The sequence below is a fragment of the Vigna unguiculata genome, chromosome 10, assembly GCF_004118075.2.
Source record: "Vigna unguiculata cultivar IT97K-499-35 chromosome 10, ASM411807v1, whole genome shotgun sequence".
NCBI lineage: Eukaryota > Viridiplantae > Streptophyta > Magnoliopsida > Fabales > Fabaceae > Vigna > Vigna unguiculata.
In genome coordinates, this window is record NC_040288.1 from 38190998 (window position 1) to 38314930 (window position 123933).

Genomic DNA, 123933 nt, shown 5'->3' on the forward strand with positions numbered 1-123933 from the left:
CTTCTTTTTTATTTTATTTTATTTAAGTTTGATCCTTTGATTTAGTTTCTTAATTATATCTTGCAGGGGAACTATCAAGTTGACAGTGAATTTTGTGGTAAGGATAGTGTACAGCTGAAAGGACCTGAGATTACTGCTGAACTTAAGTATCTCTTGAAGTTGTTGACCCTGTGCTGGCATTTTTCAAAGAAGCCCTTTCCCTTGTTTTTAGACGAGACTGGCTACACTGAAGAAAATGTTCTCCTTCGGGAAGCCAAAGCAGGAGTAAGTCTTGTTTGAATTTTCAGAAAACTTTATAGCAGTTCAGTATCTGTACCCTGTGTTGACTATGCTGTTGATAGTTATTTTATACATTTTCTTTTGAGAAAGGATGGCAGGCTGCATCAACAGAGGTTGTTGTTTTAGGCTAGTCAAATGTGGAATGGGATAAAAATTTGATAATAGATTTTTTTTTTTCTTTTTGTTTCATTTTGGAACATTTTTTGAATTTTTTTTTTTTTGATGGGGTGAGGGGCTTGGCACAATTGAATCTGATGAATAAGTAATACTTGCTACCATTTCAGTGATCTGTATTCATTTGGTAAAGACAACGTAAGTTTAAACCTGCTGTTCATTTGTCATGCAGATTTTAAAACCAGCTTTTACAATAATTGTTGATCATGACATGAGATGCCTTTTGCTGTTGATTCGTGGCACACATAGTATCAAAGATACTCTAACAGCTGTTACGGGTAGTGTGGTACCATTCCATCACACTGTAGTTCACCAGGGGGGCGTTAGAGATTTGGTTTTAGGTTATGCCCACTGTGGAATGGTTGCTGCTGCTCGATGGATTTCAAAGCTTGCAACTCCTTGTCTCCTTGAAGCACTTGGCCACTACCCTGATTATAAAGTCAAGGTAAAGATATTAATTTTTTTTTTTGTAACATTCCCTGCTATTTGACTAAATAATCCTTCTAACATGCTTCCCTATTAGACCATAATATCATTTAAATTTTCAATATATTATTTAGTTAGTAGTGTGATCAAACATGCATGGCTAGCAGATTGTACTCATCACATCATGGTTTTTCTTCCTTATCTTCACTAATCTTGAATTTACAACAAAAGTTTTGATTAGATCATGAAATCATTCAGGTAGCTTTAAATAGTTAGTAGATGTTTCTATTGTTTACTTTATAAGTTTTAAAATTCTTATTATGTAGATTGTTGGGCACTCTTTGGGTGGAGGTACTGCAGCAATTCTAACTTATGTGTTGAGGGAGATAAAGGAACTGTCTGTCGCTACATGTGTTACATTTGCTCCAGGTCAGTGTATCACGTTCTGTGTAAATATGATTCTTCAATTTATTTGCAAAGCGAAAGGGTAGTATCCTAGAGCACTTTGGAACTAATATTGGTTTACACAGCAAGTCTCTTGAACCTGACATCTTGTTACCCTTGCAGCTGCTTGTATGACATGGGAGTTGGCAGAGTCGGGTGATAGTTTTATCACTTCTATTATAAATGGAGCTGATTTGGTGCCTACATTCTCAGCTGCTTCTGTAGATGACTTGCGTTCTGAGGTTGTGATCATTAACAACTTGTGTTGGAAAATGTTGTTGTCCTGATTTATTGACCAATATTTGATCATATCTGTGGGTGATCATATAATTTAAGTAATTAGGACTTGTAGTTCAGGTGTTGATAAGACATGCATGGCCCTGGGAAAGTGTAGGACGTCATTTGGTGGGTTTAACTCTCATTATGGTTATGAACTATTTTATGTTCTCTCAAAACTGCGTATCAAAAAAATTGTGGGATATTATAGAAAGCAGTGTTATAAATATTCCCAGTCCCACAAGAAGTTATACAGATTCTAAAAGGTTTTGCATTGGCTGTCCTGTTACTCCGCATGAAATTTAATTCCTTCACTGAAATTGATAATCCTCCTGATTTGGTTTGGTTGCCTTAATGGAACTTCGATAATTCGATGGACTTGCTACAATATTGCATGATGAATGTTTGCAGTTCATAAATTTCATTTTTCCATTCTACATCATTTGGGTATTAAAATTAATTTTCCCATTTTCAGGTGACAGCATCAGCATGGATAAATGACTTGAGAAATCAAATTGAACAAACAAGAATACTAAGTACTGTCTATCGTTCTGCTTCAGCATTGGGTTCTCGCCTCCCATCGATTGCCACTGCTAGAGCAAAAGTTGCTGGGGCTGGAGCCATTTTGCAGCCAGTTTCTAATGGTACCCAGGTACTTTTACCTTCTGTTTTCAATTTTCGTTTATCATGCAACTATGTATTGTCTCTGAAAGCAGGGTGGGATAAACTATACATTGTTGGAAAATTAAAACGAAACGATCTTTTTATTTGGTTGTCTTTCTTGTGTTGAATAAGATTTATTGGTCTTGCAATCCTGTTGTCAAAAGAGTACACACAATTTTTATGCTTTGAATCGTAAGCCTAACCAGGACGAGTTTCTACTTGTTAGTTCTCTTCAATCTATGGTTGCGGGTTGACGTGTTCAATCTGATCATGCAAGAAGCGCTAGTGCTACTGCTTCTATTCCATTTCTAACATTTGAAAAACTACAGGTTGTGATGAAGAGAGCCAAGAGTATGGCAGCATGGGCACGTCCAAACCTTAGTTTGTCCTCTTGGTCATGCATGGGACCCCGTCGCAGAGCCTTGAGTGCTTATTCAAACTCTAGAGACGGAGAAAGTTCTCCTACATCTTCCTCTACCAACATTGACTGTTCCGAATCACTTCTTCGTTCTCCCAAGAAGGCGATTAATGCAAAGAACATGAACCTTCCTGTATCTTCATCTATAGAAGAGTGGTCTTCTGAGATAGAATGTGCCAATGAAAGTAGTTCTGATACTGATGTGGACGTTGATCATGGTGACCGTCAGAACCTGATGGACCATGACAGATATGATGATCAGATGAGTGAAGTGGAGTTGTGGCATCAACTGGAGAATGAGCTGTACGACGGTCCTGAAGTTGAGGAGACTGATGTTGTAAAAGAGATAAGGGAAGAGGAAGCAACCCACGAAGTAGAGGAAGCCCAGAGTTCAGTACCAGAAACGAAAGAAGTCTACAGATTTTTCCCTCCAGGAAAGATAATGCACATTGTTACACTCCATTCTGACTCGGATAATGAAAATGATGATAGCCCAACCTATGCAAGTTCAGACAGTAGCGAGCTAGATGAGACTAAGATTGGGATTTTTCTAACTTCCAGGTCTCTGTATAGTAAACTTAGACTCTCCCAGAGAATGATCAGTGATCACTTCATGCCAGTTTATAGAAGGCAGATTGAAAAACTAATAAAAGAACTTGAGCAGGAAGATACTGAGGGCCATGATACACAAGATGTGGTGTTATTATAGTTAAAGACAGTTACAGTCAGATTTATGTTTGTACCATATTGCGTGTCATTGGGTGTTTTTTGTCCCATTGATTTCGGAACGAGTCTCATAGGAGCTGCAGTTTTTGTGCTATGCTGCAATAAGGAACCCAAACGAAGGTGATTACAACAGCCTAATATACTGATTCTCACTCTGATGATCAACTGGAACCAACTCATCACTGGATACCTTAACTTTGATGCTGGCCGGGGAAAAATAATTGTAAATGCTTCCCCAGATCCAAGTTATATGTAAATATAATAACGTGGCACTGTCCAATGAAGGTTAAAATAATTCGTGGTAATTTGAATGAAGAAGTGTCTTTATGAATTGAATGTTTGGTGTACTCTGTATCATACATTCAATTATTTTGAATTGTTAAACATGCTGGTTTCCCCATAATCATTATCAGTTTGGTGGGAATGGTTGGAGTGAGTAACAAAAGTGGGAGTTGGACCAGGTGAGTGAACAAGTGCATGTCATTCAGTCTTGAAAGTTTATTTCCAACAAAGTGTCTTGAAAGATTTCGACATATTACTTGCCAAAGATTCTCAAAACCTGACCCCTAACAAAGCACATTCACTTTTGTACATTGAAACTGGAATGGGCGTTTAGGCAACCCAATTCATTGCTTGGTAAAACGACAAAATGATGCATGCAACTCAACAAAGTAATGCTATAATGAGCTTCGTAATGGCTGCAGATGCAGTTCACACTTTGCAATATTTGACCGAGTGGACCTCATAAATTAGTTGCAATTTCATGTCAGAAACTACGGAACTATTGATTTAGTTCTTCTGAAATTGCACCAGTCATTTATTTAAACAATAAATAAGGAAAATTGTACCAGTCATTTATTCAAAAACTGCAAATAAATATGTAGTTGTAGAAGCTTTTCCTTTGGAGAAAACTAAAAAAATGTCAAATCGTTAAATTTGACACAAATAGAAAATAAATAAAATTATATATATATATATATATATATATATATATATATATATATATATATATATATAATTGGAAATTTTGATTCAGTAACTATTTTTTATATTTTCTCAAGATTTTATACTTATCAAAATATATCTTTATTAAAAGAAATCATACCAAATTTAACATATCCTCAACATGATACTCATACTACTATCACATTTTCTCTATAACTGTTTGTAGTTTTTTAAGTCCTTTTAAGAAAAAAAAAATCCCTAGAAATACTAAATGTAAACTATACGGTTTTTTTATTTCCAAAAAGATATTTTTTATCATAGTACTTCTAATAATACCATCCATCAAAAAAGCATTCTTATGTGTTGAAACAAATACACTTTTACAGTATATAAGTAATAAACGTCAAATATTTACTAGATATTGATACACTTAATCAAAATCATAAATTTCTAAGTTTTGTTATATAATTGAACTTCAATTATTTTTTTCATTCCTGAAATAGAGATAAATCTATTTGTATTTTCTAAATTTGATAAAAATTGTTTTAAATTCTCAAATTGAAATACGGAAATTTGCAAAAAAGAAAATAAATTTAACAAACTATTTTAAAAAAAATCACTTTAACCTTTTAAATTAAATATTTAGAGAATAGTTTTTTTTTTCAAATTTAGAAAATCCAAATGATTTAATATCTAAATTTGAGTGATAGGAATCATATTCATCATAAATTTCAATAATTGAAACCAAATTAAATATAAAATAAATCCTGAATATTTGACATTTTTAACTATAATTTTGATATAAAGTATTCGTTTTCAAAAGTAATGAAATGACTAAAATCTTCAGAATATAAACAATCATTTTCCAATATAATTTATTTGAAGTCCAAATATCTAAAACCATTCATATCTGAATGAACCATGTTCATGCTTTCGAATGGCACAAATTAGAGCTACAAAGGTGTGGTTATCAAATCAAAGCAAAGTTTGTGGCATTAATTAAACGTGTCACGTTCGCACGTCAAAACTTTAAAGAATTTTCTAACTAAATTGAATTCGTTTGATTAAACACACTGAGAAAAGGTGCACTTTGAGCCAAATTGCGACAAAATTTTCTGTATCCAAGTTTTGACATGAAGATTAAGAAAGCATGATTAACTTTTAACAAGTAATTAATCATGATTGAGAGAGATCATAAAAAAGCATGCTGAAAAAAATTATAATCAATGATGAAAAAGTAAAAACGAAGTAGAAGTGCAATGGTGAAAATATTGATTTAGAGTTGTCATTAAAACCATGGAAAAAATTTTGTGGATATCAATTCCAAATTCTTCTCGAAATATATACTCATATAAAAAAAATCACTCCAATAATCCCATCCTTATTTTAATTATCAAATTATACCCCTTTATTGTTCATGAGATTTTTTATTTCGGGATAATCAAATTTTTAACGTTAATAAATAATACCACCACAATTTATTTTCCTCTTTTTTCTCCATTTAAAAAAAATTGAAAGAATTACGTCAAAATTTGGTTCTTCAAAAATTGAATTTTTAAGGATTCCACTCCCTAAAAATATAATTTTTTAACGTATTCACTCCAGTGTCAAATTCAGTTTTTGGTGAACTGAATTCTAAAACAAGTAGAAGTTGTCTCGTATTGAGAATTTAACCCCTCTAATTTTTAAATTAAATAATAAATAAGTTTAATTTGACACTTAGAATGAAAATGAGTTTATTTAAGTATTTTTTTTACATAGATTTGCAGAAATTCATAGGAAGTAGAACATGTTAACATCGGATTCTTAAACTGATTTTACATTTAGAAAACAATGTCTCAACTACGTAGTTTTTGGTGTGTACACATACTAAACTATTTCGTAATTAATGCGAAGTTATCATGTATTTAAAAGAAAAGAAAAATAAGTACGTACGATATATTAATATAGATGTAGAGCATTAAGTAATAATGGTACCGTCTATTTAATGCTTTCAAATTTTGGAAAGAGAAAATAAAAAAAAAAAAAACGAAATCAAGAAATTGTTCTTATATGGTTTCGTCCAATGGAGATTAGTTTGTGACAGACATGAAGAAAAGAGTAGCTTTCACTCGTACTGTCACAATTGTTAACATCTTGCATGTGATTCATTTCTTCTTCATCACAATCAATACAAAAATAATCCACTACATATGTCCCATTTAGCAATTATTAATTACATCAAATAATTTATATAGATATTATCATTAAAATAATTTTAGACTCCATTCTCTTTTCTTCTTATACTTCTCTCTTAAGCCAACAAATGTATACTACAAGGGATGGATTTTCACAAAATATCTTGAGATGTTAAAATAAGTTGTACATATTTTTTTAGTTCAGAGTCGATAAAGCTCCGTCATTATACTTTAATACAAAAATATTCTTTTACTTAACATGTTTTATACTAGATTAAGAAAAGATTCAGAAAAAAAAAAAATACATGACATTGTTGGAAGTCTCATGTCAACTAGAAATAAGATGATTTCATAATATATATATAAGGTATATAAGTAGGTGTAAATTTTATTTTACAAGTTGATTTTATGGGGGGTTGAATCATTGTTTAAGAAGTCTATCCTAGCAAAACTTTTGTTTCTTGAGCATATAGTTTCACCCGCTATCGGACCACCCATTAATGTTTAGTTTCACACATAAGATTTATAGATGTTTTGTCTAAATAAGTGATTATGGTGTTTTGTTGTGTAGATGGTTTTCTTTGATTGCATTGAAATTTTTATTGGTCCTGTGGCCCACAAAACAAATCGGGTCAGGATAGAAAACACAACTTGCTAACCTACACCAACATGATCTGTCAAATCCACCAACCCAACGAGTCGACCTACGGACCAAAATGGGTCAGCCCGTGACCCGCTTGCACTTAAAAAAATAAATATGAGTGAGCCACTCATTTCTCATTTCTTTTGTAGTTGATTTTTCTTTCACTCATCTTTCACTCTCTTCCGCTTTGTCTCTCACCCTCTCACACCAAACCGTCATGAACTTTATATAAAATATTTTATTAAAAGGTAAATAAAAATAATTGTTTTTTAGAAGAGTAAATATGAGTAGTTACAATTTTAAAAAGTATTTTATTTTTATTAATATATCTTCTTATATTTTCAAAGAAAGTTTATGCCCAAATTTATTTTAATGTTATTCCAATTAACTTGTTAAAATAAGTTATTTTCAACTTTTTTTTCTTCAAAATTTTAAGACAAAATAACATTAAAGTAATGTAATGAGTATATTTTTGTTGAAAGATGTATTTTTTTTATATAACAAATAAGATTTAAACATGTATACACTTATTTTCACTTTTAAATAAATATACAAATTCATCTACTCAAATCTATTCATATTTTTCTCAAATTCAATCATACACTCTCTTAAATCCATTTATTCAAAGAAACTCTACCTAAATAATAATAATTTAAGTATTTAGATAGCATATGTAAGATAATAATTTAAGTATTTAGATAATATAATAAGTTTTAATCTTATAAATTAAAATCTATCCACCGGAAGCTTTGGATATGACAATTATACAAACTCCCACAATTCTTATATTAAACAACTCAATTAACATAATTAAAACACAAGATACTAAAATGATGCCATTATGATACATGAAAGATAAAAGTACAATAATGTCTTAAAAATCCGTTAACTTTTAAGTGTACTTTTTCTTTCATGCAATTATATAGATGATTTTTTAGTTTATATATAAAATGAAATTGAACCGTTTTTTTTTTGTCTTTTGATGAATTATTTAATCAAACATAAACACAAATATTCGAATTTCATAAATTATTGTTGGATATGGTGATATTTTATATTTAGGGTTTAGGCTCTTTTTATTTTTAACTTTTTTGGCCACATAGGAAAAAAAAAAGGAACTCAAAAGTGGAAAGAAGAAAGAAAATAGAGTTGCATTGCTTAAAGAATGAGTTTGTCACTTTGTGTAACGCAACCCAAACATAGCTTCCACAACAAGCTTTCTGGACCATACCATCTTACTGTCTCATCAATCAATCACTAATATATATTTATATTTTCATGAAAATAAAAATTATATTTTTATACACTGTAAATGAATTATATATCACTTTAAATATGACTTTTAAAACAATTACTCAAACTTCAATAATCTAATATCATCATTTATTATTGGATGATAATATAAAAACATATATTATAAATACTCCGAAGTAATTAAATTAAGTTCTGTATAAAATAACTTAATTGTAATATGAAGATTATTTTACTTATTGACAATATGTAAAAGAAAAAAAAACATCATTTCTATAACAAATATTAATTTCATTTTTTAAATAAATTGAAAGTGATAGAAAATCAAATACAAAACGTGGTAATTTATTGAGTTATATATATATATATATATATATATATATATATATATATATATATATATATATATTTGTGATAATAGGGAATATACTTTCTAATGAGATTGACCAGAATAATGCAAAATTTAATAATTATTTTTTCTGTATTTTAATTTGTAATAGAATCAATAAATTATGTTATCCATTCAAACAAATTGAGTTACATGCTATATCAATTAGATAGCAAATATTTAATCATAATTTCGAACTCCTTATTTGTTTCATAAATTACTTTTAAAGTGGTTTCACTCAACTAATTAATATTATCACCTATATTTTAATTCCTAATGTATAATACACTAATATATAAAGGGGTTATTCTCATAAAAAGATAAAACATTATTTTTTCCGAGAAGAAAAATAGAAAAGTCTTCTCCAAATTTTAAAGGTTTCTTGTAATGTAGAGTAACATTAAAGACTAAAAAATGTTTGTGGTAGTAGAAGATTATCAAGCTCCAATTAGTAAGAAATTTAATAATAAAGAATATAAAAGAATTTAATAAATATTGAGTAACTATTCCATTTGATATTAACGTTAATTTATAAACTTTCTTAATAAGCTGTAGTAAATAAAAACATTTTATTATAAATAAGCACTTGATTATTAGCTTTCATTTTACAATACAATATATAATAGTTATATTCGATTTTGATATATACATTGTATATAAGAAAAGAGGGTAGATCTAAGTGTAAAGTAAGATTTGATACGAATTAAATTGATACCAATTATATATACGAGAAAATAATTAATATTATATTTTTGTCTGCCCTCATGTATTACTTTTCATTATTTTTACAATTTTAATAATTTGATAAAGAAAAAGACTATTTATATAGTTACGAGTTTGATAGCGAAAAGAACCGATTCTCTTTCATCTCTTATCTTCTGTGACGTAACACCATTGTTCCTTCCTATCACTTACACTACCTTTTCTTTTATTATTTATTATTATTACTATTATATCAACACATCATTATTATAAAAATGATTGACCAAAAACTTTTTTTACAATCTTCATAATATAGTGTTGTTGATAAATGGCAAAAGAATAAAATAATGGTTACTTTTGGTTTAATCACTTTCATTTTGATGCGATCAATCAACTAAGCATACTCGTGATAAGTGTGTAGCGTAAGGCATGATGTTACCAATATTAAATTAGTTCCCATTCGTTAATTTCACCATTAATTAACTGCATAATATATTTCTCTGTTCAAACCCAAAACCAAATTTGGTTTCGGTTGACCAAAACCAACCCTATATGCTTACACAAGTAACCCAATATATTCATATAAATAACCTACTTTGCTCATTCAGACACTCAACTCATATCTATAATTCTTAGCAAACGTAAATGTGTATGAATCTAAGATGTGTGAGCATTGAAAATGATGCAAAGAACAAGGACGAATGGGTTCACATGCCCTACAAGGGTATGAGATGAGATGTTGCCCTGAGCATGTGAAGTTGCGAACAATGTTAGAAGTTGGCACACCAAAAATTGAATGCAATTTTGAGGAGATTGGGAATTATATTTGGCGAAACACTGTAGTGAAAACGAGAGCTCCAGAATAGAAAGATGGGTTTGTCCCTAAATAGGAACATAGTGTGGGAGTAGGGGCAAATAGGGTGTCATAGTGTCCAAATGCAAGTCATTGTCATAAGAGGTGTGAGAGTGTAATACCATTTATATCTCACACAACACCACCTCTTCTTTTCATTACCATGCCACACTTTGGTCCACTCATTTATTGTTGTTTTCGGCATTGACATATAATACAACATTAATGAGATATGAGTCTAATTCATACATAAGGAGATTGACATTTTTGTAAGTCCCAGATAAGATAATTTCATAGTATATAAGTGGGTGCAAAACTCACCTTACAAGCTGGTTTTGTGAGGTTTAATTAGACTTAAAGTTCATTTTTTAACATGGTATCAGAGTCATTGTTTCAAGCCTATCATAACAAGATTTGTGTTTGTTGGACATATCATTCCATCTGTTATCGGGTCACTATCAGACCACTTATTAATGTCTAGTCCTACGCACGAGATGTATATATCTCGATGTGAGGAAGTGTGTTAAAAGTCTCACATCGACTAGAGATAAAAAAGATTCATAAATGGATGCAAATCTCACCTTACAAGCCAATTTGGTGGAGTTGAATTAGACTTAAAAATCATTTCTTATCAGACACTCCCTCTAATCCAAACCGTACACTCGGATTTCCATCATAACTTCATGTTCTTTATCTGATTTTGTTGTTTAATTTTCAAAAAGAATAATCTTTCTTGAATATCAATTTTGTATGAGAGGGAGAACATGCTACAATTTCACTTTGGTGTGACCTTCTTCGGGTCACCATTTTTTTTTCATAATTAATCACCAATAATATACATTTCTCCATTTCTTTCTCTCCGGTTTCTTCCTATTTTTTTTCTCATCACATACACATTTGCTTCAACATACACATTTTTTCACTCACACCACAAATGTTTTGTTTGTTTTTGTTAGGGTTGGATATCTTTAATAATGAGAAACGCAAGTGGGGTCGATGAAACAAGTGGTTGCGTAGGAGGCACTGCGTTTGCAAACAAACCCAACCCAACCAATTATTAAAGGCATCGAAATTTCACCTCTCCAATATTGACCCCACTTTCATACCCCGTTATTACCACAATCATCTAAAGAAAACAAACCAAACTCTTTTGGGATTACAAAAAGTGAACATTACTTAGGGTTTTGTTCCACATGAGTGTGCATGGATATGTTCTTGGACTTTATAGTTGTCACGCTTTGGAATCCGAATACCTCACTAGATACGCTATATATGGAGAACCTTGACATAATGAGCCACAAGAATAATTCCCCATCCCCTTCCCCTTTTTTGGTTCTCCTTTTTACTTCATCAAATTTAAATTCTTTTTCTCCTCTCCATAACATTATTGTACCTTGTATTTTGCTAAAGCAAAGTGAATTATAAGTTCCCTTATTCTCTCCTTTCACCATTTTCATTTCATTCAATCTTCTCCAACATTATCAAGACACGCCAACTCATTCCATCATTCAATTTTATCTCAAATTCTTCTCAAATAAATTTACAACATTATATGTTTTAATTATTGTGCAAATTGTAAACATGAGAAACATAAATTGATGCACTTACGAAGATGTGTTGGAAGTCCCACATTGACTAGAGATAAGACAATTTCATAATATATAAGTGAGGTGCAAACCTCACCTTACAAGCCAGTTTTGTGTAGGATTGAATTAGGTTTAAAACTTACTTTTAAAATGGTATCAAACCCAAGTTAAAACATATCCTAACGAACTTACCTCACCTAAAACCCACTTCTAACATAATGAGGAAGGTCGAGAAAAATACAAAAATGATGCACTTCATGGTTGTCTCTATTATTGAATTAAAAAATAGTTGCATCAATTGCTATTATTATCTCGTAAAAAGGTCATAAAATAACGAAAAAGAATTCATATTATTTCATCCAATGAGGATTTGTTTTGGTGATCTCCAAGGTATGCGCGCTCACATCTACCCACCAATGCAAAATTGACTTCACAAATAAAAAACATCAAAACACGACAATTAAACTATTTCTTTTCTTTTCCATGTGCCTTTATTTAATTGGACTAGAATATTTTACTCCCATTTCAATGTAGATTATTACCCATTTATTTTTATTCATAAATTAATACATATATATGGAATTTGTATATTTATATAATGAAATTGTTAATATTATAGATTTAATATATGGTGTGTTGACCTAATCAGTACGAGTCGGCAGGTAATGGTACATATAATACAAGCTGTAATTCAAATTAAGAAGCTACTTTATGTGGTAATCGTGCAAGCTGTACCTTCATAACATCATTTACATTTCACGTGTCACTTAGGTGTTGCTTCACAAATTAGGAAAAAATATTATGACGTACCAAAATTTTTTAATTTTATTATTTAATCCTTAAATAATTATAATCGATTCAATAATATTATGTAACTAAATTTATCTTTTATTTATTCATTATTTTTTACATGGATTCGTATTAAAATAGTTTCTTAAAGATAAATTATTAATATTCCTTGAATTGCCACGGAACCTTTTGAGTTTGTCCAAATATGATGAATTCACACCAAAGTCAGCAACGATTTGATTGAAGAACATTTCACCCATGAGAAAAACATGCCTTCGGGAAAAAAAAATCATTCTCTTTGGTTTTTTTTTCTCTTTTCTATTAATTTTTCTTCAAATTAAGATTGATATATTCTTTAAATATAAATCGTATAATTACTTTCATTTGGATTTGGCTTGAAGCTTTACCATTTTTTTTAATAATTTTTTAACTTGATTTTATTTCGTTTAATCTTTCATTTTAACCCATTTTGAAAACATTTTATAAATGTTTTAAACCAAATTGCCAATTAAACAAATATTACAACCATTCGTTTACCTTTAATCTCGGTTGCTTGTTTTAAAAATTTTCCTTTTCAGACTAAAACAAAACAATAGACAAACTTTTATTTAGTTCTTAACAAAGAAATTTGCTACATTTTTATATACATTTAAAAAATGAATTATAGGAAAATTATTGATTGATTGAGATTTATAATAAATAAGTAGTTAAGTTTTTTCCCAAATTAACGATCTAAACTCCTTTGATATATAATAAGTAAATATTTTTAAGGAGATTAATGAGTTGCATTCTGTCATGAAAATTGATTGTTTCCTTTAACAGGATATTATTTCAATTGTATTCATAAATTCCAAATATTATTACTGTAATATTTACATAAAATATCAATCGATGACCAATTTAAAGAAAATGAATGGATATGGAAAATATTTGTTTAATATTAATCACGCTTTGTGCGTGAATAATTTGGTTTTGTGAAAATAGAGAGTAACACAAATTGGGTAAGAAGCGAGTCAAGATATCATAATGCTTAGCTGGCAATCCAATCATCAATAGCCAAACATTCACACATTCTATAAAAAAATTGTCGACGTGGATTAAACCATAGTCCACAACGTTAAAGCCTCAATCATTGATGTTTTTTTCTCTCACCTCTTTTCTTTCTCTCTCTACAAAGTGCCTTTCTCTTTATCTCTCTCCCAACTTACCCACTATTCATATATAGTTTAGGAGTGCAGATCCCGTGGAGAAGCCAAATATAATCCCTTTGTTTCCTCACAAAAGATTTGGGTTTCTTCAAAGCTATCTTTTTTCTTTTGAAAAAAAAAAACTTTTCTTTAATTTCTTGAAGGAGGTAGAAGAAAGCAAAAGGGGTTTTAAGTTTTCTCTGAAATGGTTTTCATGTCTGAGTTATTGCTCCCTGAAGAAAAAATTGAGGAAGGTGAGTGGGAGAAAGAGAGATAAGAAGAGGAGGAGAAGAATACCTACCCAGCAAGCAGAACTACAGAAAAGATAAACAAACAATTGATTTCATTCATTTTGATCTGCTTCTGCTGGTAATAATCGTCGTCAAATTGTTTTTTCGATTTGTTTGCTTCTACAATTTCATCGCGTTTCTTCTGTTCAGTTTCACTTGTTTTGTTCTATAATTTTCCTTGATATTTTTACATTCAGCACAATAATAAACTCTGTCATAAGCTTAAAGGGGAAAAGAGTTTGGTTTGGTTGGATTTTTTTTTCTCTTCTCTTCTTGATTTCTTCATTTGGCTGAAAGCTCTTCGGTATTTGTTGAACAAAAAACCTAAGGTTTATTTATTGGTCTTGTGAAATGTGAAAACAGTTTGTATTGTATTTATGGCTCTTTGAAGAATATCTTTTATCATGTGTCAAATATTATCAAAATGATTTTATATTAACCTATTTGGTGTTGATTGTTTGTTGACAGGGTGGTTGGCAATGTCTGCACCGATGATCATTGACCCTGTGGTGATATCGGCACCAGAATCTCAATCAGCAGCTAGCATACTAGTTGCACAAAGTGAAGTTGAATTTGCTGTGTGTGACTGTTGTGGACTAACAGAAGAGTGCACCCCAGCCTATATAGAAAGAATCAGGGAGAGGTACCATGGAAAATGGGTTTGTGGATTGTGTGCTGAGGCTGTTAAGGATGAAATTGTAAGGTCTGAGAGGCTTGTTTGCACAGAAGAAGCAATGGCAAAGCACATGAACTTCTGCAAAAAGTTCAAGGCATCAGGGCCTCCTCCAAATCCAACAGTGCATTTGATATCTGCTATGAGACAAATTCTTAGGAGGAGTTTGGATTCTCCTAGAGTAAGGTCCACACCGAATAGTCCAACCAAGACTATCACAGAAATCCATGGTTCTGTGCTTGCAAGGTCTGAGAGCTGCTTCTCTACCCTCACTGAAGGATTGGGATGAAGAAAATGTTGTGTGTTTGGTTGGATGAGAATTGAAGGAGACATCAGAAATAAGGACAGAAAAATATAAGCTGAAAAAATTAGATGTTCAATTGTAGTTTTGTCCAGTACAGAACTTTCAATCTGTTTGTTAGAAATTTGAACATAATTTGGTCAAGAATTTTGCTTCACTAATACCAGTTACCTTGTTTTCTATTCCACTTGATTGTTTGAAATAGCAAAATTATGTTCATAACTGAAATCAAAATTTCACATTTCACAATTGGTGCAGCTGAAGAGAAAATAGGACAATGCTGTCTGTACTCAAATTGATGCTCTGCAAAATATCAAAATTTGATTCAGGTGTTCAACTAATCTTGTCTGTACTCAAATTGATTAAGCTAGGTTGAAACCAGTTGCGGTTATTTAAAGCGAAAACAAAAATAAGGACACCAATAATTGAGTTCTACTTCTCCAAACCAGCTTAAAAACTAATCATTGGTGAAATATAAAATATACCGGTCTACTTTTAGTGCTATGCACAAATGCAGCTTCTGACATTCATTATAATTTTAGGTCAATCACACAGGAAAAACCTTTGGTGGTTGGAAGTTGAAACAGTCATGAACATCTCTAGTGTTTATAAACCTGAAGCTTGTGCATAAAATAGTCACTCCTATGCATTCTTAAAATACAAGAGCAAATCACGGGTATAAAAATTACTAATATACTTTCATTTCATTGACCTAGTCTATGGTCCCTCCCTGCCTTATATGTCAAACTTAATCAAAACTTATTTTAGCCCTTTATTCCCTTTATGGCACATCAGCATTGAATATACCCATTCACTATAAAAAAGATGGTAACAAGCTGTAAGTAAATACATCCATGACACTAAAACAAAAATAGATGGGTGGATAGTATCGTATAAAGAGGGACCAAGAACCGTAGAATGATTATGATTATGCCTTAGGAATGCAAAGTGGTTGAATGGTCTCATCTATTTGTGATTTTCTTTTCTGTGAACCTTTAGATCTTTCTGGTAGCCACACATGACAACTAAGCTCTTGTTTCTTTTATATTTAAGTCAAATTCGTTTTGAATTAAAAAATATCAAACAAAGTTTCTAAGTAGATTCCATATTAAAATTACAGTACTACATGAAACTTTTTGAGCACTAGACAGAACATTGCTGTTCTGTGATTATCCTAGACAGAACATTCTTGAACACAAGACTGACGTGTCAGGTGGAACTTGGTCTGCTTTGTTTTCTATTATGATCTGCCACAGCCCCCACTTAGCTCCAAATGACTCAATTTTCAATGAACATATCATCATGTCAACAACGTTACTTCTGTGTCCTCTGCTAAACTTCATCATGCAAAGTAAATAGAAGCAGAAAGCAGTAATAATCTCTAGCTTTTTAACAGGTTTCTATGAATCATCAGATTAACCTGGCACCTTGTTTGGTTCTACAAAGAAAGAGTTTCTCTGTGGAAAGATATTTATACTGACCATGCAAACTGAACTCAATAAAAGTGTCTTCAGTTTTTCTTTCAAAAACCAAAGAATTAAACTTTTTCTAATTTGGAGAGAAAGTGAAGAAAAAATGGTTTGGCTTCCGGTTGCAAGTGCAACTTGATTGTCTTACGTAGTGATGAGAGGTTACTACCCAGTTGAGAAGTTGAGAAATGAGACCAATGGTTGTATAACTCATGTCAATGTTGGTGTACTTGAGGAAGATATGAGTTGAAGTTCCTGCCAGTTAGGATGATAGTTAATATAATATCAGAAAATTTGACTGTCTTATTCTTTGAAAAGGGTTGGTAGCTTCCTCCAACAAGCGTCCAAAATTTTCCATCAATTGTGTGTTTTTCCACCCTTTCCGGGAAAGTAGTTTATCTAATTATTGAATAAGTTAAAAGGGTTCTTCTTCACTTTGCTCTGATTAGCTCAACAGATTAATTTAATGGTCTGATTAACATTATAAAAATAGCCTCATGAACCATCCATCATTTGTTTGTCATATTGTCAGAATTGTTTATGTGCTGTTCAAAACCAATTGGGCAATTATTGGGTGGCAAAATTAGGTCATCATCATAATGGTTCCCGTGATTGTAGGTTGCCAACGAATCTGTTGTTTCCAGAATTGTGCCGTAGATTTTACTGGAACAGTTACCAGAAAGTACATATGAAGAACCAATTTTGACTCCGTCTACTGTGGGATTCTAGAGAGTTCTTTAGATGAACCCTAAAAACAAAGGCTCAGCACAGAAGGGCATGGAGAAACAAACAACCAAAACAATCTAATCTATTCTACTGTGTATTTGTTTTGACCTGTAATGTCACAATCTTACGTTAATTTCTTGTGTCTCATACTTACACCCATCAAATCTTCGGAAAATTATACAGCTAATAAAGCTACAAAATTTGTGTACTCTTATATGTGACGTGTCAACTTTATATATAAAGTATACTTGTAAAACAGCTTTTCTTATATATTTTGGCCTATTTTCACCAAAAATATCTCAAGGTACAATAATAATAAGATGAAAAATTATTATTTTGGTATTTTCATTGTCTTTTTCATACCTTATAATCAAGTTCCTTGTTTGACTTTTCTTTTTATGAAGTTTTTCTTTTTTTTAGTTTGTAGTTGTCTCTTAACATAGTCAGTCGTCAATAATATTTCAACCTTTGTACTATTAGTTGTAAAAGATCTCAATCCATATGTTAGTTTTTTTTACAATGATGGGCTGGACCTAAGGTTTAATTTAGGCTCTTGCTATTTACACTTTCTTTTATTCACAAAATACATTTATCTGTGAGAAATATTTCTTAACCACACTTTTTTTACATTATAAAACGTGCATTTTGAAATAAATTTTTGTTTTCTTAACATTTGTAAAAACACTTTTAGAGCATGAAAACCAACCATATTTGATAAAATAGTTTTTCCAAAAGTTAAATATTATTTTTTTTGTTGAAGAGGCATATCCTACCAAAATTTTATTATAATATTTGAAAATCAAAACTATTTTTAATTTAATTGGATACAAAAAAATTAGTATTTCTGGTATTAAAATCATTTTCACAAAAATTGAGGGAGTGAAAAGAACGTATAGTAAGGAAAAGAGCTGTGAGTGCAAAGGAAACAAGAGTTTTTCTTAAAAAAAAAAAAAAAACAAAGTAAAGGGGAGGAGAGTACAAATAACAGGAGCCCAATTTTAAGAATCTCTTTTTGGGTTTAGTAGCAGTTGACCCTTTACTCTAGTGGGTTTGAGAGAAATTTGAGTCACTCTTTTACGTTGAGTTGTGCTAGTTTGGATTAAAATAACTTTTTTTATTTAGTTAAAGTTATGATTTGGTAACTTTTTGTAAAATTCAACCCTTCTTCTGGTGAGGAGTTTCATTATATAGTATTCATCCCCGTATCTAAGGATAGATCATTTTTGTGAAAAATATGTTTTCATGTGTAACAATTATATGTAACTCCTGTGTTGAATAGAACAACATTTTCAAAATTTATGGCATTTTTTCATGAATGCTTGAGTCTTTTTCTTATCATATATCTTGTTCATCATGTCGAATTATATGTTGTTGATTGTTTATTTTAAACGATCTCAGACCAAATCATTTTGTATATTATTATCCGATAATATTTGATTTCTTGATTTTGAATGATTTTGGACTTGATATTTATAAAATAATTTTAAATTATTTTTAGATAAAATAACATATAAGACAATAAAGTGGCTAGTAATAATAAAACCATTATTTGAAAGAGAATATTTAATTTATAAAATGTTCATAAGTATAAGCTTGTTCGAAAAAACTAATTAAAAAAAAAACATTACATCATTGTTATCCATAATTCAAATGTAATACGGCATCCTAAGCCTTGTAATATACGAGTTATATTAATAATAAGTTATTATATAATAAAATATTATTTATAAGTATATTAAAAATGTTTTATAATATCATGACAGTACATCTAATTATATTATTCGAACAAACTAACAAACTCGATGGAAACATAGAAAGACAAAATGATGGGAATAGCTAATATCAATTTTGTTTTTCAACAATTGTTTTTTTATATCAAAGTTTAGGCATCATTACAATTCATAACTACTACTCTTTCAATGAGACAAATGTCACAGGACAAGTCTTAAAAAATTAGGTAAAAAGTTTTAAAACGTGTTGCTCACTTTATTCTTTTCTCACAAAGAAACTAATAAACTTTAATATAGTCCTTGGTCCTTAGTATGTCTCGTTTTAGGTACTTTTTTAAGATTAGGTAATGTGTTTTTTTAAGATTAGGTCAGATGATTTGAACCATTAACAATAAGGTGTTAAACCCTAATACACATCTTGAAAGAGTTTTAATAGGGAAAAGGGAAAATAGAACAAATAACATTTACAATATAACAATTAAATTAAATTAAACTAGATGTCTAAACAATTAAAATTTACAAAATTGTTAAGAATTAAAGAAAAACATAATTAGGACTGTAATCACAAGATAAAAATTTATGAAAATCATAAAATAAAAAAACATAGTATCTGTGTGGGTAGCTAACAAGGTTTTCCTTTGGTGGAAGGCGAAGGAACATCGAAAACCCCAAAGCAGTACCTTTTCTGAACCCTACTCTGCTTCTTCGATTCATCGGGTAAGCTTCATTATTCTTTAATTCTCACTTCACTTCTCTGTAATGCCATCTTTCCCCTCTCCGTTTTCCCCTCAGTTCTCTCTTTCGCGTGCCGTTCCTCCTTTTAGAGATCGAAACCCTAGACTATTTTTCGTCTCTGGGATTTCATAATTCGGACCCAAAACTCCTTCCTTGGATATCAATATTGGAAATGAAAGCGCCAAATACCTTTTTTGGTGCACAAAATAGAAGTTTTCGTGGGGTTTTCAACGTTTTGTGTGTTGGGGTTTTGTTTTTCTTCTTTTACAATCGCGACGACATCATTCGCAACCCGATTCTTAGGCAATCCTCCTATTTTGTTGGCCACAAGTTGCCTCAAAATGCGATTTTTAGAGATGGGTCTTCTGTGATTCACCGTCGAATGGTTGAAATCGGTGCCAATACTTCAAGTGTTGCCGGTGAGGATGATTTAGGTGCGAGTAATTCTGGATTCTGTTCTGGGTTTGTCCACCATGATGGTTATGCCAGTCCCTGTGAATTCTTAAAGGTGAATCCACAGTGCTCTTCTGATGGGTATCTTGATTACTTGAAATTTTTCTATTGTACATGTCAGGGTTTTAGAGTTTTTGGTTATCTAGGGTTGGTTGTATGGCTTGCTGCTTTGTTTTATCTCTTGGGGAACACTGCTGCAGACTACTTTTGCCCTTCACTTGAGAGTTTGTCAAGGCTCTTGAAATTGCCACCAACCGTAGCTGGGGTTGTGTTGCTTCCACTTGGGAATGGAGCACCTGATGTGTTTGCTAGTATAGCTTCTTTTGTGGGTGCTGAAAGTGGTGAGGTTGGTCTTAACAGTGTGTTGGGTGGTGCTCTTTTTGTTACCACTGTTGTTGTTGGAACTGTGTCGCTATGCGTTGCGGAGAAGGAGGTTGGAATTGATCGAAGATGCTTTATAAGGGATGTGAGTTTCTTTCTCCTGACTCTGTTTTCGCTGCTTTTGATTCTGGTTGCTGGTAAGGTGGGTGTTATGGCGGCCATTGCTTTTGTATCCATTTATTTTGTGTATGCGTTCATTGTTGCTGCGAATGAGATATTGAGGAAGCATGCACAGAGATTGAAATTAGATGTTGTGACACCATTGCTTCCTGTCCAGGGAAGTGTGTTCTCTCTGGGCGTGGAAGATGATATTCCGATGTATAGCTCTTTGCTTGAAGACACTGAAAGCGATCCTCCCCGCCTCCCTCCATCGTTGCCCCAGTGGATGTGGTCTTCAAATGTGGCAATATATTCAAATCAAAGCAGCAAAATCAACTTTTTGGATGATGAAAGGCCTCCCTGGGGATGGAGTGATGGGTCTGGGGAGAACACCAGAGCGTCCTTCTCAGTTTCAAAACTTTTTCTGCTGATGGAGATTCCACTTGCTATTCCCAGGCGATTCACAATTCCAATGGTCAATGAAGAAGTATGGTCAAAACCTTATGCTGTCATCAGTGCTTCATTGTCTCCCATTCTCCTTGGCCTTTTGTTTAACACCAGAGACAATGTGAGTAATCATGGTGTTATTCTTTCTTATTGTGTTGGTGTTGCTCTTGGATGCACATTTGGTGTTCTGGCCTATAAATACACAGTCTCTGATCATCCACCACGCCAGTTTTTGCTTGCTTGGGTACTTGGAGGATTCATCATGAGCATAGTGTGGTTCTACATAATAGCAAACGAGCTTGTGGCTCTATTGGTAGCATTTGGTGTAATTTTCGGAATTAACCCATCCATCTTGGGGTTAACTGTATTAGCATGGGGAAATTCAATGGGAGATTTGATGTCAAATATTGCATTGGCATTGGATGGAGAAGATGGAGTTCAGATTGCTTTATCTGGATGCTATGCAGGTCCTATGTTCAACACACTTATTGGTTTGGGAATCTCGCTGCTGCTTGGTGCCTGGTCTAAGAAACCCTCTTTGTACGTGCTTCCTGAAGATAGCAGCTTATTTTACACCATGGGATTTCTGATCGCAGGACTGCTATATGCACTTGTTTTGCTACCTACCAAGAACATGCATCCTAACAGAACGTTAGGAATGGGTCTCATCACCCTTTATGTGGTATTTCTTTCTTTCAGGATATGCACTGCAATGGGATTTATGACAGCTGCTGGTTTAAGTTGATTTTATCGCAATGGATCTAAATTAGCATGTTTTCTATATCTCTCTGGGCTGGTCCTGTGCTATGATTATGGTGACAGCTGATAAAAGAAATCAAAGAAAGAAAATATTGGTCTCTATATAGCAAGGATAAATCACTGCACCAGCTGAAAATGCCATTATTGTATATCCAAATTACACGTCGATGGAACTGACAATACTTTAAATTTGTTGGAAATTGAATACCTAGGCTGAGTGCAATTGAATGATGACCACTTTCCTTTTAGGGCACTTGGTATTTCAGTAGTCTAACACTGTTTGTGAATGAATTCATCTTTGTTTCTTGCATATATATATACATTTTATAGGTCCATATCTGCGAATGATATCAATATATCATAATTTCTACGATTTTGTTGTGTTATAAAATATAAATACTAAATAGGATATCTCTATTATATATACAATATATGCATAATCATTTAATTGGATGAAAATAAAATTATGTACAGAGTTTGGGTAAAGAATAATGCAATCTTTATGCTCTTGATTTTTTTATCAATTTGAGGATCAACTCCAATGTAATTATTACATCAACCTATGAACATCTTCTAGAGTTATTTTTTTCCTCCCAACATAGGTTTGCCTTAAATAAAGTGATTAATACGTAATTTAGAATTCTTCTTAGCTCTTACTCTTTTCACGGAATTTATTAACCCTTATATAATCCTTTATGTCATCATAAATAAATAAAATTTGTTATAAACTCGTTCACTTTTTCCTAGACTGTTCATTTATTTTTGTTTTATTCTTTTCTATTGTGTGCCTGATGCATCTGTTTAGTATCATGCAGTATATTTTAGTAAACTTGGCAACTACCATGGATGGCAAAAAAAATTCAGTGAATGACCCTTCCATAAAGAAATATTATTTGTGTTTTTTGTTGTTTTTTTGTTGTGTTACCTAGGTTTAGAACTTGATTACCTTTTACTCCATTTGTGGAAAGAAGCAAATTTTAAAAAGAAGAAAGAAATATAATAAAAAATAAAAAGTAAAATGTAGACCCTCAACATTGTTATGAGTTATTATGAGTGCAAACATGTGTTGGCCCTTCATAAGAAGGTGATGGTGCTTTCTGTACAGTCATCTTAAATACCCAAAAAAATATCTCAGAAGAGATTTAATGCAACCTTGGGTGGTTTTTATCTTTCTATCAGGTTAGCACATGCTTTAAATTTTTTTTTGAAAAATGATAACCCTAAATCTCCAAGCGGGGTATATTTATTCTGTATTTTTATTTGATATTAATTTATTTCTTAGACAATAACACTTTAGTTTAATTAGTGTAACGTTTTTTATTAAATTGGTATAATTGTTGATTAAATTTATGTCTAAGTAAATATATCAATTATAATACATTTAAATATTATATAATTATTGAAAGATCTTTTGAAATTCTCATACTCGTAATTAGTCTTGTGATAACATGAATAATCAATTATTAATATATTTATGATTATAGACTAAACTTGATTGGTTAAATAAGTTGAAATAATTTGTTAAATAATTTAAATTTTTCGTTAAAGTTCTCAACTGAGTCATTGTATTAATTGTATCACATGGATGCAGTGTGTGAAATTACTAAAGCGTGGTGTAACGTTGCATAAATATGATGGAGACAAATTTAAAATTCCAATATTCCAATTGTCGGGGAAAATTATATTTGAAATTTCAATTGTCAGCGAAAATTATGATATGTTCATCGTAACAATATTTTACATGAGATGTAATATCAAATAAAATAGTAACAAAAGAATATTTGAGCAGAAAAAAATTACAATTAGTAAAAATGTCATGTAATTTATGTGGGTTCACCAGGAAAATATAACCTATTTATTCTTAATATGTAAAACCGTAAACATGGTTTGAAACTTTTCTAATAAGTGAGTGGATATAAGTTCATTACAACATAATCAATTAAATATGCATTTCTAACAATTTTCTTTAATGACCTTAAATAATAAAGAAAATAAAATATGAAAGGACTTATAGATATCAATTATTTGGAATATTTGAAACCATGGGAATAAGATTGTGTTTAAACAAGGAAAAATGAATCTAGAAGAAATATTTACTTCGACACAATTAAATGTTTGGGCATGTATGAAATACAAAGTCTCACATGTCCATTTCTCTTATAATGACTGAAATTTATGTCCTACTGAGTGGATCAAATCAATAACGTAAAATCATCTAATCAAAATATGACGTTGAGAAAACATGTGTTATAACCCACTCAGACCGCTCAATCTAGAGGTCTCATTGGTTTTATGCAAAAAATTTCATAGGGGAAGTATTCAAAGGTGCAGTGATTTACTAGACACACAATACCTTGCTGTTTAATTTTGAGTAATAGGATCAGGGAACAAGATGTTACACACATGTTTATTTGCTGATAAGGAAGCTCTCAAATAGCTTATAAATAAATTTGAATCTAACATTAGACTAATAGGAATAAATTCAGTAATTGTCAATGGTTACCAACTTGAACAAACACTTATAAGTGAAAATTCTTAAGGTTGTAATTTTGAATATATAAAGATCTCTATTTGCTTTTAATCTTCTTACTATAAACATTTGTCAAGTTGTTTTAATTTATCGAAGAACTTCAATATAAAATTATGATATGTAAAAGGTTTGACACATCCCTAAAGTGTTTCTATATATATTTATATTATTTGCTGTTAAGAAAAAAAATGGAGACAAATGATAAAACTGGTATAATGTTTTGGTTAAATTCATACCATTGTTTTTGGTAAAGTTCATTGAATTATGTTGGTGTGTGCAACTCTTTTTAATACATGTCTATGCGCACTTAATTTTTTGTTCCAACTACTATAAATTAAATGTTCTAGTTCTTTTTTAATTATTTCTTTTGAAGGAACTTTTTTGGTCTACTTTAGTAACAAGTTCCATTAAGACTATTTTAATGATTCTTTTTTTAAATTAACTCAATCAACCATACATGTGGTTTTATAAAATTTTAAATATTAGCTCTTTTTTAATTTCCCTCTTTTCGAAGTTTGTGAAATTATTTGTGTTTTAATTTATTTGTCCACAGCAGTTGACTAATTTTTATTTTATTTGCATTTTCTTATTAATACTTTAGTTAAAATATTTGCACATGCATTGCTCGTGTCCTTCAACCGTGTATTATATTATAATCTTTCTTAATAATTACCAATCTTGATATTTTATTTTATTTCTTATAATAAGATCTTGATATTTTAAAAGACATGTAATAAAAATCTGCATGATCCTATATAACATCTTTTAATATCTTCAAAGAAAATTCATGGTGTTAAAAGAAGTGAATCAGACCAATTATAAAACGCCAAATGGTCCACTTGCAGATGACAGTGCATTATTACATTATAGTATAAAACTAATAAAAATAAAACCTAACAAAAAACTAATAAAAGAAATTAATAAATGTTGAAATTTCTAAACTAAGGTAAGACTTTGTAGTCTATTAAAATTTTAAGGGATTCCGAAAGTTACTTTTTATCAAACAGTACTATGATATTTGATCAACATTTAAATGATATAATTAAATTAATATTTCTTCTAAGAAGATTATGTCTTTAAAAGACCTGATTGACACTACAAGTTCATAACAACACCAGAAAAATTCAGTTTAAATAAACTGAATTCGATGTGTACCTTTTGTTTTTGCTTCTCAAAAATTTAATTTTAGCGATATGAATTTGAGATTGACAACGATTTTATTTTGTTATTTTGATGAAAGTATTACGAAGTTATTATTCTAATATTTAAGAAATAATTACTTTCAAATAAAATTATATTAAATATAAACTTTTACATTTTAACTGTACAAATATTCAAAATATATCGATGATTTGTTATTACATAAAAATTTATTAAAAAATAAATAAAAGAATACGAAAGAAATCACAACAAATTTATAATAAAATTTGATATCTTTCATAATTATTAGAATAAAAAGGAATAATTTTGAAAGTTATACCGACAAAATATTAAATTAGTTTTCAAAATTGTTCAAAATGTAATATTATTAGAATTTACTAATTAAATTTTAATTAAATTCGTGATATAAAATATTATATTTTTAAAGTTAATAAAAATAAAATAGTGATACCGTAATAATAACGTTGATTAATCAACTTTCTACTCACTTAACTTTAATAAATAATATACGTGATAATGTTAGATTAATATAAACTTAACTAACATTAATAAATTTAATTTATTATTAGTCATTAGTAGATTCATTTATTCTAATAATAATTTGTATCGATAGGTCAAGGATGATATACTTTGATCACAATGTCAACATTAGTCGACACATTATTTACATTGACAAAAGTCCTTATAAGTTATAATGTATTAGACAAAAAAAGAACAAGGATAATTAATTTGGTAATTAGTTTGGTAGAAAAACCCTTAAAAGAAAGTAAACTTACAAATTATAGGTCTATAAAGGTCAAAGTCCATATAGGTATCATAAATAGTATGGTTCATGAGGTAAGTTTATAAATTTATTTATTATTATATTTCTATATACAACATATTAGTAACTTGAGCACTAAGTTTATACATTCATTTATTACTATATTTTTATATGCAACATATTACTAACTTGAGCACCACAATATCTTTGTAGACTCTTTGGCCAAAAGATATTCACTGTCACATCGGAATAAGACATAACAACAATGAGACAGTAAGAACACATTAGCTCGAGGTATGAAGAAGTAAATGAACATATATAACTACAAGGACACATTGAGCCAGTAAGAACAACACTAATTTTAACTTTTTTTAATAAGTAAAAATGTTTATATTTGTTGTAGAATAGTGTCAACATTAACTAAAATAAATATGAAAAATTATTATTATTATTATTATTATTGACTTAAGTGACACAAATATTATATTTATATTTATTTAGTTAATGAGTGAACTCATAAATATTTTTTATTTTTTATTTATTTAAGATGGAGTTAATTAACTAATTTATATGTAATGTATATGTGTGTCTTTTGTAAGAACTATTTTTTTTTCTATAAATTTTTCTAAATCTCGTATCTTTTATCTACTTTTTTTATCAACATTTCTTCAGAAGTAACATAAGTGGTAATTTTTGTTATAAGGTTTATGCAGTCCAAATCAACGCACATGCTTGTTAGTCTTTAGAGTTAATCTTGAACACGTGAATTGACTTTAACATACTTTAAAGTGGTGAAAAGTTTTTGCTTTCAAAATACTAAAAATTAAAAGAGTGGAAAATTTTGGAATTAGATCTCCCCTAACAAGTGTTACGGAAGTTACATAATGTTTATAATAAGGTAACAAAATTTGTGGAGAATTTTCGCATTCATTTGCTTCCATCAATGAATTCTGTTGGGTTTCGTTTAAGAAAAGGCTAATAATATATATTTGATCTAAGTTTAAAATGACACTATGCAAAAAAGAAAAGTACATTGAGAGATTCTATTGCATTTTGGATTTTGTGGCAAAACTGCAGGAGTCAGGTGTATTTAAGGCTTTGAAAATGTAGAAAGAAAAATATCTTTCTGGCTAGTACTATACTAAAATTTTGTATTGTTTCTTCCATTTTGAGAAAATAATGTAGTGAAAAAAACCATATAGAATATACGTGGGAAAAAGAAAAAGAAAAACTAAAAAGGCCCTAAAATGTAATGTTATGAGACCGGTAATGTCCACGCAATGAATTGGCATCTACTTCCTTATTCCAAATCATATTTTTTTTATTATTTTTCATTATCTTTTATAATTTTAAATATATTCTAAAACCCATAAATCCTTTACAATGTTATAACTCTATAAACGTTTTCAAAATATTTTACATATTTACGACATAAATATATTAAAATTCAAAATACAAAACCTTAATTGTAAAAAATTAAAACTTCAAATTTCAGAACGAGTTTTACGTTAAAATATTATTGCAAAATCAAATCAATATGGTATCCATTAAATTTTTTGTAGCATATTAAACAAAATTTTATTTTATAAAATACAAAGAAATTAACAAAATATCATAATAAGGGACAACGTTCTTGTCAACTACTACCAAATTGCTACGCAAATCCAATCTCTAATATCTTTGTAATATCATATATATATATATATATATAGATGGAGATGGAGCCCTACCCATAATTTATGTGTGGAATCTTTTGGGGGTAAAAAACAAAAGAGCATTGTTTTACATGGACTATTACTAGCAAAAAATCTAAATGAACAAAGCTTGAAGGGCCATGCGTCCTTCAATTATTAGGTACCTTCTCGGGTGGGGTCCACTGTGACCCATACCCTTAATTTTCCAATTATTATTACTTCATGAACGACTCTTCACCTTCCCCTGTTTTTAGTTTAAATACGTACCGTAGTGATCTATCTTCATCAACGGAAACCCAACCAATAAAACCGAACCCATACCCATGAGACACCACAACCTTATTAAACAAACACTGCTCCAATTCTAAAGGAACACGACACACTCTCACTCCTCATGGCTTCTTCTCACACCTCTCCCCTCTCTCTTCTATCGTTCCTCTTTCTTATACTTCTGTCTGTTCTTGTTTCTGTCTCATCCTCATCGGACGCTCCACGAACCTACATAGTCCACGTGGCGCAATCGCAGAAGCCCACGCTTTTCTCCACACACCACCACTGGTACACTTCCATCCTCCGCTCCCTCCCTACCTCCCCCAACCAGCCACCCTCCTCTACACCTACTCCGCCGCTGCCGCCGGCTTCTCCGTCCGCCTCACGCCGTCGCAGCTCTCTCACCTCCGCAGCCACCCCGCCGTCCTCGCCGTCGAGCCCGACCAGGTCCGCCACCCCCACACCACCCACACCCCGCGGTTCCTCGGCCTCGCCGACTCCTTCGGCCTCTGGCCCAACTCCGACTACGCGGATGACGTCATCATCGGCATCCTCGACACCGGAATATGGCCGGAGTTGAAGAGCTTCAACGACGACAACCTCTCTCCTGTTCCCTCCACATGGAAAGGATCTTGCGAAGCCTCACGCGACTTCCCCGCTTCCTCCTGCAATAAAAAAATCATCGGCGCCAAAGCCTTCTACAAAGGCTACGAAGCCTACCTCGACGGACCAATCGATGAATCCGAGGAATCGAAGTCTCCGCGAGACACCGAAGGCCACGGCTCGCACACCTCTTCCACAGCCGCAGGCGCCGTCGTTTCCAACGCCAGTTTGTTTCATTACGCTCAAGGCGAAGCCAGAGGAATGGCCACAAAAGCGAGAGTCGCGGCTTACAAGATCTGCTGGCAATACGGTTGCTTTGATTCCGATATCCTTGCCGCCATGGACGAGGCTGTCGCCGACGGAGTTCACGTGATTTCGCTCTCCGTCGGTGCGTCGGGTTACTTGCCGCAGTATTTCCGTGATTCGATCGCTCTGGGAGCTTTCGGCGCTGCTCGTCACAATGTTCTGGTTTCGTGTTCCGCTGGGAACTCAGGGCCTGGTCCCTCCACTGCCGTGAACATCGCACCATGGATTTTAACCGTTGGAGCTTCCACAATCGATCGAGATTTTCCTGCTACTGTTGTTCTCGGAGATGGGAGGGTTTTCCGTGGGGTGTCTTTGTATTACGGTGAAAGTTTGCCTGATTTTAAGCTTCCATTAATATATGCTAGAGATGCTGGGAACAGGTACTGTTACATGGGGTCTCTGCAACCTTCTAAAGTTCAGGGGAAGATTGTTGTTTGCGACAGGGGTGGGAATGCTAGGGTTGAGAAGGGGAGTGCAGTGAAGCTTGCCGGTGGGTTGGGAATGATTTTGACAAACCCTCCCGAGAATGGTGAAGAGCTTCTCGCTGATGCACATCTTTTGGCAGCTACCATGGTGGGTCAAATTGCAGGGGATGCGATCAAGGAGTATATAAGGTCGAGTCAGTACCCAACTGCGACTATTGAGTTTAAAGGAACTGTAATTGGGGGTTCTCCTTCTGCTCCTCAAGTTGCTTCATTTTCTAGCCGTGGACCCAACCGTCTCACGCCGGAGATTCTCAAACCTGATGTCATTGCTCCCGGTGTTAACATTTTGGCAGGGTGGACTGGGAAAGTGGGGCCTACGGATCTGGACATTGATCCTAGGAGGGTCGAGTTTAACATTATTTCGGGGACTTCTATGTCGTGTCCTCATGTCAGTGGTATTGCTGCATTGCTTAGGAAAGCCTATCCTGAGTGGTCACCTGCGGCTGTTAAGTCTGCTTTGATCACAACTGCTTATACTGTGGATAATTCTGGAGAGAATATTAAGGATCTTGGAACTGGGAAGGACTCAAATCCGTTTGTCCATGGGGCTGGTCATGTTGATCCCAATAGGGCTCTTAACCCTGGGTTGGTTTATGATTCTGATATCGATGACTATTTGGCGTTTTTGTGCTCTATTGGGTATGATGCATATCAGATTGCGGTTTTCACTAGAGACCCTGCAGCAAACGTTTGTGAAGAGAAAGAGGGTAAGTTTGCTAGTCCCGGTGATTTGAATTACCCTTCTTTCGCTGTGCAGTTGGGTGAGGGAAACAATTTGGTCAAGTATAAAAGGGTTGTTACTAATGTGGGAAGTGTTGTTGATGCTGTCTACACTGTGAAAGTGAATGCTCCACCTGGTATTGCTGTTACAGTGTCCCCCACCACACTTGTGTTCAGTGCTGAAAACAAGACACAGGCTTTTGAGGTTGCTTTTAGTAGAATCACGTCCCAGGTTTCTGCCACTTTTGGGTCAATTGAATGGAGTGATGGAAGTCACGTTGTGAGGAGTCCAATTGCTGTTACATGGAGATTGAATGGTGATTCCTCATCATCCTTTTGAATGGCTATGGAGACACATCATTCCCACCCAGGTTAAGGATTTAGATTTAGTATCGTTCTATTTTTTTTTTCTCCTTTTTTAGTGTACAAGCTGCAAATAACAACTTTGAAGTGGTCGGTGAAGGGATTCCAATAATTTATGGTGATGAAGTAATAACTGGGAATGAGATGTGATTTGTAAGATGGTTGGTTCAGTTCAGAATGTTGCAAGTGCAGAAGGAGATATATATGGCAGCACTGCAACTCTGGCTTTGCTGAAAAACCTAGGACAACATTTGAATTTTTCGTGCCTTTTCTTAAGGAGTCATGGACTCTGATTATCATCCATTTCAATTGCTCTGTGGTGTTGCTGTGGAAACACATCATTCACAGGTTGTGGATTTATTAGAAGTCCCAGGTTATTGTAATTTTGTGTAAGCTTGTTGTAAAAACTACAAAACACTTTTAGAGTATGCTGTTTCATGCAAGTGTAGTGGGGACAACATTGAAGTAGATGATGAATGGCTTCGAATAAACCATGGGGCTAAATTATAATCTTTGTCAGGAATTGTGATTTGGATGATTGTTGTGCTTCTGCATATTTATCTGGTTACGTATCAGTATGTAATTAGTTATATGTATCATCCTTGAAAACTCAACATGCATGTTCTTAATGACGAGGAAAAAGTTTCTTTGTAACCATTTGAGTATCATTTGATAATTTTTATGAGTAAATTTGTCTTAACTTTGTATTTCTAACAAGAAGAATGAGAAAATGAAAAAAATAGAAATCAGAAAGATGTCAAATATTTATCTGTTACAAAGTTATTTTTCTTCTAACAAATAAGAGAGAATGAAAGATACTGTCAAAAGAGTTAAAAAGAAATTTTGTGGTGGATGCAGATTATATATGAATATGGTGTTGTGTGTTTTACAAATTGTTTAGTAATCAGTGATAAAAGGAGGGCCTGATAAGTTCACAAGTTATGCTAAAACTGGTGAAAGAGAGGATAAAAAGAATAGAGCGCAAATGTGGAGAAATCTTCTTAACATGAGAAGTAAAAATACATGGAAACAAAGCAGTCAATTTAGTTTCATTCAAATTAAATATGAATATAGTAGAGTTAAATTAAATGTAAAAGCAAACTTTTATAACCCGTCATAAAAACTTCAAATAGAGTGAAAGTGTAAAATTGATTCCTTCGACCATATGTTTATAATTTTAACTTTAACGATTCTAGCAATTAAAATGAAAAGTCATGTGTTACAAACTAGTCAAAATTTCGGTGAAAATCTTAATTTTACTAAAGTGACTTGGTGAATATAATTTTTATTGTTTATAAAAAAATCAACTTTTTCTTTTCTTTTTATCTTTTAGCCTGTGTTGGTATTTGAAGATAGTTTCGAGGGATTGAATTTGAGTGATTCCAAGAAAATTGAAGTGTAAATGAGATTGTTTAGATTAAGAAAAAAGTGAAGGGAAATGAAAAAAGTAAAGTTTACGAGAATAGATAGTGTTTTGATAGGGTTAATAAATTTAAAAAATATTAAATTGATAAAATTAAATGATTGATTATCATTTTATCAAGTAATTAGAATAAAATATAATAATCTATAACTATATATAAAGGGGATCTCCTCTTTTGTGTCCATATTTTATAATTCCAACTTTACCCTTTACAAATGTAATTATTTGTTTAATTTTTTAAAATTAATGGTTACTTTTACAAATTTTTATAAAACTATTTACTTATGTCCTTCTTCTTTTTTCCTATTCATCAACATTTCTCCATACATTTAACTTTATTTTTGATAAATATAATATTATTTTTTTTATTAACTTAATAACATTACAATACCATCAACTACTAATATAATATCATGCATATTAAAAAAAATGCGTATACACATGCGCTATCGCGCCTGTGTATACGCTAGTAATAATAATTATTATTATTATTATTATCATCGATAGGTGAAAGAAAACACATTCTCTAAACACATGTGTGTTTACTTTTTATGATAATAAAAAATAATAAAATTGTTATTATTATTATTAAACTTATAAAATTAAATATAAATATTTTTTATAATTTTATATATTGATGACTTAATATAATAAATTAATTATAACTCTTTTTTATATTATTAAAAATTCAAGTTCATCCAATCCATTATAAAAGACTTAAAATAAATCTTAAAAACTGAAAAAAAAAAATTCTCAACATGGAGGACTCATGTTTTTGGATGTGGTGGAGTTTGTGACTCATAATTTTGGTGATGTCGCATACAATCATGTTTATAAACATGCAGGGTTTGAGGAGGGATGCACTCGTTTATGTAACCAATGAATTATTTATAACTCTTTTTTGACACACGAACTACGTACATATGAAGTTTGAATCTGCTATATCAAAATAATGTTGTATTCGTGTTCGACACGTATCGAACATTGACACACATACATATTCGTATGATACATGTATATGTAAAGTTTCTAATTTTAAAGATATTTTTTTGTCTTTGATATAATTTTGACATGACTCCAACACAACATTAATGAAAAATGATTTTTTGATTACTAAATTTTGATAACTTTCTCTTTACATTTTCTAAGTGGTTTTCCATTTTTCTATTTTCTCATTCTAATATTTCAAAACACTTAGAAGAGGTCTTCTCATGTTGTAAGAGAAAGTTGTCAAAATTTAGTAGTCAAAAAATCATTATCCCAATGTTAATAACCTCAAATTCAATTATTTTCTAAATAATTCATAAATTTGTAAACTTATCACATAAGTTCTTATTATGATTATAAAAATAAGGAAAAAAATCTTATATGATCACTATTTATCACTTTTTTTAGATATTGGATGATAGTTTAATTCACTTTTGTATTAGTTGAAGATATATTAGTTAAAAATTTAAAAATTATATATATATATATATATATATATATAATTCCTTATTTTATTTGTTTTCAATTTAATCTCCGTGTCTCTATTTCTGTTAGTCATGAGCAATTTGTTTTTTCTCTTTTTGATTGAATATTATTTTAAGAAGTTTTTCTATCTATCCAAAGTGATTGTGCCCATAATAGTGAATGGCTCCACCAACCATGTCCCATAACCCCAACAGTTCTTGTGCACAAACTCACCCAAAATCTGTTTCCGACAAAAGGCAACATTATTATTATAATTAATCAAAAGGCAACATTATTGTATTAACATGTTTCAAAATTTTAAAAACATCATATGACCACATCTGGTAGGATAGATAAAATATTTTTTTAAACTATACTGGATTTCGTGATCGGATATACCAGTTGAAATAAGTTTTGTACAATTCCCTAAATATTGATATCGATCTTTTCTTTTCAAATTTTTATGGATTTTTTTTATAATTTTATTTTATTTTATGTTTGAATTTTTTATATTTATGTGTTTTTATTTAATTTCATAATTTTATATTTATTAAAAACAAATCAAAATTAATTTATAAAAATAAAACAAAATAACGTAATAGATAAAAATTTTATTATAAAATTAGTAAACAACATATTATTATAATTAATAATATCTATAACAAATTTAAAATATAAAAAATAACTATAAATTTAAAAACTAAAAAATTTAAACTAACATAAAAATGAAATTGATATTGAAATTCGTAATATGTCTAATGAAACGGATTGGAGGTGCAGGGAGAAACTCCCAAACTCTTGTGTTGAACATATTTTGTCTGATGTGGGCCTTGGATCCACAACCTCTGTGCATGATTTAATCATGAGGTACATTTGGCTAATCATTCTTTTACCTCGCTTTTAATTCAATAAAAAAATATAAAAAATTTAAAAAATTAGCGCTTTCTATTAACTGTGAACAATAATCACCTTCAAACTAATACGATATAAATGTATTGTTTACTAAATAGAATTTAATAAATATTATTTACTAAATTTATGGACAAAAACGTATTCATCGTAAATGTAATTCATTATTTATTTTTGTATTCACTATATTATTTTTAAACTACTTTATAGTTTTTTTTCAAATAATTATTCTAGATATATTATAAATAATATAGTTTATTTTGGGACATAGTAATTTTAGTTTTCCTTTTATATATTTATCTAAAAAATTTGTCTCTTTTTTTCTTACTCTATTTTCTATAACCTATTATTTTAGTCTAATTTTTATTTAATAGAATCTTACATCTAAAATATTCATTTAGAGTATAATGAAAAAAATAATGTAATTACTTAAAATGTAAACAAAACAATTACTTGATTTTGTTAAATAACACTTTATTTTGTGCAAACTTGTTCTTTTTAAAATAAGGATTTTTTTGATTGAATTATATGAGGATTAGATTTAATACGTGAGAAAGTAAAACAAAAATCTTGCTAACTTTTTTAATTTGACTAATTATATGTTTTCTATCTCTTTGGATATATTTTTAAACTTTATTTGATTATTTTATTTAAATGTATAACTTTCTTTGAAAAAAAAATGTAAAAGTCAATTTATTTAGGTTAAGAGAAATTATGTTAAAGCAAAAGTAAAGTCAATGTATTGGAAGCTTTTTATTAGTTCTTGTATATTTTCTTCAAAGTAATTATAATTTCAAACATCTTTTCTTTTTATTCAACTTCATACCTATCTCCTTTTCACAAAATATCATTTTTCATATATCTAAACAAAAATAATTATATATTTTTGTAACATATTTAATGAAAATTTATACCTCAAATATTTAAGAACACATTTTAACAAATAAAATTCGATTGATCAACATAATATTAATAAATAAAAAATAAGTTTAATCAGTTGATTATACTAAAAATTAATATATTTTAATTTTCAAGAGAAAACATGTAAGAATATTCTTTTGATATTGATATTAGTTAAAAACAGTTTTAGTTAAATTTTAAGTATCTTTAATTAAGTGTTTATTAGAAAATTTATTATGTTGAGCATTAAAAGAAAATTTATATTTTATATTTTATTTTATTCTTAGCACGTGATTGATACTCTTCTCTGAAAACAAGTTAACAAAAAAATTAAAACAAAATAAATAAATAAAGATAAAAAAATCGGTAAATTAGAGATAAAAAACATTGCATCATCTCATCAATAACAAAAATCAAATAAGAATAGACAGATAGAAATAAAACAAAACATCTTTTAGGGTGTGTTCCTTTGTGTAGATGGAGATGGGGGAGAGTGTGAAGATGGATTTGTATAGATTTAGGTGGATGAATATTTGTGTTTTTTTTAGTGGATTTAGAGGGTAAAGTGAGTGGATTTGGAGATAATTTTTATGAAAGTTAGTGAAAGATTTGATTGATGTGATAGATAAAATTATATGTTAAAATAGATATATTTATTAAGTTACCATAATACCCTTGTGTAAAAAAAAGAATGATTTTGTAATTTGATGTTATAAAAATAATTATCATTAATTAATACGAATTAAAAAAAATATTAAAATTATATAAAATTTTAAAATAAAAAAAATTAAATTTTTATGAATGTAAAAAAAAGTTAAAAAAATTAAAAAAAAAGTCAAAAGAAGTTAAGAAAAACGTAAAAAAAAAAAGAAAATCAACGACACCGGTGTCGTAACCGGTGTCGCCCCTTATTTTTAAAAACAAGACACCGATTACGTAACCGGTACCATGACTCCTCACTAACACAACACCGGTGTCACCGGTGCCAACCCCAACACCACAACACCTCACCACCACCGCGACAACCTCGCTCACCACCATCCACTCACCACCCCAACACTTGTTGCCCCTGCAACACTGACAACACCGGTACATTCACAAACTTCACGCAATAACGACAGAAAGGGCAAAATCGAGAATAAACGCTCCTTACTCTGTAACTGCTCATCAGATGGTGGATGAAAAAAATGATACATCTCTTAAATCCGCACTCGGTAATCAGTTCAAATTCATACAATGAAATACATTATTTTTATTATTTTTATGAATCGCACTCCCTAATTGATTTCAAGAGTACCATCTTTCCAAACGAACAGCTCTTACAAATTTAATAGAATAAATTTTCTTAACAACAGTTAAATAAAAAATACCAAAACTTCCAGAGTTACTACAAATTAATTAAGATGAACAAAAAAAAAATCTGCGTGGGAAGCCACGTCCATCCATGTGACAAGGCCATGCACGCCACCTGCTTGTGTTTATGCAAACTGTTACACGCAAGAAAAACCCAGTGGCCATGTGGACTGTACTCCAAATTCCAAACCCTAAACGCCAATTCCTTTCTCTGCTGCTGCCATGCCCACCCTCCAAAATCAGTAATGCTACCTTCACAAGCAAAGCCCTTTTAAGATCATCTTCCTTCAAATCATACTCAAACATCACAACCAATTGCTTAAACATGCACCACTTTCATTCATCATATAATCTCCTACCAACTTATCACTATTACATTTTTGGTTTTATGACTCAATTTGTTGATTAAATATGTTCTTTATCTTAAATTTTTATAAAATTTTAATATATTTTTATTCTCAAACTTTCAAAATAAATATATATAATATTTTAATTCAATTACATTCATTCTTTTGTGTTATAAAAATTAACATAATTAAACTAAAAAAGTTAATAAAAATAATTTCAATTGCACTCCAGAAAACTAAAGTCATATATATGATTAAAAAAATCAATCATGGGATCTTTGAAAATGACTTCTACTAGCCCATGCATCACTTACAAATATATTATTATAAATTATCATCAAAGTTTTTATGTTATAATCTTAAAATACTACAACGTAATTATTTTTTGTTGATATTTTTGTATATAGCAACATGGCAGTTCCTGCTGGCCATTATTATTCGCTGATGCCACACTTAATATTATAATTCCTCAAATTAAAGACTTGCATTAACCCTATTTCATTATTAAACTAACCATCAATCATCAAACCTCAATCTTCTCCCAAAGGTACATTAAGATAACTAACAAAAAATGTTACATCAGATAACTAAAAAAATGTTACAACAGCAAATTATATTCAAGACAAATGCTGTTTTGAAAGAAAAATATTTGAGTTTATAACCAAATGCATGCGAGCTGATAACAAAAAAATCAAATGCATGCGTTGATTTAAAATTTCGTGCATTTTTTTACTCAGATATTTTCATTTTTCACAGATTTGTCTGGTAGAGCAGAGAAGAAATAATAAAGAGAAGTGAAATAAAATACGTATTTTCATAATGTATGTAAGAAAAAAAAAAATCTGTAAAAGAGATATTTGTGTGATCCTCACGAAAAAATATTATATTTCAGCACAGAAACTTCCAATATGAAATTACAAAACTTTCTTCAGACATCACTTCAAATCAATATTGTTATTTCTAATCTTCTTCTTTTCTCAGTAGATGCTACACTATTTCCATGAAAGCAAATGAATCATAAAAAAATTAAATGAAAAGAATGTACTTTTTTTTTTCAAACAAACTATGTTGTTTTTATCTTTTTTATACTATTATTTTTTATTTTTAATTGTTTTCTTTATTTCACTCCAAAAACATAACCTATTATGAACTTACAAAAACAACAGTTTGATGTAAAAAAACTTGCGTTTCCCCAAAGATGCGTTGCTATTATTTTAAGTCAACCCTTGTGTCTATCAATGTCACTCACATCACAAATTTTATGCTTCCCATTCCTATTTATAAGCATCAAACAGACAACCTTAGTAAAAAAACTCTAACTTAACCCTTTTGCGTTTCTCTCGCTCTCTTCTCCATGCTCGCTCTTACCATTCCTATGGCCGTCGATCACCGACCGTCTCCGTCTTCGTTGCCGTGGCAGCCCCGCCGCAGGCTCTCCCTGCTCCGCCGGCGGAAGGTTCAGACAGTGCGGCTGGGCGCCAAGAAGCCACGCCGCCGAATTTTCGGGCTACTTAAGATGTTTCGAAAGATGCGTTTAAGGTGGCTGAAGTTGCAATACTTTCGCATGTTGAAGAGGCTGAAAGAACACTACCGAAACCTCGTTAAGGATCTTGTCGAAGCTGGGTCCACCATTGAAACCTTTCAGCAACGTCTTTTCATGGAAAGCACTTTTGCAATTCCCGTTGGGCTTAACTTGTCTACCTACCCTTCTCGTCTTGGATCAGATCGTTCACGAAGCATCTTCATGTAAAGTTCTTTCTTTTTTCTTTTTTCTTTTAAAACTTTCTCTCTAATTTCTTTTATCATATGTGTATTTATATTGGAAGATACAGTATAAGGAAATAAGTTCCTTGTATTTGTATCCTTCCATTTGTATTATTCTTGAAAAAAAAAATTCCTCTTTTTCTCTTCTTCTTTGGTTATTGATTTTACTTTTGACAAACTTGTGAAAAGAGGAGTTCGATTCCAATAAATTATGTTCGTAATTAATAATAATAAATGCATCTGTTTAATCTTATTTTCAGTTCTTTTTTAACTAAATAATTTGTCATCATGTAAAAGTTTTTCAGGGTTATTAATAACTCTTTAATTTATTACAATTATATATGAAAAATCCCTCACATATATAATGGGATTTTTAAGGTATTCTTATTTACTTGTATGAAATAAGAGAATATGTATGAAATGTTTAAATAAAAATGAAATGAAGAAACTGTTTTGTCTTTAAAACAAGGTATTCGTAAAACATTTTTTTAGCACCTTAATTAATTATAATTATCGCTTTAATTTGATGTGTATGAATATTGGCTCCAGCTCATGATTGCTGCAACAATCAATGTTTCAGAAGTGGTGTCGTTAAGGTATATATTATTCTCCAAAATATAAATGGTGGATTGTGATATGTGTTGTTCAACTTATTCTCTTTGACTATGGAAAATAACATATTGAGGAAGAAACATGGCTCTTAATTTTAAAATTGCAACAAAGCCGAATGATGTTTTCTTAGGCCCTGTTTGCCACATTGGATACGAAAGTAAAACAATAAACATATTGAGTATATTTTCATTAATATTTTTAATTAAAATCGACTTATCATTTTCATAACTACTATAGATACTAAAAACAAATGTGAACACTATGCTATAATAGACAAATAGTATAATGAACATCATGATATTTGGAAGACACAACACAAAAAACAATACAGAAAAATTAAGTAAAAAAATTAAATTCATATTTTTTCATGCTATATTTATAAAATACCATAGTTATTTTATAACCCCTATATCGGTGAGATGATTCAATTGAAAAATCAACATTCCATCAATTTTTTTTTTTCGAAAAATAGGAAATTTCAATATAGGAGAATTACATTAAATTCAATGAAATATTCCGTATATAGCTTCTAAGAAAATACGGTTTATATACATGTTTTGGAATTTAAGCTATGAAATTAAGTCAAATTGAACTAATGTTTTAAAACAATATTATAAATTTACATTAATTAATTAAAATGAATTTCACTAACTAAATATGAATAAAAAATCCGAAACGTATTAAGAGGTAGTGTTGAATACACACAAAAGATGAGTTTGTATGTTACAAACACACCCTACCTCCACAATTAGTTCTGAGACACGCTACCAAAAGAAAATTTATTAATTTTAGTAATACAATCCAATGATCTGAATATATTATTATTTATACAATACAGTACTACTATACTGTTAGCAGAGCTTAAAAAATAGGAAAAATAAAAAAATTATCGTCAGCACATGCGTCACTCCTCTATGACTATTTAACAGTGGACATAACAAAGGCAACAATGGATCAGAATAATCTTTTCTTTTCATCTCAAACAAATATTACTTCCCTTGTTCTTAAATATACGAGATTTTCTTAATTTTAATAAGGATACTATTAAATTTTTACATACACTTTACACTTATTATCTTACTTTATCTTGGTTCTTAGTGGATATTCATCAAACGAGTAATATAAAGAAAAGAGTAGTAAAAAAATATTATAAAAGTAAAGAGTTTGTTTTGAAGTTATCATCACAACTCAATAGGTCTCTTGGGTGTATAAAAGACTTGGATAGTTATGTGTCATTAGAAGGTTTGCAATTTTTGTTAGAAGAATTGCAAGATGAAGGGTTTGCAATTTTAATCCACAAAAAATTGCACTATGAAAAGTTTGTAATTTTGGTATACAAAAATTGTACTATGAAAGGTTCACAATTTTAGTCCACAAAAGATTGCTGAGTATTGTGCCTATGCTTGAAGAGATTATTTTTAGTAGGTGATTTTTCAACATTTTACAAATACAAAAGTTAATATTTTTAATGACCAAAATATTATTAAGCGAGTTGTAATGTGGTCTATGAAAATATTGTTGGAAAGAATGGAGTCTGAAAAAGCATTACAATGATACCTTATATTTAAAAGTTTGATGCCATTATTAGCATGTTTAGTTACGTGTTAAGAATTGTAGTTAACGTGTTTCTCTTTTACATTAGGATACAAAAAATCCACTGGTTTAATCATGCATTGATGATTTTCATTTGCATATATGTAATCAATGGTACTTTTTTACGATGGAATGATGCTATTTTTAAGATTCATACAAAAGTGTTATGATTAACTCCACAGTGTTTATCATTTGTCATGACCATCGCGAGTGCTTAGAGAAAAAGAAAAGTACCCACTAATGTCAACAAATTGCGTGTTAGAATTAGTTTAAATAAATAGTTTCTGTCCGATAATTTTGATAAAGAAGGACATGAGTGTTGAATTTTATGTCATTAACATTAATGTTCGGATAAAAAGTGTTTGAAGGTATTTTAGATTTTTCAACGGTAACTACATCCATATATTTTAGGGATGACTAATATAAAAATTGTTTATTAAATATGAGTCACTCGTTACAAAAAATCTCATTTAGAGACGTCGGTAATTACAAATTTATTTGTGGGAGCAAAAATAACCGATTAGTGTACACAATTATTAAAAATTATTGAGTGAGTTGCATATAAGTTATACCATATATTTAAAGATTATCTTTTAATAAAACACATACATTTAATCATATAATAGTTTTTAGTGGCTTAGGTCTAGTCATGATATAGACTCTCTTTTTTGAGGTAGGTATTATTTTGGGTGTAACAGAATTGAAATGTGGTTTTTGTTGTCCATATTCAGAAAATAAATTGAGATTTTCACACTTAAAATTGACCGATCCTTAAAATGAGAATAATTAGTATAATGTTCTTGCCAACACTTAAAGCATTTGATATGATTATTCACGAGTTTACTAGAATCTCTTAAAGAAGATTGGTTGGTTGAGATCTTTACTGGGGGCGATCATAAGATTTTCTCCCATGACGTCTATTTTTATTTATTTGGGGTCCAAAATATATCGTTTTGTTTGTTTTGTTTGTTTTCAAAATCTTCCAAATATCTCCATCTGTGAATAAGCGTAGGAAAACAACAAAATTCTAGTATTTCTACCATTTTTCTCAATTCAGGCCTAAGTCTATTTTCAAACTTTATATACTTTATCATCTCCTCCGGGTGAAAAAGAAAGCAGAGTATTTTCCTAATTCTTCAAACTTGGAAGCATATTCTCCTATTGTCATACTTCCTTGTTTCAACTTTACAAACTCTATTTATTTTGCTCTCCTCACATCATTAGGAAAATAAAAACTTTGTTCTAAATAATTCCTAAATAATAATTATTATCTTTTCTTCAAGTAATTTCTTGGTACTATCCCACCAATATTTAGCTTCTCCAATCAACATAAACACAATATAGTTCACCATTTGGTAATCAACACAGTTCATAACTTGAAATATTTTCTCCATTTTCTTACTCCACATTTCAATTTTTTCTAGGTCATATCCTCTAAAAATTTGTGGAGGTTTGTTTCTCCTAAATTCATCAAAACCTTGTCACTTGGGAGTTCCTCCAAGTCTTTGATTCCTTAATAGAGTAGTAGTCATGACTATGATAGCTTGCATTGTTTCAGTCAATTCATTGTTTTTCCTATTATTTGTCATCTGGATTCGTATGAGTTAGTACTTGGAAAAAAATTTATGATGAATGCATTCCGTAAGTTTCGCATGAAACGTTGCTCTGATACCATCTAATGTCATGTTATAGTTTTTTTTTTTTTTACATTACTAATGCAATTCTAAAACATTATATATTCTTTATAGAAAAATACAACACCTTAATTTTTCATTAACACATTTCACATTCATATTTATATTTATATTTTACATAATTTCAAACCATAATTATACATTGTTCACTTACATACATCCAATTATTCTTTTTCTAGTAATTTTACAATTTTATTCTTATCTTTCACAAAAGTAAACTACTCTATCAAGAATAGAGGTGACTGGAATGGATCCTGTCAAGGTTATGAGAAATGATTCATCAAGAAGGGACAAGAGTGTTGATCATTACTCCTTAAATGTCAAAGAACTGTTCTGCGCGTCTATAGTCCATTGCATCCCCGGGAAAGTTGCTTAGATCACAACATTAAATTGACCGATGTACGAGAAGGTCATTCATCCATGTGTGGTAATATATACATATTTATTTTCTTATATCCAAAGAGAAAAGAAACCAAAATATAGAAAAAATGAGAACAAATACCATAAAAATATATAAAATAAAACTTAATAATTATATACTTACATATAAACTTTTTCTTTTCTTTTATTCATATTTTTTAATAGAATAAATGTAAATTATCTTTGTAATAACTAAGGAAGATAAATGAGTTTTACCATAGTTAATAAATAAAAAAATCTAATCCTAAATAAAAAAAATTATTTAAATTCCCAAATCAGAATCTCCTCCAATTATAAATTAATTTAGACGTAACGGGATTTATTATTAACATAGTAAATAACTTTGAAAGAATAATACTAAGACTATATTATTAAACAAATAAATAAAATTGTTCTTTTATATTTATATATATATATATATATTATAATATTATAAATAATATAATATCATATATATATATATATATATATATATATATTAATAGTGTAATAATATATTTATCCCATATACATAATAATAATAATAATAATAATAATAATAATAATAATAATAATATATAAAATATTATAATAGTAGCATAATTATATTCATAATATATAAAAATTTAAAAATAAGAATATTTAGGGATAGTATATGATAAGTATATGATGATTTAAGAAGATGGAATTAGGAATATCTCACATAATAAAATAACATAAAATAAGTAAATAAGAAAATAAGAAAAAATAAGATGAAATTAGTGATATTTTATACTATAAAATAGTATAAAATAAGTAAATAATATATATATATATATAATATATATATATATATATATATATATATATATATATATATATATATATATATATATATATATATATATATATATATATACTGTATATCTATGTGGTTGTAGAAAATTATTCAATTTTTATCTTTCTTTCTCTGTCTCCGTCTCTACTTCGTTCTCTTGTTCTTTAATTTTCTCTCTTTCAATTTCTACTAACGCTCTAACATCTTTCATTGGTTTTTTTTTTTATCATTTCCTATGATCTTTCTTTTTTCTTTTTTTGTCTCTTCTTCTTTCTCTTGTTCCTTACTTTTTGCTCTCTTTCAATTTGTATCTTTCATTGCTTTAGTTTTTCATCATTTCTCATGATGCTTACCTTTTTATATTTATAGCAGAGCATATTTTACTTATTTATTATTATTATTATTTTTATTCTTTTTTACTGTAGCACTAATGACCAGTAAATTTTTTATGGCTTGAACTCTATTAACAAGTATGTCTATCAAGTGTCTAGGATTAATATTTCTAGAAGTTTGTTGCTTATTACATCAATGATCTTTTTGGTTCTTCATTCACTTTTTTTTTTGTTTACAATACTTTGAATTTGTAGATTAATTTTTTTTTACTATTGATGCTAAAGTAAATAAATATAAAACGTGAAAGATCATAATTGTATTATTATATAACATGTTTATATTATATTATCATTTTAATAGCTGTATTGGTAATTATTCTATTTATATTTTTTAACATTACTAATAGTAGTATCGTTATTATTATTTGTTAACATTTAATTGATTTTAGTTTATGAAGATATAAAATTTCTTCCCATACACACATATACATATAATGAAATAAATGATATAATATGCAACAAACTTATGTTTGTTTGTGTTGGAGTTGTCCAACACCCACCACCGTTGTTATGATTTGTCTGTTTGAAACGTGAAAAAGGTTGGTTCAACAATAATTGAAAGATACCTCTTCCCTCCGAGGGTTACCCATGTCTCAAAAGACGGTGTGGCCAATGACACATATATTGCGCATCACTTTTGAACAGTTTAAGATCACTCCATTTTATTCTAAATATTTTACTTACATGCCGTCTCTTTCTTATAAGTGACATCAATTGTTCTGTAACAGATATTAAGTAAACCGAGTTACAATCAAATATATCGTGACGTTTGAATTTGTGTTACACTCTTAAATAAAAAGAGTTGTGTTCTGACTGTTATAACTTTTGATTTAGTAGTAAACACTCGATCCTAACCATCTTTGTTAAACAAATATTGAATAAGAAAACATTTGAGAAAAAAAAATCAATAATACACGTAGATATCGCCATTTTTCAGCTGCATAAGTTTCATACATTAGAAGATAAAACTTTCAACATTTTTAAAGCATGAAAAATCTACTTGACATTTGACACTGCATTCACATTTTTAGGGCCGGAAATTGTTTTACATAGTTGAAAATTCACTTTCGATTAACAATTAAATTTGATAAACAATCATATCACTAACTATAGTGGGTAACTTAAGTATTAAATAATATGTAATTAGTGAAACAGCAACCATTGGATTTGATTTTTTTAAATGTACTATAACATACTTTATTTTATAGAATAACTTTTGTGGAGTCTGGGTCCAGCCCAAAGAAAATTAAAATCTGCAGCTATTAGGCCCACACAACTTCGGGGGTTTGAATTTTCAGTAATTTGGGACCTCATATATATAGGAATAGGATGGATTTATTAAATTAATACCGCTTATGTTCACTTATTTTCCATTAAAAAATATTTTAAAGTCATCTTTAAGAAAAAAAAAATCCAAAAAAGTAAAAGAGAAAAATGACACTAATAATATTGGAATGAAAGTATCTATTTTTTTTTGTGATTTTCTTTTGATATGAGTGAATAAGGAACCAAGATATAGAAAATGGTAGGGTAGGTTATTATAACCCTATAAAACCCACTAAAATTTGTTGAATATTTAGGAGCATTTTTCACATGTGAAACTCTTCTGGAATTTTCTGGTTATCGTTACCTCAAAGTGGCTTATAACTAAGCCACATACTTAATTGACAAAGGAAATATATCCTATATACTACAATATAATCTTTATATGTGATTTTATATTCACCTAACATTATTTATCTCTTTGACATAACATGTTATTTACAACTAAGAAAATTCTTAAATTTATTATATAAAGGACAAAATATTATTAGGTTAGTGTATTATTTTTTTTTCTATTACATTAATTTCATTAAATGCCATAACATTTAAATCGTTATAAAAAATGTAATTAGTAATATTATTTTAAGCCACTTTAATTTGTATGGTCTAAATATTTCTCTTCCTCTTCTTATAATACGCAAGTCCTAGATCTTGAAAGATGTCATCCACTATGATTGAGATGAAACGTAAGAAAGATTTAGGAGAGAAAAATAAAATTTATTAGAAAATTAAGAAATTTGTCCATGATTAAATTCCATGAAAGAGTAAGAAAACCGGAAAGAAAGAGATTATTAATTTTCTTTAACTATATTTCACCTTGAAACAATCTCAATCGAATGTGGAATTTTTTTTCTTCTAATTTTGTAAATGTAATATATAAATAAAATGATAATAGTCATCATTATAAATAAGTAAAATAAAATAAAATAATGTTATAATAGAAACATTCTTGTGGCCGGTGACTATAAAGTTGGTGGAGAGAACTCGACTTTTAGCTACTTTTTATTAAGATTAGTTTTTGCTTCTGACTTTTTATTAAGGGTTTTTCAATTTTATATTCATACATTAGACCGCGCTATATTATTAAATATATTGTGAATAAAAAAAGGTAACGAACTTATTCTATTAAATAGATTAAATTATTTAAAAATATACCACGCCCATATATTAAAGAGATTGCGTATATGAAGGGAAAACATTGTACATATTTGAATATTGTGGGGTAAAAGATCATAACCCTAAAATAATTTTTTGTCCATATTTTTTACTAAAACCTTCAAAATCATAGTACGAAAATCTTAAATGGAATGTGATTTCGAAATTATTGTTTGATTTATTAGTTTTAAGTGAAATCATTTATACCATAACGAAATAAGAATATTAAATATTTCACCAACTTATGTTTTACTAGTTTTTAATAGAGTTTTGAAGCCATATTTTATTGGGTTAAGTGGAATCTATACCTACCAAAAAGGGTTATTTATATCCCAACACTTGGTGTGAAACAAACTAACTTCCGTTTCTCACTTTACATAGACACAAAACTCTCTTACTTTGAAATTTCAAACCTAGTTATCTCAAAATCAGTATATAAACGAATATTCAATACTTTCGTATTTTGTTCGAATTCAAAAGTCATAAATAAACAAATGCAGCTTCTATGTTATAAATCTAATTCCTTCTTTTCTTGCCAAACACCAGAGTGCTAAGCATGCACTCTAATTCTATTAACTAATATAAATTCATTTTTTTAAGATTAATTATTCTTTTCCTAATAATATATAAACTTATATGCATTAACCAGCTTCAATCGACTAAAGCAATTGCCAAAAAACAGCACTTTATTTTCCAATGCACGTTATGTATAAAAAAGGAACACTAGGGTTTCTTTTTATTATCGTGTTCGTGTGCATTTCAAAGTGATTAACTAGTTGTGCCTCACTAATACCAAGAGAAATGTTCTCCATGAGAAAAGGATTGATATGTACGTGAAAGCTTTTTAAAACTATTTGAATGGAACCGATTCTAATCATTAACTTTACTCAACTGTAGTTGCGTACATCAAACTAACCCTAATTACTTTTTTCATGTTTTTTTAAAAAAATTGTTCCAATTCTGACACAAGTTTACCTGATAGCCATCGTTAGGAACGCGTTATTGAGGTATTGTCCGCTTCGGAGCCTTTTGAGCTCTGTCATGATTTTGTTCTTAGAAAACACCTCAGGGAGTAGAGGAAGATAGGAGTATTTAAACTTCGCTTGACCTCAATTTCTAAGCGATGTGAGACTTATTGGGTATAAAAAAAAGATATAGCTAAGTGATATGAAGTTATATTAAGGATGTATTATCATTAAGTGACTTAGGTAGGTGGGAAAGTAGAATTAATTATAATAGTAATATTTTGAAGAATCCGCATTAGAAGAAGGATTAATTCTTATATGGTGACCATATATATAATATTAGGACCATAGGATAGTTCCTTAAAAACTGGAATTTGGAAAATTTAATGTTTTTGATTGTTTTGGCTGCTGTTGACTGATGAAAGGAGATATGAGAAATGTTGTTGATCCTTATCCACGCAATTTCTTGTTCCATGAAGAGTATTAATTGTGAGATAAGAGTTAGGCGAAGAAGGACGCAAACACGAAAGTTCATATGGAGAAAAACCTTCTTTGGCTGCTCAAAAACAACACCAATATATATGAATGCAGTCAAATTAAATTACCTTTTCAAGTTGTAACTATTAATTATTTGGAAATTAGGAATTACTAAAGAAATTTCCAACTTTAATAATAATAATAATAATTATTATTACTATTATTACTATCACAAAATATTTTTTTTCATATATTTCATAATAATTTTAACAAAATCATGAGACACTTGTCCATGTTGGTTGATCTATGTGTAGGTTTATCAATAATAAAAAGTATATATTAAAAATTATATTTGTATAAATAAATCTTCTCTTACAAACTGATTATGTAAAATTTAATTAATCTTAAAATTCATTTTTCTAACATTAAATAAAATATAATAAAAAATGTATGTAATTTCATTTTATTTTATTAACAACGTAAATGTTGAAAGTTTTACCTTATAATATATAAATTAAATACAAATATTATCTTAAAAACCAATTTTATAAAATTAAATTAGACTTTAAACTCATTTATAAGATTATTTCAAAATCAAAAGAAGCTTATGATAATAAAAGAAACCAATCACTGCACATAAAATCTTTTCCTTTTTAATTTATTTGAAACTTTAGATACATGGTTGGATTCCGGTGTGCGGGACTCAAAATCATAGTGACACTACGTAAGTACAAGAAGCAGCTTTGTTTTTGCTTTAAATTCTCAACCTACGAAATTAATTTTAACACAATGAAACCAAACCAAACATGTCACACGTTTCATTCATAATAATTTTGCAATTTGGATTAGTGTTAAAAAGAATGTATTAAATAATGCACGAATAGAAGTTAGTGCGTAATCTTCCATATACCATTAATAAGTGCAGTAATAAGCACTATAAATAATTAATGTAATGTAGGAATAGAGGTTGTGTTGTGTCTGTGTGATGTGAGCGACCCTTTCAACTATATACTTATTATATACATATAGTATTTTAAAATAAAGAACTTTATTAAATAAAGATTTCATTATTATTACTTCTATTATTATAAATTGTAATTCGTATCATTAATTTTATAACTAACCACAAATCTTAGTAACCAACACTGTGACCACAGGCACGGTTATAAATTATACTTTTATTATTATTATCGTTATTATACACTACATTTAGCATATTCAGAAGATTTTTACTACATTTAAAAATACCAACATCAATATATTTTACACTTTCAATAGATAATAGTACCAAAAAGTTCAAATTAATCAAAATGATGTACTTAACATTTTGATCATTACCTAAATAAAATTTAAAACTAATTTAACCCAATACATAATTAAAGCAATTTATTTAAAAGCTATTTAAAAAAAATGTTTTAAGATTAAAATTGTTTAAATATTTAAGGAATGAACTTTTAGTAAAATAAAAAACAGTGTATGAATAGTATTTCTTACACGTTCATGATTTGATGGTTAAATAAAGAGGTGATACAGAAGAGACCCTCCACTCCCAGATGTTACAAATACGGAAACACCTCAATATGGTATGGTGCCATATTCAATTAACTAATTCATCATTTTATGTTGTGGGCAAATAAGTTATGAGAAGGGATTAAAATTCAATTAACTAATTAAAGTCAAAATAGATTAAAATTTAATAGTTAATTAAATAAAAAGACTTAATCAAGCAAGTCTTTGGAGTCGAGTTTCTATTATTATTTTTCATTTATTTAATATTTTTTAGTATTTTATCGCATTATTTTGCTTATTCATTATTTTTCACCACGTATTAAAAGATTTTAATGTAAAAAAAGTGATATAAAATAATATTGTAATTAATATATAGTTATTTGATAAGTATAGATGACAATATAAAAGTCATACTAGAGTAGTTATATTTTTATATTAATAACAAAAAAATCACATTTATTAATAGATAAAAGTAAATAAACAAGATAATAAAACAAATAAACACCCAATTTACTAAAATATAAAAGGTGTAACCAATGGATGATACCACTTTTCTTCGAACGTGTGTTAAAAAGGTATTAATTGAGTTCCAACTTTGAAAAAAATATTTCAATCAGATCCTTTTCAGAACAAAATTATTAATGTCATTAACAATATTGATATTTAAAAGGATTTACAAAATTAAATATTGATATTTATATTAAAATGTAGAGGTAAAATTCATGAATAAAGTTAATGACGTTGATAACTTTTGTCTGGAAGGAACCTAATTGAGACTCTCTTTTAAAAATTGGAACTCGATTGACAATTTTTTAAAAACAAGTACCAAACTAACACATTTAAACAAGAGTAGGTACTGTCCGACTAATTAAACTAATATATAATAATAAAAACAATAGAAATATTTTAAAAACTCAATATATAAAAAAATTAATAAACACTGTATTAACTTGAAATTTAATTAACTCAAATCAAAATTGGAATAGAAGTTAATCCTGGTCAACAAGTGGTATGGTGAATTCAAGATCCGAGTCAAGTGGATTGATCACTATTTTGACATTTTGCAGATATGACCCTGGAGAATGAAGCACGGTGGCAACGTGAAATAAAACATAAACCAGCTTTCCGTGTTGTTTCCATAGAAACGCGTTTTTTTACTTTGAAAAGAGAAAACCAATATTCCTCAGTTCTCAGTTTGACTCCTGCAAAACTCATTTATTTTTATTTGAACTGAAGAATAATAATCACAACCACAAAGTCCATACAGCATAAATATTTCTGGAGCCAGCAGCAAATAAAATAAATTAGGTTAGATGAAGTATTATGACTATTCACACTGTCAATTATCTTTCAATCATAACAGACATCCCATGTTTTATCAAACTCTGAAATTTTAAATCTCATTCGTCTAAGAATAAGAATAGTTTTGAAAATTTCACATCGATTCAAAATAAGATAATTCATAATATATAAATAAATATAATTCTTATCTTACATATTAAATTTAAAATTCACTTCAAATTATATCTTATTCTTTCAGATTATCATATATTTAGCCTTTTAGGTATTGCTAAATTTCTTGAAATATGAAATACTTATATTTGCTCTACTTTTTATTTGAACATGTGAAAAGTGGGTATCTTAAAAATGAATACTACGTTAGTAATAACTATTTATTTTCTCTAGATTTCTTAACAATGAAAAAGGCAGACAAATGTTTATGACAGTATTTGGGAGTGTGCTTCATAAAAGGATATAGTCTTTACACTTTAAAACAAATGCCCCCTAATAAACAAATAAATAAATTATACACTCTAGTAAAAAAATAAATATATTTAAATACAGTTTTGTTAAAAGTGGATATCATTTCTTCATTAAAAAAAAATAGATTGTACTTTTATTAAAAATTGATCTTATAATTTTTTAATACAAACATGTTACATTTATTTATTATTATTTTAAAATTAGCCCTTAATTATCAATTGTTGCACTGTACATTTAAATCGTCACCATTAAATATTGCAACATTTGTTTTTATAACTGATTTCTTTTTGTCACAGATTTTATTATCATTATTATTTAATAATTTTTTTCTCATAAAAATACTTGCGTCTTTGCCTTTTAAAACTTCTAACATACTGTGTGTTTATATGTAAAAATCTTATTAAAATTTTGTTTTACTTTTCAGTCTCGAAGTCTTATATTATTTCGTTTATTTTTCTTTTATTCGTATACTTTCATTTTATATTTTATATTATATTTATGATATGTTTTGAGTTTTTTAATTTTGATATAAAAAACTGAAATTTATTTGCAATTTATGTTAATTGTTTTATATGTTAAATATGTTTTATGTCAATATTTAAATTATTTATATAATTTAAATAATTTAATTAGAAAACGAGTTTGACATATTTAAAATGTAATTAGATTAAAATAATTATATTTATTTATTTTTAAATTTTTAAATTAAAATATATTAAAGTTTTATATGTATATTTAAATTTTAATTTTAAATAAAAGTTTATAAATTAAAAAAAATAATTAACAAAAGTAGGAAATTCCACCACTCATGATTCACATATCTAATTAATCTAAAAATACAATAATATAGTTTATCTAACAAATATTAATGATTAAAATTATAAAGATATACATATTTAAGGTTATTAATATACTTTTACATTAATTTATACTAAAAACATCATATTTATTGTGACGTGAAGGCAGTATATGGTAAGTTTTGCAATGTTGACAAAAAAAAATGAAATATTTGAATATGGTTGATGTTGGTGATGATGAACACCATTTTTAGTTAAAGAGCACTACTCCAAGCAAGCTGAAAATAATAGGCGTGTATAATTACAGAAGATGATGAAGGAAAAGAAAAAAGAGAGAAAAAAATGTGGACGGTGAAGTGAGATTCATGCTTGCCACCTTTATTAGTCTTCCTTTTCCTTCTCTGCACTGTATATAAAAGAAATCATAGCCAGCTATTTCCATTTCAACCGACACGCCACTACCCTTCTCTCTCGCAAATCTGTTTCACTTCTTCCCCAAAGAGCAAAATCGTAGTTCTAGAGAGAGAGAGAAAAAAAACTCCAAAAAGGGTGAAGATTCAGAACAAACATGGCCCTTACAAAACAAATCATGGGTTCTTCATTGCTAGAGAGGTCCTTGTTTGTTCCCTCTTCCCCTTCGTCATCACTTTTCAACCAAACTCGTTTTTTAGTTCCTTTGGAGAGCAAGAGAGTTGTGAGGGTAAGGAAGGCTGCAAAGTTTCCTGTGGCGACTATAAGTGAAGATTTGCTGAAGGGTTCTTCTTCTTCTTCTTCATCATCATCATCACCATCATCTTCTTCCACTTCTTTAGTTTCTGCAGAGAAGCCAGTGAAATTTAAGGTTAGAGCTGTGATTACAGTGAGGAACAAGATCAAAGAGGATTTGAAAGAGACCATTGTGAAGCATATTGATGCTCTAGCTGACAAGATTGGAAGGAATGTTGTCCTTGAACTTGTTAGCACTGAGATTGATCCAAGTAAGAATTATTTCCTCATGCTGCTGCGCTGTCTCTCGCAAAAACTACTTCATTTCTTTCCAAAACCATTATTTCTACCTACCCAGTACCATAAATGTTCAAGATTTGTTTCAAAAGTCATTTTTTTCCCTCCCCTTATAAAAAAGTTCCTTTTTTGGTATTCTTCAACCCTCTGTACACAAATCGCCTAAATAGTTCTTGCTATCTACTTGAAAATAAATCTTAATTATTTTTCAAAATAATCAACTTGAAATTTCCTTTGTGGTTTGTAGAGACCAAAGCTGCAAAGAAGAGTTCTGAAGCAGTGCTGAAGGATTGGTCGAAGAAGTCCAATCTTAAGGTGGAGAGAGTTAATTACACAGCTGAATTCATAGTTGACTCTAACTTTGGGGAGCCAGGAGCTATTACTGTGACAAACAAACACCAGAAAGAGTTCTTTTTAGAAAGCATAACCATTGAAGGATTTGCCACTGGACCAGTTCATTTCCCCTGCAATTCCTGGGTTCAAGCAAGAAAAGATCATCCCGGAAAGAGGATTTTCTTTTCCAATAAGGTAATTTAGTTTCCCTTATTTTACTCTTCATTTTTTTATTAAACAATTATTATTTCTTTTATTTTGTTTTCCTGTCTTAATAGCAGGGCCCGGTAAAGTTAGTATTTATTCTGTACACCTATTAGACGACAATATTTGTTTTCTGTTTTTATTTCTGGAAAATAAAAGTCAAAGCAATATTTATGTTGGTGTGGAGAATCTTGGAAAGGTCATAAAAGTCGAAAATCATTCTAATACCTTGCAAAAAACAAATTTAATTTATTATTTCAATGCCAATGCCTATGAGTGCGTGATATTATAGTTTCCTCAAGAAAAGAAAAAGCTGTTCCATTATCATTAAAGTGGGAAAACCATTGAGTGATTCCTGTGCGGTTTTGCATGAGCCAATACCTTTGAATTGACCCATCAATTACTACATCAACCAAATTGGAAACATCCACTATGTGCTTTGTGATAACTATGTATTATACTAATATTGTTTTTAACGAAGTTACAATAGTAATTATCTATTAACTTTGTTTCACTCCTGTGATTTATTTGAACAGCCTTATTTACCTGGTGATACACCTGCTGGACTTAGATTATTTAGGGAGAAAGAGCTGAGAAATCTGAGAGGTGATGGCAAAGGAGTGAGAAACTTATCTGACAGAATATATGATTATGATATATACAATGATTTGGGAAATCCAGACAAAGGTATTGAATATGCCAGACCAAATCTTGGTGGATCAGATATGTATCCATACCCAAGACGGTGTCGTACAGGCCGTGAACCCAGCGACACAGGTAAATTAGAATTTTTTTGGTGGTTTATACTTGATTTTGAAAAGAAATTAGTGTGTAAAATGTAACTAACGTTATTTGATTATGCAGATATGTATGCAGAGAGTCGTGTGGAGAAGCCACTGCCTATGTATGTGCCAAGAGATGAACGTTTTGAGGAGTCGAAGCAGAACACATTCACTGTGAAGAGGCTGAAGGCAGTGCTGCATAACTTGATTCCTGGTCTTAAGGCCAGTCTTTCTGCTAGCAACCAGGACTTCAATGAATTCTCAGATGTCGATGGCCTTTACAGTGAAGGGTTGCTCATAAAGTTAGGGTTGCAAGATGACGTGTTGAAAAAAATCCCTTTTGTCAGCAAGATCCAAGAGTCCAGCCAGGGACTTCTCAAATATGACACCCCCAAGATTATTTCCAGTGAGTAAATACAATAATTCTGTGTGCTGATTTCTCTAGTGAATCTTGTTTATGATTATTCTTCTGTGCATGTTTAGTTTATGAGAGCTTTCTATAATGCTGAAACATCATGTGATAAGTAAATCCAAACACAAATCTTGTAGTGAGGTTCGATGGGAATTGGATTTTAGTACTGTTGCTTTACCTTTTGATATTTTAATATAGCATGACAAAGAATACGGTAAACACCAGTAACAAGTGGACCACTAGAACGTGGCATTTGGCTTTTAATGTTGGTCAGTTGATTTTTCAACAAAGAAAAAGTTTCTGAGTTCAATTCAAACTCAGATAGGTTGTTCGTTATCCGTGTGCGCTTTAAAGGCAACTAGTTAATAGCTATCATTATTCTACCATATGAAACAAAAACAAAAAAAAAAAATTGTGGGCAAACCTGCATCAAATTGTTAATTTAAATGTTTCACATGTGGGTGCAGTATTTTATAGTGGTTAATATTATTTTAAACTCAACTTGATTATTGGTGGCTTCGTTACTTTTTGTTAAACTAATGATCTCACATGTGGAACGTGCAGAGGACAAATTTGCATGGTTGCGAGATGACGAATTTGCCCGTCAAGCAATTGCAGGAGTTAACCCTGTTAGCATTGAGAAGCTCAAAGTTTTTCCACCAGTTAGCAAACTAGACCCTCAAATTTATGGCCCCCAAGAGTCTGCTCTCAAAGAAGAACATATTTTGAGTCAACTCGATGGCATGACAGTCCAAGAGGTAGCGTCAATACTTCTCACAGTTTTAATCACTAACCATGCTTTTGTTCATTCAGCACTTCTGAACATCCGAGTCCAGATTCTCGGTCGGATTTTTTTGGTGTTGTCTTCTGTTGAAGATTAAAAATCAATGCTCATAAGTGTATTTTGAAAGCACAGGAAAAACTTAATATAGAGAATTCAAATTCTTCTTTTCACCCACTTTAACTTAACTATTAATTTTCTTAATTATGCAGGCAATAAATGAAAACAAGCTGTTTATCGTTGACTACCATGATATCTACCTTCCGTTCCTGGAAGGGATCAATGCCCTTGATGGTAGGAAATCATATGCCACACGTACCATATTTTTCTCCACACCACGTGGCACTCTCAAACCTGTGGCCATAGAACTTAGCCTCCCTTTTGCTGGACCTAGTTCTAGATCAAAGCGTGTGGTTACACCACCTGTTGATGCAACCACTAACTGGATGTGGATGCTTGCCAAGGCACATGTTTGCTCCAATGATGCTGGGGTGCACCAACTTGTTAACCACTGGTATGAAAACACCCACAGAACAAATACTGCAAAATTAGTACTATTCATGAGTAACAAGTTGGTTAATTTTGAATCATGTTTTGTTTGTTGGTATATATATATAGGTTACGTACACATGCAAACTTGGAACCATTTATTTTGGCTGCTCATAGGCAATTAAGTGCCATGCATCCAATTTACAAACTATTGGACCCACACATGAGGTATACTTTGGAGATCAATGCCTTGGCTAGACAGAGTTTAATCAATGCTGATGGAATCATTGAAAATTGCTTCACCCCTGGACGCTACGCTATGGAGATTAGTTCTGCTGCTTACAAGAACTTTTGGCGCTTTGACATGGATAGTCTCCCTGCAGATCTCATCCGCAGGTAATCAATAATCCCCTAAATATCTTAGATTTTTTTGCTGCTGCTGTTGTTGTTACTGTTTACGATTTGACTTTAAATGAAAGTGGCCTAACCTAACTTATACGGCTAATAGTAAACGGTCGGTGTTCTTGGTACAAACGGGTTAAGAAATTAAAAACACAGTTTTTATTGCTACAATGTGTTGTTAGTGCGTGCATGTCAATTTCTCTCATACAGAAGATTGACACAAAATTACACATGAGAGATCATTAACTGGGTACTATAATTTCATAATCAATGTTCCTGATACTTCTTGTCAGCACCCACCTGGTTCAATGTGTATGATAAGATCCATAGTTACTTACTGTTACCTTTACTTTTTGGAAAGTGGCCAAACGTTTTTTCTAATGTTGGCATGGTGCTTGCTTTTTTTGGTGCATGCAAATTTGCAATGAGATCTAAAGAAGATATTCTCTTACGACATTGCAGGGGAATGGCAGAACCTGACCCAACACAACCACATGGTCTAAAGCTGACATTGGAAGACTACCCTTATGCAGCCGATGGAATACTAATCTGGTCTGCCATAGAAGACTGGGTTCGAACCTATGTGAACCACTATTACCCTCATGCAAGTCTCATATGCAACGACAAAGAGCTACAAGCTTGGTACTCTGAGTCCATCAATGTGGGTCATGCTGATCTTAGGCATGAAAGTTGGTGGCCTACATTGAACAACAGTGAGGATCTTGTCTCCATTCTTTCCATATTGATCTGGAACGCATCTGCACAACATGCTGCTCTTAACTTTGGGCAATACCCTTACGGTGGGTATGTGCCTAATCGTCCACCACTGACGAGAAGATTAATACCAGAAGAGGGTGATCCAGAATACGCAAGTTTCCTTGCTGACCCTCAGAAATATTATCTGAATGCATTGCCTAGCTTGTTGCAAGCTACGAAATTTATGGCTGTGGTTGACACACTCTCCACTCACTCACCTGATGAGGAGTACTTGGGGGAGAGACAACAACCTTCGATCTGGTCTGGTGATGCTGAGATGATCGAGGCGTTCTATGATTTCTCTGCAAAGGTTAGACAGATAGAGAAGGTGATTGATAGCAGGAACCTTGATAGGAGTTTAAAGAACCGATGTGGGGCAGGGGTTTTGCCTTATGAGTTGCTTGCTCCTAGCTCTGAATCTGGTGTTACATGCAGAGGGGTACCCAATAGTGTGTCTACATAAGTATCCTTAAAGTAGTGAATAAGGGAGGGAGTTCCCACATTTTGATAAGCATTTATCTATCTATGGTTGGATTACTAGCTACTACTATGGTCAGTGACTCAATGGATACCCATTTTGTAACTACATTTAATAAATTATTATGGTATATATTGTAATCTAGGGCTGTATAATCTGTATATCAAAATTAGTTCGGTGGTGTTGGAGGATGTGTCGGTGTTTATAAAATTATTATCACCATTTCTAGACTTCTACTCTTGTTGCTTCTATTCTTAGTATTGCTTGGACGGGGTGATCGAGCGTGAAAGAACATATATTAGGAAAAAATAAAGAAAATAAACTAATAGAAATTTTGCTTGTAATTTTGATTGATTTGAACGAAAAACAATAATTTTATTATTTATTTAAGAGTTAAATATCTTTTTAATTTTTGATTTTTTATAAGAAATTAGAATTCATTTATGTTTTAATTTTGATTCAATTTAGCCATTTTAATTCAATTACCTTAAATTTTTCTGATATGTCAAATGATGTTTCAGGTTTAAGTTCAAATATCTCTTTGAGCTTTGAGATACTCATTCATGTTACGAGATTAACAAGTATACTAAATTACACACGTAAAAGAGTAGAAAGTTCAAATATTATTTTTTACAAAATTTGTGCAACACTTGTGAAATCCACTTTTGTTTGAATAATTTTGGGCTCAGTTGATTAGTGAGGCCCAAGTCAGCCCACATAACTCTTTTCAGAAAAAGAATTCTTCAGCTTCCTCTCACTTAACTCCTCTCATTCACTCAAAACAACTTACCTCTCTCTGCTTCCTTTGAAACAGTAGCTCAGCTAGGACAGTTGCGAGATCCCCTTTGAGCTAGTCGAAAGCTCCCTCCACCTCCTTAAGTTGGATGATGTTCCTTTCACTTAGGATTGTCCCCTCGTAGTAGTATCTGTCAAGGTAAGGGAAACTAGAGTTTTGCATATTTTAAAAATATTTTGCTTGTTTTGTGTTCTGTTTTGCGTTCTTAATACTTGGATGATGCTTGTGATTGTGTGAAAATATATATTGTTTGTGTCGATGACTGGATTTCTTGTTGCTTGCAAAAGCAGGAGAGAAACTGTTAATCCCACCCAGGCGAGAATCCTCTAATCTAAGCGAGAGTAGCAAAGAACTCTCCTTATTTTTTGAGCAATCTCATGTTAAATTGTTTCTGGTTTGAGTTTTGTTTATGACATTGTTTTGTACCTCATTTTTCTTTTCCAGCATAATCTGGAATAATTGTAATGGCAAACTCTCTTATATTTTATGTCGCATACTTTATTTTATTATAATATATGATATTTTATTTACCAGAACTTGTTTATTAAATGAGATGTCACAACACTTAGAACTTTTGCATTTTTTAATTGAATCACAAAATTAACAGACCATGATGCACCACAAAATTTAACTCTCACATGTAACTCTAACTACATAAAGAAGACTCAGTTAAAGTTAAAGACTATGGATCCTTCTCCTAATCATAAAAAAAATGAAGATTCATATTCAACTAACTAAGGACACATGGATCTCCTTAAAGACCACATACAATGCATGCAACTAAGATCAATACTTACTCTTGAGAAAAATCAAACAAAGTATTTACTTTAATCACAAATCTAATCGTACAAATGTGTTTCTTACGTCAATAATCTTAAAACAAACTCATATTGAAGCTAAATTCTTACAGAGATGACAAAGAATGGTTTTAAAAAAAATTAAAACTATGATGATTTTTATAAAATTAAAACTCAATTATTAGAAATTTTATTTATAGTTTAACCTCTAATAATAAAACCATATTTTTAGATCTTACATCACATGAAATCTAACAAAAGTTACATATAATAGCATAGAAGAATATTTCATTTAAAAACTAATACTTTAATATGTTGAACTTTAAAATACACATTATTATTTATATTTCTTTTAATTTAAAAATAAAATTATTGTGACTTTTTTTTCCTCTTATGCAAACCGAACCTTGGTCAAGAGAGGCACATGAAAAGGAATTAACTTCGTGATTAGGATATCAAAATGAAATTAAGTTTTTAAAACAGCCATAATTTGATAACTTTGAAATAATATAATTTATATTCGATTAAAAATGTATTTTAAAATCTTTGAAGAGTATTTTGAATAAATGATATAATATTACCATTTTAATTAATATAGTAACAAATTAAGCAAATAATAAACATATTTTAAGTAGGAAGAAAAAAGTATAACACTTACAAAAAGTTGTTAAATAAAGAAGTTGTTTATATTCATAGAACAGATTTTAAAATAAGTTACTTTAGAAAAGGTCCAACTTGAAAGGCATTATGTCTGTTTACTTACCAAACATAAATACAATGACACAAAAAGAACAAACTCTACCAACTTTCCTCACAATAATGCACTTTAACTATTATATATATATATATATATATATATATATATATATATATATATATATATATATATATATATATATATATATATATAAATAAGTAACATGAAATATACCTCAAAAGAATCCTTTATAATCCTATTCAATTTTCCCACCATGTAAATAATTAATACTATTTTATAATTATAAGTTTATTTGCTTTCATGATATAATATTTCGTCATTTCTTACCTTTAGAAACAGCTCTGGATATATCATATTATTGTTATGTTAAAAATTCAAAGATTAAATGGAAAAGTGTTTGACAAATTTTTTTTTACTATATAAGATAGTTTTAAATGAAGTATTTTAAAAAAGTCAATTAGTGAATTATTTTTTAAGTTAAGATTTAAAAAATATATGGAATGTATTAAAAAAACTCCATTATTGTTTGAATTAGAATGTTTATTTATTTCCTATATGCATAGGGAAATTAGTTAATGGCATTATATTTTATTAATTTTTTAATTTTTTTTTAAATATCTTTATTTATTCACAGCGCAAGCAAATGCCAGAATTTGTCTGTATTCTCTTCATCTACTTTTTGAAAACTGAAACGAATCAACTAAACATAATTTTGGGTTTTTCATGAAAGAAATGATCACGTTTGTTTAACAACCATATTTTTATCGTATTCACAATTGCTCCTAACTAGATAGATAACTGTTCAAAACATTCTAATATTAAACTTAAGTGTCACTGACTCCTCTTAAATTCATAATTTTTCTATTAATTTAACAGAATATATATAATTTTAATAAATACAAAAACACATGTCAATAAGCTAATAATTAAATGTTTAATTATATATTGCTTAAAAATGTTGTTCTTAGAATTAACTAAATGAATATTGAATTTTAAAATTTCTATTACGAAGAAACCAATTAGCATGTTTCAAAAAATAAAAAATATATTTTTTACAGATAATTTATCTGTTATTGTAATTTCTGAGATCTTGCTCATCCCAAAAAAAATTTTATTATATTTAAAAAATATTTTTATAAAGTGTGAGTGCAGCAGAAAGGAGTGATCAGGGAGAAGTAATATAATATATATAAAAAAAAAACTTTAGTGTGATCACGTGGAACAAAGAGTTTCTGTTTCTATCACTAGTAAGTTTGAAATAATATAAAAAGAAACCTCAGCTTTTGAAATTTGATATAAACATCCAGTGTATATTGATATTTAAAGTAAATCATTGCTATAAAAAAACAATTAAGTGAAATATTGAGAGAATGAAAATAAATTAAAGGTTTTCAGTATTTTATAAATATCAATAAATTTAATTAAAGTTTTGAAACGAAAATAATATAGATAAGGTTAATTAAAAAAGTTATAATTGAAGTTATGTTATGGATAACAAATCTAGACCTGACATCCGGTCCAACCTCACGGCCCACCATAGAGTAAAATAGTTTTTCCTTCTGCAACCTCATTATTACTAACTACATCTCGTAGAAACAGAAAAAGATCACCTGTTACACCTCACTTCACTGCATATACACCTCACTTCTTAAATGTTCTCTTTGAGAAGAAAAAAAAAAGGGTAGAAAACTAGTTATATAAAAAAAGAAACCCATCCTAAAAGTTATTAATTATGTTCTAAAAAGCTTATTTAAAATGATTATTCTGAAAAATTACTTTTAAAAAATCTGTTCTAGAATATATTATATATGTTTTAAAAAAAAATTCGAAAATTTTTGTTTTAAAAACTCATCCTGAAATACATTTTATATATTCTAGAAATAGGATATTATTCTAAAGTATTTCAAAAACATATAATTTGAAAGTAAATTTTGAAAATAAAAATGTGATTTTAAAATTTACAGAGATACAGTCATAAATTATAAAGGTATCGGAAGAAAAACCAATAATGTAATAAGCACATCAGAAACAATTGAATGGAATCAAATACATATATATACCATAAAACTTCAAAAGTAATAATTAATAAAAAAAAATGTATAATTATACATAAAAAGTTCGATATAAGTCGTTATTATGGAGCTTGATTAATTCGGTTTAGATTAAATTAAATTTAAAAAAAAAGGGTCTAAAATAATTAAATTTACTTCATCTAAATTCTCAAATTAGTTAGATTGACAGAAACCATATTGGTGCAAACAAACTTAATGTGAATTAAAGAAAACTTTTGTTCAAGAGTTGATAAGAACAAATCATATCTGACAAAAAAAAAAAAAAAAAGAACACAAGCACATCTATTATTAGTTCCACTCAAAACTACTTTATCACCAACCCCTACACTTAACAAAACACCAAAAATGTGGGTTCATGCTCTCTCATCAGTGTTAGAGACGAGAAACACGACGCAGACACACCGTCGAAGCAGGTTCCTTCGTTGACGGCGAATACCAAGACTCGCTATTAAGCTTTCTTTTCAAGTCAAGTCAATCATGAAATATCAAAGAAACAATCTCAATTATTTCCATCTCCCTCACTATTCAACTCACCATGCTTTTTCTTTAACAACCACTCGTCTATCGCCTTCCAACTCCATCATTTCCATATAAATACCCCACTCACTCACTCAAACTTCAATCACAAACACAACCCTTTTTTCTTCAATTCAAAACTCTCCCACAATGGCACTAGATTTGACATCACTGACTTGTGTGGCAGCGTTTCTCGTTGTCCTCCTCTTCCTCCGCCGTCTCCGCCGCCGCCGATACAACCTCCCGCCGGGCCCAAAGCCCTGGCCCATTATAGGCAATCTCAATCTAATCGGTTCCCTCCCACACCGGTCCATCCACGGGCTCACTCAAAAATACGGGCCCATCATCCACGTCTGGTTCGGGTCAAACCCGGTGGTGGTAGGGTCATCTGTGGAGATGGCAAAGGCCATTCTGAAAACCCACGACGCCACCATCGCTGGCAGGCCCAAATTCTCTGCGGGCAAGTACACCACCTACAACTACTCCAACATAACCTGGTCCCAGTACGGCCCATACTGGCGCCAGGCCCGTAGAATGTGCCTGATGGAGTTGTTCAGCGCAAAACGCCTGGAAGAATACGAATACATCAGAAAACAAGAGTTGCGCGGTCTGGTCAACGAACTCTTCAATTCCGCAAACAAAACCGTTTTACTAAAAGACCACCTTTCCAGTTTGAGTCTGAACGTTATAAGTCGCATGGTGTTGGGGAAGAAGTACCTGGAGGAGTCCGAAAACGCCGTCGTTTCGCCCGACGAGTTTAAGAAGATGCTCGACGAGTTGTTTTTGCTTAATGGGGTGTTGAACATCGGAGACTTTATTCCCTGGATTAACTTCTTGGACCTGCAGGGTTACATAAAGAGGATGAAGACCCTGAGCAAGAAGTTCGACAGGTTCATGGAACACGTCTTGGACGAACATATTGAGAGGAAGAAAGGTGTTAAGGATTATGTCGCAAAGGACATGGTCGATGTTCTTCTGCAACTTGCCGAAGATCCCACTCTTGAGGTCAAGCTCGAGAGGCATGGCGTCAAGGCTTTTACCCAGGTACTACTCATCACACCCCGCTCTTACTATTTTCCATCACCTCTCGTACTTTACTTTCTTAATGACGTGATAGCTTACCTAAACCATATTATTTTTCTTCGCTGAATAATTTTTAAAACGTTACGACTGCGTAATACATTATCTTCACGGTCCCTTGTCCTATTAAACTATTAATGCACCTCATCTTGTTGATGTATTTACTAAACATATCCATGCAATGCAACATGCATATTTATGGAAAATTCAGAAAGTTTAAAAATAGCAAGTCTTACCCATGCACAAGAGATAAGAAAAACAATCCATACATTCAATATATATCTTTCACAAATGATAAAATAGTATTATATTTGAGTGATTAACTAATAGAAAGATTTACCTGTGTGCATGAACCAGGACCTGATAGCAGGTGGGACTGAGAGTTCTGCTGTGACGGTGGAATGGGCAATCTCAGAGCTATTGAAAAAACCAGAGATTTTCAAGAAGGCAACAGAGGAGCTAGACAGGGTGATAGGAAGAGAAAGATGGGTTGAAGAGAAGGACATTGTGAATTTACCTTATGTGAATGCCATTGCAAAGGAAGTGATGAGGTTGCACCCTGTGGCACCAATGCTGGTGCCAAGAATTGCGAGAGAGGATTGCCATATTGGAGGGTATGACATCCCTAAAGGGACTCAAGTGCTTGTGAATGTGTGGACTATTGGAAGAGACCCTGCAATTTGGGACAACCCTAATGAATTCCAACCAGAGAGGTTTCTGGGTAAGGAGATTGATGTGAAAGGGCATGACTACGAGTTGCTGCCATTTGGTGCTGGAAGAAGGATGTGTCCTGGGTACCCTCTTGGCCTTAAGGTCATTCAAGCAAGTTTGGCCAATCTCTTGCATGGTTTTAACTGGAACCTGCCTCAGAATATGAAGAAAGAGGATTTGAACATGGAAGAGATTTTTGGGTTGTCTACACCTAAGAAAATACCTCTGGAAACAGTTCTTCAACCTAGACTTCCACACCATCTTTATTCTCTCTGAGGACTGCATCTGGCTATAGCTTTTCTCTCTAGTACAAGATCATAGGAATAAAGGGTGTTGTGTTGTTTAATGTTGGATGACCAAAAAAATTTATCTTTTCATAACAATGTATGCTGCAATAGAATCATGATGTAACGAGTGCATTAGAATCATAACAAAAAAGTGTGTTCGCTCAGTCAAATAAACTCTGTTCATGTAAAAAATAGCCATTAAGTAGTTCCATCTATCACCCTCATGAACACCGATCAAAAAACAGAGACAAGGTAACACAAATGTCTGTCTCTAATTTATATGAATCTGGATATGATCTAGCTCCACGAATTCTCTGTCAGACCACTCCTGCTCTTTAATTATAGTTCGATGTAAAACATCACATACTGAACACTGTTTTTCCTTAACTTCACAATTTCAACTTTGGCTTAACTCTACTGTAAACTTAATAATAAGGGATTCATGCATAATGTTTAGTAAATTATCCGTTTTTAACCTTGTAACAACTAATAAAAAAAGTTTATAACTTAATTTATTTCAATTAATAAGAGATCGCAATTAAAAACTTTAAAAGAAGTTGGTGAATTTAAAAACTTAAATGCACAAGACTATATTTCTTTTAATTCTAATAGTTAATTAAGAAGTGCACTACATTTCTTTAGTCGTTTTTAAGAATTAAACTAATATATAATTTAGTTTAGTGTAGTTTTAGCAGTTCAGTGTTTTTAAGTTTAATTTAGTTGAATAAACCATTGTTTAGTTTAGTACAGTATTTGTTAACACCTAATTTCAAATACGAAACTCTCGAGATGAGTTTGCGTGTATGTATGTAAGTCCAAATTAGCACGGTCATGCTATTCGCACACTGCTTTTGTTATTTGCACCGTTTGTCTATTTCTTTTAACTTCTTGACAAAAATATTATTTTATGGAGACTATTTCTTGTATCGCGAAATTTAGATCTCGTAATTTATATAAACGAATTAAATTTCAAAAAAACAGTTTCTGTATTTTCTCAAATAAATTTGTGGAAATGAGAAATCATAAAATTATTTATAAAAAATACTTCAAATATTTTTCTAACTCACTTTTACAAATATATTTCTAGATGTTATCTAATGATCATGTTTGTCCAAGGTTGTGTGTGTATATGCGAAGACTTTTATGCTGAAGCAAGTTGAAAAAACAATTATATAATATGGACAATGATATTTTGTAATGGTCAGATCTTAGAGTTTTCAATGGTCACATCTTCTTTAATTATTGATGAATTATTTTAAAGTGTTAAGTTTGTAATGGAACCATAAGTGTTTTAGTTTATGATCAATTAGTATTTGGTAGACAGACACACACACACACTTGTGTTTGTTTATATATATATATATATATAACTACCTAAACCACCTTGTGTAGTCGATCGTTGTTTTGTATAATTGAGAATATTTATCTTGAGACATTTTAGTTTGATACGATCATTTGTATGTTTTAAAAGTTTTGCGTTCTTCTAGTAATTATGTACTCGTAATAGTTTATTATGCTCTGATTGATAATATTCAACCCAATGCGATACTGTATTAATGATATAATTTTCATCGAGTACTTTAAAATACAATTTTCAATTTTCATACTTATTTAACTATATAATTCAACTATACATTATATTAATAAAATTGATGTATGATATTAAGCTATGAACAAATTGAATTAACTTAATATCATGACATTCTTGTTGAATCTCGATTATTTTTGTAATATATTTTTTAATGTATTGTAATTACTAATTTAATCATATTTTAGTAAATTAAGAAGAATAAATATTTAAAATTATTTCTTTTAATGTAAAACTACATTTTACAATCTATAAATAATATATATATATATATATATAATTTTATATTAAGAATATTTAAATTAATTTTATAGTATTATTTGGGATAAAAGACCTTTTTATTATTAAGATAATAATATGAAATTACTTTGTATTTTTCAATATTTACTTACTAAAATTATTAAAACTAAATTTGTAGTTATAATTTTAGGAGTGACAAAGTGGATTGGATTTAAGAAGCTGACCCACCAACTTGACTAAATAGAAGCGGGTTAGCTCAAATTTTTGGCTCCTCAACCCGACTAAATAAAAACGAGTCAGGTTAGATTTTTGGTCCTCCAATCTACAATGGTACGATTCATCTAGCCTGCTAGCCTGTCAAGTCAAAGGAAGGATGAGGCGAGTCAACCCGTCTGCTTGTTTAGTATAATCAATTTTGTAATTTTTAATAAATTTTATTTAATAAATGTTTAAAAAAGCAATTTTTAATAAATTTTATTTAATAAATGTTTAAAAAAGCAGTATCTAAATTTAATTATTTATACTTTGATTTTTTTTTAAAGTGTTTTGATAATTAAGGTACCTTAGATTAGATGTATAAAGTTATTGAAATTTTTAGGTTATTTTAAACAGACACTTGAAAGCACTCCCAAAAGTGACCCATTTAGCAAAAGAAAAAACTACACAAAAAACGCAAAAAAATTGATAAGCCCATTGGATCACATAAAATAACTACACAAAAAAAAACAAAATAATTGTTAGGCCCATTTAACCATAAAAAGCACTAAAAAGAATTAATTTAGAAAATTTCTTGTTTTTTTCAATCATAACTATCATGATTTTTTTTTTGTAATCAATCATAAAATTATAGAAAATATTTATTTTATAATTATTTTTTATAAATAATTTTTTTAATTTAATCCATTTTTTATTTTAATGATAATGAAAACAAGAGAAATAGATGAGTTCAATTTTCATAAACTTATCATTTTTATCTTAATTTTAATGTATTTACTTTTGAAACTAGTTTTTGAAAAATCCTTTTAAAATATCATTGTTTGTAAATTATTAGTGCAAATAAAAATATAGACTACGATTATCATTGAATCTTAGATAAATCTTATTTAAAATAGTTCACAGGAAATCCTAACAAGCAAAAATATCTAAAATTTTGAAAATATTATTGCATTAAAGTAGCTAATATGAAAGTGGTTTTTTGGAAAATGCTAAAAAGTTCGAATTCGTGTCACACCAAGTCCGTATACAAGATGTCAGCTTCTGATTTTTGTCAAACTTCTTGCCTATTGTTTTTTAATTTAATATTTATTCAATAAAATATAATAAACACGTGAATTATGACTTAACTTCACGTATGAATTAATAAATATAAAATTGTTCAATTTAGCAATAGATTTTGATATTTATGTTTTAAATACATAAATGTTTTAAATGTTTGCAGATAAACTCTACCATCTATTATGGAAAAATGATAATTATGAAAAACATAAACATGTAGACTATTGTTAGTTTTTTTCTTCATTAATTTTCATGTTTAGTTGATGCAATAAGTAGTTTTAATATGGTGGTACTAACAGGGGAACAATACTTTGTTCTCGAATGTATCGGTGCTTTGAATGTTCTTGAATGCATTGGTGCTTTGAATGTAAAATTTGATGACGTCGTGGTAAAATTGTTTACTCTATCGTTGTCATTTTTTTTTCAATTGTAAAATTCAGCATTAGTTTCTAATGCTAAAATCTAACACCAAGAAGATTAATTATGCATAATTCACATATGACATCGACGTGCTAACAACTTAATTATGTAAGATAATTTGAAAACCCATCTCTAAAAAGTTTATCCTTGCCATTAAACAATAGGGTATAGTTTTCTTCATATGAAAAATGCAAAACTCGATATTCAACTCAAAAAAACGATGATGCAGTGATACCCGTAAGCAAGTTCCCTTTAAGTTGTGCATTCTGTCACGCCAACGTTAAATATTATTTTAGCCCTTGACCAAGTGTTCAATCTTTGCCCAGTTTTTTTAGTTCCACATACAATATCATTAAAATTGCTTTCGACAAACGTAAGTAAGAATAAAATTGTATTTATATTTAAGATCAACCATTAACCATTGAGGAATGTTCATGCAACACCTGATAAGAAATTACTGAGGCAATTAGTGTTACAGTAATCTTAAACGATGTGAACGTTGTTTAGGTTAGTTAGATTCACATATGATAAACGAGTATTACATGTGGACAGAGTCTTGAATCAGAATGGTAGTGGGGTGAAGAAAAAAAATCCAAGAAAATGATGCTAAAAAGGAATGAATAAGAAAGAAAAGAAACTTACAGAAAAACATTGAAACTGATACTCCTGTTAAATTATAATAATAATAGATTGAGAAAAAAGTCTTAAACAAATGTTTCCTAGGGTTTGTCATATGAATGGATTGTGGATACAAAATTGTGGGCTGAACCTAACTCCAACACTATACTTGCTCTGACAAAATACCAAATTAATGTGAATTGTGTCTCAAATGTGAGAAAGGTTTTGCATTGCAATGATAACATGACATAAACAGCAAGGTTTGTTCCCATTGTGGATGTGTTGTTCAGCTACCACCACTCGGGGGAAAAACGAAAACAATAGAAGAATGAGATAAAATTTTGGTTAGTATTAATTAAGTCTCGGAGACCACACGTTTATTAAAGATAACATAATTTTATAGTAGTGAAATCTTATTTTACAAATCCGATTTTATTGGATTGAGTTAACAAATCCGATTTTATAGTAGTCTACTTTTTAACGTAGTATCAGATCAACATCACTTAACAAACTAGTTTTGTAGGGTTAAATTATGATTAAAATTCTCTCTTTTAACATTAAGAACACACTAGATTGGTGGAAGCTTGAATTGGACACATTCTAGTCCAACTTGTTGGCAACAAATATTCAAGTCACGGTTTCATTTTTCAGTTCATCTGCAATTGCTACAGGTTAAACAAAATCTTTCTTTCTCTACCATGTTGAATCAGATATGTGGCCTTCCTTCTTTGAAACTTTTGAATAGAATGCACGCAGTCATGGCTAGATAATTATATCTAAAGAATTTTGAATCTTACAAGTGCCATGATGCCTAACCTTGTTCTGCTGCGTTGAACAATGCACCTTAAACATATTGGTATGTAAAACCACACCCTATTTCTCTGTACTAATTTTCCACACAAACTCAGTTCACAATGTAAAACAACCATGTCATTTCATGACTTGAGATTTTTGTATATTCTGTGATCAATATTTGGTTATGGGAAAGTCAAGAATTTGAAAATGACTTAATATCTCAAAACTGTTAGTGGGGATTGATTTTTATAAACCATCCAAAGTATACTTGTTTAATTTTCAAACCTGTTTTATCTTTAGGTAGCTAGATTTTATGGCTGCTGGACCACCAACTTTGTGTCTGCTTGCACATCCTAATATTATACAGTTCCGCCGTAGAATAGAATGTGTTTGTTTTTTAATCACGAACTTATTTAAAGCAAGTGCAGAATTCTGATTTTTTTTAATGGTGTTATTAGGAAGATTGTACATGGCAACATTCCAGAAAATGCCATAAATTTCTGAGCCAATATTTCTTAGTCTTAGTATTATTAGTCTTTGCTTTGATCGTTGACATGTCACCAGAGGACAGTTGGAGATTCTTATTTTGTGATTTTAGCATTACCGCAAGTGATTTTCATTAACCCCACTATTTCCTGATTGGGGTTGGTAAAGGAAGGTGATATCAACACCAAGCTCAAAACGAAAGTTAACTCTGATTGATTTGATATGAAATTGTTGTCATGTTTTCTTGCTATTCTAGAACATTGAATTAATATGGATAAGCCAATTACCAAATTATTTATCCAAGATTAACTTTGCTACAGACACCAACCTTGTCCCTAGAACTATGCTATTGTCTTGTTTTGTTGTTGGTAATTTTTCTCTGTTCTTTTTAGGTGTTGTTGGCCATGAATGACCGAGAAGTTTCAAGCTCATAAACCTTTCCCTGAATAACTTTCTATTGGTATATTCTAATAAATTGGAAGATAAAGTCACTAAAATGGACCATATCAGTCAGCAGACACCCACCTTGTCCTTAACTGGTTAGTTAAGTTCTTGGCTATCTCCAACCTACTTCAGGACAAGCTTTTAGTCATTTATTTTCTTTACTTTATTCTCCACACGCAAAATGAAAGTGGCTTAAAAAATTACAAGGAAATACAAAACCAGGTACTTAGCAGAATGAATCTATATCCATTGCCACAGTTTTGGAAAAATTTAATACACAACACACAAGTTCTATAAAAAACAACCACTTGTCAACATGTGATAGAAGTCAACGGATCAAGTCTAAAAATAATTTGGCGCATTTCACTTTCAAAATCACTAGTTTTTCAAATGAATTTGGATGTAAGAAGATGGAAATCTCAGAACCAGATGATAGAGTTCAATTATGTTCTTTAATCTTCATTTTGCTTCAAGTGTAAGGCACCATTTGAAAGGCCACACTTTTCAATTACAACGTGGAAATTTCAGAACAACGCTTCAATTTTAACTTGCTTCACACCTAAGGCTCAACGAGAACGGCCAAATTTGTCACGGTATAAGGTAGAAAACTTGGAAAAATCTCCATAAACTGTGAAATATGTGTTAAATTTAAATAGGCTGCCAAAGGTGTGTGTATGTACATGTAATTAGAATAATTTAAAGAAGTACGTGAACGAATTTAGGCACATGTAACATCAGTGACCAGTACTCAATAAAACATGTTGGAATTTCTAGAAAGAAAATATCAAAATCAAACTACACACCAAAAAAAAAATGAAAAAACTGAGATGTATATCGTACATTATTTCTCTTTCTCTTTCTCCTCCTATGATGTTTTTGTTTGTATAACAAAACATCGAAGTCCTTAGATTTTTACATCAGGCTCTCGGATTAAGTACTGTCACTTGAAATTTTTCAGCAACATATTGTTCCCGGAGCCATTTCATGTTCGAAAAATTATCTACACGTTGTTCAAAATGAGAATTTTATGGTAAATAATACAAGGAATTTAACCTGAATTTTTAATCTCCCTATCTATAGCTACGAAGAATTGAAGATGATGAATCATGCAAAACTGGTATCCATGACCGTATCTTCACTGTGCTTCTTTGGGAGAGTAAAGATTTGTGCCAAGAGTTTTGTACAGAGCAGTGTCAGAATAAACAGGTTGAGACCTCAAGGGCTTAACTCGGCGTTTGTGGCGACGACTTCTTCGTTGCCGGTGGTGACCCTTTTCTTTTTTCTCTGCCTTTTCTTCTTCTTTGGGTTTTAACTCCTCAATTTGGTTGATCTCAACAACATGGTCATTTTCTGTTACTTTTTCATTCACTTTGGGTATGTCTTTGTCTTCCTCATTGGGCACCACATAGACAAAAGGGCCAACTGGGATGTCTTTCAGTTTCAAGAGAGGCTCTAAGGTTCGAACCACTGTTCTCATGGTGGGCCTACCCTTTGCATGGTGGCTCAGACATTGGTAAGCCAAAGCTGCAAACTTTTTAGCCCCTTCAATTGAGTATTGATCCTCAAGTCTTGGGTCCATTATTCTCTCCAGTTTGTAGGAATCTTTCAACAGAGGCCTTGCCCATTCCACCAAATCCTGCTCTCTGCTGGGTCGTTTTTTGTCCACGGATTTCTTTCCTGTGAGGAGTTCTAACAGTACAACTCCAAAGCTATATACATCACTCATGGTCGTCAAATGGCCTAATGAAGAAGAAAAAAGGGTGTTAGTATAATCAATAAATGAAGGTTTTGATTTGATCAAGGTTTTGAAAAAAAGTCTTTGACTGTGATTGTGATTCCGGTCGCAACATGTCAGTTTTTGAAGTCAATGCGACCGAAATTAGGCTGCATCATCTTCCATGAAGGACTGATGAAATCAAAATCGTGATCATGACCGTGATTGGTTTTGATGGATGGAATTAAAGGGGTTGGCTTGAGATTGGTTTTGTGTAATACCTGTCATGATGTACTCAGGGGCTGCATAACCTTGCGTGCCCATAACACGAGTTGTAATGTGTGTTTGATCTTTTTCTGGCCCATCTATTGCTAAACCAAAATCTGAGAGCTTGGCATTGTAATCCTGAAGAAAAGGAGTTTACACATGTCAATTTTGTGTAAATTTGAATCGGTTGAAAGATTGTGATGTTCTTAGACTGAGCGAACAAAAGGGGCAGAGAGAACTTACAGCGTCGAGTAGAATGTTTGAGGACTTGAAATCTCTGTATATGACTGGTTTTTCTTCTTCATGAAGAAACATAAGTCCCTTAGCTGCCCCAAGTGCTATTTTGATTCTTGTTAGCCATGGCAAGGCTGCTACATAACCTGCATTTTAAGAGGGTAACCATTTTTGTAAGAAATCATAGAAAATGCTTTAACTTTTTTGTTTTGTCTTGTTTCGCTTTCTTCTCCCTCTTTGAAAGGGTATGTATGCAAGTACCTTTGAAAAGTTTTTCCTCCAGATTTCCCCTCTCCATGTATTCATACACAAGAAGCCTGTGTTCATCTTCGCAGCAATAGCCAATTAAGTTAACCAGATGGCGATGCTTCAACTGCCCCAGAAAGATTACTTCAGCCTACAAAAAACAAAAAGAATTAGTCAAATTTGTTAAAGACAGAGGAATCGAAAATTGAAGAATTAGAAATTAGCAAATAGCAAATTCTTACCAACCACTCTCTGTGGCCTTGTTTTCCATCCAAGTTTAAGGCTTTAACTGCCACAACCTGAGCTTTCAACCCACGCTTAAAACTGTCATCGATAAACCCTTTATACACTTTCCCAAACCCACCTTCCCCAAGAATGTTGGATTTGTTAAAGCTGTTTGTGATCTCCTTGAGCTCCTGGTAGGTGAAAATACGCAGATTTGATCCCACCAGAGAATTGGACAAATCACTCATGATAGAGAGTGATGAATAATCGCTGAGGCTTAAATCAGAGAGGAAGATTCTACTTGATGAAGACTTTTTCGAAACTATGTTTGGAGCATCCAAAGGTGGTTGGTTCTTGGCCTTGAAACAACCTAGTATTAAGGATCTCCATTGAAGCCTCTTTGAAGGCATTTTTTTTTTTGTATTAAGCTATGTTTGCCGGCTAAAGTGTGTTTTTGTTACCCTTTTCGAGAACTGCAAAATTATGTTAGATTGTTCTGCTTTTATAGGTGTCACAAGACAAAGGCATAAAGGTTCTGAGGTAATTTTTTAGACTTTGCTAAAGCATTTGATTTCATTATCCTTGTGTTTTTGTTTTTTTTTCTCCCGTGTAGGCCAGGGTAATCGATATAATCTATTTCATGTCACTTGATGCAGGACTTTGTGTTATATATTATTAGAAAATAATAGCTATAGTATGTGGCTACCTTTGTAAAGTAATGTAAATGGTTTTAAGGTTTTGTTGTGGTTGGTTTTTCTCCCGTGTGCTAAAAAGTATATATATCTAAGTGAGGCCATGTGATTGAAATTGGAAATAGTTAATTGATTCAATTCCATTGCTGAAAATAACACCTCCTAAGAAGCTTCTTCCACAAGAACCCTGATGGCTTGTTTCTTCATCAAATCAACAGTAAGCAAACAAAGCAAATTCTAGATACCGTGGAACACGAGGCTTTACTCTTTACTCGTCAACCTTCATTCTTCGTTACTTGCCATGGCTTCAAATTTTATTTAGGTCAAAAATATTGATTATAAGGAACTACTGGTTCAATGTTTCTCAAACTAATCTTGTAGCAATGTGAGTGTTGTGACACATCTGAATATATCCATTTTAATATTTTTTTAGCATAAAAAAGCAACACTGTATACAACTATCTCTCTTTCTCTTACTTTTTCGTATTTTATATATGTACAAATTACGAGGAACTTAACAAAATAGAGAAGGGGCCACACTTTGTTGGAGAATCATTTCCCTAACATTAGACACTCTAGAAGCTTAGTGAAATTCAGATATTACATAGTAAAAAACATGAAATTGATATAAAATTTGGATTATAGGTAAAGAAGGATTAATTGAGTGCAACTTATAATAAAATATTGGCTTAATTACGCCTTTTATCTTAATCTTGATTGAAAAGTTGTAAGTAGGTTTCCACTTTTTTCTTTTTCAATAAATCTTAATTTTTAAAAAATTGACCCAATTAGATTTTGTTACAAACACTAAAATCTTGTTTTTAAATTTTTAAATATTATTTTTTTTTTTGCAAAATTTGTTGTTTTTTACATGTTAAGTTTTGTAGTGTAACATATGGTACTATCAATGTCATGTAGTCTCACGTGCCACTATCAATCCCAAATGTGATTGACTTGTATTTTATTCGATCCTTATATATCTATAACAATATATAAATATATAAAGGGAATTCTTCTTTTTGTGTCCATTTTTCAAAATACCGATTTTACCCTTTAAAAATATATAAAGGGAATTCTTATTTTTGTGTCCATTTTTCAAAATACCGATTTTACCCTTTAAATATAATAATTTATTAAATTTTTAAAAATTGACTGTTACTTTTACAAACTTTTTATAAAATTGGATGTTTTTCTGCTTCTTTATTTATCAATGGTTATTCTTTTAATAAATATAATTTTAATTTATATATTAACTTAATAACATTATAATATTATCACCTACTAATATAATATCACGCATATTTAAAAAATCATACACACAGGCGCGATAGCGCCTGTATTACGCTAGTATCTTTTAATTTTAATTTGGTCCCAAATATTTTTTTTAAAAATGAAATAATATTGTTTTTTTCTAAATATCATATTTATTACTTTTATAAATATTACATTGTTATTATTAATTCATATTCTTTTATAAAATTAAAATTAATTAATTTAAAAAGAATCTAATAATATAATTAGAGTTTGTTAAAAATAATTTCAAAAATATTTAATAAACAAAGTCAAATTCAATATAAATATCAATATATATTTTTCATGTGTTCAGGAAACTATTTTAATACATCTAGCCTAAATTAAATTTACATTTATAAATTCAAATTTATGTATTTTTTTTTTCAAATTTTGGCAGTTTAAGACCTAAAAATACATTACTATTTAGAAAAAATAAAATGACTTAATTTTGTCGTTTGTCGAAAATCTTTTGACCCAATATGAAAATATAAAATGACCCAATTTTGTATTGAAGAAATCTACTAATGAAACAAACACACTATATAATGAAAATATAACATAAATACGAGTTTATGATTATGTGAAGAAAGATGTCCACCGGTGGCTCAATTAAGAGAAACAAATTTAAGGGTACCAAATTAAATTTTTTATTTATAACTTTTTTTTTAAATAAATACATATAATGGTAGAATTAAAAAAATATGACTATTATTCGTTATTATATCATATTATTATATCATGATACTAACCATGAATATCATTTCAGATAAGCTTTTTGTATCTCATTAATTTAATTTGATGAAATTTGTATCATGAAGACGTTTTTTTCCGGATCGTGTTCTAATGAATTTTTAAATTCATTATATAAAACTTTAGAAACTTTAGAGATTTGATTTTCATTGTCTTGAATTCTTGGTTCTCATGAAAAGTTTAGTTAACATATATGTATTTTTTTCATCTTTATCACAAATCTCCTTCTTTAAAAAAAGAATCATTTCTTTTACTCTTTATCTCATCTCAACTATTTAGAAAAAAATAAAATTTATATTCAGAAATCACAATTATCACAATGCAAGACATAACAAAATTTATACCATTTTAATTAAATAAGCAACAAAGTATAAATTCAAAACTTAGAAAAAAAAATTTATCATAGACAGCAGAAAACACAAAATTCCTAAATTTCATAATTAAGGGTTATAATAATTTAGGAAAAAGTATAATTAGGGTTCATACCAATTTTATAGAAGAATCCCTAAAATCATAATTAAGTTTATACTAAGTTGAGATAAACTTAATTTGGAGAAACATCCTAAAAAGATTCATAAATCTATACATAACTCATAATAAGATACTAAACTTGATGTGTGAGAGATCATGCAATAATTACTTCAATCTCAATTAGAGATGGCAAATAAACCTGTGCCCGTGGGTATCACCCGAACCCGTCCCCGTTTTGACGGGGAATCCCCGCTTTGACTGGGTATGGGTATGGGTATGGGTATGGGTAATACCCGAAATTTTCAACTGGGGATGGGGATGGGGATGGGGATATATATATACCCGCCCAAATACCCGTCCCCGCTTAAATTACTAAACTATTTATAATTTATTAAATAATCTAAAAAATATATATAAATAAATAATATATTTACACATAAAATATAATATAATATAATATAGTATATATACATATAAATAAAATATACTTTTATTTATATATATATATATATATTTACACATATACATGTAATATAATATAATATAATATAATATAATATACATATAATATATATACATAATAATATAATATAATATATATAATATATACGTATAAAACAAATTAATCATTTAACTAGTGAAATCTTTTATAAACAAATTTATAACATTACAAATTTATAAAAATTTAAAAGAAATATATATATATATATATATATATATATATATATAAAAGTATAAAATATCTACGCATATACATATAATATATACATAATAATATAATATATATTATTATATTTATATTATTATATAATATAATATAATATATACTTAAAATAAATATATATCTATAAATATATATATATATATATATATATATAAACATAAGATATCCACACATATAATATATATACATAGTAATAATAATATAATATATAATATAATATAATATATATAAATAATTATATATATATATATAAACATAAGATATCCACACATATAATATATATATATATATATATACATAGTAATATAATATATAATATAATATAATATAATATAATATATATATATATATATATATAACATATTTCTCATTCTCTTTGTTTTTTGTTATACACTTTGTTTACTCTCTCAATTGTCTGGTTTGTTTTTCAAGATTTAATTTTGAAGGTAATTTTTCTTCTTCTTATTACATAATTTTTACTCTCTGTACATGGTTATGTTCAAATAGGTGTTCCTCAATTTCATTCTATGAAATAATTTTTAGGTTACACATTTGATTATCTTTATTTATTTATTTATTTTCATGAAAATGTTTGACTCTTATTTTGTAGCTCTTCTTTTTGTTACTTTGGTTATACACTGTTTTACTCTCTTTTAATTGTTTGGCTTGTTCTTTAAGGTTTAAGCAGATCTTCAAGGTACTTTTCTTTTTATCATAATCTTAATTATACATTTTTTTTCCGTTATGTTATGTTCAAATGGATATTCTCAAATTTGGGTCACACATTTAATTATCTTTACTCCTTTATGATAATTTTATTTATTATTTATTTTTTGTTTCATGATAATGTTTAATTCTCAATTTTAAGTGCTCAATTGCATAAATCCTTAATTTAATTCAAGATCAAAAGATGAAGAATCTATGTTTAAATTTGAATTATTATTAATTTAATTTTGTTATTTGTGCTATTTCGTTTAAGTGGTATAATATAAATTTTTAATAGTATAAAAAATATTTGAAATATTTTTAAACTTGATTATTGGTTTTCCTTTTATATTTTGTTAAAAAAGAAATTAACCTTTTTACTTTGTTTGATTTTTTTTTGTTACGTATGTTAGTTTCTAGAGAAAATGAGTACAGGAGATCAAGATTTGCAGGTACCAAGTCCACCACAGTGTTCACAACAACCAACTCCCTTTCAAAGTTCCAATAATGACAGTCAATCTCCATTGAATCCATCTACGCAAACACCTTCAGAAGTTCATGATGAAATACATTAAACAACACAAGTAGAGCCTGAGAAAGAGAAATTGAAAAGTGTTGTGTGGGAACACTTTGAAAAGATAAAAGTTGAAGGAAAAGGGGGACAAAAAACACTTTTTTCTAAGATTTCAAGTGACAAAAAGGAATTGGCTTGTGGAGCTTATAATGAAGAAAATGCCAAGAGGGAACTTGCAACAATGATTATATTGCATGAATATCCATTGTCAATAGTGGACCATATTGGTTTTATTAGATTCGTGACAACAATTCAACCATTATTTCAACTTCCTTCACGAAATACGATAAAAAAGAGATACTCGGCATCTATGAACATGAAAAACAAGTTGTTATGAAGTTGATAGATACAAATAAAGGAAGAATAGCAATTACATCGGATATGTGGACTGCAAGCAATCAAAAGAAAGGGTATATGTCTATCACAGCTCACTATATTGATGACAATTGGACATTGCAAAATACAATTTTGAGGTACACCTTTTTTAATTTATAAATTTTCCAGTAATTTTTTTTATGCACCTCTAGAAAGATTATATGTCTTACAAAATATTGCTTAATTTATAGGTTCATTTATGTTCCCGCACCTCACACAACTGATCGACTTTGCAATGTATTAGTTGATTGTTTGTTCGATTGGAATATTGATACAAAATTGTCTACTATCACTTTAGACAACTGCAGCACAAATGATAGCATGATTGAAAAAATTAAGGATAAGTTGAAGTTGGACACACTCATTAAGAAAGGGTCTTTGCTTCATATGCGTTGTTCAGCACATATCCTTAATTTGATTGTGAAAGAAGGGTTAGTCGTCCTAAAAGAAGGGGTGGAAAAAATTCGAGAAAGTGTAGCATATTGGACAGCAACTCCTAAAAGAATGGAAAAATTTGAGGAAACAGCTAGACAATTGCGAATTTCTTTCACTAAAAAGTTAAGTTTGGATTGCCCAACTAGATGGAATTCTACTTACAAGATGCTTGATATTGCCATATGTTATAAGGATGTGTTTTTTAGGTTAAAGCAACGTGAAGCTCAATACACTTCTTTGCCAACTGATATGCAGTGGGAATTTGCAAAGGATGTTTGTCGAAGGCTAAAATTATTTAATGACATCACAGAAATCATTTTTGGCTCCAAATACCCAACTGCCAACATCTTTTTCCCAAAGATTTGTGAGATAAAGATTGCAATAAATGATTGGGTTAAATCTCCTGAGATAACCATTCAAAATATGGCAATACAAATGTTAAAGAAATTTGAAAGTTACTGGAGTGTTATTCATGATATATTGACAATTGCTTCAGTTTTAGATCCAAGGTACAAGATGGACATGTTAGAATATTATTTTTATAAATTGTATGGTAATGATTTTGATCTGAAACTTAGTAGGATTCGTCAAATGTGCTATGATTTGGTTTTGGAATATCAATCAAAAAAGAATGAAACTTCTTCTTATAGAGCTACATCATTGGAGTTGGGAAAGGATGTTGATAATGATGCGAATGAATTTTTAGAGTTTATGGCAAAAAAGAAAAAATCTAGAACTACAGTTATGAAAACAGAGTTGGATTATTACTTGGAAGAAGATAATTTGCCGATTACACAAGAATTTGATATCCTATCATGGTGGAAAACAAATGGGTTAAAGTTTCCAACCCTTCAAGCAATTGCAAGGGATGTTTTAGCTATTCCAATAACAACTGTAGCTTCTGAATCTGCTTTTAGTACTGGTGGTCAGATATTAACTTCTCACCGTAGTCGACTTCATCATATTACTATAGAGGCTTTGATGTGTACAAGAAGTTGGATATGGAACTCAAACCATCTAGGTAAGTTACTCAAATTTATTAATATTTTTTGTTAGTATTTTTGTGAATTCTCATCTAATATTCTACATTTGGTGTTTGTAGGTGTTAAAAAATTAAAAGGAAAAGATGTTCTCATGAGTGAAAATGAATCTGATGAAGAAGGTACATTATATTCTAGTAATTAAAATTTTCAATTTCAATTATTATATCATATCTAATTTTTCATTTTTTTTCTATGTGTAGGTGGATCGAATGCAAATGAAACCACTGATCATTTGTAAAATTAATAAATATTTTGGTTATTATAAAATTTTAGTAATGTGTAATTTTTTAGCTTTTATATAATTATTTGAATTTTATTTAGTTGTTATTTGATACTTTAATTTGAGATTTATACTATTATAATATTTTTCTTAATATTTGACATCATGAAAATCAAAAAGAGTATATTATTTTAATATTGAATATTTTGATAGTATCATGATTCCGTTGGTGTGATTTTTAAATTTTTTTTATAAAAAATATTTAATTGATATATGGAACAATAAAAAAATGGGTATGGGTATGGGTATAAGAAAATACCCGTTACCCGGTGGGGATGGGGATGGGTCAAAAGTTGTATACCCGTTGGGTTTGGGGATGGGGATGAATTTTTATTATGGGGATGGGGATGGGATCATGATACCCGTACCCGCCCCGCCCCGTTGCCATCCCTAATCTCAATCTATGTGTTCTCCAACCTCAGTTTTCAATCTATCTCTTTATATTTATTTCTCCTCACACATTTTCATGATAATTTACACAGTAAAAAAATTTTATAGTAAAAAAAAATCTAATATCTTTTATAAATCAATGTCTCCATTAAATTTTTTATTTTATTTTTATTAAATTTTCATAATATAAATTTAATAAAAATAATATATAAATATAATTTTAAAAAATATATAATATATATATTATATATATATATATATATAATAAATTAAAAAAAAAATGGAGATCCCCTCTGTCAATACATAATTCCGCCACTGTGTCCCACATAGCTGGGAATATCCATGGGGACATGGCATGGTGGTTATAAAAGAAACCACATGCCTCCTTGATATTCTTTTACTGAAAGAGAGAGGTGTTATTGTAATTTTTTTATTAGTATAAAATTTTCATTTTACCTATTGTCGGTATGTTTGATTCATCTATATTTTAGTTGATTTTAGTTGTGTGTGTTTGTGTTGTTTGTCTTATACCTACAAATTAAAAAATATATATATTTTATATAAAAAAAATATAGTAAGAAATAATAAATGGATATCGAAGAGGAAACATTCATTTAAAAATACATGTGCTTTAAATAACTTTCAAATATTAGTGAATACTTACAAATATTTAAAAAAATATATCTTATAATTTTTTAAAATAAAATCTAAATAAAATTATAAAAATATTAATATATAATATAAATGAAATTTTAATTTTAATTAAATTTAATCTAATAAAATATTCAATAAATTTTAATTTCAAATAAATTTAATTAAATAAAATATAAATTCAATTTTAAATATAATTTTTTATAAATAACGAATATCTACAAAATACACATAATAAATATAGATAATATGATAACTAATCCAACACATAATATAATAACTAATCCAACACATTTATAAATGGGTAGTAAAATATTAATCGGTCACAAGTAACAGATATTTACATATATTAATTATCCACCGTAAATTTTACATGTAAATATGAATATTTTTCTTTGAGTAAAAACACCAATTTATATGGACCACTGTGAGACATGAAAAACCAATACAAGAAAAACCCAAAAAATACAATGGAGAAAAGGAATCCAACATAGAAAAAACTGAATAACAACATGATAAAAAGAGTCGAACCTCATTATATACAATGAGATATATGACAACAGTGTTCTAGAAAAATCATTACTGTAACATTCGACTAAATTATAAAAGTGCCACACTCAATAATCGAAAATAATTCTATAATCACCATCAAATGATGTCAGTGTTATGCCAAATATGTATTTCTTAAGTTTTTGTTTGTTAGGATTAGAAAATTGGTGAAAGAATTATGAACCGGAGGAAAATCGGACAATTAAAATAAGCTTTAATGTTTTAAAAGTCTTTGAAGCACGAAGAAATCAATGAAAGTTTTGCTTAAAAAGGTGATCATTATAATTGCAAACATTACATCCCTATTTTCAAGTACATTTTTGTCAATAAAATGTTTATTTAAGAGGGAAGATTAAAAATAATTTATATATGTATATTCTTTTCTTAGCTTATTATATGTTTTAGAAACAAAATTATGATATTCTAAACAAATAATAGTTTAGATATGTGATGATAATAATATTTTTTTTAGTTAACTTAACATATAGGTTATAATTTTTAAATGTATTTTTTTATTTTTAAATACAAAAGAATTATGCGTACTGTTACCTAAGCAATTAAAAGATATAACTTTATTTTGTACTATTCTTTCATTTTTTTTTCTTTTATTTTGGAAAGTTCCTTGCTACCTTTTAAAATTGATGAAATGCATTTAGTTAATTTGTAGTGGGTGACTGAAAATTAAGAATACACGGTTGCGCTGAAAAAAGATACAGACCAAAAGTTGCTACCGTGGCAGACCCTCCAATTTCAAACTACCTACTTCCAAATTCAAAACACCGTTCACAATTACACGCCAACGCACTTATAGATAACTTCTATAGATTAAACTACCAATTCATTTTTTAAATCCTTATTAAACTGATACAATTATATAAATAATATTTAGAGTATTAAATATCCATTAATTTAATTTCTGAAAACATATATGTTACTATCATTGTGAGACTGATTTTAAACTAATTTCAATTTTTAAGAGACTATATACACAACATGATTTGTAATACTTTAAGTAAAGGTACTTATCAGTTTATTTTAATCAAATCTAGAAGAAATGAAATACGAGTTATTGAATTTTAATTGACTTGTATTCTTTTAAACAATCCAGTTCAAATCAGTAATATTGAACTAAGTGGGTCTTGTATTATTTAAATGTAAACATTTGTTGTAAGAATATATAATTTTATTTAAAACTTCATATATACATAACCTGCAATTAAAATGTTTAAACAAAGGAATTTTTTGTTCAGAATCTAAGTTTAAGTCTAAATTTTTTTTTTAAATGAGGCATAAGTTTCTGAATAAAAATAAAAAATAAAATAAAACATAATATAAAAAAGAATTTATAAATTAATTGTCTCAATATTTTGGATTGAGTTAAATATGTTTTTGGTCCCTTAACTTTAGTGAATTGTGGAATTAGTCTATTTCGAAACTTTGAACCAATTTAGTCATTTACGTTTTTAAATACGTGAATTTAGTCCTTTTAATCAAATTTTGGTAGGTTTATTTGATTTTTCATACACATTTTAGGATTGTATTTGAGTTATTTATATTGTTTGACACGTTTTTTCTTTAATGTTAAGTCAAATATTATTATGAAACGCGTTTGAAATGTCAAATAAACTTAACAAAATTTGATTAAAAGGACTAAATTTACGCATTTCAAAATATGAAGGATTAAATTGATCTAAAGTTTCGAAATGAACTAATTACAAATTCACTGAAAGTTAAGGAACAAAAAACATATTTAACCCTTTTTTTTGGATTTATCAATTTTCTATAATTTACATTACATCAATGAACACATCAATGAACAATAGTAAACATTACAATTTGTGTTTAGAAAGATAAATATATCTCTCAATACCCCACTTTTGCTACGTCGGAAAACAAACATTTTCTCCACTTGGGTAAGAAGAGTTCATTATTAACCTCTATGAATAAATTTCGGAAGAGTGCAACATGAAGCTGGCAAGAGCAATAAAAAATGTCAAAGATATAGAAATCACGTAGTACTTGTCCAATTCCAGAAATGACTTGAAGTACTTCTAAGATCACTTGGATCATGGTGGTCCCATATTTCATTATTGACTTTGAATATTGACACCACAAGTTCTTATGGACGTTCATACCTTAAAACGAAGTTATTAGAGAAAGTAACATCATTTCTTTGTCATGTTGCCAAAACCACCATTTCTTTGCAGCTTCATCGTATGCTGGTTTTATGGGGTTGTTTACTGGTGTCGCGGTTCTTCGCAATTTCCTAGGTCATGTGTGTTTATTTTTGGGAGGCACATGTAAAGATATGTGAACAAAATGGATAGGGTTTAAAGAAGCTTTCCCTTTCTGGTATGGTTAGATGATCAAAAGATAAGTGAATGGCATTTTAATTTTAAATCATCTTGATTAGAAAAATGATACATTTTTTTTTAATGTTTGGGTGTACTCTTTACATGTTCCCTTAAAGCCCACAATATGTAAGGGTGGTTTACATTTATATTCCCTTTAATTTCTTATGGTTTTTAACTTTAATCAAACCTACCTCAAATAATAAATCACAAAAAGGTTATGTTAAGGAAATCTGTGTTCCGAAGAGAGAAAAAGAGATACGACATTATTTTATAAGAGAGATAATGTAAAATATAGTAGTTTGGGAATTTTGTGATCGAACGTTTTGTCTGTCTTCTCGTAGGTTAATTTAATGAGTTTCATAATGTTTTGACTTTACAAGTGGGTTTCTTAATTTTGTGCATGGAGTGTGATTAAAAGAAATCTTGAAAGTTGTACAAAATTATTAATTTTATCATGAGACACCTCTCAAAAAAATTTATACTGTGCAATATCATTTTTCATTTCTCATTCTTTCTTCCTTTTTTTTTTTAAAATTCCATTCTCTTCCTCAAACTAAGATTTTGCACATGGAAGGATATCTTTTGACCTTCTTCTCTTGAGCTACTTGGCTTGTTGTTGAGGTGGTAAATTTCTCGTACTTTCTCCTTTAATCCTTATGTGTTTTTTTGTCTTTTCAAGAACACTATGAATGAGTTTAAGATGAAATCTTGATAACTGAATCCAAAGTTATAATTGGAATTGTTTTGATGACTTAGGGTTTTTTAGTTGGATATCAATCAAAGTGGATAAAAGAGTTATCGAGTCACCAAGTTTCACCCTTCGATTTTAACTAACGAAATCACTTTGGTTCACATTGATAAAAAAAAGTTAAACAATATGTAAAAAGAAAAACGAAAACTCACAGATATATTATTTTAGAAGATTTTAAGTTGAAAATAATATTAATTTCTTACTTGAATTGTATTTAAGTTTCATTGGTATGATGTGAATAATCTTAAAAGATCTTGCAATACCATCAAAATTCTAATGGAATAATTTATATATATAAAAAAAATCTTTAAAAGATCTTTCAAACCATTTTAAATAAATTTAAATCTTATTAAATTATATTATATTGTTGTCAATAAATTATTTTCAGCTTAACCATGATCACTTTTAACATTTAAGCTTAGATAAATGTTAGGTAGGTCTTAATTGTATCTAGATATCAGTTGAGATAATAAACTCATCGAATACTATAAGATGTTCTTTTTATTTGAGAAGAAAGACCATATAAAGTTCAAGTCTCAGTAACTTACTTTATTGACTGACCCTAAAGTGAAAAAGATCTTGATCCTTTAAATTACTTCGTAATGATAGTGTGAAAGAAGTATAGTATCAAGAAATTAAAATAGTTTATTTTTATCGTAAGCTGTGTTATTCCATGAAAAACGTAAATATTGATACAATCTGTTTTATTTTTTTTAATTGAAACAATATTAAGAAAATTTTATTTTTGATAATTTAGCGTGTATAGGTCGTGTCTAAAAAGGAACAGTTTCATCTGATAACGATGTGATTAAATTCCAAATGCAGGTTCTAGGGTTCTACAGTTTTAAAAGGTTCCATGCAATGAACAATTAATTTTTGTTTCATTGCTTCTAAATTTGATTAGGTCAAATAAGAAAGAGAAAAAGGAAAATCACGAATCATGATGCAAAAAAACTACGTCACTTCCTTCAGAAATACACTCTAATTCTGTTTCTGCTGACTGTATTATATATTATATAATTATTTGTTTGAATTTATATACACATATTAGGTCGGCAAAGTTAAATAATCAATTACATTTTGATTTTCGACTCCATCTATGGCTAAGAAAAACCTGCCTCATATATAATTTATAATAACTATGATAATGGAATTTGTTTTTATAACGGTTTATAATATTTATATTTTAAACACATTTTATTATTAATTTTATTTTTTATTAATATAAATAATTTTATTATTTTTATTATAAAATTCAATAACTATATTTTTAAAGAAATTATTTATTTATAATAAACATTATTTATTGTATACTTATTTTTTTTTACTGTATACTTTTTATGTTATCACAAAATAAAAGTAAATATATACGTAATATATGTGTTTTTTTACAAGTATGTATAAAAAGAAACGAAAATCAAAGAATGAGGTTGAATATTTTTCTTTCAAACTCTTTATTTTTTTTTGTGTAAAATTGACTTCTATTATTATACCTAACCCCTTTGTTTATTAGCTCATTCTAACAAAAATTTTGTACCTATTCTAAGACATACTAATAAAAGAATTACTTTATAATTTGTAAATGTAGTTCATTCATATACTAAAAACACACCCATCAATAATTAAATATATTTTTTAAAATTTATATGATTAATTAAGTAATAAATTTTGATAATTAAATAGTAAAACGATTATATTCAACAATGGACACATAAGATCTTTAGTGTTTCTCTAGCAAAGTTAAATATCTTATACATTATATGATTTTATTCAAGCTGTGTATGATTATCAAAGACAATAAAGTTGTTCAAGTATTTGATACAATTCCGTATTTTTTGAACATTCATTAATTGACTAGGCTACAATAATTCAATAGAGTGTCATTGGGGTTAAGATGTTATATGTGGACTAAGAACATATTTATGGCATGTTTGAGTTTGAGTTAAATGCTAAGTGTAAGCATAAAAAATTATATATTTTTTAAGATTATGAAACTAATCCTATCAATTAAAAATAACTAGATTAAAATTATAAATACGAAACCTATAAAAATTACAAACATATTTTTCCAACCACGTCAAACCTTTAGAAATGTCTTAAAGCAAAATATTAAAACATATTTTATATTATTTTAGTTTAAAACTTCTTTTTTTTGGATTTTAACTCTTATTCCTTAAACTTTTTCCCCGTTTTTACTTTACTTTTTGTTTTTAGGAAACAATGTTATACTTTATAACATAATAATAACACGACAACTCGTTTATTTGTCACAACATTAAGATATTCGACGAAACATCTGACTTTTCTTTTAGTAAACTATTTTTAATCTTTCGTTTATCCAAAAATTAAAAACCTAATTATAAAAAAAATGTTATTGGTTGTTCATTAACAACAACGTCTAAAAATTGGTAAAATAAAAATTGGTTATTTTCTTTTTCTATCTGTAAATATTAGTTGTTAATTTTTTTTTAACGGATGAGTTAAATTCACAACATCTCTTACCTTCTATTATAAGCTCTTCAAATCAATTTTATTTCTTTTTTATTTCTTTAAATTGTTAGTAGAAATTTTTCCCTTCTTTCTCTTCTCTCCCAGATGGTTAGTAATTTTGACCCAACAAAATTTATATAAAAATAAAAAACATAAATATTAAATAAAAAGTAGAGGAATGTCATTCCTTTGTTCCCACACTTTAATCTCCTATAAATGAACCTGTCTGTAAAATTGTGACAAACTTTTTTTTCAATGTTTTTCTTCACTCAATCTATAAATACCATGGTAATTTATTTTATCTTCTAATCTGGAGGAATCAAACAATGGAAAAACCACAAAGGAGAAACTTATGATATTTATAGAAATTAAATGTATTCTAAAACTACTCTTAACAGTAAAAATAATGTGTAAAAACAATTTCTAACCACTTTTTTGGAAAATAAAGTAAAGACTTTTGTGGGTTCAATTTTTTAAAGAAAAATACTTAAAAAGATTTGACATCAATAAACAATTAATAAACTCGTATATAAAACTAAAATATGATTTTTAATTTAATTTTACGTGAGTTTATGACCTTCTTTTTCTTTATATATTACTTTTCCTGACCACTTTCACATAAAGTAAGACTTCAAAACACCTAATTTCTAACAAATTGGTTTCATAGTTTCTCTGAGTGAGAACACCTGAACCATGAATGAAGGTATACAACAAGAACGGGTCTTCTGGGCATTACCTTTTTCTTTAAAATGATGATAGCTACTATAAAGCATTCTTGAATTCACAATCGATAAACAAACAAAACTTTCTATCCATGTGTAACAAAAAGGGAATCAACTTATAGATATACGCGGAAACAACTTTTATAACACAAGTTTATAATAGTTTGAGACAGTCAAAATTTAATACTTCTTAATTTCCCATTTCAAAATTTTTATTTGGATTAATTCGTGTTTTGCAAAACTTCGATACATTATAGTTGCTGAACTTTAAAAATAAATAAATATAATCATTTCAATCCAATTATATTAATTTCTTTTGAGGTATCGAATGAAATTTTTTAATATATATTGAATTAGAAATATGTCAAACAGGATAAATAATTCTAATATTACATGAATCGCGTTCGACACGTCAATAAAAAATTAACGTAATTGGGTTAAAAAAAATTATATTCATTCACTTTTTAAATTTAGGAACTAAAATATATTAAAATTTTGAACGATAATAAATTCCAATTTAAATCAAAGTTGATGCGATAAAAACATACTTAATTCCAATTTAAATCAAAGTTCATGCGATAAAAATATACTTAACCTTTTTTATTTTGAATGTTTTGTTTAGCTGCGGTGTGAAAAAGTGAATAATTGATTTTAAGTAATTAAGACAAAAAATAATCAGAAAGTGAGGCGATTTAATTTTCTTTTTAAATTATTAATATATTTGATTGATTCAATTAAATTAATAAAGGTCCGTATATATATATATATATATATATATATATATATATATATATATATATATATATATACGTTATTTTTATTATAAGATAAAAATTTTCTTTTTAAGACTTAAATACTTTTTTTATTTAAAAAATGAAAATAAAATAATTCTTAAAAAATAGTGATTTAAGATTATTATTTATAAATTGTCAATGATAATTATATACAATTTAAGAAATATAATTATTTAAAAAAAGCCGAATGTTGTGCACATGGATAAATTATTAATTTACCAAATAATTCTCATAAATCCACTACTTTCTCTTCATCTTGTATTATATCTTCTCTTTTCAAAACTTTTCTCGCAAATCATCATAAATTACCTAAACTAATTATCATTATCACAAATCATCTCAGGTTAATCCCACAAATACAAAATTATTTGCCACAAACAATGCGTATAAAAAAAAAGCGTTAGAGTTGTCGGAGGAAATGGTAAATAAATCATGTGATAAACTAATAAATGGGAATTAAAACAAAAGTAAAAATAAAAATAAAAAAACCAATGTAATAAGGTTTACTGCTGGAAAAATGTGTATCCTTTCATTCATCAAGACAACAATATATATACACATTTACAAGGAACTGTTACCCTATTAAGGCCAACAGAATTGCAGCCACTAATCATGCCCCTAATTAGGCTAAATAATTAGACTAAAAATATCTCACAATATTTACACTCCTAGTATAGAAGAAATGATATCTCCTAAATATAATGGCTAACGACAATGATAATAAATAAGCATAATGACAATATCTCAATAATCTCAATATCCCCCCTCAAGTTGGAGCATGGAGATCTCGAATGCCTAACTTGCGAAGGAGGAACTCAAATTGTGTTTTTCCCAAGGCCTTTGTAAAAATGTCTGCTAGTTGTACCGTTGTTGGAACGTATGAGGGACAAATGATGCCAGCCGTCACCGCATTACGGACAAAATGACAATCAGCTTCAATATGTTTCGTTCTTTCATGAAAAACAGGATTTTGAGCTATATGTAATGCTGATTGACTATCACAATACAATCGCATCCCTGTAGAATGACTGACTCCCAAATCACCAAGTAACTGTTTGAGCCATTTTAACTCACATGTAGTTACCGCCATAGAGCGATATTCAGCCTCTGCAGAAGAGCGAGAGACGGTTGATTGTTTCTTAGTTTTCCAGGACACGGGAGAAAGACCAAGAAGCACCACCCAGCCAGTCAAAGAACGTCTTGTAAGTGGGCAGCCCGCCCAATCCGAATCACACCATCCCTCTAGGTTCAGTTTACTATCAGACCGTAGTAGAATACCCTGCCCCGGATGTTTCTTCAAATATCTAATAACCCTTAAGGCTGCCTCCCAATGCTCTTCACGAGGTTGCTGCATAAACTGAGACAAAATGTGTACAGAGTAAGCAAGATCAGGTCTAGTGACAGACAAATAAATTAATCTTCCAATAAGTCGCCGATAGGGTTCCGGATCTACAAGCGGAGTACCAGAAGCCAAGGCTAGCTTATGGTGTTGTTCCATTGGAAAATCCGCCGGCTTGGCACCTAATAAACCAGCATCTTCAATGATTTCCAACGCATATTTTCGCTGGCAAAGATAAAACCCTTCGGGATTACGAGCAACTTCCAGCCCCAAAAAATACTTTAAGACGCCCAAGTCCTTCATATGAAAACAAGCACTTAAGTAAGCTTTAAAAATTTTCATGGCTGAAATATCATTCCCTGCAATAATTAAGTCATCCACATAGGCCAGAACATAGAGATGTATTTCGCCCCTGTGCAATGTAAATAAGGAGTAATCGGAATAAGATTGAACAAATCCATAACGCTTCAATGCCGTAGCCAACTTAGCAAACCAACAACGAGGAGCTTGTTTCAAGCCATACAATGACTTTTTCAACCTGCAAACCAAATTCGGGTCAGTGTTTGTAAATCCTGGAGGAACTTTCATGTACACCTCCTCAACCAAGTCACCATGGAGAAACGCGTTATGCACATCCATTTGATGTACTTCCCACTTTTTAATTGCCGCCACTGCCAAGAAAGTACGGACAGTCACCATTTTTGCCACCGGTGCAAATGTTTCATCATAGTCTATTCCCTCTCTCTGATGATGTCCGAATATAACAAGTCTGGCTTTCAAACGTTCTATGCTCCCATCTGAGTGATATTTTATTTTGTATACCCATTTACTTCCGAGTGCTTTCTTTCCGGGAGGGAGTTTCTGCAGCACCCATGTCTCATTCTCTTCCAAGGCTCGTATCTCGTTGGCCATTGCAGCGCGCCAACCAGAATCCTTTACGGCTTCCTTAAAATTCTTAGGTTCTTTCCCTGCTGTCACGGCTGCAACAAAATTTCGATGTCTAGCAGAAAATCGTTCACAATTGACAAAGTAAGTAATAGGGTAAGGAGTACCTGAGGCATGTTGTTGAGCAGGTGAACTTTCCGAGGACTTTACTTTTCGAGTGATATGAGTGACAAAATCCTTATATCTTGTCGATGGGATTTTGTTTCGCATCCCCCTTCCCATGTCTGTCTCCATATTGTCTTCCTCGGTCGCCACAGCCTCTTGCACCACCACAACTTCAGCCCCATCAACTCCGTGTGGAGATACTACCTCGCCATCCATACCACTCATACTTACATCCTCATCAGTTAACATAGTAGGTCCATCACAACTTCCACACAATCCCCCGTGGGGCTGTGACTGCTCTTCTTGCACCCCCTTGGATGCACCCCCTGGTGTAGGTAATGCAGCGGAAGTCTCCCATCCAATATCATCAACAACATGCTCAATATCATAAGTAATAGGAGGAGTATAAAGAGTGTTGTGTGGTGACACAGCAAACGGAAATGCATGTTCATAAAATTTCACGTCTCGAGAGACAAAGTATTCGTGGGATTCCAAATCATACAATTTCCAACCCTTTTTTCCATAGGGGTACCCCACAAATATACACTTGCGACTGCGACTTGCAAATTTATCCCCGTCACGGCGTTGATGATGCGCATAACATAAGCAACCAAAAACTCTCATGTTATCAAATTTAGGAGCTTTACCAAATAATTTTTCATAAGGTGTGAGATAATTAAGGACATTGGATGGGGTGCGATTAATTAAATAACATGCCGCTAACACACATTCACCCCAAAATTGTATGGATAAATTACCTTGAAATCGGAGCGCTCGTGCCACATTCATAATATGTTGATGTTTGCGTTCAACCCTCCCATTTTGTTGTGGAGTGCCCACACATGATGTTTCAAACACAATTCCATGCTTTAAAGAAAAATCACGCAAACAATGAAATTCGGTGCCATTGTCACTGCGTATTTTCTTGATTTTCTTATCAAATTGTCTATCAACAAAAGCAACAAAGTTCATAAACATAGACTCAACTTCATTTTTATTGCGTAACAAATAAACCCAAACTGCACGCGAATAATCATCAACAATTGTCAAGTAATATTGTGCCCCACATGATGAAGGAGTGCGATAAGGTCCCCATAAATCACAATGGACTAATTCAAACAGGCTACTGGCATTGTGCTCACTTAATGAAAAATGATCCCTATGCTGTTTAGCGCGTGGACAGACATCACAGATTGTGTTATTATTGCTTCGATAAAATTGGCTTACATGAGGAATGAATTTTAACACTTTTTCTGACGGATGACCCAAACGGTGATGCCACAAATCTATTGAGGAATCTCTGAATGTCAATGCATGAACCTTCGGAACACCCCGAAAAAAGTAAAGTCCATCAGTCCGTTCACCCGCTCCAATCAACATCCTCGTCCTCTGGTCCTGGATTACGCACAATGCATTAGTAAATTGAACTATACAATTGGAGGCATCTATTAATTGAGAGACAGAAATTAAGTTGCAATTTAATTGAGGCACAAAGAGAACATTATCAAGCTGCAAACCACCATCCAAAATCACACTACCCTCCTTCGTAGCAGTGGCATCTTTCCCATCCGGCAATCCCACCGGTATGTTTGTAATCTTTTTCACATTTATTAGACAAGATAAATTGCCTGTCACATGATGAGAGGCTCCCGTGTCAATAATCCAAGAAATTTTATTCATACCGTGAAGGCGATCCTTGGTTTTGGGAATATTCAAAGCGTCAAGAAGTTGTTGCCACTGTGCTGGAGTGATGCCTGATATTCCTGTTGACTCACCTAAGTTCGGTAGTGCATGAGACGGCCCACCTTTAGCACCGTAGCTATTGGTACCTGCTGTGGCTTTGTGGGCATGTACAGATGTGTTGTTTGTGCCCCTACCACGTCCTCCAGAACGGCTTGCTCCTTTCATTGGTCCATGACGACCCTGTCCACGACCACCCCGAGGACGGTCTCCCCACCAGTCGGGGAACCCATGAAGCTGAAAACACGAGCTTGCATCGTGGCCTTCTCTGTTGCAGTGAGTACAAAATTTGTCAGAATTGTCCACACGGTTAGATTTACCCCGTGCATCAGGTGTAACTCGAAAAGCCATGACATTGTCACTGTTCAGATGAGGTGAAGACGGTTCCCGCAGCAGCCTTTCATCCTGTATGACTCGCTGATAGGCTTGATCAATGGTTGGTAATGGATCTTGAGAAAGCAAATTTGAGCGAATCGTTGCATAAACACCATCTAGACCAATAAGAAAATGATGCAGGTAGTCTGCCGCACTTAAATCAGCCACTTGTTGGGCAATATTACACGTACATTGTCCACATTCGCAAGTCGGCTTTTTGACATAAGTCATAAGTTCATCCCATAAACGAGATAGACGACCAAAGTAGGCGGATACCTCTTCCCCTTTGCCTTGCTTGCATTCTCCCAAAGATGTCTTTAATTGGCATATACGAGTCCCGTTCACAACGCAAAAACGCTGCTTGAGATGTGTCCACAAGGATTGCGCATCGTCATAATAGGAAAGAGTAGAGCGTAGTGATGGCTCGATAGTGTTGAGCAACCACGCTATGAGCATCGAATGCACTGCGATCCAGTCCTCCATTTTCTCAGGTGTGGTTGGTTTTGGGACTTTCCCTTCGACAAATCCGTATTTTCTCTTCGCTTGCAATGAGGTGCGAATTGCCCTCGCCCATTCATCATAATTCGGACCACGTAATTGAATTGGTGTAATCACGTTGCCTGGACTGTCACTGGGGCCTAGGAAAAATATCAAGTCGACTTTCTTCTCGCTATGTTTCTCGCCATTACCATTATTCTCAGCCATAATCTCTTATGGTACTGTAAGAAAAATGGTATTTTAATGCTCCCTAGGATTTTCCCTTGCTGCTGATACCATAATAAGGTTTACTGCTGGAAAAATGTGTATCCTTTCATTCATCAAGACAACAATATATATACACATTTACAAGGAACTGTTACCCTATTAAGGCCAACAGAATTGCAGCCACTAATCATGCCCCTAATTAGGCTAAATAATTAGACTAAAAATATCTCACAATATTTACACTCCTAGTATAGAAGAAATGATATCTCCTAAATATAATGGCTAACGACAATGATAATAAATAAGCATAATGACAATATCTCAATAATCTCAATACAATGCAACATTTTTGAAACATTTCTCTTTATTTAAAGCAATATAAATTACATTTTGTAATTTTCTTAATCAAGACTAATAATAGGGGACATGTGTGGTGCACACACACTTGGGGTCCATAAAGTTTCGGCTGAGATGGGTCAACCCGTTTTTCAGTTGGTCTTCAATACTTCTTTTAATCAACTTTTTGAGTTTCGGTCAATTAATGTTGTTTGAATCGTTTTGAGTTGTGAACTGGAAACCATTATCAGAACGAAACGACCAAGTCTTATGTGTTTCTCACAAATTTCATTCCTGCGTCTTACACTGTAGCACCATACTTTTGTGGTAATAAATCACAAAAGACAAAAAAAGAAAACAAAAACAAAATCACTGCCTCTCAAAAATTGGTCAAAAATGGTTTGTAGTGAAAAGTAAAACCCAGACTAAAAAATGAAATTTACCGAATTTATTATAAAAGTATTGTTTTTTTTTTTAAACATAAAAAAATAAGTCATGTTATAACTTTTGGACTTCTTCTTAAGGGTGCATAAACTGACCTTAAACAAGAACTTGACTGACCTTAATTAAAATGAATTAAACTTTTGCTTAGTCTGTGTAATTACTTCAATATTTTCCATTATCGCTTTCTCCATTTTTCATTAATATATATTTTTTTAACTTTATCTTTTCACCCCCACCCACCCTTTCTGCTGAGTCAATAATTTGATTCTATATTTTCAAAGTCAAATTGTTCTTATAATATCTAGGTCTACATAATATATATGATATTAGGTTACATACGTCACTATAGTCCTACAACCATGGTATAAGGTTTGGTCATTATTATAAATTATTGAATATAGTATCATAATTTGAGTATATATTCCATTTGTTATTATTTTCTAAGTCTTCTAAAGTGACATAGTAAGTTACCGAGCATGAGCTGAACTGTGGATGATTGCTGGTTTTTTGAAATGGATTAGGTTTTTCTAAGGTTCATAAATGGTGGCAGATTAAACCATTTCAACCTTCGTACGGCGTCGTCGTTTTGGACAACCCTAAATTATTCCTAATTAATTACTGTATTAGTCAAGATTGTGAATTCATGAAGGATCCCAGACTTTTCAGGGATTATCATAATACGTGGGTTTTTTTGTCCTCCATATATAAAGTACAATATTATTAAAAAAATTGTGCTTTGATATGATTCAGTGCTTATTTATTGATGCATTAATGTGATATATTTTTTTGTGTAAAAGAAAAATATAACCTCGTTGAATGTACTTTATTTTCTACTAAAGAAAAATATAAGAATGAGGAAAATAAATAAATATGTTAATTAATAGACGAAGCATGTTTTCTGATTTTTGGTGAGGATATGTGAGATTGAAACAAAACAAATATAAAAATGATGTCTAGAATGTAGGTGAAGAAGTTGAAAAGATGGTGGAAAGTGGAAATATAAAATGTGAAAGATTATTATTAAATTATACGATTAATTGTAAACTGGATCAAAATTATTGTTGAAGATGGCGGCGTCCACGTTGGGTTATGTTGATGAGTTTATCGTACTCTTGCACCCAACTTGTAGAATATTATGGTTAAAACAAAGAACAAAGATACAACAAACATCAAACAAAACAGCTCATGAGAGGGTTGGGTGGAGTTGTAGAAATGTTCAAGCAGTCAAATTGCAATTTTTTTAGTAAATTAACCCACTAATTACAAATTCACTATTTATTTTGTCACTATTTATAACATTTACTTGTATAATTCGTTTGAATTATCTAGTTTGATTTACACTGGTAAATTTGTTTTTAAAATTTATTTTTAAAATTATCTTTCATTTATACTTCAAGTGTACCATATTCATTTGTAACAAATACCTGTCTTTTGAGGTAATGATCTAAAAATAAAATGTATTGTTTATTGAAATAAATGAATAATACTTTTAATTTGGGTCTTATAAATAAGAATAGAGAAAATATTTGTAATAACACACTATTCGGGATGAATTGAGTTAAATGCAATCGTAGTTCCAAATCCTTTGCTTGAGGTTTGATTTTAGAAACGGCTAGTTAGCGAAATTTTATTTCTTATACTGATATTTACACGTAATATTGTTTAAATTAGGGATGGCAACGGGGCGGGGCGGGTACGGGTATCATGATCCCATCCCCATCTCCATAATAAAAATTCATCCCCATCCCCATCCCCAAACCCAACGGGTATACAACTTTTGACCCATCCCCATCCCCACCGGGTAACGGGTATTTTCTTATACCCATACCCATACCCATTTTTTTATTGTTCCATATATCAATTAAATATTTTTTATAAAAAAAATTTAAAAATCACACCAACTGAATCATGATACTATCAAAATATTCAATATTAAAATAACATACTCTTTTTGATTTTCATGATGTCAAATATTAAGAAAAATATTATAATAGTATAAATCTCAAATTAAAGTATCAAATAACAACTAAATAAAATTCAAATAATTATATAAAAGCTAAAAAATTACACATTACTAAAATTTTATAATAACCAAAATATTTATTAATTTTACAAATGATCAGTGGTTTCATTTGCATTCGATCCACCTACACATAGAAAAAAAAATGAAAAATTAGATATGATATAATAATTGAAATTGAAAATTTTAATTACTAGAATATAATGTACCTTCTTCATCAGATTCATTTTCACTCATGAGAACATCTTTTCCTTTTAATTTTTTAACACCTACAAACACCAAATGTAGAATATTAGATGAGAATTCACAAAAAATACTAACAAAAAATATTAATAAATTTGAGTAACTTACCTAGATGGTTTGAGTTCCATATCCAACTTCTTGTACACATCAAAGCCTCTATAGTAATATGATGAAGTCGACTACGGTGAGAAGTTAATATCTGACCACCAGTACTAAAAGCAGATTCAGAAGCTACAGTTGTTATTGGAATAGCTAAAACATCCCTTGCAATTGCTTGAAGGGTTGGAAACTTTAACCCATTTGTTTTCCACCATGATAGGATATCAAATTCTTGTGTAACCGGCAAATTATCTTCTTCCAAATAATAATCCAACTCTGTTTTCATAACTGTAGTTCTAGATTTTTTCTTTTTTGCCATAAACTCTAAAAATTCATTCGCATCATTATCAACATCCTTTCCCAACTCCAATGATGTAGCTTTATAAGAAGAAGTTTCATTCTTTTTTGATTGATATTCCAAAACCAAATCATAGCACATTTGACGAATCCTATTAAGTTTCAGATCAAAATCATTACCATACAATTTATAAAAATAATATTCTAACATGTTCATCTTGTACCTTGGATCTAAAACTGAAGCAATTGCCAATATATCATGAATAACACTCCAGTAACTTTCAAATTTCTTTAACATTTGTATTGCCATATTTTGAATGGTTATCTCAGGAGATTTAACCCAATCATTTATTGCAATCTTGATCTCACAAATCTTTGGGAAAAAGATGTTGGCAGTTGGGTATTTGGAGCCAGAAATGATTTATGTGATGTCATTAAATAATTTTAGCCTTCGACAAACATCCTTTGCAAATTCCCACTGCATATCAGTTGGCAAAGAAGTGTATTGAGCTTCACGTTGCTTTAACCTAAAAAACACATCCTTATAACATATGGCAATATCAAGCATCTTGTAAGTAGAATTCCATCTAGTTGGGCAATCCAAACTTAACTTTTTAGTGAAAGAAATTCGCAATTGTCTAGCTGTTTCCTCAAATTTTTCCATTCTTTTAGGAGTTGCTGTCCAATATGCTACACTTTCTCGAATTTTTTCCACCCCTTCTTTTAGGACGGCTAACCCTTCTTTCACAATCAAATTAAGGATATGTGCTGAACAACGCATATGAAGCAAAGACCCTTTCTTAATGAGTGTGTCCAACTTCAACTTATCCTTAATTTTTTCAATCATGCTATCATTTGTGCTGCAGTTGTCTAAAGTGATAGTAGACAATTTTGTATCAATATTCCAATCGAACAAACAATCAACTAATACATTGCAAAGTCGATCAGCTGTGTGAGGTGCGGGAACATAAATGAACCTATAAATTAAGCAATATTTTGTAAGACATAATCTTTCTAGAGGTGCATAAAAAAAATTACTGGAAAATTTATAAATTAAAAAAGGTGTACCTCAAAATTGTATTTTGCAATGTCCAATTGTCATCAATATAGTGAGCTGTGATAGACATATACCCTTTCTTTTGATTGCTTGCAGTCCACATATCCGATGTAATTGCTATTCTTCCTTTATTTGTATCTATCAACTTCATAACAACTTGTTTTTCATGTTCATAGATGCCGAGTATCTCTTTCTTTATCGTATTTCGTGAAGGAAGTTGAAATAATGGTTGAATTGTTGTCACGAATCTAATAAAACCAATATAGTCCACTATTGACAATGGATATTCATGCAATATAATCATTGTTGCAAGTTCCCTCTTGGCATTTTCTTCATTATAAGCTCCACAAGCCAATTCCTTTTTGCCACTTGAAATCTTAGAAAAAAGTGTTTTTTGTCCCCCTTTTCCTTCAACTTTTATCTTTTCAAAGTGTTCCCACACAACACTTTTCAATTTCCCTTTCTCAGGCTCTACTTGTGTTGTTGAATGTATTTCATCATGAACTTCTGAAGGTGTTTGCGTAGATGGATTCAATGGAGATTGACTGTCATTATTGGAACTTTGAAAGGGAGTTGGTTGTTGTGAACACTGTGGTGGACTTGGTACCTGCAAATCTTAATCTCCTGTGCTCATTTTCTCTAAAAACTAACATACGTAACAAAAAAAAAATCAAACAAAGTAAAAAGGTTAATTTCTTTTTTAACAAAATATAAAAGGAAAACCAATAATCAAGTTTAAAAATATTTCAAATATTTTTTATACTATTAAAAATTTATATTATACCACTTAAACGAAATAGCACAAATAACAAAATTAAATTAATAATAATTCAAATTTAAACATAGATTCTTCATCTTTTGATCTTGAATTAAATTAAGGATTTATGCAATTGAGCACTTAAAATTGAGAATTAAACATTATCATGAAACAAAAAATAAATAATAAATAAAATTATCATAAAGGAGTAAAGATAATTAAATGTGTGACCCAAATTTGAGAACATCCATTTGAACATAACATAACGGAAAAAAAATGTATAATTAAGATTATGATAAAAGGAAAAGTACCTTGAAGATCTGCTTAAACCTTAAAGAACAAGCCAAACAATTAAAAGAGAGTAAAAAAGTGTATAACCAAAGTAACAAAAAGAAGAGCTACAAAATAAGAGTCAAACATTTTCATGAAAATAAATAAATAAATAAAGATAATCAAATGTGTAACCTAAAAATTATTTCATAGAATGAAATTGAGGAACACCTATTTGAACATAACCATGTACAGAGAGTAAAAATTATGTAATAAGAAGAAGAAAAATTACCTTCAAAATTAAATCTTGAAAAACAAACCAGACAATTGAGAGAGTAAACAAAGTGTATAACAAAAAACAAAGAGAATGAGAAATATGTTATATATATATATATATATATATATATATATATATATATATATATATATATATATATATATATATATTATATTATATTATATATTATATTACTATGTATATATATATATTATATGTGTGGATATCTTATGTTTATATATATATATATATATATATATATATATATATATATATATATATATATATAATTATTTATATATATTATATTATATTATATATTATATTATTATTACTATGTATATATATTATATGTGTGGATATCTTATGTTTATGTTTATTTATATATATATATATATATATATATATATATATATATATATATATTTATAGATATATATTTATTTTAAGTATATATTATATTATATTATATAATAATATAAATATAATAATATATATTATATTATTATGTATATATATTATATGTATATGCGTAGATATTTTATGTATATATATATATATATATATATATATATATATATATATATATTTCTTTTAAATTTTTATAAATTTGTAATGTTATAAATTTGTTTATAAAAGATCTCACTAGTTAAATGATTAATTTGTTTTATACGTATATATTATATATATTATATTATATTATTATGTATATATATTATATGTATATTATATTATATTATATTACATGTATATGTGTAAATATATATATATATATATATATATATATAAAAGTATATTTTATTTATATGTATATATACTATATTATATTATATTATATTATATTTTATGTGTAAATATATTATTTGTTTATATATATTTTTTAGATTATTTAATAAATTATAAATAGTTTAGTAATTTAAGCGGGGACGGGTATTTGGGCGGGTATATATATATCCACATCCCCATCCCCATCCCCAGTTGAAAATTTCGGGTATTACCCATACCCATACCCATACCCAGTCAAAGCGGGGATTCCCCGTCAAAACGGGGACGGGTTCGGGTGATACCCACGGGCACGTGTTTATTTGCCATCTCTAGTTTAAATCACTTTATAAATAAACCAATATACCCCAAAATGGGATTAATCTAGAGCACAAACATATTCTTAATGAATACAATAATTTGGAGGAATTATACGATGAAAAAACAAAATCATAAAAATGAAAAAAAATGTAATTACGTTAGATATTTGAATTGAAAAAAAAAACTTTACTAAATATGACAATTTTATTTAATTAAGATGTAATTTTAAACATGTATACTGTGCATAAAAATAAGATCCCATCCAAAAATAAGTTGTAAGAAACTTACAATTGCCATAATATTTATATAATTCTCTCGATATATTTGATTTAAAATAAAATAAAAAAGTTGAAACGTCTAAAATTTCAAGTATTTTAACAACTCATCTACGGATTTAATAATGTCCTTATTTTTCTTATAGTATCATATGTTTTGGTGTCAATGTAAATCCATAAAGCAAGTTAACTAAAATGAATCATTGCCCAAAAATTAAGTAATGATTAAAAACATTTCACTGATAACATTCGTTTATCTAATTTAATCAATTCAAGTATATACTACTTTTGAAAGACTATAACAAGTAGGATTAAATGTTTTTGTCCCTTCATTTTTCGTGAATTTTGAAATTAGTCCACTTCGAAATATTGGACAAATTTAGTCCGTCATTTTTTGAAATATGTGAATTTATTTCTTTTAATCAATTTTTGTTAAGTTTATTTGACATTTCAAGTATGTTTCATAATAGTATTTGACTTAATATTAAATACAATCCTGAAATGCGTATAAATCATCAAATAAACCTAACAAAATTTGATTAAAAGGACTAAATTCACATATGTCGAAAGATGAATGACTAAATTGGTTCAAAGTTTCAAAATAGACTCGTTCTAAAATTTATTGAAAGTTAAGGACCAAAAACATATTTAACCCTAATAAGTATTATATCTAGAGAATAATATTTATGTGATCATTTGATTTTGATTGGTCTTTTATTTTGATGAATGTCAAGCTATAGTATTTTTTTTTTGTATATGTTCTATTTTTTTACAAGGGTTAGAATATCTCTCAAATACTCTCTTTAATTTATATTTATTTTTTGATACTGATTAAAAAAAAACAAAAAAAAAAAAAAAAAAACAAACTTGTGTGATCAATATTGATTTCGGGTGATTTATCTAGCTCACTATAAGCTACATTATTAGCTAGATTGTTGTATCATGTTATCATCAAAGAATCAATAAAACTATAGATGTGATAAAAATATGATCCAACAATTAACCATCTTGAACATAATCGAAGTTTCCAATAAGGTTGGTAAATCATGAAAATATTATTAACTAATAGAATAAAGTAATTATAGGTATAATTATAAGAAATTAAAGCATATATAAATTTCAATAAACAAAACACATGTTATTTCAAAAACTTTAAATAAATTACAATTTCTCTAAAATAATACCATAAGGGTTCTTTGGCGAAAAAACTCGAGCACTTATTGGCAACTTTTGTTTGGTAAGTTTAAATTCTAACTCGTAATGATGAAGTGTATATATTATAACCTATTTTATCATATTAAACTTTTTAACAATAAAAAATTTGGGCGAGAGTTATTTGAATTTTATGATTTCTACATGAGTGTGTGACAGCAAATTTTAAGTTTGAATTTTATTCATACATTTTGTTTTTGTTTAAAGTTTTTTTGGCTATTTTATTCTGTACAGCGTGTTCCATTCCACTAATTTGGTCTAAAAAATAAAAAATAAAACTAGTTTTTACTGATTTTTGACTTTTAAAAATTAGTATCGGAGACAGATTCAAATCATTATTATTGAAAATATATACGTTGTGTGCTAAATGTGATATATATAATTTAATGTTATTTATCTTTTCAAATTTAGATTACGATAAAATAATGAATTTGCATTCAAAATTTATGATAAATACAAAAATAACAAATGAAAATAGGAGAGAGACATTTGTAAGAAGAGAAGAGATGTGAGATATAAAAGAAAAAATAATGTTGAAGTGTAGAAGACAGATATTAGAGAAAGTGGATTTTGCAATCTCTTTAAAATATAAGAAAAAAACTGCTCTGATTAAAAAATTATTATTAAACTGTAAAATTAAAGAGTATTACAATTATTTATGTCAATGAACTTTTATAATTACAAAATAAATAAGGGTAAAGATATTTTTAAAGAAAGTGTATACGTAAAAACAGAATACCATCTTAAGGTCTGGTTATAGATTCAAATGGTCCAAATTTTAAAAGTATATTTTTAAACAATTTTTATTTATGAAGAATATATATTATCCATATTTTAACATCATTATATATATATATATATATATATATATATTCTAAAATATATCTTATTTTAATATTTATAGTTTTTTTTAGTTAATTAAGATTGATATATTGTGTTAATAAATTGAATTTACAAAATTTTGTCTCGTACATAGCAGGTTTTCACCCATCAAAGTTTATGGTTAAATGTAAATATGTTTATATGGTTAATAAATAAATAAAATCCTTTTAATATGATTTCTTGACATAATTATTGTAAAAAATATTATTTTTATCTTGATTAGGTAATAATATAAAATATATTTATGTTAGGTTCAACTTTTTACTAAGTTTTTAAAGAGTTTAATCTGGTTAACTCAATTTCATCTCCCTTAATTAAAGATGTGTATTTTGAAGTAAGAGTGTGTTATTTTTTCAGCATTTATAGGAATTATTTGTCATATATATATAAAATTTTATTTGTGATGTAACTGTTTGAATGTTTCTATCTTATTATTCATTTAGTTTTTATAATCTACAAACTGTAGTCTAGGAAAAAACTTATACTTTCTGATTATATTATTTAATTTTTTTTAAATCCGTATGCATACAATTTTTTTAATTTGTTTTAGCTTTTACCGTTTAAATCTATAAATATTGGAAGAAATTATAAATAACATATGCAAAATACTAAGAGGGGTTATTTTTAAACAGAGAAATAAAGTAAAAGATGAAATTTGTCTAATTGATTAATTAAAATAATTTTTTATTCTTTTAGAAATTATTTGATTTGATTTGATTAATGAATAAATAAATATAATTTGCGTTAGAATTTGTCTTGCAAAAGAAGTATTCCACTAATGTTTTGAACAGTAAAACAAAATTGTCTGAAAATGTGAAACCATGTTTTGCATGGGCTCTGACTGGAGATTGGGTCCAATATAACCAACCCACTATAAAAGCGCTTTTATACACTTTTTTTGAATTCTCTAACCTTTTATTTTTCTTTTCTTTCTTTTGGGAGAAAAGTAAGTAGCATGTCGGAAATCCATATTTTATACACTCACTCACTACTCATAGTTCAATTAAATAAAATGCATTTTTAACGCGTTATCTTTTACTGACTAATTAAAAAACATTATTTAATTTCAATAATAATAAAAAACAATTGACATTAATTAAAGATATATCATAGTATTTGTTAAAAAACATTTAAAATTCTTACATATCTTAAATATGAAACCAATAAAATAGAATATAACTTATTACATTTAAATCTAACATCAAAGAGTAAAAAATTTTAAATTTGACACGATGAGAAAAAGAAATCAGACTTATGAAACATATGGTTCATGAACTTGTAAATATAATGTTTATTCTCTCTAGTATTTGTCGTGATAAAAATATATTATTTTACAAGTAAATTTTTATATAACATTACATTCCAAAAATTTTTATTTAAAAATTAATATATTAAATAATATATGTGGTACATTTCCCGTGTCAACTTAGTGAAGTAAGTGCTGTTTGAATAGATTTTTTTATTAAGTATTCAAAGAAGACAAGTAGAATAATCTAGTTTCCTATTAAAATAAGTTTGTACACATGTTAACAATATTCAATTTAAATCATAATAAAATTTTATTTAATTTATAAAGAAAAAAACTAAATAATATTTTCTTTATCGTTTATTTCTTTGTAAGGAATTTTTTTGACAGTTCTTTCTGCACCACCATAAACTTTAAAATATTTTGGGTAGTAGAATTTATAAATATTTTTTTTCTTTCTCAAATAAGAAACTTTAAATTATGTAATTTCAAAATTGAATGACTACTGAATTATATAATTTGAAAATTATTTTTTCATATTATTTTTTACATATAGATTATATAATTTGAAAATTATTTTTCTCTTAGATTATATAGTCTAACTTTTTTTTAAGAAAAATATGGCTTTTAGAATATACAATTCAAAAGTAAAATTATATCCAAAAGTTATTTTTTAAATTATTCAATTTAAACTTTGATTTTTTTTTAAACTGTTTATTTGATTTAGTAGTGCAGCTGACCTCACGGAAGAAAAAAATTTTGTTGGGTCTTGGCCCAAGTTTTGGATGAGGTTTCTTTGAATTTGAGAAAAAACAAGCTATTTTTTCCAGCACCTCCATAATTTCTTTCTTATCCTCATAGTTCAAATGAAATGACCAACATACCATTTAAGTTAAAAATTATTAAAAAAAAAAAGTAAATATGCTCATTTTAACCTAGTCGCCACACACCTCATACACCTCCATACATAGCCTCTTCTCCACCTCCATAGCTTCTGCATTTTCATTTTCGAAGACGAGTTGCATCTACTCCATGGCAACATTGTCCATCTACATGATGTAGGTGTGGCTAGCTTAAAATGAGTGAAGAAAAGTAACTATCATATTTACTTTTTTAGTTTCGGTTAAATATGTTTCCTATCATTTAATTTTTAATGAAAATTGAAATAAGTTCTTCCTAAAAATATTAAACCAATTTAATCTCTTAATTTTGTAAATGTATGAATTTAGTTATTTTAATTAAATTTTATTAAATTTATTTGATGTTTCAAACACATCTCAGTGTAATATTTTAACTTTTTTACATAGTTTTGATATATGTTCAGTTCAATGTTAACTGAGAAACACGTTTGAAAGGTCAATTTAAAAAAATTTGGTTTAAAAGTCTAAATTCATGCATTTATAAAAATAAAAGATTAAATTGGTTCAAGATTTTCAAAGGGACTAATTCCAATATTTATTATAAGATGAATACTAAAAATATATTTAACCATTTTATTTTTAATAATTTTATAACTTAAAAGAGTATTTTGGTCTTCATTTGAATTATGGGGTGCAGGAAGAAATTATGGAGGTGCAGGAAGAAATAGTCCAGAAATCATTGTAATGAATAGAATTGATTTAATTTGAATGTAAGCTCTAAGAAAATTAAATCAATTTTGAGGTTAGATTGATGATAAGAAAAAATATCATTGAAATTAAACATAAATTAGAGAATAGATTGGATTTAATTTGAACGTAAACTCTAATTCAAACTAAATCTATTTTGAGTTAGTTGGGCTCAGTTTAACGGGTTTTTTTTTGTTTTTTTAAATTTATTAGCACAAAAATATAGTGCTGAAGTTACATACTTATTATGCTATATTGTTTGCTTTCTTATCGGGTTACCCTTTCGATTAAAGTGCCCAAGTCCACTATCTTTAAGTCCCAAAATGCATTTCAAAGCTTTGAAGAATTAAAATCTTAAAGTTTTAGTATTTATATTTGTAGAAACGATATTCTATATTTTATTTTAAATTGTTCTAAAAGTCTTATCTCATAATCATAAATCTTATGATGAAGGGCTGTAAAGTGAAATAATTATAAGTTATAAGTTAATTACATATTACATATTTTTGAATAATATTTTCTAGAGGGAAATGCGTAATCCAGAAAATTTAATACAACCCAGATAATATTTTTCAGAGAGGGTTATATCTTCTTTTTATATACTCTTTTATTCGTTTGTAACAAGGAGATGTGCATGTAGCAATTATGAAGGCGCAAATAGTAATTTTCAAAATTCTGTTTTATTTTTGGCCCTCATGACATGAAAGCAAAAAAGGAGATATAGGATAAGCCTTGATAACTTATCGAGGGCCATTTATTCAGGCCTTTTACAAAACGAATTTAAAAATACATAAAATATAATTGTTTTATTTATTTTTTACTTTTTTAGGTTACAATTATAAAAAAAACATTTAATATTAGACTCTATAAATAATTGTTGAAAATTAAAATATAAATTTACATAATTATTAAACATTCTAATAGTCAACAAAATTAAAATATCAACCAACACAATTAAAAGTAATAAATAATTATAATAAACAAAATTAATAAAAGATTATTGACGGTAGTTTCCGGTTAACCCACCTTTAACATGTTTAATTCATGAATAAGTGAATTGAATTTAGTTTAACCCATTTTGACATTGGATACATATACATTGCTTAAAATAATCTATAAATTAGAAATATGTTTTTCTTTTTCTTTCAAATTTATAAATCGAAACTAAAAAGCTGTAAACTCAGTACTACGTTTATTTTTTTCTTGGTTTATTAAGTTTTTTTTTTCTTTTTAAAGTAGTCTTGGGTTTAAATGCATTATCCCTCGAACAAAAAACAAAACTTGTTTGTGCTATGAAGTTGCAAAATTTAATTTCTCAACAGATACAAAACCAAAAGTACAATTCCCTTTTTAATACTTCAAATATTGACATGAATAACAAAAGTACAATCTATTTTAATATTTCAAACATCTAACGGTATAACTTAAAAAAAAAAAAATTAACTATTTATATAAGATTTCGAAATTTTAAGATTGTTTACAAAATTCTGCAGACAACGTTTAATGCAAGTTCTTAGAAAGTTCTTTGAAACGACAAAAAATGATGCTGTGTAACCGTTGATACTAAATAGGTAGTTGTAATTGTAACCAAATAGGAACATGAATTGTCAAAGTTTGAAGCACAGTTGTCCATTACTTTGTCTTCTACTGGACTTGGGTGTTCTTGGCAGAAAGAGTGGTGGAACACAACACTCAACGGCCACCATCTTAAACTAATTAATAACACAAATTATATTTCTTAGGAATATTGTGTGATGTAAAAAAGAGAATTATTAAATTTAATAAAGTGGAAGTGTTATCATATGTTTTTTCTAAAAAAAAGAAAGAAAATAGTTTTGATTAAAAGTATACAGAATTTTTGATTGATTAAAGTAAAACATTTAATGTGAAAGAAGATATGAACACATGTGTTTGAAGTGATAATAATTATGACAGCATGCGTGGGGTGAGTGCAAAGTGCAACGTCCAGCGTGTCAAACATTGGTACACACACGCCATTGTCTGCCTTGCACGTTTTTGTTACTCTCCTTCTGAAGTAACCACCACGCACACATGCATGCCAACACTCATGCTTCAATATTTTCTGCTAAAAACTACGAAAAACAACTAATTGTTTTCTATATTGAGTTTAGAGTTTTACTAACAATTGCTTTTAATGAGGCAATATAATATTAATTTAATTAAGAAACTAGATATATGTTTTTATTATGCTTGAAAGTATAAGTTCTTTTACGAAATAGAAGTAAAAAATTAATCTTTTATAAACTAAATTAAGTTATGAATAAATTTAAAAAAGTTATATAGAATGACTTTTAAAAATCAATTCAGTGGACTTTGTTTCATTAAATGGGTAGGTAGCTCATTTTGACAAACCAATACTGTCGTTGACAGCACAGTAGATTACAAAATTGAATCATATATAATGGTTAATACCACTTTAGCTTTAATATTTATAATAATTATTTAATGTGATTTTTTTTTCTCAATGTATTTTTCATATGATATGTCATTTTTCTACATTTGTCTACTTTTATTACCTTTTTCTCCTTTTTTTTCTCTATTTTTTCCTCTTCTCTTCCATTGTAAAATTTTTGACACCCACTGCCGAAATGTAATTACCCATAGCAGAAATTTTGTTTCCAGATTTTATAAACATAAACAAACCCTATTTGCTTAAATCTCACAGTTTTTTTTTTTCCACTACTGTAAAAATTTTGCTTCCCACAGGAATTTTGTCACTCATTAAAAAAAATTCACTTCAAAATTTCGCAACCATTTAATCAACAATAAACTCTATTAACATTCCACCCATCACAAAAATATTACTTCCATCTCTCTCAAGTATTTAATTAACAAACCCTACTTAATCATATAATTACGAAGCCACACTGATATTGGAAAGTGAGTAAAAAAAGCAGTTAACTCCACAAACCGAAATTAGAAATCTACAAAATGCAATTGCAATTATCAACCACCACTACAAAAATTTAGTCTTCAAATCTCTCTTATATTCCATCTAAAAAAAAACTATTTTACTATTATTTTTAATTTTCATAAAATAGGATATTTTTACCCCAATAATTGAATACACAACCCACATGATATCCATCTAGATGAAAAGTGTCAAATACGAGATCGAGGAACTACATTAGATAATTAGTATAAAATTGAAACCACGTGTGTTATTAACTCTCTTTTTTTTTTTTTGTTTAATAGAATTTGATGAAATTGGAAGATAATTTGTATTCAAATTATTGTTGGGTATTCTCACTAAATAAAAAAATCCAAAATATACGGAGGTGTTCTAAGAAACTAATTATTTCGATGGGATTGAGTTATAGTTACACGTGGTTGATTAACATTTATTTGAATATATTTAAAACCAAGGTAATTAATTATATATATTTTTCTTCAATTGGAGTGTTACAAAATAACTCTGTCCAATATTTATTTTGAAAAGAAAAATGAAAAATGTGTAAATTTGTCTTTTAGCCTTGTTCTCGGGTAGGAAGAGGTGTTGAAAAGTAGAAATTGCGAGAAGGAAAGTGAATAGAAGTGTGAGTGGGCAATGCATTGGCACGTGTAGCGAGTGCGACACGGTGGAGTGTGACGGTGTCCACAAGAAGAAGGAAGAGCGAAAGGTGTAGAAGATTCATTATTCAATTCAACTCACCTTGAGCCAATGCAGTGAGTGCCAATAGCCGTCACTTGAGACCACGTGTCCACTCAACCCAATCTATCATCAATTTCCACTTTTGCCCCTCTCTCTTTTCATTCTCTATTATTAATTCAAATTTAAAACCATTTCTACATTCCCACTTTTAATATAACCAAAATAAATAAATAAAAATGGAAAACTCGTGAAACCACTGTGTCAACGTTTTCAACTTCTCCACAAACCCTCCCTCTTGTTTCTATTATCCGTTTTTCTAAAGCCTATTCTACAAGTAAACTCATGCGTCGGTGCTCAATTACACGTATATCAATTTTTAATCCAATATTTTCAGAAAATTAAAAATCACACTTTTATTCTCTTCGTTACGTGTAACCTTTTTCCAGACTACAGATTTTTTATTTTTCACCCTAATTACTTTTTTTTTACATTTTTTAGTATATTTCACTTCTTAAAAACGTAGTGTTTGGTATGCTGTATAAAAATAAAAATAAAAAATAAAAGGAATTAATCTTATTTGGTTTTTGGTACACAAGAGATCAAAAAATATATTCCACGGATTACGTATTTTATATTTTTTGTAAGGTTTAATTAGTTAGATAATACTTACTTTCTTTTAGATATGTAAGTTCGTTATTCATTTTTAAACATGTGTCAATTTAATTCAAATTTTTTAAAAAAATATCTTAGTCAGATGTTCATTTCAAACAAAAATTATTAAAATTATTAACTTAATATAGATATAAATACATAATTTTATAAATAATTTTAAATATAAATATCATTAACTGTGTTAATATTTTTTGTTAAAAAAAATTAATTAAAATATATTTTTAAAAGTTAGTTGAAATTTAATTAACACATTTTTAAAAGTGAATATCAAACTAAACATTTAATTAAATTGGTACGATTCGATAATTAATTTTTTTTAAAAAGATTTGCACGTATATTAGAAAGAGTATTGATACTTTTCATGTTGAGAAAATCATGTCGGATTGCCATGTATGTAGGAAACAATCATTATGCAGGGAATAATACATCATAGATTTTTGGTAAAAAATATTAAAGAAGGAATAAAAGAATGTTTTCAATACAATATTTTATAAGCGTGTATATATTAAATAGAAAAAAATGTAATTTAGTAATTTAATTGTTGAAAATTTTACTGTATACAAAGTGTTATTTGTTATTTTTTTAAATAATAGTTGTAATCATCACATGTAAAGAAGGAAGACAAAACTCAAACATAATCTTATCATATAAAATTAAAACGAGACAAAATCTATTTCACTAGTTACTTGTCTGAGTGTGGAAGTTTAATTATGATGTCTGCAACATTGTGTGAAATTAAGATGCACATATCTAGTTGAAAAGATACCAAATGCACATTATGTGTGGAATAGATATATTTTCTAAGTGTCACCCAAAAAGTTTTATGGATAAGCTATGATTATAGTGCATGTATATGCTTAAATTAAAACTGCCATTTAAATTTTTTTTTTCCAACAATCATTCAAATCTAACGGTCGTGTACAATTTTTGCATTTTTTTAATAATAAATATATTAAAATTAAAGCAATTTATGCATTGTGATAGATTAATAAATGCTACTAGAATTTATTTCTGCCTCTGAATCATGATCAGGTGTTGACGGATTCAGAAGCTCCAGAAGTCAATACTTGGAGATACAATTATGGGGTTTTAAATACAAATAATGATTGAACAGTAAAATAATATGTAACTAAGTTAAAAATAATGTTAATTAAAGGTTTATAGAGGATAAGCACGAAAATATAATAATGTTAAATGAAGAACTTGGGTGGTAGAAGATAAGAAAGTGGGAAGTGATTGGATATACGTCTCAATTGCGTAATGCATTGTATTGACTCAAAATTGTCCCCACTTGCCCCTCGACATTGATGAGACTACCAACCTTCTTCAGATTTTTTTTTTTATTTATTTCCATAACATTTTCTTTTTCACTGTTATAAATGATTCATTACAAATTGTCAAATTGTTAAAATAGGTTGAAATATGTGAATCAATCCGGATTATTATGAATTTATATTGAGTTAGATTATTTTTTTTTTATAAATTTTAATATAGGTTAATTTGTGATTCGATTTATTGGGTTATATCTGTGATGAGTCGGATTGATTCACTAACTCATAAATAAAAAGTTACACAAGTGTTTTATGTTAAATTAGATTTTACATTTGGATCATATTAAGTTATTTTTTTAGTTAACATATAGATAATTTGTATTTTTGTGATTTTGATTTTGATTTGGATTGTATTAAAATTTATTTAGATTTTAATTAGAATTATAATTTAGTTTTAAAAAAAAATTATATTTTTTTTAATTAAATAAGTTCATGAATTAATCTATTTAACCTACAATTCGTAATAGACTAATCAAATTCGAATTTTTTGACTCATTAATAAATAAGCCAGATTAAATTAACTCACTAAATAATTAACCTGTATCGAAGAGGATTGATCATACCCATTATTTAATCTCAGATATGAAAACTGTAATCGATTCGTCTATGGCACCACTTTATTTAATTCACTTCGGTTTAAAGTTGTTTCACGGGTATATCTGCAGTTTGATTCTAGGAAACACTTAACCAGTGCATTTTTAATTTATAATTTGTACTATAAGATCAAGTTTTATTTTCAAAAGCATAAACTATTGCAAATCATTGTCCTTCTTGCACGCTTTCTTTTTGGGACCTTCGAGTTATGTTTGGATGGATAAAAAATAGATAACATTAACTTTTATCATTTAAAAGGTTTCAAATGAAAAGTAAAAATGATAGAACGGTGTAGGTCGGTACTATTTTATGTTTCTTCTATTTCACTTCATTCTAGAATAGGGAATGATTTTTATATTTCTAAATTTAGATCGAAATTAAAATTTAATTCTGTGAAGGGAATTTTGTAGGAGGTATTAAGGTGAATACGATATTTAATTTATTAATTGTTTAATTTAGATAAACAAATCATTTTATTATTCAAATATATATATCTTAATATGATTATTGATTTAAATAAGTATTATTGCATAATTGTGATGATAGATTAGTGTTAAACATGATCATGATTGATCTTGTTTTTAAGTAATTTTGATTCATCTAACTATTATTAGCAAAGTGATTATATAGTAGTATATTAATACAACAAGTTCAAGGAAATCGCATTCTATATTCTATTCTCTATGTCTATGCAAATAACACTTTAAATGGTAAACAATTGAAATAAGTTATTTCATTGTTATTTCTTATAATAAATACAAATGATCACAATGATATAAGAAACCGAAGTTGGTCTTTAAGAGATATTTCTGATGAATTAAATGCTACTTATTTAAGACAAATTTTTTCAAAGAGTATTGAATATAATTAATCATTATTGCATCTTAATTAAAAGTACATTCAACAATATCACTTTTATTTAGTTTTTTTTTTAACTAATGTATATGTGTTTTGTAATCATTGATACTTAAATAAATAAATACGTATATATATATATATATATTTCAACATAAAAAATATTTCAAAATAAATTTTACAATAATAAATTAATAGTATAAAAATTATTTTACACATTAAAAGTGAGTCAATAATTTGATATGCGAACAAGTATAACACCCCTTACAAACATTCATAAAAAAAAATAAAAAAAATAATAAAAAAAATACTAGAATGATTAAAGTAAAATGACAAATGTTAATAAAGTGAAATTAGGTTATTAACTTATTAAGTAGTATTATTTGTTGAAAAATTAAGTTGTCGCTTTTTAATACTATTTTTGTTTCCTTTAACAATGTTTTTGAACTAAAAATAATACTAATATTTTTAATTATATACCATTAATAAATTATTAGGTTTAATTATATATCACACTTAACAAATATAATATGCTTATTTAATATTTAGATAAACACTACATTAGTGGCATTAAATACTTACACATGAACCAAATACTATCACTTTATAGATTAAGATTCTTAATTTTAGAAACAATACGATTTATATATTTATTATATTTTCATATAGTTTTATACTTTTGTCGGAGTCATTTTTATATTGGTGTGGAGTTTTCATTATTGGCTAAATATTAATATTCGTTAAAAATATATTGGCAAAGCTATTAGTCAAAATTTCGTTCCTAAATTTTAACAATGTTTTTTAACTAAATTTGAACACAGTATTTTAGTTACAAATTTTGAACACAATTCTATGCAAACCAATAACGTGACGGTAGCTATGCAGCCATTTTAATATACGTTGGAAAATTTTGAAATAGAATTGAAAACAAACTTTTAAACTAGTAAATCGTAATATCATTTTTAAATTTTAGTACAATATTAATTATCAATTTATCGTTATAAAATATATAATAATAAGTTATAAAGAGTCTTTGATATATTTTTTACTTCTCTATGATTCACATTATCTGCAAACTGTAACCTCAGATGCTATACAAAATAAATAATAAAAAATACCTTTTATTTTAAATTAGACGATAGTATATTAAAAAATAAAAATAATTTTATGTATTTTTTTCTTATAATTTATTAACTCGTGTTCTTGGTTAATATTTTCCAAATAAAAATAGCAAAGTACTTAGAATAGAAAAATGTTTGATGCCTAACAAAACAACACTAAAAAGTCAATCAAATACACATTTTAGCTTGTTTAGGAAATTTGACGGTGAGAGAAGGATTTTATAATAAACATTTCAAAAATAAAACAATAAATGCAAAAACACATTTTATGATTAAATACTTTAGAAATTAATGTACACCATAAATAGTGTGTATTAATGATCACGTTAATTAACTAATAATCTCTGAATTCCAATGTAGCAGAGACATAATTGATTTTTTTTTTGAATTATGTCCTACTAGATTGACGCAAAACTGAAAATAATTGTCTAGGAAAAAAGAGAAGTGTGAGAGAAATAAAAGAAAATAAAAAAAAAGTTGAGATTTTATTGTGATAAATATAGAGTTGTGTTGTGACGGTATTTATGGCGTAGATTTCTCTGAACACAATAGCCGTCTAGATTCAATGGGGGCCGCATCAAGCCAAATTGGGCATAACAAAAATAAATATCTTCTTTTGCAACAATCTCTCTCTGTTTTACGTTAAATCAATCTCTCACTACATTAAAAAACACAAATTTATCTCAAACACACCTTGCCATTCCCATAATCTTCTGAGGACACAACCGTCATTTTACCTTTCTCTTTCCTAGCTTCTCAGCCATTCCCCTCACATAAACAAACTCAGAGGGCAGATTCTGAGAAAATCTTCTTGCAAGAACAACATCTCTCTTTATCTCTCTGTCTCTCTCCTGCTTCCATTTCCAAACGTATTTGACTCTCTCACCTTCAATCCCAGGGTTATCTCTTGTAAATTCTTATCTATTTAGGGTTCTTTTCTCCACCCTTCCGTAGAAAAGTTCTGTATATAAGCAACACCCATCCCAATACAAAGAAAAAGTTTTTAAATTCCTGAATTCTTCAATCGAGCAATTTCTATTTCCAATTCTTTTTATTTTCCCTCTCTGTACAGATATAGGGAAAGCTATTCCTCTGTATGAGTGCTTGGGTTCTCTCTTTTTCTGAAATTGAAATCCCCAGAAAATTCTAATTATCCTCATATTCTTTTCTTCTTAGATTTCCCAAAGGGTACTTAAAAAATTGTGACTTTACCATTTGTTTCGGTGCTTGGGATTGGATATCTGAAAACCCTAATTGTGATTTCTTAACTTCTTTCTCATGGCGGTTTCTACTATAGCCTTGTACGCGAGTCCGCCGAGCAGCGTGTGTTCCACGCCGCACCCTTGCCAGATCAACGCTCACGCTTCCTACGACTTCGAATTGGGGTCGCGATCTTCGTCGCCGGCGGCTTCGACGGCTCCTCCGTCGACGTCGCAGAGGCCTGTCATGGGCGGACTTTCGTGCCTGTTCTCGTCTCCGGCGGCGGCCGTGAAACACGCGGCGTTGTCGTCGAACTTTACCGGTGAGGAGGACGATTTGAAGGAGTTGGGCAGTTCCTTCTCGTATTCTCCGAGCAAGTTTGGTGGGTCTTCGTGGAAGAGGGATCAGAGTCCCGTGTCTGTTTTTCATGGCCCTGTTTCGTGTAGTGGTAGCAGCAGAGGTTCCATTAGTTCTACCTCTGTGAGAAGTATCAGGGGTGGGACTAGTGGGTTGTTTCATGGGTTTGTGAGAAATGCGTTGGGGTCTTGTTTGGATTATGACTTAGATGCGGGTGATTCATCTGCCGCGCTTGCGGATGAGTTGACCTTCAATTTAGAGGATAATTGCGTGGAGGGTGGGTTTCATTTTGAGCCCTATGCTAAAAAGTTGCTGCTGGGGGCGCAGTTGAGACACAAGATCTTCTGCGAGGAGTTTGTCATCAAGGCCTTTTGTGAAGCTGAGAAGGCACACAGAGGGCAGGTACACGGAATCATAGAATGAAACTTAATTTCTTGTGTTTTGGAGTTGGAGGGTGTGCTACGTGGTTTTGGACTTTTGGTGAATTGATTTTTTGTTTGTGTTTTTTTTTAGATGCGGGCTAGTGGGGATCCTTACTTGCAGCATTGTTTGGAGACTGCTGTGTTGCTGGCTTTGATTGGTGCCAATTCTACAGTTGTGGCTGCGGGGCTCTTGCATGACACGCTGGATGACGCTTATCTGACATACGATTATATATTTGGAACGTTTGGCGCTGGAGTTGCTGATTTAGTTGAAGGGGTGAGGAACTAGTCTCTTGTTGATTGATGAATGCATGTGCTTTAGGATTTTAGGAATTTGTGCATGTGATTTGCAAGATCATTTTAGTCAACACGTAATATTGAAGATATTAATAAACTTTGCACTTCAGATCTAGTGTTAGATTCAATGGCCTAGTGTGTGGTAGGACTTTTTCACAGTTTAATGAACGTTGATCTTGTAGCAAAATATAGTTGTGTTTAGTATACAGATCGTTCTCTAGGTTGGTGTTTTGCAAGTGGCAGTATGATAACTCAATAGCAGTCATTGCTGTGTTTTTGTTGCTAAAATTTTATTTTCAACTTTGTAGGAATGTATTGCTATATTACCCATTTGATGCCCTGGTTTCGTATGATATATATAGACATATCTGTTTTTTTTTTTTTTAATGGTTTTGTCTTCAAGATTCTAACTAATTGTTATGGCATTTTAGGTATCTAAACTGAGCCACTTAAGCAAACTGGCTCGAGAAAACAATACAGCTTGCAAGTCGGTTGAAGCGGACCGCTTGCATACTATGTTCCTTGCCATGGCAGATGCAAGAGCTGTCCTCATTAAACTGGCAGATCGGTTGCATAATATGATGACACTAGATGCATTGCCAGTGACCAAGCGGCAGAGGTTTGCAAAGGAGACTTTGGAGATTTTTGCACCATTGGCCAATCGCTTAGGAATCTCTAGCTGGAAAGAACAACTAGAAAATCTGTGTTTTAAGCATCTCAACCCAAGCCAGCACGAGGAGCTTTCATCAAAGCTTGTGGAGTCGTACGATGATGCAATGATTACCTGTGCAATAGAGAGATTAGAGCAAGCCCTTAAAGATGAAGGCATATCTTATAATGTCATTTCTGGACGGCACAAGAGCTTGTATAGCGTTTACTGCAAAATGTTGAAGTATGGTTTACCTTCCCTTACTTTTTATACAGTTTCTGAATTTCTTTTAACTTCTGATGTTGCTATTTTTATGTTGATATTGCTGTGAAACTACTGATGAAGCATCATTGTTTAAAACTACTAAGACACAGTGTATTGCATTAGTTTTACCCGACATGGATTGTACTGTTTGTACTCTTCAATTTCTCACAATTCCTTCTTTGTCTGTGTAGGAAGAAACTTACAATTGATGATATCCATGACATTTATGGACTGCGCTTGATTGTTGACAAAGAAGAAGACTGTTATAAAGCCTTAACAACTGTTCATCGGTTATGGTCTGAGGTGCCTGGAAAGCTGAAAGATTACATACATTGCCCCAAGTTCAATGGGTATGTTGTGGCTCTGTCTGTAGTTGGAATGCATTTTTCAGTTTGCAATCTCTTATAGTCTGATTTTGGTTTTACAATTCACAGATACCAATCTCTGCATACTGTGGTGATGGGTGAAGGCAACATTCCCCTGGAAGTGCAAATTCGAACCAAAGACATGCACTTGCAAGCAGAATTTGGTTTTGCAGCTCACTGGAGATACAAGGAAGATGATTGCCAGCATTCTTCATTTGTGCTTCAGATGGTGGAGTGGGCTCGGTGGGTTGTTACGTGGCAGTGCGAAGCAATGAGTGTAGATTGTTCATCTGTTAGATATGCTGATTCAGTGAAGCCTCCATGCAAGTTCCCTTCCCATGCTGCTGATTGCCCATATTCCTATAGGCCTGATTGTGGCCAGAACGGGCCCGTGTTCGTCATCATGATCGAGAATGACAAGGTTTGTTTGTGGTCGTAATTTATGTAATATTCAAATTTGCACAATCTAAGTTGAATAAGTGCAGAAACATGAACACATATATTAACTTTTTCTGTGTGTGTGTGTGTGTGCAGATGTCTGTCCAAGAATTCAGTGCAAACTCAACGATATTGGATTTGTTGGAGAGAGCTGGGCGTGCAAGCTCCAGGTTGACAACATACAGGTTCCCATTGAAGGAAGAGTTGAGGCCAAGGCTGAATCACAAGCCTGTGAGTGATCCCAATAGCAAGTTGAAGATGGGAGATGTTATTGAACTTACACCAGCCATACCTGACAAGTATCTTACAGAATACAGGGAAGAAATCCAGCGTATGTATGATCGAGGGCTAACCGTATCAACCATGGGAACTTCTTCTTCAAGTACCATGGTTGGCTCAAGAAGTTGATCCCACCATGGCATTACAAAAATTTAGTGACAGCTATGTATATATACAAATATTTGTACAGAACAACTGTGTCACTACTATGAACTTGCTAACTCGATTCAATTATGTGCTCAAATGATTTATTCTATGTAGTTTCTCCTCCTGCATTTGTTACATTCCTCCTATTTCGATTATTGAGTTCTGGTTTTATCGAGCCATGAACTCTACAATCCCAGAGGGACCCATTATATACAACGTTAGGCGTTTCTTCTATGGAACTTGTTTGCAAGAGCCAAATAAATTCTTCCAGATTTTTCAGACGATTGTGTTGAACTCCGAAATTGGAAGTGTAGTGTGAAAATTGTTAATTGAAAGGTTTACTTTGCCGGTAACTCACTCTGGAAATTTTACCATATAACCGGAAAAAAAAATGAAAAATTGGAATGAAGAGTAATTCTTATATATTATTTTGTGTTTGCTAACCAGGACACCGAATAAATTAATTTTCTTTCAACTTTTACTTTCATTACTATTTATTATAAGAATATAATGATGCATTGTTTATATATTTTTTTCTTGTCCTTTATTATTGGATTTCCCTTTGATGATGAACAAGTCAACTAGAAAAGAAAACACGTTGTTGTAATAGCGTACTGAGAGCGGCATGTACAGTAATAGATGATTTTGAGCGTGTATAAATGTCGTATTCAATTTAAATTCCACTGTACATTTCACAATTTAATTTTTGTTGAATCTTCTAAGTTATGTTGTTGAAATTGAACTATTTTTGTGAGATTTCATTTTGGTGGTCACATTTCAAAAGGGAAAGAGATGACAAAAACACGTCATGAACCAACCAGCATAAACAAATTTATATTTCTTTTCACTGGATTAACAATAATGCAAAGTTTATTGATTAGGGATTAAGTAAATTGGGACCTTTAAAATATGATTTTTTTTACGATTTTAATACTTTATTTCGTAAACCTGTGCCGAATCAAGTGTGCCAAACTCTACATTATAAGGACAAAACTTTAACAGAAGAACAACACTTTAATATATGCAACTAAATATCTAAGTCTTATCATAACATTAATCTTTTTTGGCATTAAATTAATAGTACTAGGTACAGCTAATGTTTTGGACAATGGTAGGTCTGTGCACGCTTTAATTTTATTTGGTAAATCAAACCAAAACGTTATAATGTTATATTAAAATATAATAAAAACAAAATCAGGTAAAAATATTTATTTTTCAAATTTGTGTTGTTTTTATAATATTTTTAGAAGTGTTATGCATTAACAGATAGTGCTATTTTCTCTTTCAGTGAAACATAAACAATATAGAGAGCATCCGTTCCATTTTTTTTATTTCCATAATGTTTTATGCATTAAAAGAATTAAATATATTTTTCATATCTGACAACATGCCAATTTAAGAATTGTTTTGTCCTCAATTTCTTATTATTTTTTACAACTAGGACATATAAAACTAGTGGCTTGGCTTTTACTCACCGGTGATGAGGAATTAAAAACTCGTTATTTTAGGTCAAATGTAAAAAATAAAATTAAACCAAGCCATGAAAACTAAAGACTTACATAAACTATAAAACAAATACAAGATCAGTGTTTTATGTTCAACCATAACATAAAAATATCAAAAGAAAAGTCATGATAAAACATAAAACAAAGAATGGTACTAATTAATTTTTGATGACCAAAAATACATGCAATTTGAGAACATTCTGAAAGAAAATTGAAGATTTAAGGAGAGCATTATTATTAATAAATGATTGTGAATATTTTTGGCAGAGGAATGACGTAAAGATTCCAAAACCCTAAAAACTGAAGAATAATCTAAACCTAACTCCACCTTCTTATTCTTCTTCCACGCTTTCACTTTCAAGAGTGACATCAAAATCTTTTGGTCCTTGGAATTGGGATATTCTTTGCTTCCACACCACATCTTCTACACTCACTTTCATTCTAATGAATTCAGTTTTCCTTCACTAATTCGGTTTCATTCCAAATAACTTTATAGTAGTTAAAAAGTTGTGACTTCTTTTCATCTATTCTATTATTCATCTATTCTTCTCATCTGGTTTTCTTGTGTACACTTGAGAAATATGAAATTTTGTATTTAATATAAAATAATATTACGATTAATATATTATAAGAAATGTCTTTTGTTGTTTATATTTAAATTCTCACAGTCTTTAACATCTGCAAACATGAAAATAAGACAACAAGACAAAATAATAGTCATATTATTCAATTAATAAAAAAGATAATATTAAAAATCAATTACGTGAGACTTAAAATTTAATTAAATCTAAATAAATTTAACAAGTGAAGTTTTCTTTTATGATTAGTCAAACTCCAGTTTTTAACTAGATATTTTTTGAACGATTGGGCTTGATGGGGTAAATCATGATTAAATTGTAGAAATCCACTTCATGGACCCAACAATAAATTTTTTTTCAGTCATCTCCTTTCGGGCTGCTGCTGCTTCTTGCACCCTCTAAATTTTCTTCTATATCCTTTTGTATGAAACTACCATTTTGTCCTTTATTATTTTATAATAACATCAATCTTTGATTTTTTTTTTTTTAAATTGGACATCAATGCAATTAAATTTTAAGATATTCCTTTACACTCAAAACCTTACCATAATATGTTTTCAATTTTTTATATATTATTAATTCTGTTATTTCTACTTAAATTCGCATTTAAAATATTAAAAAAAGTTATTTCTTTTCACATATTTATATATTTTAATATCTTATATATTTATCTTTTTAGTTTAATAACATTCACGTAATAAGAATGAAAGTAATACATTCAGCTTTTAAGATATCAAAATACGAAATCAAAAGCTATTACCACCATGCATAATTAACTCTCAGTAGTTTCTGATATTCATACGTTAAAAATATAACACATATACATAAAATGCAACACTCTGAAACAAAAAAAACGAGAGATTATAACGATTTCATGCTTCTATCTCCATAAGAATTCTTGAACTGAGGCTTGCCAGTGAAGAACAAGCATGAGCATAACCAAAATCATCCCCAAACCCCAGGAAGAGCTTCCAACTCTGAACACCCACGAAGGCTCAGGAGAAGGTAGAAAGGAAGCTCTTGGTGTTGATGATGATGAAGACACAGAAGAAGAGGTTGTTCTTATGGCAATTATGAGACCAGCAAGAAACATAGGCAGAACAAAACCACCAGAGCTCCATTTTGATTCATAGTACCTTCTGTCACTTCTTGAATTCCCATACAACGGAGACAACACCACTGCAGAGACAAAAGCCAACACCATGGCCAATGATCTATGTGATGAAGAAGAAGAAGCATAGGTAGTGGTGGTGGCCATAACTTGAAGCTGAATTTGTTTTGTGTATGATGAAAATCTGAGGTTATGAAGAAAGAATATATAGTGGGAGGAAAAGGTGATTAGGCTAAGGAATTATAATAATGTATGTTGAATGATGCAGAAACAACCGGCCAAAAAGTGAAGAGGATTAAAGAATGGACACAAAAGATAAAAGAGAATATAAAGGTGAAAAGGATGGTGGAAAAAGGAGATTCAGGGTATGGAAGTAAGGTATTTTTCTTAGCTTTTTGTTTGTGTTCACATTGTTATGTGTTGTTGATGAAGAAGCTATAGCTGTAACCCATGTTTTATAGATTGGAGATGAGAGTAGCTGTAATCAAAGTGACAAGCACTGCATCATTAGCAACAACAATTTGGATTACTTTTTGACAGTGTTGTCAGAAAGAGAAACTTGGGTTTTGTGTTTTTCATTTGATCAATGTTTTTGAAACCAAAACTAAACCCTTTATTCTTATTAATAAGAAAGAAAGAAAGGAATGCAGAAAGTATGGTAGTCAGGCCTCCAAAAAAGCAAACATTTATACAATCAATTACCAAACTTTACCTGTTTATTTTACAGGTCTGAATTCGGTTTGGAAACGAACTTTCAAGGTGATTTTGTTTTTGTTTTTCTATTGTATTCTACAAATTTCAAAAAAATAAACATGAAGCTTTATTTATGGATATTATGATAAATATAACATATATATATATATATATATATATATATATATATATATATATATATAAATATGTTATGTATATATAGAAGATTATATTTATAAATAATATACTAATAGTTAGTTTATCAAGTAAAATAAATTAATAAATATTTTTTCAAAAATAAACAATTTAATTTAATGTATATTTATCATTATTTAAAAAGAAATAATTTATACTTTAAAAATATATATATAATTAATATTTCATAAG

At 29.6% G+C, this 123933-nt stretch overlaps 10 protein-coding genes across 11 annotated transcripts in view; 8 read left to right on the forward strand and 2 right to left on the reverse strand.

Annotated features, from left to right (window-relative positions):
* The window catches only part of LOC114166979, a 6177-nt gene extending 2440 nt beyond the window's left edge, over positions 1 to 3737 (forward strand). For both annotated transcript variants that reach the window (XM_028051867.1, XM_028051868.1), the window contains exons 3-8: positions 67 to 264; positions 626 to 898; positions 1206 to 1308; positions 1447 to 1565; positions 2075 to 2251; positions 2592 to 3737. In XM_028051867.1, coding sequence (XP_027907668.1) covers positions 67 to 264; positions 626 to 898; positions 1206 to 1308; positions 1447 to 1565; positions 2075 to 2251; positions 2592 to 3389 — 1668 coding nt within the window. In that variant the 3' untranslated portion in view covers positions 3390 to 3737. The remainder of the gene's footprint in view (positions 1 to 66; positions 265 to 625; positions 899 to 1205; positions 1309 to 1446; positions 1566 to 2074; positions 2252 to 2591) is intronic.
* A 10111-nt stretch (positions 3738 to 13848) lies between these two features.
* On the forward strand, positions 13849 to 15378 carry LOC114167236. The gene is made up of 2 exons (XM_028052258.1): positions 13849 to 14296; positions 14686 to 15378. The coding sequence occupies exon 2, from the start codon at positions 14697 to 14699 to the stop codon at positions 15177 to 15179; it is 483 nt and encodes a 160-aa protein (XP_027908059.1). The 5' UTR covers positions 13849 to 14296; positions 14686 to 14696; the 3' UTR covers positions 15180 to 15378.
* Positions 15379 to 19712: 4334 nt separating this feature from the next.
* LOC114166814 (cation/calcium exchanger 4) lies at positions 19713 to 22300 on the forward strand. The gene has a single exon (XM_028051654.1). It carries the CDS (start codon positions 20024 to 20026, stop codon positions 21974 to 21976), a length of 1953 nt encoding a protein of 650 aa, XP_027907455.1. The 5' UTR covers positions 19713 to 20023; the 3' UTR covers positions 21977 to 22300.
* A 6111-nt stretch (positions 22301 to 28411) lies between these two features.
* LOC114165754 (subtilisin-like protease SBT1.4) lies at positions 28412 to 31539 on the forward strand. Its single transcript, XM_028050325.1, is given in 2 exon segments — positions 28412 to 28725; positions 28728 to 31539. Coding segments are annotated over 2 exon segments (2328 nt in total). The 5' UTR covers positions 28412 to 28532; the 3' UTR covers positions 30863 to 31539.
* A 7007-nt stretch (positions 31540 to 38546) lies between these two features.
* On the forward strand, positions 38547 to 39181 carry LOC114167490. The gene has a single exon (XM_028052587.1). The coding sequence runs from the start codon at positions 38624 to 38626 to the stop codon at positions 39017 to 39019; it is 396 nt and encodes a 131-aa protein (XP_027908388.1). The 5' UTR covers positions 38547 to 38623; the 3' UTR covers positions 39020 to 39181.
* Positions 39182 to 53098: 13917 nt separating this feature from the next.
* Positions 53099 to 58401, forward strand: LOC114165952 (linoleate 13S-lipoxygenase 3-1, chloroplastic). The gene is made up of 8 exons (XM_028050594.1): positions 53099 to 53507; positions 53780 to 54060; positions 54606 to 54846; positions 54934 to 55257; positions 55828 to 56021; positions 56257 to 56558; positions 56663 to 56929; positions 57398 to 58401. The coding sequence occupies exons 1-8, from the start codon at positions 53099 to 53101 to the stop codon at positions 58152 to 58154; spliced, it is 2775 nt and encodes a 924-aa protein (XP_027906395.1). The 3' UTR covers positions 58155 to 58401.
* Positions 58402 to 62865: 4464 nt separating this feature from the next.
* Positions 62866 to 65456, forward strand: LOC114166699 (cytochrome P450 71A1-like). The gene is made up of 2 exons (XM_028051471.1): positions 62866 to 64112; positions 64506 to 65456. Exons 1-2 carry the CDS (start codon positions 63219 to 63221, stop codon positions 65133 to 65135), a joined length of 1524 nt encoding a protein of 507 aa, XP_027907272.1. The 5' UTR covers positions 62866 to 63218; the 3' UTR covers positions 65136 to 65456.
* A 6303-nt stretch (positions 65457 to 71759) lies between these two features.
* On the reverse strand, positions 71760 to 74183 carry LOC114165864 (putative receptor-like protein kinase At1g72540). The gene is made up of 5 exons (XM_028050477.1): positions 73716 to 74183; positions 73489 to 73624; positions 73237 to 73373; positions 73008 to 73131; positions 71760 to 72752 (listed from the first exon to the last, which is right to left on the reverse strand). Exons 1-5 carry the CDS (start codon positions 74106 to 74108, stop codon positions 72148 to 72150), a joined length of 1395 nt encoding a protein of 464 aa, XP_027906278.1. The 5' UTR covers positions 74109 to 74183; the 3' UTR covers positions 71760 to 72147.
* A 41774-nt stretch (positions 74184 to 115957) lies between these two features.
* On the forward strand, positions 115958 to 119938 carry LOC114166179 (probable GTP diphosphokinase RSH2, chloroplastic). Its single transcript, XM_028050862.1, has 6 exons — positions 115958 to 117200; positions 117312 to 117497; positions 117949 to 118409; positions 118622 to 118780; positions 118865 to 119216; positions 119330 to 119938. The coding sequence occupies exons 1-6, from the start codon at positions 116520 to 116522 to the stop codon at positions 119639 to 119641; spliced, it is 2151 nt and encodes a 716-aa protein (XP_027906663.1). The 5' UTR covers positions 115958 to 116519; the 3' UTR covers positions 119642 to 119938.
* Positions 119939 to 122509: 2571 nt separating this feature from the next.
* Positions 122510 to 123042, reverse strand: LOC114166508. Its single transcript, XM_028051249.1, has one exon. The coding sequence runs from the start codon at positions 122998 to 123000 to the stop codon at positions 122623 to 122625; it is 378 nt and encodes a 125-aa protein (XP_027907050.1). The 5' UTR covers positions 123001 to 123042; the 3' UTR covers positions 122510 to 122622.
* Positions 123043 to 123933: the final 891 nt, after the last annotated feature.

Excerpts from the sequence above, each read along its gene's own strand:
- LOC114167236 (XM_028052258.1), top strand. The coding sequence starts at position 14,697 with ATGTCTGCACCGATGATCATTGACCCTGTGGTGATATCGGCACCAGAA.
- LOC114166814 (XM_028051654.1), top strand. The coding sequence starts at position 20,024 with ATGAAAGCGCCAAATACCTTTTTTGGTGCACAAAATAGAAGTTTTCGT.
- LOC114167490 (XM_028052587.1), top strand. The coding sequence starts at position 38,624 with ATGCTCGCTCTTACCATTCCTATGGCCGTCGATCACCGACCGTCTCCG.
- LOC114165952 (XM_028050594.1), top strand. The coding sequence starts at position 53,099 with ATGGCCCTTACAAAACAAATCATGGGTTCTTCATTGCTAGAGAGGTCC. Across the intron at positions 54,061-54,605 it reads GGATTTTCTTTTCCAATAAG|CCTTATTTACCTGGTGATAC; the intron begins GTAATTTAGTTT and ends TTATTTGAACAG. Across the intron at positions 56,930-57,397 it reads CCTGCAGATCTCATCCGCAG|GGGAATGGCAGAACCTGACC; the intron begins GTAATCAATAAT and ends ACGACATTGCAG.
- LOC114166699 (XM_028051471.1), top strand. The coding sequence starts at position 63,219 with ATGGCACTAGATTTGACATCACTGACTTGTGTGGCAGCGTTTCTCGTT. Across the intron at positions 64,113-64,505 it reads GCGTCAAGGCTTTTACCCAG|GACCTGATAGCAGGTGGGAC; the intron begins GTACTACTCATC and ends TGCATGAACCAG.
- LOC114165864 (XM_028050477.1), bottom strand. The coding sequence starts at position 74,108 with ATGCCTTCAAAGAGGCTTCAATGGAGATCCTTAATACTAGGTTGTTTC. Across the intron at positions 73,132-73,236 it reads CAAACATTCTACTCGACGCT|GATTACAATGCCAAGCTCTC; the intron begins GTAAGTTCTCTC and ends CCTTTTCTTCAG. Across the intron at positions 72,753-73,007 it reads CCCTGAGTACATCATGACAG|GCCATTTGACGACCATGAGT; the intron begins GTATTACACAAA and ends CTTCTTCATTAG.
- LOC114166179 (XM_028050862.1), top strand. The coding sequence starts at position 116,520 with ATGGCGGTTTCTACTATAGCCTTGTACGCGAGTCCGCCGAGCAGCGTG. Across the intron at positions 118,410-118,621 it reads GTTTACTGCAAAATGTTGAA|GAAGAAACTTACAATTGATG; the intron begins GTATGGTTTACC and ends TTGTCTGTGTAG. Across the intron at positions 119,217-119,329 it reads TCATGATCGAGAATGACAAG|ATGTCTGTCCAAGAATTCAG; the intron begins GTTTGTTTGTGG and ends GTGTGTGTGCAG.
- LOC114166508 (XM_028051249.1), bottom strand. The coding sequence starts at position 123,000 with ATGGCCACCACCACTACCTATGCTTCTTCTTCTTCATCACATAGATCA.